We start from the raw sequence: 141,056 nt of genomic DNA on the forward strand, positions 1-141,056 counted from the left end.
CTCATATTATCAGGTTAAGAGAAAGTCCGAATCAGAAAGTAAGGAAGGGGTGCTGTTAAAGTGTTTTGGCAATAAACTCTGCCCCTCCAACCTCCAGCCCACTGCACAATCCACAACCTTTCCCTTTCACAGGCTAGAATTCAACATCCTGCTAAGTGTTACTTCCTACATCTAACATCATGCTTATTTACAAGATTTATGGACTTTCCTATGCCATACTGTATTTTGTATTAGCAGAAAACTTAAGAGCCAAGTATAAATTCATAGTGAAACCAGTTCTGTACATTCAGAAAAGTCAGGCAACACTGGGATTGTGCTGTTTTTTATTGTGTTTTCAATGGAGAAATACATCATCTGTTTACAAAATAGCTCTTGAAAAATACAAGGAGTACAGATACTATAAAACAAAGCAAACTCCAGTCATGAGACACTACGTACATCATGCGAAAGCAACAGTCTGATCTCCAGGTTATGAAAACTAGAATTAAAAAGTCACTATACAGAAAGGTTCCAAGTTTCCAGCTTGGCAAAACTTGGGTGCAGTTACATGAAACGTTTAATAAAATGAAAAAGACTTTCTGATGTGTAAACAAAATGACAAGACTAAATTTGTGCCTGGCAATTTCGATCTAAACTCCATAGCTACACAAAATACACAGACACCTTGTACACTTCAACTGTTAATATAACCTTCTTTTTGGGGTGGACGACAGCAGGCTGCACAGGGCAAGGAAAAGAGAAGTATTGTATACTAGACATCTTAGACAAATGGCAAAAAAAACCCTTCAGTTACTGCACAGCCTAAGTAAAAGATAAGCTACACTCTGACTTTGGAGAATTAATTTAGAAGGATAAGGGGAAGAGTGTAAGTAATTTAATTTTAACATGAAAGATGCACGTGTAAATAGGATGAGCACAATGAGAGAAGGGAGTTCATAAAACATGCTAATCAAAGTATGGGAAATATGATTTGACATCCCACATATTTCAGACTAAGAAATAGTAACATGAAGTTTGTTATCTACATCTGGTATTACTGCTGATATCCCTCATGTTCCTCAAATACTGTTGTTCTTTGCCATGAGAGATTCAGTTCGTTCAAAAGAAAAAGTAGTTACTTATCTTTTTGATACGACTACAGAACAAAAATTAGGAGTAAGAGAGCTTACTAGATGTCAAGTGCTTACTAGAAATATGATTTTTAAAAATTCAATGTTGTTCAATATGTAAAACCATTTTTGATGAGCCATCTAAAAATAAAAAGGTTAAAATCCTCTGGGAAAAAACTTTTTGCTTTTATTTAAAATTTGAACCTTTTTCACGCATACAGAACTTTTATGGAGTGTACAAAAATCATCTTATATTTAGTGATTCGAAGGCCATCAAGACAGGTGTTATATTTCACAGGCACACATTTACTTAAATGCTTTAGTGATGGGACAAACTTCTGAATTTGTGCCTACAGGCCACAAGGTATTGTGATTATGTACGGGGGAAAAACGCAATATTAGGGTCTGGCTTGTACTTATTTTGTATAACTATTGTCCTATATGGTGCATACAAGCTGCAATAAAAACCCCAACACTAAATGCAAAAGCTTTTCCCAAGAAATACAATAAAGGGTTCAAAAAGGAAATAAGGAGTTTGATTAGCTCAAAGGAAAGTTTATTTGCTGTTTGATTGATGATCTGTATGCACCTTAAAACAATCCTATAAATAAAAGTAGACCACATCTTAATCATATCCCACCAATACTGAAAACTTCCCAATTACTTTCTCGACGTATGTCTTATTACCTCAAGATTGGACATTCCTCTCTTTAAAGGCTTACTGCTGCTTGATGGCAGTTGAACTAGTTATACTATACACTTTGTTGTCAATGTACAGTATATCATAGAACATCACCCAATTTGCAGATTACTACTACTGAAGAGATTCTTCAATAAAATGAAAGCGTATCAGCTGAAGATCTAAAATTAGTCATACTCCAATAAAAAAGTACATAAAAGTGCATTCAAGGGATTCTTATGCCAGTTTTATCTCAATTTTGAAACAATGCATCAAACAAATTCAATCAGAATGTCAAATATGGCTACAAATAGTGTTCATGTTTTTAAAGGCAGTAATCCTTTGAAATATTTAATGCAACTGTTGCTAACACATTAATAGTACTCCTGGCTTCACATACTAACCTGGACTTCCAATCAAGTGGTGATTTTAGCCCAGAAAGGGAAGTGCACAAAATATACCTAAATCCATTTCCGATCATGTTCTAGTCTTGCACCCTCTGTTCTCCTTTTTTTCTAGCATTAGAAGACAACAGGTTGAGTTGGCAGATATTGTTTATGGACCCCTGAGGTTGTTTTTACCGGTTCAATCTCAATTTTATTGAATTCTTGATAACAGGAATAGGATTTGCAGGGAGAGCAGGGATATCTGAAAGGTCTGTACTGGGTGTTTTCTGAAATGAAAAGAAAAAAAGTTTGGTTGTATTTTAACTTTGTAAATATACAAAGGAAAATGTTGTAGAAATTGGCACTAACTTTCAAAACAAAATAAATCTTTAAAACAGTAATTCAGAATGCACCAAAACAAGAATAATTATAAACTATAAATACAGAAGCAGGATATTTCCTTTACCAACACAGCCATTTTTTTTTAAAAAAATGCAATTTTCTTTCATAGTGTACATTTCCTTTTTCCACAACTGCAAGAAATTGGGAAGTGCTGTGGATAAAGTTGAGCCTACTAAAAACCTCAATTATAATAAAAACAACATCCACATAATAAGAGTACTTAACCGATGACATGTACATCAGATAGTATATGTTCAATATTTAAAGACTGCTTTGAGTAATTTAGTGTTAAGCCCCACCGCTTTACAGATGAATGATGAAAAGCTGTTCCCTACACAAAACGCATCTTTTTAAAAATGTGCCTGTTTAAAAACTCTTAATGGCAGACTTCTAACTTTTCACGATGATTTAGAGTAACAAAGAAAAGGTATGATGAACTCTAAAACTACTTTATGACAGGGATAAGAATTTCACACTGAAAAAAATAATCTGAACACTTTTGTCTCACTTAAAAGAATTAAATCCTGTTTGACAAATAAAGGAAAACACAGAAAAGGAATACAATATTCAATTCATTAATTTCTCATAGGATTAGGAAGCCTCTATTTTCATTTTTTTTTGTTTTGTTTTGTTTTTAGGTATTTATCCTCCACTCCTGCATGTTGACATCACAATCTGGTTATTATGCATTACTTCCCATGATTTATCAGAAAGTGTTTTATGTCATAGATGTTCAAAATTAGTATTAAGTAAATTTTACACATGGGAAAAATTGCATTAAAATGACCACTCTTAATTGTTTAATTAAGGAATTAGCTGAATACGCACTGACTGATATGACAGCAAAGCACAATGCAACAAAGATTCAGAGCAAAATAGCTTTGATATCCCTCCTTCCCCTCCTACCCCCCTGTACCCTGGAGCCCACTGTCTGGTTCATGCTGACCTACATTGTCAGCATCTCCTGCACCATGAGCAGTGCTCTAAAAGCCAATGAAAATAGTGGAAAAGTGACAGAAAAGGTCCACTATACTTCTGTGGTTTCCAGATTACCTTTGCTACAGTAATAACTACTCAATTCATAAAAGCTTTTTAACTTTATATAATAATTATCCCTCAATACGCAAAAGAATCCATGATCTTTTAAAGAAATTAATCTTCCTGAAATACTTTAAAGTGCCCACATCACATCCACAGTTTCCGTTAAACAATTTTGGTAGCTTTATCTAGTACTGCTCATGTCGTTCAAAAAGCCTAACAACAAATACAATTAGTACTATTGCAATACATCTCCATTTTCAATCAATACCTTTACTACACATTGTTTAATGAGTGAAGCATGCATATAATGCTTTGTGACAATGAACTTTTAATGGGCAGGACAATAACAGAAGTTTAAAAATGCCAGTAAATATATGTTCTCTAGAAGTGATTACAATATTAGGGACGTAAGTTTAAGAGAATGTCACAGAATGCTCCTTACACTCCTAACACGTACAGTGAATCAACACAGCTGGGTCATCAGGTTAGAACCTCTCTCTCACCCTTCATACCAAATATCAGGATCTGAAGTTAACATCTCAGACAATTCTCAGCCTCTACCAGGATATCTGAGCAGCAGCTATTTAAAGCATTTGTTTCCTTGCTAGAAAGATTATTCTGTGATGTGCAAAGCACAAAGGAATAAACTGAGCCCCTTACTTTGAAGGCACAATTCAGAAGAGCGAATCCAGCTTCGGTCAGTTTGTATGGCAAGCCATACATGTTTAGCTACAATGCACATTCAATAAGATCAATGACCATCTAAAACACAAAAATTGTGACAGTAACAACAAGCAACTTTCCATACAATTGGTTTATATTAAAAAATTATACATTCTTTGTTTTTAACATCTGGACTCATTTTAACTTCTATATTTTCAGCACAGATGAGCAATAGGAACAGATGCATAGGTTTTAAAACCAGTACCTGAGGAGCTTGTAAAGTCTGAAGAGTTTCTGTTTGGGAATTAACATTCACTTCTGTCTCGAGTTGCTCCTAAAAAAAAAAAAGCATCACAGTTACACCACTTGTACTTCTAAAGCTACATACGCTGAACTTAATTAACTAGAATGCCTAAAGTTGTATATATACACAACATAAGGAAAAAAGGCAAGTATCAGTGCTTGCTACATTGATATCCACACTTTTATTGTAATACAGAAATCACCACACTAAATGTTTTGCCCACTAGGAACTCAGTATCAACACAAGATACATCACTTCTCATTTGTTGCTTGTTTAACCACCTATCACTTTTATGCAGAATCTTACAGGAAGACCATTACATGTCATTCAACTCATTAAAGTTGTAGTATCAAAGACAACCATGTGAAACATTACTGAATTTCTTGCAAATTCAACCACTTTTCCATTCCTTTGAATTAAGTAAACTCCTTCAGTGGTTTGGAACTAAGCTTAAGTCACTGAACTATGTTCATAAACAGCTGAAGATCAGGACAAACCATCTCTTGTTTCAAAAACTGAACGTCAACTTCATCATTCAGTAATTTTGGAGCAGCAACTCCTCACACATACTGAGCTGTACAGACCAAATAGGTGCTTAATTACCCGAAGTCCCTACACAGAACATCATCTTCCTGTCCTTGCTTCTACTGTTCAACTAGAAGGATTATGGACAATTTTTTTTTTTTGGGGGGTGAAGAAGACTTGCAAATAAATACTGTGGTTTTTTACATGGCTTGCATTTGTTACTGTGCAAATTGACAAGGAGTATAAGGCTAAATTCACTGTTCTGCCAGAATAGTTTTCCTGCTACTTTAGTGGGTTGGATCAGCTTTCTGGATAACCAGATGATTGTCAGAGACAGTTTTTAAGGTAAAACAGTAGGTCTTAATGGCTAGAACAGGACAGTGGGGCCTTCTCCTTTTAACAAAAACAACCTGTTAAAATTGTACCACAGAATCAACCACACATACAGTTTTTCCTCTATTAAATGTATGTTTGTGTTCATTAAGAAGTTCATTTGTCCACATCCTATCATACATGTTCAAGGACATAAGATTTAGAAGAGACTACAATTAAAGCTAACAGGATTACCTATATCTTTTATAGTGATCTGTACCCAGAGAACATTAGGATTAAATTCTTAAGTGCATTTCTGCCTTAACCTGTCTTGAGTTCAAAGAGATTTCAAGGTGACTACGTAAGATTTCTCACTGAAGAGCAGGGAAACTGAACCAAAGCAGTTAAGCATTACTAAATATTTTAGTTTTGTGGCATATTTTCCGCAGTATTCCAAAAGTAACACAACATGCCCAGTAAAAACAGTATAAGCTTCTATAGAATCATTCAGGTTGGAAAAAACCTCTAAGATTATCTGGTCCAACCTTGAACCGAGCACTGAAGTCCACCACAGAACTATGCTACTAAGTTCTACTTCTACACATTTCTTGAAGATCTCCATGGATGGTGAGACTCAGTCACTTCCATGGGCAGCCTCTTCCAATGCCTCACAACTCTTTCAGTAAAGAGATTTCTCCTAAACCTCCCCTGGCACAATTTGAGGCCATTTTCCTTTGTCTTCCCCTTGTTGGTGCTTAGAAGAGCACAATCAAGAGGTCTCCCCTGAGCCTCCCTTTACCCAGGCTAAAAAAACGAGTTCCCTCAGCCATTCCTCATAAGACTTGTTCTCTAGACCCTTTACCAGCTCTGTTGCCCTTCTTTGGGCACACTCCAGCACCTCGATGTCCTTCTTGTAGTGAGAAGCCCAAAACTGAACACAATAGTTGAGGTACAGCCTCACCAGAGTTGAGTCCTGAGGGTCAGTCGCTTCCTCAGTCCTGCTGGCCACACTATACCTGATAGAAGCAGGATGCTGTTGGCCTTCTTGGCCACCTGAACACACTGGCTCATATTCAGTCAGCTATTGACCAACACACCAGGCCTTTTCTGATGGGCAGCTTTCCAGCCACTCTTCCCCCAGCCTGTAGCATTGCATGGGGTTGTTGTGGGTCCCAATTGCAGGACCCAGCACTAGTCCTTGATAAACCTCATAGAGTTGGCCTCAGCCCATCAGTCCAACCTGTCCAGGTCGCTCTGTAGAGCCTCCTACCCTTGAGCAGATCAACACTCCTGCCCAACTTGGTGTCTAAACTTACATGGTGTGCACTCGATCCCCTCATCCAGATCACTGATAAAGCTATTGAAGACAACTGGCCATTACTGAACCCTGGGGGACACCACTAGTGACCAGCCTCCAACTGAATTTAACTCCATTCAAGACACCTGATCACCCAGCCAGTTTTTAACTCAACGAAGCATTGACCCATCCAGGCCTTGAGCAGCCAGTTTCTATGGGAGAATACTGTGGGAAAGGGTATCAAAAGCCTTGCTGAAGTCTAGGTACACAACATCAACAACCTTCCCCTCATCCACTGAGTATCACCTTGTCATAGAAGTAGACCAGGTTTGTAAAGCAGGACCTGCCTTGGATAAACATGACTGGGCCTGATCACCTGGTCGTCCTGTAAATGCTGAATAAGGCTAAGAACATACCATTACCCTTTTCACTTACCAGCAAGCAAAAATATTGCCTACTAAATTACGATATACTGGAGGCGCATGGTTGGTTCTCTGGAAGTCCCCAAAGGCTTTGATATAACTGCATTAAATAATTTCTATATTGTAGAAGACTTTATATACTACCTTATTTTTTCCCCAAAAACTAAGAAGTGAACAAGTTAGCACCTGGCTTCGGGACTCTCAGCCTGAAGTGCAAAAATCCCAAATGCACAGGACATGTTTTTTAACTGAGTAACATACATGGAATTTGGACTGCAGCCAAAGCAAGACAGATAGACATATTTCTGACCTAAAAAAATTAAATGAAAACTTTTTTTTTTTTGCTGTGGTATGGTGTGAATGACCGAAGAAATCATTATCTTTTGTAACCATGGACTTGGGCTCAGATTAGCCTGATGGCAAGTAATGTACTGCAATTCATTAACACACACTTTGAAAAGGAACATATAATTTTGATGTCTTTAGTGGAGAGTCTATACTATATCTACAAACACAATCATTCCTGATAAATAGGGGAAAAACATAGTAATTTTCACAAGGAGTACAAATTAATATAGACAAAATTATATGGTCTGGCCATACATACCTTAGTTTCCATTTTTTCATGCTCATTCACATCTATACAGCTAGAATCTTCACTTATTTCATCCTGCTGAAATGCAAGCAAACAGAGAAACTATTAAAAAACAAAAACATAAGTAAAAAAGAAAAGCAAGAAAATAAGAGGTCGAAGGGTTTTCAGACTGAATTAATTATAAGAATTAACATGTTATACTCAAAAAATTGCTTTTAGGATAAGAATTTAGCATATATTTGTGCTAATGCAACAAATGTGTCACATTAAGAGTATCAGCATAATAAAAACAACACTAACATCTAAGCAAGCTGAATACATAAAGAAGCTATGCAATCTGATAGGAAATGCACACACTAAACAAAATATTTCAAACCTGAAATATGAGAATCAGCACTCTGCAGCGGAAATTAATATTCAAAATTTTGGACACTGCTATGTTACAATCTTAAAGTCTCAAATACCTCTTCAATTTTTATTTTCTTGGGAGACTCTTCTTTATGAGGAGAAGATGTCCTTTTCACTGCTGTGACAGGGCTAGGTGTTTTTGTTGCAAGATTTCCTGAAGTTCTGGGTGATGGATTTATTGAATGTGCTGAGGAAACAACTCTAGAGATGGTAGGCTTTGGTGGTGGAGAAATGGCTGGTTGTGTGGCAGTTTGAGGAATGCTTTCACTTGAAGTACCTATGGGTAAATAATTTTAAGAGCTTCAGCAAGATTATGTTTGATAAACATTTCAGTTCAATCACTGATGTTTCAGGTTACTATTCAAAACCACTTATCAAGTAGGCTTCAAGGAAGTGATACAATTAGTAGTAAAAGCATCCCATTTAGAACAGCACAGTTTAATTTCAATTTCATTCTGAAAGAGAATTCATGCACCAGACACAGGATAGCCATGTCAGTGACATCCCGCTAGGTTTAATCAGCCCTGCTAAACAGCAGAGTATATGGTAGCCCCGATGGAGCTTTGTGCTAATATAGCTATATTATTCTTGGTACCCAAAAAAAAGTTTTATTATTTCTGTAATTAATTCACAGCGAGTGCCTTAAATCAAATCCAAGAGGAATCTGTTTTTTTTTTGTTTTTAATTTTATTTATCTTTTTTTTTTTTTTTTTTTTTTTTTTTTTTTTTTTTACACAAACCTTATCATTGCTCAGATTGCTCAGGCTCAGGGCATGCAATTATGGATATCAAGTCATCAGGGAGTACAAGAAACATCTGACATTCTCTAGACCCTTTTGAAAAATGTTCCATATGACAAAGCTATACCCCATCAATTGAGGTCTACCTAAGACCAGTAAGTGCACAGGATGTTTTTCTCAACCCCAGGATGAGAAAAAAAATGTTACACTGCAATTTTTTTCACCCCACTAACCACCATCATGTGATTGCTTTTAATTAATCAAAATGCAAGAACAGCTTCTGCTTCCATATCCAAAAACATTCATGCCACTTGAACTACATTTAGTGCTCATGAAAACATTTACTCATATTGATGCACCTGGGACAGGATAAAAAAAATGAAAAGAACAAGACATCCTACATGTCTGAGACTGAGGTAGGAGAGACTTCATCTTGAAATGCTAACTGGTCTGTCCCCTTCTGCATCTATTTCTGACTTATGCCATGTATACAGCTAAAATTCCAGCAAGTCAGCTACTTTGTTAGTAGAAGTTTTCACCAGATACCTTTGTTATGTCACTAAAAGGTCTATTCTTTTCACAAGTGTAAGTTTTATTTTCCTTGTAGAAAATATGGAGAATAACGCAGCATGCACAGTCAGACATATTTAAGAAGATATCACTAAAGAGTACATGCTCTGCTTGTATCTGAAGCCTTTTCACTCCTTGAATCCATTTCATGAAGCAGGAGGAGAAATACAGGAGAATTATTTACAGGAAATAAAGAAACACCTCTTGGATTTAACCATAAAATGGATTAAAAATAAATGCAAAAATTGCTCTTGTAGACTTAGGTATGGGATATTTTTTCCTCATTAGACTAACTGACCTGTATACATCCTCTGCATTAGGTCAATGGAAAACTTTATTGTTAGTGTGAATGGCAAACAGATCTGTAAGAATAAACAAGTATTGCTACATAAAATCTTCCACCATGATTTTCTGAGTCTTAAAAACATTAGTTAATCTGTATATCAAGGAAAACGCATTACAGCATATTACAAAAAAATAATCAACAGAAACAACATACTATGCCATTTGCCTTACCCCCTGAGCTTTCACTGGAATTTGTTTGTGGCACAGTGACTTCAGAAGCCTGTATGTTGGTCACAGATGCTGCCGTTACAGCTGGCGCAGGACTGCTTCTGCTAAAAGAGAAAAAGACAGAACACTGAACATAAGTAAAGCATTCCTATGGTGACATCTGCTTTTCATGATCTGTGTGGCCAGTAACAGCTGACAAAATTTTATGCACATACAGAGCACAACACAAAACTATGTCACAGTATGAAGACAGAAACTAGTGTTGTCAACTTAAGCAGTAAGTTGTCAACTTAGTATCAAACTTAAGCCACAGAAACTATTTCAGATATTTAATTGGAATCACTTCAGAGACAGCTTTTTAACTGAGTAAGAAGTTGCATTAAAAACAAAAAAGGCTAAATTAAGACAATGTCTGACCAGATGAGGTACAGGGGGAAATATTACAATTATTTTCCCCAAAGAATGGAACAAGAACAATGTAGAAGGACTAGAATAGAAAGCCTGTTTTCAATCTACCCATTCAGTTATGACTATAATATGGACATCCTGAGCAAAGCCCCAGGATTACACATGATAAAGTAATTTTTACTTCTTTTTCATGAAATAGGGTAGCAATGTGTGTTTAAAAAACAATATGGGGCAAGTTTTACTTTGAATATGATATCTTATATCATGCTTGGAAATTATACAGACTTGCTCTAATAGCATAGTCAACGGCATCAAGTAATGAAAATCATTTACCAAGAAAGTCCAACTAAAAGAGCACTTGCAAAAAGGATCAAGTCCACTGAAGTATTTTACCCTTCAAAATATCCAATAATATACACTTAATACTGCACAACTGTAGGAAATCAATGTTATTAACTTCTGAGCATCAAGGAGACAAACTTGAGAATTTTCAAAGTCAGATTTGCACAACTGAATGGGATCCTAAGTTTAAAGACTTAAAACATAAAATTTTGGTTTAAAAACATTAGCACACACATTTTGGAAAATACAGGGGTAAATTTTATTCCTAAGCTTGATTTGCATTAATACCATCAGTAATAGAAGTAAGCACTACTCATTTCCCAGACAGAAAGCCTGTGCTTCACTACTGTTTGACATTCTGATCAACAACTCAAGTAGGTCTTCCTCATTTTCACACCTCAATTTCATGCTCACTACTTCTCACCACCTTGTTACTAAACTGCCCCCAAGTTTTTATTTCACCTTTTCTACACTCATTTACCCAACCCTGAAACTACTCCCCAACCGAAGTCTAATGCTATGCTCCCCATGCCACAAATTTAGTCCTACTCTAGCATTCAAACTGGAAAAACAGATGCCTGAAGGTTCCAATTTGGAACATTTACACCTTGAAATAACAGCAGTATCTCATGCATGTACTATTTGCTACGCTTTTAATACAATTCAGGAAAAAAAAAGTTAAGTCAAGACTGAAAGCTTTCATTACCCCTGAGAACTTCCAGAACTGTTCAATGGACTCGTCTTCATAGCACTAGTAGGTGAAGGCACAGACGTGCTGTTATCACTATCCATAGACAAGTCTAGGCTGCTGTCATTCAGAGCTGTCAATCTGACCCCTTCTGTTGAATGCTGCCGTCCACAAGATGAAAGAAAATCACGTTAGTCTAAACACTTAAAAAATCAACTGAGATTCAAATGACACAATATTTCAGTTACGCAAACTTACTATCCATTACTTCGGTGAAGAAAAAAATAAATGAGAGGTGATTTAACAGGGTGAACTTCCACCATGAACTAAGCATCTACATGAGCACTGAATGTAGTTATGCAAGTACATTTTTAGAAGAAACCTGAAAATAGGAGCATTAAAAAATGCAAGACTCAAAGGGACAATTCTCAAATCCTTTTGTATGCAAATAACCCTCCATCACATCGCTATAAGCATTTATATTTTCCATGTTCACAATTCAGGTAAAGATTCTACTTAACCAATGATGTTCAAAAATAGAAGAAACTGTTACTATATTTAGTGACTGTAATTTTGGCTTTATTTCAAGTTTCTTTTTCTTCTGGGCTTACAGATACTGCTTTCACTAACTAAAATTGATAACAACGTACCCCACAAATTAGATTTTTGAAAGGACAAAATGAATACAAAGAAGTTAGAGACTGATTTGAACTTAAGACAGTTGGAAGATCAGTGCTGAACATCAGTGAAAGACAAAAACCCTCTCATGATGCATTACTTTAAGAGACGCTTTACTTAGTATTTTGTCACCTGAAATGTACTAAAACAAAATACAAATCCATTTGTAACCTATTTCCTATTCTTTAAAACGAAGTGTTTTATATTAAACAGCTATAATAATAAAGCATGTTATCCAGATATACCTAAAACAGATTGTTTTGTGAAGAGCAAAACTGTTACATAAACAAACCTGTATTGTTCTAGATTAAGCTGATATAAAGAAGCAGAGACTTCAAAATAAATTGTTAAAGTCCATTTTATCTACCCTCTTCCTCCACTGAAAGGGAAAAGCGTACCCAACGCATAATTCAAAAATTAAATCTTTCTCTTGTATAGCCACAGATAATGTACAGATTGGGGTAGAAAACCCTTGCTAGGCAATAGGCAATTTTCTGATGTCAGAACTTTTCCATTTTTACTCTTGATTTTAAAAAACATAAAATATCAAAAATTGCCAAACTGCAGGTTGAAGAATACCTTCCTTCAAATTATCCTCAAAGTATTCAACAGCAGTTACACCAACAGACTTATATAAAAAAAAACAGCATCAAGTTCAACAGTCTACTCTGCTTCTATTTGATGACTTCCAATTTTTCATTTAGGAGACTTCCAGAAACATCTGAGTAATAACAATGTAGAGGAAAAAGCTAGAGAGAGCAGGAATTGTTTGACTGATAATTATATTGGTATTGTTACAGATGCCTCCTGTAGCTGACGTGCATGTGAAAATGGCAAGAGAGCTTTAAAGCCTTATAATTACCTACTTTAAATCTGTTTAGTTTAGGAATGCCAACAAAAGATGGTAATATTTCAGCCAGCAATCTTAAGTGAATAAACAGAGCCAAAGATACTATCCATAGTGTTGACATTCTGGGAAATCTAGTGTAATGTTTAGTGCATCCAGTAACACTGCTAAGAGTCAACAAGATCATATTGCTCATACAAGTAAAACTAAGCTTTCAAAACATGACTTAAGTTCTTTGGTTAGTAAATCTGAAAAGCTGGGAATCATTTCCCAATGGCTTTTCTTCTTCACTGTTCTCAAATATTAATCAAGTTTACCTTTTTCTTTTTCTGAAGCACGTGATTAGGTAGCAGTTGATGAAGTTGCTTACGTTTCACATGCCTTGCAGCAATCTTCATATCCATCTCAAACATCTTACTGTTTATTGCTTGCCTATAAACTGCAGAATTAGAATAACATCAATATGTATTGAAGCATTTTGCAAAGTCCACTTATCTGCCCAGGAAGAAACAGTTTGTGTTACAGAATATTTGTCACCCTCAGGAACAGGCATACTGTTTCCTTGTTCTGGAGCAGAAAAGTAAACCATCTATTATGTCAGCACTGACAGCACAAATAACACATGACTTGCTTTAAAAAAAAAAAAAAAGACAAATGTGATTCTCTACACTGTATTTTTAAATAGTTTTAACAGTGACAGATCACGAGACAAATCCTCACTTCATCTCAACTGGACTGCAGATAGAAAATAAGACATCCTCATAGAAACCTACTTTTCTTCTGTATATGGATCTTAAAGATATCTTGGTTATGTTAGATCAGATGCAACACAAACATCTGATTTATGTCTGCTCTTGAAAACATTTTCCATCCTTCCCAACTAAGGGAAGAAATTTAAAATACAAAGTTGTCACAATCCAAATTACTGAATTTATACCCAGTAGAAGTTATGTCAGTGGACAGGATATAAAAATCTCACATTAAACAGCTTGTAAAGAGGACTACAGAATATTCTTCACTTTCCATCAACTGCTGGAAAACTTAAAAGAAAATGATTGGGTTGACATTAGGAAAATGCTTTAAAAGGTTCTTTCCAGGACTATGTCAAGATAACATAAGTTGGGAGTAAAGCACATGCTCAACTACACACTTCCTCATTTCCAGTCTCACCAAGTCTCAGAAATCCAGATGATAGCTTGCATTTATGTAGTACTTGAACCTACTCTTTTAACTCTGTAAACACGTAATATTTGGATCTTAATTGCAGTTTGTTTAAAGAGATAAATCTGTCTAAGGCAGTATTCCTTAGTTATTCTCTGTAGAGTCACACTCTTCAGTTGTTACCAATTCACTCCTTACAAAGGCCTTACAGATTTCTTACATACATTTTAAGTGATTTTTCATGAATCAAAAATTTAACGTAAAAAATTGTCAAAATATTTCTTACACTGAGTGTTAGACTCAAAACTAAAACCTATGGAACCAACTAGCTAGTATGAAATATCATGGAATAAAAGCCATTTTACTCTAGAGTCTACTAGATAACCAGTTTTAACCCACTGTTAAATTCAGTTTCACCAAATATAAAAACACTTAAACTATACATATCGTCAAAATTAGGTTAGGTTCAGTTGATTCCATATGATATCAAATTGTCTGCTTAACAAAGATCACAATATAATTTACCATTTTACTGAGATCTGAAAGATTTGTGTTCGCTTTAATCAATTTTAATTAAAACAAATAGAAAAATTAGTAGTCTGAAGTGTCTAGAAGTATTAAAAATTATCAAATATGTGTTTCATTAAGTTAACACCTTAACTCCTTACCTGAATCTTTTTCTATGTCTAGATACAGTTCTACTACTGAAAGACTAGATTATGAAACAAAAGCAACAGCATTAAACAAGCTTAATAACCAAACATCTAGAATACAAAACTCACCTGTGTCTGTAAAAGACTGAATGTCGTAAGTTAGATCAACGCTTAAGTTTTCAGAATTTTCGGTTTTCTTAAACACCAACCCGATCACCCACATTGTACGGTATTCTTCCCTGCAAAAAATTATACTAAACAGTCATAGTTCTGACAGAATAATTGAATAAACTAGCAGTTATTTGCTTCAATAGCTAGTTTTATATTTTTGCTCCATTAGCACTGGGAAACCAGGCATAAAAAGGCAAGAAACAGAAGTTAACTTGATGACCTTGCCTTTTCATTTGCAATGCAGAAAAGTCACAAAAAAGACATATCTATTTCCCAAACTTAATGAACTAAAATTATCAGTAAATGATTTCATTTAATTGTGCTTCTGCAGATTGATACTCTCATTTACAGGAGTTCCAACTAGCCATTGTAACTGTACAGGAAATAGCAGCTTTTCAGTACCTTATCCTGAAGTCAAAATAGTTATGTATTTCCCAACTAAACAACTTCAATATTGCCACCTAAACTTCTCTTCAAGTTTCTCAGCCGTAACTGACTGCAAAGTGCAGTTTTCAGGTAAGAAGCACTTCGTTTTGACAGCTCACCTTCACATAGTATACATGGAAAATGAACAGCTGAAGACATTTTATGTTTTAGTTACACATATTTTCCCCGTAAGTCTATTTCAGAACTATCCCACTTCCCAATCAATTAATGAACAAATTTAGAAAGGCAGGTGAAAAAATGTAATTACTGATATTGGGAAAATAACCTTTCCTAAAAGGCTTGCACACATCAAGCCCTCCGAAATAAGAGCTACTAAGTCTGATTATGCATGCAGCATTTATTTACCCATTAAAATGGTGCTGAAGATTTACTACCTGCTTTTGCTGATTTTCACTTGGAACAAATTTAACTTATGTTTTTATTTATTTATTTATAAGGTAGCAGCATACTGTCATATCAAGCATTTTATCTCTGGGGAAAAAATGTAGATGGTAAAGAAGGCTTTTCAGATATTACCTACTTCCCCACTCTTACACTTCATGTAAAAGAATGTGAATCCCTGTAAGATAATTACAACACTAGATGGAAAATAGTCTTAAAAAGGAGTGTTCTGCTGCTCCTCCCACTCATAACAGTTATCACAAGTTTTGGGGCTAAAGGGGGAAATGAGTGGAAAAACAAATACAATTCTAAACAATTTGAAGTGCTCAGTATCCTCTACACTGTTCCCAAATCTGTAAGAATTGTAGCATCAGCAATTACCAAGTTTAAATGCATCTGAACTGCTAAATTTAATAACATCATACCTACTTATTCAAGATTCACTTCTACTATGCCTGATGTTCTACTCGATTTTCAGCACTGCCTTGTAATTAGAACTGTCATACCAACCAATATGAGATGCTCAAACAGCAGCAGTTAAGTAGCAGTAGCTAACAAGGCGTTATTATTATTAGCAATTATGCAATTAATACAGTTATCAGAAAAATAACATTATTTCCTTAAAATTATTTTCTGGGTTAGAAACATTCTTACACAGAAGAACATCTGATTTTACAAAGAGTCCTTCCGAACATCTTACACTCTATGACATTAGATGCTCTCCCTAAACACTAAACCACTGAAGACTAAAAAAAGTTCGTTTATTGATTAATGTATTGTCATTTTAGCAAAGCAAGCTCCTCACTGTTACATGAGAAAACAGTTTTGCTTACTTGTCAGGATTCTCCTTGGGTGCTGGGAATGACTGTGGATTCACATGAGCCAGTGTAATGAATTCATTCTTCTCCAGGTTTCCAACTAAAATACGGATTTTTGATTCCACCAATCCCACCCTGCATAAATGTTACTTATTAGCAAGTTCTCATTAATATGAAATAGAAGCATCTAACTTTATATCAAGCAAAAATCCTCAACATTGTTTACTGAAGTATTTGAAACTACAAATGAATTAACACACTTATAGATGACAGATTAATTCAAATCAATAAGCCAAGTAAGCATGTTATAAAAATAATGCAAAGCAGCCTTAAGAAAGCCCTGGAGCTCTATGGCCTGCTTTTACAAATGGAGTTAAATAGCAACAGATAACACATCAGTAACAAGCAGGCAGCAAGAAACTCCCATGTATTTCTCCAATATTCTTTTGGCTTTAGATGTTGAATTTAAGAGATGAGGAAGTTTCCAATACCTGACAACGTTAAATCTTCTTTAATAAAAAAGAAGAACAGAAAGGGGGGAGATATATTCGATTTGAGGAAACTTCATTTCTAGAGACTGAAAACAGACCTAGTCACACTGTTAATTAAAATGCATAAGGCTTAAGAAAATAGGATTTGTAAAGTGAACCTGGCAGCATTGTAAAGAAGCAAAATTCAGCCAATTTACTCCCTAGTTCATCTTATTGTTTTTTAGAAACATTAACAACTTCATTTAGTTTTATAACAGTGAAGTTTCACATTTTCATTAAAAGATAGGCTAAATTTCCCTTTGAATCCAAGTATGACAGTTTGTTTGTTGTTTTTTTGTTGTTGCTTTAAAATAGCAAGCATTATACTCACCATTCTAGTCGCTGTTTTTCTGTCGGTGCGCTTGCTAGAAGTACAATATAATGCCTTTGGAGATAAAGACAATACGCTATTCTATTTATGCTTCTAAAACTAGACATTCAAGTTTTATTATTAAATTTCTCAATAAATTCTATATTGTAAACTATGGATTGTTAGCTTAAGTACATACCCTATAATAAAAAGTAGAGAAAGGGGCTATGCTCCCAAGCACATGAATAACATTTCTCAAAACATTTCAGCTTTTAGGGACACTTGAAACTACACTTTAATATCAGTAACCTTAATAAAGGCTAGCAACGTAGAAAGAACCAGTTGAAAAACAGTACAGAAGCTTCAATACCTAATGAGAACAAGGATTTAATCTACTACTGTTGAGTCTTTTCAAGTAAAAACAATTGTTCACAATTATTGGTACATATATTTGTTGTGTTACAATATTCTGAATAGTTAGATGAGTGGTTAGCATATATTCATTTGTCAAAGTCAGAAGTAAAATTATGACTGTGGTTTACAAGTTTAATATCCTCATTTCAGAGCTGTCTAAAGATACTTATCTGCCACTTCACAAACTTTCCTCTAATGATAATTTCTAAGCTCCCAATTACATTTTAGGGTAACCGTGGATACCCTCCATAAGTTTCATAAAAACAGTATATAAAACAAGAATGCTATTTTTAAAACAGTGAAACCCAGGGATGGTAGAAGGTGTGATGACTACTGTGAACTTCAATACAAATCTTTCAAATCAAGCTCGCAATTGTGGGGCTGGTAGAAAACTTTCATGTCTACAATCAGTTTTTTCCAAAGTTTAGGATGTTAAAGTTGACTTCCCAGCTAAATCAACAACTTGCCTTTACTCACTGTACTGATATGGTCTATTTAGGTTATTTTCTGAGCAGGATTTAAAGATCAGAAGTAACATAAATGATTACACCCTAGTACTTTTACCTCATATAAAGCAAGGTCAGTGCTGGTGAAAAAATATGGTGCAGTCCTCTGATGCTATAGGCCTTCAAACCGTAACAGTAAATTGAAATCAAAAGACCAAACTGGTACCTACATATTTCCATATTTATACATATATGCAGAATATGGTGGAAAGACCTTTATAAAAGCTAGTCATTTAAATTCAGTCAGCAAATGTCAGTCAACTACGAGGATTCAAAAGGAAAGATCTGAAGAGACTTATCCTCTTTTAAATAGCATGGTTCATCTATTTATTTTTGCATTTTGGCAGTATTTACCTCTTAAAATAAAAATGTTAAGTTCTTCTATTTATTTTACTGCAAACATCCTCCTTTCAATTACTCGTTAAGATAGCACACCTCAATTATTCATATTCCTAAAAACTTTGAATTATTGCTTTAAAAAGGTAAGAAAAACGCAACAGATTTTTCCCAGAATGTTAAATCTGAGAAAACAAATTCTGCCAACTTAACTGGAATTCAGCAATGTTGCAGAAACACTTTAAAAAGAAATGAGAATAGTGGCCTTTTCTCAATTTTTGTGCAAGTTACTCATGTCTATGAGTTTCTTTTTAGGGAGCACTATAGATAGGCAACTATCATCCATGTAAGATTCCTGCATCATACCTACCACATAGAAATACATACACTTGCAGAATGCTTTTAGTGGAAAAGACAACTGCAGGTTTTTCTTGTTTTTCACCATGTACAAACTGAAACGGACAAATCTGCAAGTATTAGAACGACCTAATTTTTCCATATAATTACCAAAAACTGCTCTTAAAAACAAACTACTAAAAAACTTCAGAAAACATTGCATGGATTTGGTGTTCAAGTCTCAACTAGGTGGTAAGCTCCTTAAAAAAAAAATAAACTAAGCCTTAATTATGTGAGTAATTATTTTATATTTTTTCTCAGGTAATGCTGGCTGTAATATTTAATTGAAAAATAATATTTAAGTCCCACCTCCAGCACAGCAAACACGGATTTGTTTAACTGTGCTGAGGGGGAATTAATCACTGGAAATGTGTTACTTCCACTTCCAGTAAGGCAACTTCAAAGAAGCTTGTACTTTTAATACATACTTCAAGGTCCATAAAGGTGCATAAAGGCTTGCATTAAACAAGGGCTCAAGGTCTCATTGGTAAATTTTACAAAGGCAAGATTAGTTATCAGTTCTTCATTTCCAATTTTATCACAAAAAATATGTCTAACAGAAGTATCCATTACTTCATGATAAAGAAAAAACTATTTTGAAGCTGAGTTTCCATTTGAATGGTGTTTAAATTACATCAACATACGTAGTGTTATTTTGAAGTATTCATTTTTAAAAGAAACTGCTGCTTCTTCCCTCCCACCATCTCCCTGTTAGCATTGTTTTATGAAAAAACAAATGTAGATATTATGTAATTCTTATAAAACACATGGACCTACAAAAATGCATACTCTGTTCTGAAAAGCCTGAGGGCACATGATCTTGTTTATTCAAGTTTATCTGCATTAAGGTTCCCAGGATTTACACCTTCACTAAAGCACTGGATAATTTAAGTCCTATCAAGGCAAGTATTCTAAGTACCTTTTTAAAGGTATGTTTATATTCATCTATTTAGAAGGACAAGTCTTTTTAACAGAGAAACAATAGGCTAGAGCTCATTAAACGAATGTTATTTCTCTCATCATCACACTGTCCTCTTGGTTTTAATTTCTAATCATTTCATTTTCCTGTAACTTTTCTTTAGCAGTATTTTGTCTGAAATCATTCCTGTCATTTCCCTGTAAAAATGCAAGTATATGTTGCCATTGTTTTACCACCATCTGCAGATTTTAAACCCGATAAAGGGGAGATAGAACATTCCAACTTCCTAACTCCAAGTAATTGTTGACATTAAAAAAAGTGAAAAAGGTTTTCCTAATCTACAATAGATTCTTTCAATGCAGATATGCAGTAGCCTCCAGATTTCCTTAGCCACACACATCCTTCAAGTTTGCTTATTTTAAACAGGGCCAATAAAACAAAATTATTTACAGTCAACATAGATGTTTAGCAACTAACTGACACTGAGACTACTAAATGTAAGCTTTAAGGAAATAAACACTTTAAGAAGTTATGTCAATGCAAGGTTGAGGTCTTCTCTTATCCAGCAGAACACTACACACTGCTTTGAATTTCAGCAGGAACAAGTCAATGATATATACAATTTAAATAGGAAGAGAGGTGAAGGGGGATAGAAAAAAAACACAAAACATCTAGCTTTCTGATGGAGGTTTGACCAATAAAGCCATATTTAATGTACATTGTCAACTGCATATAACTATTTTTTTTAGTCAGTCTACTCTTTAAATTAACTTACTAGATGTAACAGGAAATCTTGAGTAATTTAAATTAAAGCAGGCTCCTTAATACCATTCACAGTTTTAAAAAAGAAAAATGGGGAAAAAAGCAAAGATACTTTGAGCAAAACGTACAAAACCTGGATAATCAATGTGGGCAAAAAAAACTTATTGCTCTGATAAAATGGCTGCAACACAAACTATTTGTACACAAACTATTAAAATGAAGATTATGTCAAATAACACTGTTTCCTATTTTTTCCTAGTTTTGAAATTAAAAAAATGTAGTAGGGAACTTACTAGCAGTGTCTTTAGCACAAACTGACTTGTCTGCAGCCCATTTCTAACTTCTAAAAATAACTTTACAGTGCGCTTTTAAGCATTTTCAATCTTAACCTTCAAGGTACAACATAAAATCCATCCAAATGTTTTAAAGCTTTTATCATGCAAAAAGTATAGAAACAAAACACAGACACATCATGAAGGTCATCAGTCTCTTTTAATGGGGGAACTGTATATTTCAATCTTTTTTTAGATTAGTACATAACCAACCACCCAACACAGAAACAACTGTAAAATATATTTGATCTTGAGTCAAGAAAAATGGGTCTCCAATTTCAACTGAGGGCAAAGAAGATGTAGTCCATATTTTAATAATTCAAATTTATTATAAAAAATACAGCTTTCAGCAAGTCAATATACATTTAACAAGCTTCTGCCCCACAAGCATATTACTAGAAACCCTAAAAATGTGGTGTGAACTTCAGTATTCCCCTTATTGTAGAAACATTACAAAATTAGAGAAGCTAGATGTGAAAGTGTATTAATATGAGCCAAAAGCCTTAAGCTTTAACGAAAAAAGTCTAGTAATAACTAGTACATCTGTCAGTTAGTCAACACAATTACAAAAATCTTTATTATTAGAGTGAACTGTTGTCTGTATTGACAGAAAAAAACACACAGTTTCAAGTATGTATTCACCTTACACATTGACCTCCAGAATTAGTTCTTTTAAGATCTTGTTTCCTGGGAGCCAAGACCCTTTTTTAGAATACTTACTGAAAGCATTAAAGTAACTCTTCTGCTGGTCAAACCAGCTAATATATCTTCATTTTTACCGGTAGCATACCAATCCTATAGTTAACTAGTGAAATTCTACATATCTCATCATGGACTAATAGGATTCTGAATTACACACTGAAGACAGAAAAGTTATTTGATTAAATTAGTCATTTTGTAATAAAAGAATAGTGCATTCACTCCTCTATATAGTCTAACAAAACACTTTTTGGAAGTCATTTGTATGTATATTTAAGATCCTGTGCTACAGAGCATCATTACATATTGCAACTGATAAAACTTAATATTCTGCCATGCCATAAAATACATACTTGTACTTTTGAAAGAAGTTTGGAGCTTCAAAAAGTTTGGACCACTCTGCCTTACTCAGCAAAATTTCATCTGTGATAGCAAGACCTAAATTATAAAAACACATTTAAGTTTCTTTAAAAAAAAAAAAAGCAGTTTTATACCCATATAAAAACAGTTTATTAACTTAACAAATACTATTATAGATCATTTTCCCCCTTCAATTCAAACTAATTTATCAGTAACTTTTTTTTTTTTAACTCCGTAAAATACATTCAGAAATGTAATATTAACTGATCAGACTGAAGAATACAGACATTTTTCCTTTGTAGGGTACACAGCTCAATTTAATCTTACGTGTCTCAATCCAAAAAAAGTTGCAATTTTTTCCTTGCAGTACTTCAATAAACTCTCGCAGAAATGTTGTACAATGGGGCAAAGAAACAATGAGAAGACAAACCACTGCACAGTCTGCAAGAGCTACTGGGAGTCACCCTCTGCATCAAGTCTACTCCTTGCTTTGACTACATCGTCTTTTATCTACCATAATTATCAAAGTAGATTACTAAAATAAAATAGGGGATTCTGAGCAAGTATATTGTCTTATATTAAGATTAGTAAATGTCATTAAGTGGGATTATTACATTTATCTTCTATGTGGCAGGACACAACCTAAAGCCACTAAAATAAATCTAAAAAACAAAAGACAATGGACTGTAATTATGAGTTTCAGAGCACAAGGCACTAATTAATTACCCTCAGTTTCTAAAAGTGAAAGATCTGTAGAACTCCCTCCACAGAATTTAGAACTTTAAGCCACATAGGCATAACAGACTAAATTCTACCTCTCTCAAAAAAAATTCTCATGTTAAGAGGTTATTTAACATCCTTCCTCCCCCACCCCCAAGCATACCCACAATGGAACTATTCTATATCTTTTTGAATACATTTATATAGAGAGCATAAGATAATACTTACCTTGTTTAAATTCCTCAACCATGACCATCCGTGTGGAAACGGACACATTGTAGGTAGAGTTCTGCTGTGGGTATGCTGGTGTAATTATAGGCATAAGATGGTACCTATCACTGGGGTTTACCTACATATAACAACAGCCAATCAGTTTTCTTCAAGCATACACATGAGTTAACAAATTTGGATTTCTCCCTTTGCTAAAATTGAGTCTTAAGTTCTAAGACACCTTAGTTTGTAGACCAAGCAAATTTACGAATAGTTCAGAGAAAGTTTAGATTACAAGGACAATGCTTTCACACAGGTGTTGTGGGAGGACCATAACCTGTAAGCACATCAAGTCAAGAAATACCAACTGAACAGAACCACTTCTCTCTCTTTAATAGAAACCACCTCGTGATCATGTCAAAACAAGAAAACCTCATAACCACACGAATACCTTCAGAGGAATGACTCTTTTCAGACTTTGTGAAATGTATTCTATACTTTATTTCTTTAAGACTATGGAAAATAAAGAGCCAGCCTAAGAAGAGAGGCTCTAGGCATCCTGAGAGAAGCAAGACTTGCATTAATGTATTTTATTAAACAGTACATGGGAAACAAAAAAAAGGGGACAACACACACAAAATACATTTAAAATAGTGTTAGGGTAGTAATCTTGTAGATGGCAAATTAAAGATAAAGCCCCACTGATGACTTGTCCCACTTTAACTACACACAGTTCTGTAACATCACACACTGACCTCAAACCCAGCAGTGACAGTTCGAATTAAGAACAGTTTTTCATCTTTGTCTCACATTATTTAAATGTGGACTTTTGTCAACCAGAATAGCAGATGGAAAGGACTAAAGGTCATATGCAACTCAACCTCTGGTGCTTACACCATTTCCCCCAAAAAGGTAAGTTGAACACCAATTATTGCATAATTGGTAAAACAGCACTAAATACCTCCACACTATTGCCCAACTGAAATGTCAAAATATTAACTGTATGTCTGTAGCAAGATATTCCTTTGACTACCTGAAGATATTAATATACAGTGTCCTTAATATAAGTGCTATAATGACAGAGATGAATATTATAAATAGCATTAAAAACAACTGAAGACTTCAAGTTACCATCTTCTTGGGTCCAAAACGAAAAAGGCATTATAATTATTACGTAGAAGTGAACCTATCCAACTGTGACTGTTGTACTTAAGTTAATTCAGTATACTTGCAAAAGTAATAGGTTTTAACTATGACAGCAAACAGCTTTAAGGTAAGCGACTTTTCGAAAACGCATTGCTGTTAAGGCATGTATCTAGTTATGCTGAATACTTAAGATCACCTACTGAAGAAGTTGAATTAAAAAGTACACTGTTTAGCAAGTGTGCTTCAAATGGTCAGTTTACAAAATTAAGCTTCGTTCCACACTCAGAAGAATTAGAGGCTACTATAATGACATAAAACCAAAATATAAATAAACTAAAATGAAGCTCACCTAGTACTCTTTAAGCAACTGAATTTACTGTACATGTGACTTATAGGGGAAAAAATAATACACTAACCCTTGGGTCCCATACAGGCAAATTAAGATTGCATTCTTCTGGCTGTTTCAATAGCACTGGATTTGGCCATTCCCTGTTCAAAAAGATTGTAGCACTGAATAAGACTACTGGATACAACCACGTATGTTCAAACAACAATATTTTTTGAATGTGACCCTTCTTAACTCTGTTCTCATGGTAAAGAATCATTTCCTCAAGACTAAGCTGGTCTAACTATAGTTCTTTAAATAACCTGTAGTGCTGAAGGACAAAACAGCTGTAAGTAGCTTCTCTAGGACATGAGAGTAATGAACTTTCTTTCGTCCTGAGCTTTGCAACCAGTGGCTTAGGTAACTAACATTGACTCCTATAAATTCCTATAGGAATACCTAAAGAAATTCCTCAAAGATTGACATTGGGCCAATTTTCATGCAAGCCATTTCATGGACAAACTACAAAAACAGCTAGCATGATCATAGTGTTTTAGGAACATTACAAAGAGTTCAGAATAAAATAAGAAAGCAATTTCCAAACCAAATTGTAAAATAAATAAACCATGCTGAATGAAACACTACAACCAACAAATAAGGTAGTACTTTTGTTCTCTACTGCCATGAATTAAACCACCTTTCTTATGAAGAGCAGAAGTTAATCCACCTGTTGGTATTTGTACATTGATGCTTCCAATGCAACCAGTTTCTCTTTATCAGCTTAGCATGGCAAGATACTACTCAATGCTAGGACTCTCAAAAAGGCTATAAAACCTATGAATAGTGAAACGGTGGAAATTATCTTCACAGTAAGAAGCAAAAAAACACTGTACTTGAAATAAAACCACAATTTGGTACAGTGATTCTAAAAATCTATGTCTCGTGAAGTCTCATGAGGAATACATGCCTAAACCTGCTGCTGATACACCTCCCTTCCCCAGCATTCCAATATCTGAATGTTAAAAGACTTCGTATTTTTGGGTGCCTGTTCTTATTTAGAACTATATAAGAATATTATCTGGAGAGCAACACTGTGTCACAATAAATAATTTAAAAGAGCAATTTAAAACTAAGATTTTTTGTTTTGGATACTTTAAGAACAAGACATGTTGGATGACTTTTATTGAAAAACCCAAGCTAGCAACTTTCTGGCAGCAAGAACAATGCTTGTAACTATCAACTTAATCTGGTAACAGCTGAAAAAGGTACCATAAAAACAGGACTAAAATTTAGTGTCTACAAAACAATTTTATTTTAGCGGAATCTAAATTTAAAAAAACATACCATTTAGAAAATACCAAGAAAAATTTATGTACAAGAGTTGATGCTATTGCATTTGGATAAAGCTGGCAAGTTCTTGCTACTAGCATAGCCCAGGAAACACCGCCAAGGAAACCTAGTATATTGGAATAGATGTTGTGGCCTGTGAATCAAGAAGGAAAGAGACAAAAGGAGAGAGTTATCAACAACCATAAGAGTAAATGAAAACTTCGCGAATTTTGGAATAAAACTGCTTACGTTTTGCCCACAGTTTGATAGCTCTCAGTGTTAACCTGAAGTTGTCAATGTTTGGTACTAGATGCAGAATTTCATCGGTTACCCGGCAACCTGCCAAAAGAAAGAATCTGTTACATTGGCTGTCTCAAGGGTGTTTTTTTTTTTTTGCTGGTTTATCCTCTCCCACCTTCAAAGCTATCAAACTTTAAATCACCATACTAGAAGCTTTCTTATTTGGTATTTTGATCACTGTTGTTTTGAATCTGAAAACATATTGTCATTTCATCATCTTTTTCCCCCCCTCATTTTACTTCAGCACAGAAATCTTGGAAGTTTTAAGTCAAAGCTTTGCTTGAGTGTATGAAAACGGGCCAAAGGGAACAGTTTTTAGACCTAAATTGTATTGACTTCAACAGAACATTTTCAAGCTTAAGAATAACATCGTAGGTGACTATATTACTTGCTTTAGTTATTTTTTAAAACCAAGAATAAATAGTTGTTAACAGCTAATAAATAGTCACAGAGAGCTGACTGCAAGAAAATACTCTTATATAGGAATAGGAGTTCCCTGCAAAGTGAAAAGGCAAACGTGAATTATAGAGACTGCACAAAGATGAATTTCACAAAACAACAGGAGTTGCTGTTATCTTACCACCCAGTTGCCAAGTATGTACAGTTTTCATTTACTTGAGATTATCAAGTTTTCAACTTTGTACTGAAACCACTGATATATAACATGGGTTCCTCTCTCCTCCCCAGCAAGCTGCACATAGGCTGGAGCCTCTATCCTTGTCCACAAAAATAGCAATTTTTAAGCTTTGTATCATAGAAAAAAGTTACTCAAGTTTGTAAACTACTAGCGATCTGACCTCAAGTTGACAGTATTTTTAATCCCCAGTTAATTCTGTATCATCAAAGCAATTCTGTACACACCTATGCATACTAAAATACATACAAATTTTATAACATTTATAACAAAATTTGTATCAATTTTCTTTCTTTATAGAAATATGTAGTGCTGCACACTAAAATCTCGCAGTCCCGTTAGTTTCTAGGGAACACCATTTATTACCCAATTAAAAAGTAAGGCTTTATAAAAATCTGTCCATAAAAACAACTCTCTTGTCCAAAACGACATAAACTACAACACAGAGTCACGGTATTTTCAGTCAAGTACACATCTCAACTGCTACATCAAATAATCTAGGATACTTAAAAGTTTTGACAAAATTTATACACAAATACATACCATTAAGACTTCGTATGCATCTAATGTCTAAATTTTTAAGTAGGCTATCATCTCGGAGGTCTAAGTCCTCAGGAATAGTTTGCAGTGCTAATCTTGCGAACAAAATATCAATCTTAAGAAAAAAAGAAATAAAACATGAGATAAATCCATTTTTTTTCTGTGAAGTTAGTTTCGTAGTTCATTTTCATCAAGTTTACTAATAGTAAGAACAATACATTTTCTAGTACAACTGATCTCTTTAAACAATACACAAGAATACCACTCACAGATGTTAAAGAATCACTTTTAGACACTTCATTTATCTTACGGCTCCTATTCCAAGATGATAAAATACTTATCAAGATCAATACAGAACCAGCACATAAGAACTATGCCCCTTGATAATGTAAATAAAAATCTTTTAGGAAAAAGCATCACTTCTAGCTCAGGAATGCAAAAAAAAAAAAAATCAAAAGCTTCAATGCATATATTACTACTAGCATCAGCAGAAAAATCTGTAATTTATCTGACAGGATCAGCACATGACTAAAACCTTTTTTTCCTGAGATCTTAGGATTTCTTTACAAAATGGAATAACTCTTGGTATCTTTTGCCTGGATTACGAAAGAAAAACAATCTTCCAACATAAACATCAGAAACTGTGGCCTAACAACACTTGCATACAAAAAGAATCCTTATCATAAATTTGTATAAAGACAAAAGAATTATTTAATGCACTGTCAGCAATATGGATTAAGTCTTGAGTCATTAACCTAAGCCATCACAGCACATCGTTTATGAATTACTACAATGGAGCAAAATACTACTAAGTCTTATAGGAGATAATCCTTTCATTCCCCTATTTTAGCTTGTATTTTGAATTTCAGGGAAAGGGAAAACAAGAGAACGCTGGCTTGAATGTAAATGATTAAAAAACATGCAAATAACAGACATACCAAAGAACGCCTATGACAACTTTCAGTATTTATTATGAATAACTAAGATAGGTAAACAGAAAACAAATTCTCCAGAAAAAAAAAAATTCCTAATATACAACACAAACCTAATACACAGTAATAAAGTAGCTGACAAGTTAAAAGTCACAGGCTAGCTTACTGCATGCTATCACGTATCTCTGTGCATCTCTCTAATTTGAGAGTAAGTACATCTCTCTGGCTAAGTGTCATCTTACACAAACGTTAGTGAAAATACAAATAAGCAGGAATGATCAGGGTGAAGGAGGTGGTTCATCATCTTCCTGAGACCCAGAAATTACCAATACCCTAAGGATCATTATAATTGCAAGGCTGAGATCCAACTGAGACTGGGAGAGAAGGAGCTCTCCAGTCTTGTGTACAATGCTACACCTGTATATAACTACTTTTCAAATTGTCTGTATCAGATAGCTAGCACAGGACTTCTTTCCCACTGGGAAGTTTCCTTCGTATACCCAACAGCTAGTGGTTAATATAATACAGGTATGAGTCTGAGAAACCATGTATATGAGAGCAGTTCATTTTTTTTTGGTCTTGTCACCAAGATGACATGTTGACTGTAAGATGGTCTGAAAAAGATTTATGGAGTATTTTTTGAAAGAAATGTTCCTGTTTTCTTAGCAACTTGTCCTAAAGTAGTGAAAATGTTAAGCATGATTATCACTCCAAGCAAACAAATCCATCAGGCTACAGACAAATTGGACAGAAACAATAATTTTGGTCATGTGTTAACAAAAGCATGAAGAAATAGGGTGAAGTGGCTACCTAACTTCCCTTCAGCGGTACATTTATGAGATCCAACTACAGTACAACGTATTAAAGCAAATCTGAATTTAAGGTTTGGGCAGTTAACCGTTAATAGCCAAAAAATTACTGAAGCCACATTTATACGTAATTTCTGTTAAATATTAAGCCTTCAATAGTGCTAATGCTGTACTCTACAGGTCAGTAAACTCATCAATACAAGAGGGTAAAAGAAAGAACAGGTAGATGTTCATGCAGCTTTAAGCAGATCAAGAAAGACTTACTTTAGTCTCAAAGTCTCACACAGCCAAGGACTGCTGTCAATCACTTGACTGTGAATTTAGGATTGTCACTTTAATAACATTTGTATTCATGAATATTAATTATGGAAATCCTGAAATCGTTGTTTTAACCACATTCTATCAAAATAAAATAAAACATAAGATCTTTACCTCTATTCCATCAAAACAAAGTTTAATAACTGGGACAAAAGCTTCTTCAACAGCCTGGGGGAAAAAAGTTGTATTTTATTTTCAGTATAGAGAAGAACATTTACAAGCAATAGATAGGAGATCTGAGCAATCATTACGAAACACTATTTACATAGATGTTTTTCCTCTGCTTTCAGTTTGATTTGTCAGCTGTCTTTTTCTACCAATGAGGGTTTACGCAGTAAACACTGATCTACTATGTACCACAGCTTCCTAGATAAAAATTATAAACAAAACTCATACCAGCCAGTTGTGATGGTGTTACCTCAAGACCAAATTTTTTTCCTCACTACACTGGTAGGACTCTTTTTCCACCCCACAGCATCTCTACATATTCTAAAGCTAACCTATGGGAATTCTTATTCTAACAGGCATCTTATTTGTATTGTTTCTACTGTCAGTATTTTACAAGAAATGACAAGAAGACAACCATATTCACCTGATAAACAATCATCTTTTCTTGCAGTCATTAACAAAGTTTAGTTGAACCAACAGTATCCATGATGAAACTATGGAACTTGGTAACTGTTCTGTAATCAGCTAGGAATACCACCTTCCCAAACTGAGCACCTGAACTAGATGCAAATCTGCAGAGCACTGCTTTTGTAAAATCAAAGTACATTGCTTACTTCCAATAACAAACATTAGGAACTTCCAGAGGCTAACACAGTTCTAAGAGAACGTTCCAGTTCTTAAACGGAGAAGACAACTCCACTCTACAATCTTAGTCTACTAGTTGGCAGAATAGATCCTAACAATCTAAAGTTTGTAAGTCTCTTAGACTCACTCACTAGAGCAACCAGTAATAAACTCAAGGTTCCACAAAGAAAACTTTTTAAGACCTAGCTGGACTAATTTAAAGTGTTAAGACTGACCTAAAAGTTATTGACATAATGCAGAGCCACACTGAATAGCAAACATGTTCTGATCTCCCTTGCTGCTAAGTCAGCTACATTAGATTGAATCATTATTAAGAGTTTATAGCAAAGTTAATAGGAAATCTGAAAGGCAGAATCCTCTTGACTATAGCATGTGGATTTAAAGATTACTAAAAAAGCGTTCAGATAATAAAATATTCCTAACAGTAGTTTCAGCACATATAGTATTGCCACCAGATGTTTACACTAGAAAGAGTTACTATGGGATGCATTGAGACAATGCTGCAGAGGCACCTCAATTTCAGGACACAGCAGGACTAAACCAAAAAATGTTTAGTATTTACCAGCAATTATCTTCATCTAAGAAGAACAAATTCCAAATGAGAAATTTTATTCTAAATTAACACTACTCAGATTTAAACTGATCTACGGAGGCTTGCCATTCGTGAACACAAGATAAAAAATCTTCATTTTTCCACATGATGAAAATCTTGCACAAGCATCTAAAAAATGTAACCTCCATGTTCAGGTGGACAGCTGACAACCAATATAGATCTGGTTAGTATCAATCACAGTGGTGATTTATATAAGGAAGAAATTATAAAGTGTATTGTTGTGCTACTGTTTTTAAAAACTTCAACAAAACTTAGCCTGAAAAGGATCGGGACCAAACATATTTGCACCTGCCTCCTGCTACATAGTACAATCAGAAATTTTGCGACACTAATACAGTGCTAGCAGATTATTCTGCGATCCAGATTTTCAAACAACTGTATCAAGTAATAGGACACAGAAAATTTGGAAGAATCTCTACTTATTTCAACTATGTTGATAGGTTTTCTTACAAGTTAACTATTATCCACTGCAAGTCTTAACAGCAAAGTTACTTATTTCAGGAATCATCTTGCACTTTTAACTTTTCAGCATCCTCACTTCAGCTGGTTGTATCAGGCCATTCACATACCCTCAAATCTTTTACTTCTTCTTGTTGTTTCAGTTTTTCATAAAACGATGTGAAAAAATCACTTCTTTCAACATGTCTTGGTGCAACACATAGGGCATCAATATCAGCACCTGGAAGCGTTTATTAACACAAGCTGGTTACTTACACTTCACACACTCAAAATGCCAGCAATAGCCAGAATTTTTATGTATTTATTTATTAAACAAAACAGAACATTTCATTTCTCTTCCTGTAGCAGTTCCCAAGAAAAGACACTAAATGAAAACAAATTAAAGAAAAATGTTCATGCCATTAAACACACTGAATGCATGCACAGATCCCTCAATTTTTCATTTGTAGTAACTTTCAAAGAACAAACCACAAGAAGCCAAGTATGCAACTTTAAAAAAAAAAAAAAACTTCCAACTTTCTTGTCTGCTTCCCACCCCCAACAAGAACCGATTTATTTTATTTAGAATGAAGGCTAGCAATAGCTGACAAAACTCTAATACCAACCCAAAAATACAGTAAGTTTTGTTACTTAAGCATGACATTTAGATGTATTAGCTCTGGCACAACAATTTTTATAATAAAAGTAAATTTTACCTTTTGTATGAACCCCTAATCTATAGGATCCAAATGTAAAAATTTTTCCTCCAACATTTTCTATTACAGACTGTGGAAGATTCTAGATGGAGCAAATAAAATTCGTTATTTTTATCTTAGCAGATTATAGTGACACATACAACTTTATAAACAAAAAGATATTCCTTTCTTTTCCTTTCTTTCAATTTATGTTGTTAAAGATTAACACTGTTTTGAGTAGCAATTCACTCCTTACATATATTGTTTCTGATTCATAGCCTTTAAGGTGCAGTGACTACTGAAATAATCTTAGTAAAGACAGAAGTACTTTTGCCATTTGGGAACTACTTTCACTTCAATCTCAGTAACTTTGAGTAGTTCTACACTTTAGGAGCACAAGATTTAAGATATGGATGTTGAACAGATTCTTCTTAACACTCGCACACTTTATGCTGACTTTGAAATTGATGATAGATTCTAATTTGGAGCAGCAGAAACATGCTATTTTCTGTATCAACGTTTATTAAATTACTCTCAGAGCCATCTGTAAGATCCTACGTTCTTCTTTAAAAGTTGTTTTGAGAAGAGGTGTTTATTTTGTGATAAAAATATTTAGTTATATTTACTACTAGCATAAAGATATTTAAGTTCCTGGATTTGCACCTTTAAAGAACTCTTGTCATCATAGCACTGTGGCCAAAGACAATTAGCACTCCAGAACTGGAAGTCTATATTGGTTACAAAAATGGGAAGGGAAGGAAAAGACTAATCCGGCTTGCTTTCAGTGAAACTTAAAATTTACTATAATCATTATTTCAGTAGAAGAAAATAGCATTACAGGACAAGAACTTCTAAAATTAATGTTAAAGAAAAAGGGCCAAGTATCATAAATTTGCAAGAAATTCATTTTAAGATCTAGGATTACTTCACAAAAGCAAGCCACGTAAGCATGTAATTGACATAGAAGTAAACAAATTTTGACAAAGTTGACTTGCACTTCTACCTAAGTGGAAGAGAGAACAACTGAAACTGTTACAACTGTTACAACTACCATGAACTTTCATGCTATTTTCTCACTCCTCAAGGTTTCTCTTTGACTAAGATTTACTTTGAAGTTACAATGTTGCCTGGAACCAAAGGTTGTACTTGTTTTCCTAATTTGATCTCCAAACCTATGATTCATCACATTTACACCAGGAACATGAACTGAAATTAACTTCCTACAGTAATCTTAATCTGAGCAATGTCATGTAAAATACATCCATACCTTGCTTTCACTGATTTCCCGTATCCACTCCTTTACCAGGTTATTTAGTTTTCCCAAAATTAGAATCCTATTGATAAAACAGCAGAATCATAAACCATGAACTTAAGAGCAAACTAACATTATTTTTAAGACACTGATCATCATCACACAACAGATCAACTAGAACAACATTGCAGATCTAATTAGAGATCTTGTCTCTATATATACACTGAAACGAAGTCACTCACAACATTCAGACTATTTTTTCCTCTTCAAAGGCATTGAAGAAATTTAAGCTGAGGAGAAATGAAAGCATGCAAGGCCTACATACATTTCAGGTAAATGGCTTCTATTCACTTTCAAAACAAAACCTTAATTGATTCAATACATGAAACTAAAAGAACAGTAAGCAGCAGTACTGACAGCAAAAAGCTCTAGAAAGCTTAAAAATAACAAAAATCAAGAGCAAGGGCCACTAAAACAAACAATTTAAAACAGCAAGCCAAACTCCTAAAATTAAGGGCTATGTTAATGACTATGTACTGAGGTACTCCTCTTAAGGGAAGAAGCTTAGTATTTCACCAAGCTTTTAAAAAGCACCTGAAAGAACACAAACATGCTCAGGGTTCAGTAGTTAGCTGCATGAATGCAGAGGTATGAGAAAACCACTTACAGAGCATTTACTCACCTGCGTTGCAGTTCTTCTTCCTCTTCAAATACACCATAGGGTTTTAGGGTTTCGATTAATTTCTGGGTAAGCATGCAGTCAAACTCCTTGGGGGCAGCTAAACTGATAGGTGAGGTAATGCCATAATGCTTCTGTAGTTGCTGTGTTTGTGATCCCTGGGTTGTAACGGGACTAATAAAGGCAATTAGATAAAAGTTACTGACAGGAACAAATAAATTTATTCTCATCCAAGTAGCAAACAAGACACACATAATAAAGGGGGCGGGTGGGGGGGAAGTTAAACCTACTGTTAGCAGCCACATCCCAGACCAATCTGTGTTAAATAGATGTTATTAAGGACAGTGTTACTTTTCTCCAACTCTGAATACTGATTGCAGGGTCACAAGTTGCTATGAAACATGATCTGTATCAACTGACTTCACACAGCAAATATTCACCTAAGGAGGCTCTAACATATTTTGAGCAAGAGCATCATACTAGAAATACTAGAATAAGCTAGTTTTAAAGCTGACTTCTCATCTGGCTATCACTACATTACAGGATGATTTAGAGGAATTTATGACGTCTCAATTTTGTTACAACACAAGATACATCCTCAATTCATTGAATCATTGTGTGTTTTAGGCTGGAAGGGACCTTTGAAGACCATCTTTTCAAGCTATGCAAAGAGTTATGAGCCAAACCTCAAGCAGAAAGGCAGCACTCTCAATTCAACTCCTCATATTTCAAGGTTGTGAAAGGGCACAAGAGCACAAGTAGAAGAGCTTCAACATAAACATAGAAGTGAGGGTATCATCTTACTATAAAATCCAGGAACAGCTTTCCTAGATCAGCATCCTGGGCACCCAAACAGCCACACAGTTTTTCATAATGGCTATAGATTTGTTTGTGACAATCACAGTTAAATACAGCCTAATTTTCAGAGCAGTTGGAGCTTTAGCGCTAGTAATTCTGAATATTTCAAAACGGAACTTGCTTCTCTGAAACATCAGTGTTTAGATTCTGATTATTACCTGCTACACTCACATAGTTAGAACTTTCTGAATCAATAGTTGTAGAATCATACAGGTTTGGTTTGAAAAGACCTCCATGATCATCTGGTCCAACTCCCCCCCCCAGCATCACCCACTAAACCATATCCCTAAGCACCATGTTAAAAGACTTGCAAAAACAGCTGTTTAAGAACTGTTCTTAATATTGCAGAAATAATCTTATTGTCTCTAATAGCCAAATTTTATCTGTAAGAACACTCAGTAGTCTTCCTGCTTATATACTTCAGATGTAGAATATACTACCTATATCTGTATTAAAATGGCTCCAAAGGTTACTTGCAGCATTAAATACTATTTTTATATTGATATATTGACAACTTTCCTCCAAATTATATATATTATTCCCCCACCTGTTATTCTTGAAAGTAACAAATCACTGTTTAAGTGTACTGAAAAGAACTTTCTCATTAAAAGAATATGAAACAGACTTGTTTCTTAATCAGTTCTTAGGAGACCAACATTATAACCCCTTCAAAGTACATCACAAGAAACATAGCCATTATATCAACAGCTATTAACAAGCCTTTCCAACAACTAAAGCACTACCTTCAAGTTAAAGTAATGCTTGTGTTTCATCTCCAGTACTTGTTATACTCTTGCTACACAAGCTCACTCTCAACAGTGTAACGCTTGCATTTAATACCAAATGTACAAGTTAACACTGTAATAATTTTAATTCAGATTAGACATTTGATACATTTTTCCCCAAATTCAATTATTCATTCTACTTAGGTAAAAGCTGTATTATCTATCAATTTGGTCTCCTTCAATCTTCATGAAGCCTAAAAAGATTGCTTTGTGTTCAGCAATGCAGGCTGACCACTTCCTGTCAAAGTTTTATCCTCAGCAAATATCCCATTCCCAGTACATTACGGTATTATCAGTCCTTTATTCTTACACAGAAGGACTGTTTCTATGACACTACAATTTTTTTTAGCGCACAACTTCATTTTCACTTCCATAATGATCTGCGGTCATCATCTGCTTAGGACCTTATTCCTTGTTCCTCAATATTCATAAGAGCATCTTAACTAACAAAATTAACCAAATCAACAAAATGTAAGGTGTTTTTCCACAAGTTAAGCTCACTTAAAAATTGTTTTAAGTTTTAGTATTTGATCTTATATTATCGTTTACAACAAGTTTCTCACCAAGCGGTTCCTAATATGATTTGCCCAGTACAACTGTTAGTAAAAGAATAAAAAGGTAAAGCAGGAAAAAAATACTAGAAACTGTACATAAGTCAAATCCCAAGTAATAATGTCTGAGAACATTATTTGACATGGCTTCTTTCAGCTAAGAAGCTTTAATCACCTAGTGAAGAACTTAGTAGCAGCTGAACAAATCATATAGACTTTAGGACCTTGTGTGAACCACTTTTGAAAAAAAAAAAAAAAAACAACGTTAAGATGAGTTATATAAAAGAGTAAACCATAGTAAGGACAAAGGAAACCACTACAGATTTCTCTCTTTTTTTGAAATAATCTTTTCAGGGATGTCAACAAGAACAGTACCTTCAGTCACTAGGTTGCTACAAGAAAAGCAGTCATGAAAAAAAAAAAAAAAAAAAGTTTTTTAATACCTGAACATCCCTTGCACATTATGAATCTTTTAGCTATATTACAAAGCAGTCAGGTATATTTGAACTACAATTTCTCCCCTCTTTTGCCAATTGTTAATTTGAAAACAAATAATCAACTACAACATTTGAAAACTAAGTTAATTTAATGTTTGTAAACCAGTAAGCTAAAGCAATAAAGCAATAGCATTTTAGTTTTATTTGCATAACTATTCCCTGATAGACTCACCACATTTCACCCATCCATAATTGTATACTAGACTTCATTGAAAAGGCTGACAAAACCTAGCCTAACAAAAACTATTCCTAGATTTAAAAAAATCACTCTTGATATTGAACCAATAAGGTAGATACCTGAAATCACTAACGCTGACCGAGCCCTCCGTTTACACCTACCGAAGTTAAGGCTATTCTACCTTTTCCCAAACATACCAAATGCCTTTTTTTTATTTAGGAAGTTTGTATCCTGAAGTGATTTTAATACAGTAAGGTAACCTGTCCTATGCAATCCATATTTATCCGTTTAAACAGCAGCAAATCTTCAGAATTACAAGACATGATTTAAAGGCATAGCCACTCGTGAAACCAAGAAATTTCAAATAAAGCATTTTACTAGCAGCTTTATAAATGGAAAAACTAATTATAATAGAAAAACAGACATCAGAATCAACTGCTTTTTTCTAACTTTAATGTTGCATTTACATGCTACATAGCCCATAACCGATAACGGTCTTAGACTTACTTAAAAAAAAATGAAGATTATTCCAATATCTTCCCCCTTGAAAAGACAGAAGTACATTCCAGTTTTCACCTGTGCCATATCATGAAGTATCACTTTCAGAATCTCCTGGTTTAAACTACTGAATTAACTCAGAAGAAAAGGACAGGTAAGCATGCATCACTGCTATCCTCCTAGCTGAGAGGATTAGGGAAGTTAAGTCCCTCGGATGGGGGTGGGAAGGCTAGTCAAATCTGCTAGTCATTGAAGTTAAGCATTAACAAAAAGCAAAGAATACTGAAATACAACAGAAAGTCCCATCCCAACTACTCAGTCCTAACAAAAGCGGGGTAAATCAAGGAGATCAAACCATGCTTAGAACTGTACTCACTTATTTTAAGACAAAACTTTTAAGATCATCGAGAAGAATAATATACAGTTAGCTTGAGGCTTTGTATCTAGTTAAACCCCATCAACACGCACAGACCTTGCTTTTACATTACTATGAACGTAAACTACCTGTCAAGAGCTCAATACAAAACAAAGTTGTAGAAAAGGTCTTTGAGTTAAATTTAGCACACTATTGTTCTTGCTTTGTTTTGACCTGAATGTCTGAAGAGTGCCCGCTCTTCAGACAGATTAAACATCAGTAAACTTGACACCAGCTACAATGGTTTTCAAGTGCTGTGATGCAACACCTCATGGTAAACATGAATTAGTCTCAAACTCTCCGGGAAATGTACCTGTGACGTGTTTTTTCCCCGCACTAAGTGCCCTCACGCACACACAGTTATATTATAGTCTCTACTAAGTTTACAGCAGCATACCTAAAAGACTTTTTTTTTCCTCCTTCAGAACCCAAAGCTTTGGTGGGTTGAATCTTTGTATGTAGTTACTGATAGCTACTTAATTAAAAAGAACAGATCCTGGTAATATGGCCACTGCTTAAGCCATTGTACAACAGAATGAAGGAGTGGAAGAAAAAATAAGGGTGTAAGAGACTTTGTATCTTTTGAAAGATCAGGCGACACCATGAAAACACATCCATGTTACCTGAAAATAGAGCAGACAGGTGTGTGCATCTATACATACATAAAACACCGTACCACACATTAACTAAGAGGTCATCATTTTTCATTACTATGCTATTACATCATCTTTAGCAACACTAGAACCTTACTCCATATACCACAGAACAAATAAGAATCACTAAATTTTTTCAAGCATGCTTCCCTAACAAAATGAAAGAAAAAGATTTAAATGAGGGTGTTCTTTGCATTTTATCTCAACTGCTGGAATAATCTCAACACCGCTTTCCTCAAGTTTGAGCAAACTTATTTTTTTTTTTTTTAGCACTTTTTCCTCTTCACTACCAGTATTCTACCACATTTCTACTGGTAATGCATTATCTGAATTGAGACTGCACGCTTCTCACTGCAAAGAGAACATAGCTGCGATCAGCATCACGTTACCCAAACATCACTCTTGCAATTTGGAATCCTCAACGGAAATAAAAGGCAACAAGAACAACTGGAATCTTAAAAAACAATGCCCAATTTTTAACAAATTGTAACAGAACTGTAATCTATCCTTAAACAGATTTTAATCACCCAAGACTTAACTCACGTAAATGTGTGCTAAGTAAATCATTCACACAAAAATCCCTTCCACTGCACATATAACTAAATCTAAACTATGGATGAAGTTTGTCTAGACTGACACGTGCAGTAAGCCAGCACTGATGAAGACATTTAACAGCCTATGGTTTCTCTTTCTTAAAATAGTTTCAAGAGCCCACAGAATGCTAACTTTAAACATCTAACTTCAGTCAGGACCTCTGCCTCACTCAGCCTTTCCTCCTGATATAAACACACAACTTACAGAATCTCAGAACTGTCCTCTCTATTTGCCTCTACTGACCGCACCAGTAAAATGCCATGGTGACACCTACACCAGATTTCTGGAGCAATACTGGCCATCCCACCATCTGGTCAAGCAACTGGAGTGAAATTCACAAAGCTCAATCTCTGCTGTGTTAGATTTCAGAGTGTTTTGAGGGTTTTGTCTATTTTGAAGTCTTCTCCATCAAGGGCTAAATGGCAATTTCAGATGAAAGTTTCTGGCTTAATGCTAACGTAATAATCACTACACACAATTCCAGAAGGAAAACTCTGAACGAAGTCTGTACAAATTGGTTACGTGTGAAGTTGCATTTTAAGTTAAGACAGCTGCTCTTCCTGGGCAGGATTTTAATATCTACCAAAAAAAAAGTGTCAAAATTGCTGGCGTGGTATGTTCAAGACACCTGAAACAGACCTGACCATGTGTTTTGGAGAAACGACAAGCAACAGAACTATGGAAGAGATAGCAACTATGGCAAAAGGAAGAGCATTCACATTCTGCTAACCTTTGACTCATTCCCAAGTCCCCTCTGGCTCTTTTTTGGGACAGTCTTTGAACAGAAGAATAGTAGAAACAGCATGTCCAGACACACACCCATCCACTGCATTCTTACTAACAACAATTTCAGAAGTTTCCCAAGTTTAAACAGAAGAAACTTTTACTGAACTCTGCAGGCAGCACTTGAACCAAAACCAAGACTGATTGCTGTTCTGGGAACAAAATACTCCAGAGGTAGTCATTGAAGAAATTCAGTAAGGTTGAATCAGAAGGTAACAGGAAGTACCAAGCAAAGAACTACAAGTTGGATGAAATGTTTCAATATTAAGAGGTGAAAATTGCCACCCAAGTGAAACTTGCCTCCAAGGTGAAATTTGCTCAGCCCAAAGCAGCTGAGTTTCCAGCAGGTCCCCAAGTGAGAACTCAGACTTTTTTGGAGTGACAGAAGACTGAAAGCTATCACAATACCATGTATATTGTATGTTCCCCTCTCTACTACATCAAACTCATCTTCAGTGGAGGTTTTTACATTAATTTATTCTTGATTAATAAAGCTATCACTGTCAATTATGGCAACTGTTCCTCTGAAGTAAGTCCAGTGCTCTGTAGTTAGTAATAACTTAACTCCTTCCAAAATACAGCCTATAAAACTTAGCTTTGTTGAGAAACACACCGTTTATCCAACCCCAATCACTGAAAATCATTTTCAATGGTCTCATACTTCTTCTGGCATAAAACTGACAGTCACATAAGTCAGCAAAACAATGATTTTGCATGTATCTAACCCAAAGGTCAGCAAAAGAAAACATTTTCACTTCTGAAGATTTCTTGTAAGTTTGGCTGCCTACAATACACTGAAGGGAAAAAAAAAGGGGGGGGACCACTAACGACATTTCAAACCTGTTATATGGCAGTTACCAATACCACCAAAACTTTAAAACTTTCATAGCACTTACGGAACTTCAACATTCAGGTATCTGACTCTGAACTTTTTCACTTCTGGTTAAAAAAGTCTTTAGCATAGATTTCAGCAGATGGAGGAGTTCAGCAGAGAAGCAAGTGCACTACCATCAGCAGTTTAACAAGAAACAGATTCATACTGCTATTCCTCTGCTTGGAGGGTCAGAGAGGCCCAGGTTACATAAAGAGGCTGCACCATTCGTTCACAAAAGCATAGCTACCGCTTCACGGAGTCAGTAGCCTTTCTGCAGATCTAGCCCTACCTGAAACACATCAACACCTTAGTGAGCTTTGCTCCTCCCTAGCAGTTTGGTTTAATAATGCTCAGGAACAAGTACTCTGTATCTAACAGTTCACTAAAATATCTCTCTACAACAGAAGAAATACTCGTTTTGTTTCCAAAAAGTTTGGTTTTTTTGTTTGTTTGTTTTTTAATATAAAGTTATGTAAAGTTAAATAGTTTTTTCTTGATGCAGCTATCTCACCATGCAGATTAATGAGAACCATGATAAACACTCATGTAAGTTACCGGTATATGCTTAGTATTTTTATTATTCACGAAAGGACTTTTCCAAAACACTAGTTATCGGCATCACCAGAGCCTGAGTTTGCTTTCTTACTACTCAAGTGCCTTGTATATAAATAATTTGCTTGTTTTTACTGTTTTGTACCATACTGCTAAGAGAATATTTATACACAGACAGCTCAGCACGACCTCTGTTGTACACCTCTTGAGAACTCTGAAAGCTTTTGAAGTACAGACTGATGACAGTTGCTGGTTGTGTGGGAGGTCAGCTCTGACTTGGCCTGTCAATACCACACACCACCCCTAAAAGAAAAAGAAAACGTCTTTCAAGACATCCCTTAAGTTGCTTGCCACCCTGAAAGCATGGCAGTGATAATGGGACCAGGGCTGGTTGTTCTACACTTATTCGGAAGGTTATCATACAGAAGTATACAAGCATCAAGCAGAAAAAGATCCTGGAAAGAATTACGCAAACAAGTAACTTCCTATGACCCCCCCCCCCTTTTTTTTTTTTTTTTTTAAGTACTCTAAACATCCAATACTCTTAAATTAAGTCAGAGGTATCTCTTCAGAAACTCTAGAATTAACATTACCAGCATTGCAGCTTACTAGCATTACAGCATTTGTTCTGAAGTCTTGACTGAATAATATGAAGCCGGTTGTTCCACAAACATATAGATGACAAAACAAATGAAAAACCCAAGAAAGCTTCTGTTTTTCTAGCTAAAATAAACTTTTTTGTATTAGTACAGTTGCTAAGTAATGTTTATGGTGAAAATAGTAATGCATCACTGCAGCTACAACTACACAATGTTACTTAAGAGTTTCTAGTTAAGTTATCATAAACACCTACCTACTTTAAGAATAATAAACAAATCATCCCAAACTTTTCAAAGTTGAAGACCATTATGACAAGGAACACAATTTATTCATCAGAAGCGGCACAAAGTTTGAATGCTGTTATGAAGCATTTGAAACTTATGTAGACACAACAAAATAAACTACAAATGAAAGCAGACAGAATAAGTACCCTCCCATTTTCCTGAAGCCAAAAAAAAAAAAGCTAACTTCAAAGTCCATTTCTGGTAAATTTTCACTGCCATAGTTTCTGGTAATTTTTCATTGCCATAATGAACATGTGCAAAGTTTATTTATAAATACATTCAATTCTTGTTACAAAAGCCTTGGAAACTACTTGGCATAACCATTTTCCTCACGCCATTCACCTACTGTGTTGTTTTTGCCACAAACTCTTAAGCTTGTCCCACATTATCTGCACTGCGACTAATACAGCAGTATTTTAGATTCAATAAAACAAGCACACCAGGCAAACTGGGCTATTCTTCACATGATGTCTGCATATGTAAACCAACAGCGCATGTAGTAATTCCAAGTTCTTTGTATTCCTCTTTCAATGTCCCCATGCTGCCTTCTCCCTCCTCCCCCCAAAAAGCTCAGAGTGTAAACATACCTGATTCCTAAAGCCTACTTAACCCATTACCTCGACTGAGGTATAAACGAAATATTACCATCGTGGACTACGGAACTAAGGAGTTTTGTATAATCCACCCGGAGCCGTCAGAACGTCCGCGAGAAAAAATAAAAACAGGAAGAGGTGGGGGAAAGGAAACCGGCGCAGAAGCCAGGCCGGGGCCGCGTCTCCCCGCGTTCCCGCAGGCGGGCGGCAGGCCCCTGCCTTGGGGGGGGGCAGCCCCGGCGGCGGAGCGGCCGCTCGCAGGGGGCACGGAGCCGGGCTGGGCGCTGCCGGCCAGGGGGCGCTGCCGGCCGGCGGCCTGGCGGCGAGGTGCCCGGGCGTTTCGGAGTCACCCGGCACCGGGGGGGGGGGCGGGGGGGCTGGCAAGGGCAGCGGGCTCGGCCGGGATCGCCTCACAGCCGGCGCCTGAGGAAACGCGCTCACATGGGGGAGGCTGCGCCGGCAGGTTTGGGAGGGAAAAAAATGTGTGTGCAATAAAACGAGGTCCGCGCTTGGCGGCCGGGGCGAGCCGCGCGCCTTGCGCTCTCTGAGGGGCGCTCCGCAGCCGGCCCCGCCGTGAGGGGGCCACCACAAGGCGGGGGCCGCCTCGGCACCCCCCCGGGTCCGGCACCTGCAGGGGGGTGAGGGGGGCCCCGGGGCCGTGCGGCCTCGCACTGCGGCACCCGAGGGGGGCGGGAAGGGGTAACGGGGCCGCGGGGCGGGCTGAGGCGAGGCGCCCGGCCGGCGCCCGACTTACAACGGCATCGTCTCTCCGGCTCCTCCTCCTCCTCCTCCGCCGCCGCCGCCACCACCACCGCCGCGTCTTCCCCTTCTGCCTCCTCCTCTTGCTCCTCGTCCTCCCCCACCGCCGAGGCCGCCGCCGCCGCCGCCGCCTGGAGGCCGCTCACTCGTCCCGCCGGGCAGCGGGAGCCGCGAGCATGGCAGGGCCGGGCCGCGGGCCGGCCGGGAGCGCAGAGCCGCTGCTGGGCCCGGCCGCCGCCGCTTCACTTTCCTCTTCCCCTCCGGCCTTCTAACATGGCGCCCGGGCGCTACCACAGCGACGTTCTAGAACGGGGGGGGGCCCCACGCAGCGCCGCGGCCACCCCCGCACGCCGCGCACGCTGACTCGCCCGCGCCTGCGCAACAAGCCGCGGCGCCGCGGGGCGTGCCGGGAGTCGTAGTTCCGCCGCGTGGCGCCGCGCGGGGGTTTGAAAACAAAGCGCTAACGGCTCTGAGGGGGCGCGTGCGCGCGGCGGGAAGGGGCGGGGCCGGCGGTTCGCGCTGCTGGCGGCGGGCACTGGCCCCGAGGGGAGGGGGCAGAGCGCGGCCTGCGGTCGCCATGGGAACGGGGGCGGCGGGAGCGGAGCCGGGGCTGTGGGGGCCGCTTGGGGTCCCAGGGGCAGCCCCGCGGCCTGGGGGAATAGTCAGCCGCAGCAGGCTTTTTTTTTCTTTTTTTCTTTTTTTTTTCTTTTTGGTCCCACGCAGAGCAGGGAGTTTGTTTTCTAATAGGTGTTTTAAAAGCTCTGCCACAAGGAGACCACGCAGATTTCAAAAACTTAAAAATTCTCACACTTCACATATCTACTCTGAAAAGTTTCTTCTTAGAAAAATATATATATTAACAGCAACTACACTAAAGGCCTATTTTACCTCATTTTTTAGTGTCCGATTTTCACTGAAAAAGTAGCACTCAACCTACAAATTTGTCTAAAATTACCAGGTATTTCATCTTCAGTTGCCTCACGTGATAAGTGGTAACATGGACTGGCAGCATACAGGAACTTCACATACCCAAGAAATGTTCCTTTAGGGTAGGAGATAGTAGTCCTGAACTCTCTTTGGGCTATCATCACTGCCTTGACTGTGTGACTGGTCGAAAACAGCCAAAAGGGGACTGTTTCTTTGTAAAAATAGTAATATATCTGAATAAGCACCTCGGAAATTAATACATCTAAAATTTAAATACTAAAACTAACTGGTAAAGGAGGTGCAATTTATTTTGTTATCACTACTTTTTTCAGTTCTTTCTCCTTTTTTCCCTCTTTCTCCCAAGCAGTCCTTGTCTTTTTGTTTTGACAAAATCTTGCATTTGTTTTACACCAAATTTGATACAAGTTTCAGCTCACTCAGCACAGACATTGACAGGTTCTCTGAAAGGCACAGAAAATCAGTAGAGAGAAAAGAATTACATCAACAGCCTGGAAACTCCTCATTCTTCAAAACATTTATCAAGTATCAATGATGAGATTTACACCTACGTACACCGATTTGTATTGTACCAAAGAAAGAAAACAGGAAAAAAAAAAAAAAAAGGCTTTATGACATACATATACTGGGAAATTGTTTAACTGGTCAGTCACTAGAGCACAACAAGAGGGCTGTGTTGCAAGTGTTTTGGCCTCTTGATAGGTAATGGAGAAAATACGAGTGCTCATTGCTTCTATTATTTCTGTTTTGAGTGAAGATGCCATTTCTTCTCTCCCTCTTTTTTTTTTTCTTTTTTTTAAATAAAAGATTTTCCTCAGGCTATCCTTTCCAGATCACAACAATATATTGCTTAAATATGATGCACAACTGAAAAAATTCAAGAGGAAAGTTTTGGAGAAAGAACAGATTCTTGTGGTTCAGACATTGAAGTAGATACATGAAATACAGATACACAAATGTATTAATTAATGTGTAGCGTATGATACTTTTACACAAGGAATATTAAAAACCCAATGCAACATACTAGTAGAGTATGAGAAATAAAAATTTAGATTAGATAATGAACCTAAACAAAACCATGATTATTTTTGTTCAAAAATTAAGTATTTTTATTGTAAAATACATTAGCGATGTTCTTCCTTTCCATGTAACAGTTTCTACAGCTGTTAGGATTTAATGTTACCTCATTGTGTATCAGGATTGTTCCTGAAGAGATATTCTGCCTATAAAAATAAGATTTCCGAAGTTATTTTCAAGTCTCCAACTTTAAAATTTACACCAAATAACAACAATGTAGTGGATAACACGGCTTTAAGCAAAATCACACAAAGTGTTAAGTGGCTCTAAAATTTAATCTCTGCCCAGTATGTCAGAGAAACCTCTTCTTCATATATACCACACACCTTGTTCTGCCTCTTTGTAGCATTGACCCCATCAGTATCATGGGCAAGAGAAGGAGTCATATATTATGAAAGTATTTGTTATTCCATGAAAAATCCTAGGGAGTACCCTAGGGCCTGATTTCTGGACCCAAAAGAGCAAATAATTCAGATCATACAATGTTACATGATTAGTAGGAAAGATCTCATGTTCCTACAGCTACACCTAACATTCATTCTAAGCTTTTACTTGTTTGTTTTGTGTTTTTTTTTGTTTTGTTTTGTTCTTCATTAAAACAGTGATTGCTTGTACTGCTTTTCTTACTCCATTTGCTAGGAAAGTTACTTATACAGTGATAAGTGAAAGTTGTATATATACAACTATAGCTTTATGGCATCTGAATTCCTGTCTGAATTCAATGTTGACTCAACTTTCAGCAGAAAGTTGAACTAAATATCTTCTTGAGGTGTTTTGGAACTGGACAGACACTCCATGAATGTCTGTCTGGATTCACTCGTGAATTTATCTGTATCGTGAAGGGGTTATTGAAGACATTACAATAACATGCATCATTGTGCCTAGAGTGATATGTTAGAGTGATGCCTCTCTTTCTGCAGGTCTCTATGTCACAGCAGAATGGGCAGGGTACATAAGTGCAGAGTGAGAGAACACTCACCGAAGCGTAACTGATTCTGGTACTAATTCTTTTCCTGTTACTCTAAAGCAAAACTGGATTGATGTGTCAAATGATCCCATATAGTTATTGGGTACTTCAGCTTTCACTATACTTCCTGCTTACCTGAATTGCAGGTAATTAATTGTTATCATGAAGTACAGAAAAAGAATTCAAGTCCTTATGTTAAATGAGATTCTATAGAGTCATGTGAATATTTTCATTAAACATATTTCATTAAAAAGAGATGTAATGACCTTACCAGAAAATCAACAGGATCATCTGGCCTGATCTTACAGCATTCATTTAACCCTTGAATAAGTGTTGGCATGACATGCTTCATTAAATAGTTTCGTAGTGGAATAGATTGGGCCTCCAGTAACTCTTGTTCTTGTCTTTTGACTTCCTCCAGTTGTTTATTCTACAAATAATTAACCAAACAACAAAGAAGAACACCTATAAGTACTTTACCAGTACTTTACTAACTAATGGTTGTGACCTATGGGAAAAAAGGAGAATAGTGCTAGAAATCATGTACACGACTTTAAAACTCACACTTAACAGAACAACAATGAACTGCTTATTAATCTTAAAGGACATGGCACACCAAGGATGGCAAACTAAGCATGAAGGAAATGGAAATAACCCCCCCAGCAAAATTATTTTACTTCTCTCTCCCTAACACCTAAAAGGAGATTTATTCTGAAGTTTTCCAGTGTTTCTATTTCCAAAAGTATTTGGCAAAATGGTTGTTAAACACTTCACCACTTCAAAACTTAATATTACTGCAAATGTAGATAGTTTCTTGGGAGTTCCTTGACCTGGGGAAAAGGAGAATATTTTTACACAGGAGAGATGCCTAACTCATTAAATAACTTCAAAATATGTCTTTTTAAATCTCTTTTTTTTTTTTTTCTTTCATTTATGTCAGTTCAGCTAAGTTTATTCTTGATTTCAGGTTAAATCAATTTGTTTAGTTATAATCCTTGTACAAGAGGGAAAGAGGGAAATAAATCCACTTGGAGTTTTCCTTTTTCACGTTCAATAGCACTTAATAGGATGCACACTTGCATCCTGTTTTAGCCAGAAGATTACTCAAAAACATGTTTATTGTCCTCTCTTCTCGCACTTTATTCATAAGTAACCTTAGTCCTACATGTATATAAAACTATAAAATGAAGATACCCTGAATATTGCTTTCCTATACTCAGGGCATAACACAAAAGCAATGTTCAGATAAAACTAAGAGACCAGCAACTGAAAACTATGTTTACCCGATTCACTGAATCCAGAAGTGTTACTCAATAAATCCTGCAAGTGGTCTTAGGTCTTTTTACACAGAGTGCAGCTAATCTACAATCTCAAGGGCAACCGAATAGATGCATAGATTTTAAAAGGGTAAACTTACACATTTTATTTAAACACCTAGTTTAGCTCCATATAATGCAGTTCACTTCCTTGAAAATAAGCATAGAGATAACAAAGACGATTCTTATTTACAAGCTAGCATCAGAGCAATATAAATGCTTCTTTAAAAGCATATATATGGCCTTTCAAAGGTAAAAAAAAAAAAAAAAAGATTCATCTGTGCAATGATCAATTTGTTTTTGAATAAATGGAAGCAGTAGAAAAACTACCTACTGGTGAGGGGAAAAAAAAAAAGAAAAGAAAAAAAAATACTTTAGGTGTGAACAAGCAATTTCCTATAATATGTATTTCAGGTTATTTACCTAAAATTTCTTAGGTGTGGCAAAATAAATAAGGGAGAAGTACCATGTGCAAAACTGTGAGGTCAGGCACCCTAAATACTAGGTACTTATTAAAGTATTACCAAATAAAAAGCATCCTTCAGACTGCCTCAGGGAGGCTGCGCTGAAGTGAGGACTGATGTCTCAACGATGTCTCTCTTGCAAGCTCAGAAACCTTCCAGCAATGCAGCCTGGGATATTGATCAATTCTTTGTTCTTTAGTTTGAGCCTCAAAATGCACTGTGAAGATATTCTGAGAAAGATCTAAAGTATGATATAAGGAACTAGAGAATTTATCCCACACTTTCCAAGTATATTTACATGACAGATTGCTGGAAACGCTATTGCTTCAGCTTTCTAAGACACATAAATAATAATGGCTTCCACAAAAATGCAAATTAACATACCCACTCTTCCCAGTTTGCCATCCTTTCAGCCCTTTCCTCAGCTTCTCTACGCTCTCGTTCAGCTTCTTCTTTAGCTTCTCTGGCAAGGCGTTCTTCAGCTGCTTTCCGTTCCAAACTCTCCTTTTCTTCATCTGTCAAACCATAATTTCGAGGTTCCCCAATTTCTGTGACAATCTCTTTTACAATAAATCTGTTCTCAGGATCTTCAAATTTGGCTACATCTTTAAAACAATACAAGAGAGAACTTTGCAAGGCTTTTCTCAATTATCAATAGTCATTAGTGAATAACTGCAAGACCTAAATATATACAGTGTTCATGTTGCTTGAATTTTCAAGTATGTTTTTTTTTTTGGAGTGTCTTATAAATGCCACTAATGTCTTTTTTTTTTTTTTTCCTATACAAAGCAGATTTTTTTAATCTCTAATTTTCTTTGTTAGTTTCAGCTAAAATAGTTTGTCTTTTTAATGTGATGCTAGGGAGAAAATAGTTAATTTTTATAACTAGTTTACAACTAATTTTTACAACTTTTTTCAGCAGTTGCGGCATTCCTAAGTTTTGAAACTTTCATACAAGGTTATTCCAGTATCAGAAATACTTCTCTTTGACACTCGTATGGCAGCTTATCTACAGGTATCAAACCATCAGCTTCTGACCCTGTATCTTCATGCAGGTTCCACAACAGGTTGTTAGAATTTGGCAAGAAACTCCAAAATTTTCACTCACGCAGTGTTTTACAATTACACAGACCTATCTCTGGTTGAACTCTTATTACATTATGCCTACAAAACTAATCTGTGTCTTCATGTAGAAGCACAGAGACCACGGAAATCTTTCCTTTCACTCCTCCTTTTTAACTGCTGAAGACTACTTGGGGACTGAACCTGCAGAAAAAGAAAAAAAAAAAAAGTGAAAAAAATAAAAGAATGGAAAAGGGGGGAAAAGACAGGAGAAGGAAAAGACTCCTGGCACTGAATGCATATGGAGCCCAGAAAGTGCTGGAGACATCTGAAAGAAAGGGTATAGTAACATACATGGAAAAGAGGGAAAGTGAGGATTTGGGGCATACAGAACAACTGAAATACAGAATTTAGTCTAAAGCTCAGTAGTCCCTACTCCACTTTCCTCTGCTTTATGAAGTTATGTTGAAAGCTATTGGCAAAGCATGCTTCTCATTTCTTCACTAATTCAAACAGAAGCATTACTCATACCATTATTTCAAGAATTTGTGTCTTTGTGATTTAGACCTGAAGTCCAAACTCTGCTAATGAAACAAGGTAGAAAGCTAACATAATTCTACATGACGCATGATGACATTCTTTCAGAGCCTCTTCTTTCCAAAAATCAGGAATTACATTCCTGAAGTATTCCAAACTACAATGATTTATTTTTTATGCCAAGGAGTTCATTAATTATACAGCTTTTGCTGTACCTGGATATACAAATTACAGTGCAAGACAATTTTCTAGTCATTTAAATTATTGCTAAGAACATTCTTGGCATTGAATTTGAGGTCTCAAAGACTATAGTCTTTTCTCAGATGATGAAGCAAGATTACAACACAAACATTAGAGCAATCATAATTAAATGCTAAAATGTCCTAAAAATATTGGTTTTAAATGAAAAAAAAAAATTATCACTGTCCCTAACAGGGAGTAAAGATCACCAAAAAATGAAAAATTCTGTTTTAACATTCCTTTTTGTAGATGATCTAATGTGCCTGTGTCATCATCTCCAATTTGCAGATGAAGAAAACAAGACACAGACTTGCAGACTTCATGAAGTGAGTCACTGTAGCAGAGCAGCGTTTCCAGAATCTTGAAGCCCACTCCTTTGTACTAATCATATTTCAGACTCAGTTAAAAAAAAAAAAAGTAATCATAAAAGCAATTTGTAAGGCCATATGTTAAGATTTTCTAAAATTAAGGTGGAAGAAAATATTGATTAATTTGAGTCAGTATTTAATGAATCAAGCACAATTCTTCAACAGTTCTCCACTAAGGCCAGTAAACCTAGGTAACTTTTCTTTCTTCTGACCAATATAACAGTCACTTCCCTGTTTAAATTTGTTGATATTAATTCAGTGGTTCTGATAAACCAACAGGAATATCAGCTAGAATGCAGAGCTGAAGATTCCCCAGTGAAATTATCTTTGCAATCTGACCTTTTAATTTTAGGGAATATAGGGAAAGGAGCAGTTCCTGACATAAACAGGCTCTAAAGATGCTTCTGCATTTAAGATGGAAATCATCACTATAAACTGAATGTGAAATTCATCTGGAAGTCACTAAGCCCCACAGCTGTGATACCTCAATCGTTAACCAGTGAGTATTGTGATACCTCAATAGTTAATCAGCTAGTAGACCAGTGGCTTTCCTAATTTAGAATTAACTAGATTTTTAGAGTAATCTTTGGACAAAATTCTTAGCATAAAACACTGAAATATGCTGTCATAGACCATACACTTTAAAGTCCTCACCAAGATAAAACAATGTCTTGCACAGTGCTATTACTTGTATATCCCAAAGTTTATAAGATTAAAATATGACCGATTAATGACATCACACCTTATTAATATTTATTATTTCTTACATTTACTTTCTGCATCAGAGTTACTTCAGACTTAATTAAATGAAAGTGCTAGCTAACCTGCATTTCAAGCCTCCCAGGACTAAGACAATCATCTTTACCATTTGGATCTAAGAAAGACAGCGGCATCAACTGAAGACAACAGAGCCAAATATATTTATCTTATCACCTCCTTTCTTTTATGAATTGGAAAATGGTAAAATAGATTTTAGTGGAAAACTGTGTGAGAAAATAATCAGTACATAATACAAAAATCACTCAGCACCTGGATACTTAAAAGGGTAAAGATGTGAGCGTAGCTTAGAAATAATTCTAAATCTAAAATGATTATTCATGTTATTTTTTTCCACTGCAACATTTCCTAACAACTCAAATATGGTATTATTTTCAAGATAATCTCCACGACTGACATTAATCAATTGACTTTCTATTTTTTATTTTTTTAAGTTTGCTCAACAAATCACTTCCTGTAACTCACTTAGATGGACAATCCACATATCAGCAGTTTTACTGTAGTTGCAAGTTTTCCCTGCGTTCTTTCTCTTCTACTCTTTTCTTTCCATCTCCCTTCCACAATCTAAAACCAGTTTTATTAAGAATGCTGTCATCCTGTATTTATTGTTTTTGCATTATCAGATTTCTCAAGATTTCCCAGTGATCACAATGTTCTGGGAGTGCATAGGGAAGAAATTTTTTCTCACCCATAGGTATGAAACAAGAAGGACGCCTTCCACTTTTAATCTCTAATCATATTCTTTCATACTTACAGAATACCCATATATTTTCACCACATCTGAGGTTAAATCTAAAGAAAAAATATATGAGCAGCTATAATAGTTAAAGTCCATGAAAATATATTATTATTAGTCTAGAAGGATGCCAAGTGAAGAGATCTGTAAACTATATCAGATAACTATCTTGGTTATTTAGGCTACAAAACCAAATGATTAATAAAAACCCTAATTTTAAAGACATGTTAACTGTACAATCTAATCAGCACAATTCAGAATCTTTATGAGCACATAAATATTTCCACAGGTATATAGTTAGATGCCTGCTGTATATTTATTCTGATATGTTAGGTAAAATATTTATATATTTACTGTACAATCTTCACAAGTGTTACATTTGTTACAGGAATTTTTATTGATATTTTAGCTAAGAATTTTATTATTTCATACCAATAAACTGAGGATGTATTTCAAGTTCATCAAAATAGTTGAGAACAGTCTCATCTTCTGTGTTTATCTCTCTGAAGAGACTTAAAGATTGCAGAAACCGGTCCTGAGTATAATGAGTTCCAGCAACAACACTTTCTGGTAGATTTATTATTCTGTTTTTAAGAAATTCATCAGATGCAGTCAAAGATACAACAAATTCTGTGAAGAAGAACACATTATCAGTGTCCATATATGATTTTTCCTCCCCCATATCTACCTTCTGTTAATAATACATTTTAAATGACAAATGAACATAAATTCACACGTATGTATATAAATATTTCCTTATAGATACTTTAATTAAGAAATGCTGATATGCAACTTCTCCAGTTAGAGCAATCCAACAAAATGAAGAGGAGGCATTCAAAGAAGCAACATGTTCTAATTCTACCAAGTTCTTTCTTAGCATTATCAACAAGACTATTCTTGAAAGAAGAAACAAACATAGTCCAATTTTTCTGAGAAAGCTAACAGAGAAGAACCAACACATGTAATTGGTATAGGAAGAGAAATAAACAAATGTGAATAGTGCAGCCGAATTAGGAAGTAACACTGGAAAATTTAACAATTCATTTGTTTGTCAAGTCTTCAAGAGTCATCACAGTGTATTGCAATTTCTCATCTCACAAATAAATCTGTATTTTCCTAAATAAAGTAAATTAGGAAAAAAAAACAAAACAAAAAACAAACAAACAAAACAAAAAAAAACAGTGGATTAAACATACTATGCTACCAGATGCCATAAAATTTGGTGTCAATGTTATTTGTAGTACTTTCATAGACAAGAACACCAGAAGGCGTCAAAGGATCCATAAAAAAAAAATCATCTCCTTTCTTTAGTTCAGAATTCCCATTCTTGTAAGTTTCATTAAGCAGTTGCAGTATTTTATCAACAACCAGTCTGCCTTTTAATTATTCATATAAGTTATCACAATATTTTCTGATATTTCTATCTAATATCACTTCTCCATACTACCAAGGCCTATTAATATAACAAAGTTGGGAAGTATTTTTTCTGATTTGAGAGAGAAATTTGCAGAACCAAATAGGGACAATTCCCCTCCAACCTCCTTGTGCATGCCAAAAAGAGCAACCCACCCTAAAAACAGAAACAAGACAAAACCCACAAAAATCTCCATAAATCAACAAAACACCCTTTTGGATCATTCAGTTCTCTAAAACAAATTTTCTCCAAGGCTGATAAGGTGTTTCTAAAACAGATCCTTTGCCTGAAGTCCTTGTTTTGGGAGAGAAAGTGGGACTTCTCCAGCCCATCATAATTCACACATTTAAATTACATTGGAGTTACCTTTAAACACATTTGATGAGCTGGTACTTCTCCAGCCCATTGTAATTCACATTTCCTCTTTCTGCTATTGTAATTGAAAGTGTTTTTGTTTATAAAGAACACACTTTCCTTTTTTACTTCAGAAATCAGCAGTTCCTAAATGAAACCAGGTAAAAGTCTCCTTTTAAATCAACTCTTTCTCCCCTTCATTTAAGTGCAAAAAGGAATTATTTTTTTCAGGATGTTCTGAATCTTCTCCACTTCCATTGAAACTAGCGAGTTATCAGGCTGCAAAAAAAACTCTAAACGCTTTAGGCATTCAGCTTTTATACTACCTGACCATATGCATCTTGTAACATAAAATATGCCAATCCAAAGAAATCAAGAATAGCAAAAACATCACAATAAAGCATTTTCTACATAGGTGGAAATCAAACTATTTCAATTCCCAGCTTTGCTGATGCAATAAAATGAGTTTGGTAGTATCATTCAAGATACAATGCTAAGTACTGATAAGAACACTACAAAGGGCTAAACTTATATATATATATATATATATATATTAATATTCCATGTTCAGGAGCACACATTTATTCCATTGGTAGATGGAATACCAATAGATGGTATTAATAGATGGATCATAACAAAGGCAGCCACTGCTCTTGGTAAAAACAGTTGATGGCATTTTCACAAAAGAAAACAAAAAAAAGAAAAAAGAAAAAAGAAAAAAAAAAAAGAAAATACACCCACAAGACAAACCCAAACCCTCCTATCGATTAACTGTTCACTTGCAAACAACAGGGTAGCAGCATTACGTGGATATTTCTTTTAAATGGAATATGAACAGATGGAGTGATATTTTAAACTTCTAGTTGGTGGCAGCAATACTTGAAAACTCCTCTGTTTATTTAACAAGTCAAACTTACCAGGTGTGATTAATTTATCACATTTAGGTATTTTGCCTTTGATTTCTTCTTCTTCATCTTCATCTTCCACTAAAACAAAAGCAATAAATGATTGACATTATGATTTGAAGCAACAATATTTTTATATTTACTAATAACATGCCCCATACACTTTTTTTTTTTTTTTTGTAATATTCATATTGTAGCCTAACTGTTGGAAATTAATCTAACCTGGACACCAGTTTAGAGTAGTCAGTAAGTAATCTATGCTGTTGCCTGCCACAGATTCTACCATGGGACACTAACAGTATTTTAGCTATACAGCAGAGCATGCACTTGCATACACAGTTACAAAATATGTCCATGCTACTTTACCCTGGCTTCTCCTGCTGCTCCGTATTTTCTTCTGCCAGTGACAGAGCTTAGTAAGTAGAAATGGTTTGCTATGGTATGGTTAAAATGGTTTCTGCTGTTAATTGTCTGCTATTCTTGATATGAATAGTCTGCTCAACTACTTGAGCAATAGCTAAGCTAGATGATTTACAGCCCAGCATAGTAAAATGAATAAGACTGAATTTTGTTTTCCTTAAAATTATATCCTTTAATTTATGGAGATGGTTCTTGGTCTTAATGCATAGATAGTGCTAGCTCACAATGTGAGATGTATGTTGCAGAGCTCCACCGAAGTCATATCCAGTGAAGCTCATCCATTATACCCACTCTAATTTGGTTTACACAATATGTATTGGTGAACTGCCTGGATCCCCCTGTTAAGCAGCCCTTTAATATTACGAAGAAAGTCTGCCTTACCGCTTTCTCGCACACAGTATATCAACACAGAAAGTATCCTCTGTATTTGGTCATTTATTTAGGACATTGCCAGCCAAGATCATCTGAAAACCGTCTTGTTTAAGGTGCATAACAATTCATTACAATCCTTAAATTTTAAGCAGCATGTGAAAACAACTGTTTTGTGCCTTGCTCTGCTGTCAAAACAGTGTTGATGCATTTCAAGTAATACGGCACTGAGAAAAATAATGATAATATTAGCAGCAATAAAAACAAAAGCAGCAGTACTTACAGTTAAAAAGCTCTTTTGCCTGGTCATAGGTCTCTGGGAACCCATCTAAAACATATCCCTGATTCCTACAAGGCATAGATTTGAGCTTATCTTTAATGAGTTTAACAGCATACTGATCATCTAAACAACCTGAAACACAAAGAAGGTTAATAGGAACCTAGTTTATGGAAAAAAAATACCTGAAATTATTTACTAACATATTCACACATATTAGCAAAGAGCGTCAGAGACACTTTCTGAACTCCAAAAAAAATATGTCATTGTGTGTACTACATGCTGTTAAGAGATTTATAGAATATAAGCGTCGCTATGAAATAAAATGACACCTGTGTTTACAATGTTATAAATATTAGAACTTTAAGGCTACTAAACATGAAATTAGGCGTTTTAGAATAACGCAGTCAGATCTTGATATGAAAAGAAATAGAATAGAAAAAGCATGTTACAAAGCAAACATTTTCTATTTACAATTAACCATGAGGCAAATTCTTGCAAAAACAAATGCGAAATAGGTTTTGCAAGTTTCATTTTCAGATTAATAGACTGAGATATAAAGTGACTTATTAACTTAGCATACATTGTGGAGCAAAAGTATGGCAGTAAAGTTTGTTTTGACCTGATTTTTTTGTCTTGCAATGATTGACTCCAGCTTCTTATTTTATATTTAAGACTTCTAAAAGCTGAGGCAAGATTAGAAACTATTGATATCATTAAAACATTACATCTTAAAAGACATTATTATTTTAAACAAAATAAAGATTGCAAAAAACTGCCATTATTTTTCTTGCTGAAATAGTTTTCGTTGCAAATTTGATAATTACATAGTTCACTTTTTACTTTATATTATTTAAATGATGCTCTCTGTTCTGAGAAGAAAACTTTATAGAAAAAAATCTGGCTAAGAATCTAAAGATTCTGAACATTCAGTCACATACATATAAATTTATGGGGTTAAAAAGAATTATATAAAATGTATAAAGAAGTAGAAAGATGGTCCCCTTTTATTACTTCATATTTCCTACCTGCATTCTGCTCCATGCTTTCTTTAATTCCAGCCAACAATTCATGTGCTTCTTCTACATTTGTACCCTCTTCTTCGTCTTCTTCATCTTCTCCCTCCTCACCCACACTGTCATAGTCCAATTCTTTAGGAGCCACAATTTTCTCCTGAAGACAAGATCAGAAATGTGAATAGGCTCAGAAATTCTACGGACAACTTTTCTTCTATACACAGATGTAATAAATGGGGGAAAAAAAACAACAAAAAAAACAATGAATTTCATATATGCTCCTGTACTATGAGAGACTGAGCAACCTTAAATTTTTAAAAAGAGTTCAGTGCATCCCCAGAGATTATCAGTATGTTGAAAGCTATTTCCATTTTAAAATCTAAAATTGTTTTGGTAATGTATTTTTCACATCAGAAAAGAAAGCCAGAAAGTAAATAATACCAACAGTTATAGGTGGACTTAAAAAGCAATCAATATATTATTATTTTTCAAAACATTTTGTTGGAACATGATTATTTCCTTTGGTAACTCTTAAGGTACTAAATTATGAAGTTTAATTCATTTTATGAATTAATGGCAAACATTTTAAAGTCACAGAAACTAAAATAATAGCAATACTAAAAAACAGCTAGTAACACACCAGATTTGCTATTGTTTCAGAAATCACATCTTTTATCTTAATGTGATGCAGCTTGTAGTGTTTGCAGAGGTTTTCAGCGATGGTAGATTTGCCAATCCCAGGCGGACCGTGGATGTAAACTTTGAGAGGCTGGGGAAAAAAGAAAGATGTAACATCAATCAAACATTACCGAAATTTTTATTTAAAAGGTACAATATTTTCAGTATAACTAATAGGAAATAACTGTTATAATTAAAACTGAAAATGTATTTTAGATTTATTTACACTGAGCATGGTCTATATCATCCACTGCTTTTGAGTAATGCAGTTAACTCAATGGTACAACTTCAGCTTTGGAGAAAAAGGTATATTTCTACTTAGCAGCCTAACAGACCAACTTACAGTGGCACTATTAGAGGTTAAATGGTTAAAAGAGACATAACACAATCTTATAGGCAGTGGATTTTGGAGATAGGTGGCAGATATTCTACTATATAAATGCAATCACTTTATTTTCCAGCTGAGGTAGAGTTGCTGTCATCACCATAGTTATTCTGACCTCAAAAATTTCAGATTCATCACCATCTTAAGTTAATAATTTTTCATTTCAGCCTATCTTGCCCATGGTTGAATCACTAAGTTACAAAATACATTTAATAAATATCATGCAATAAACTCAAAACCATACATCATTAAGTTCATATCCCAATTCAGTAAACCTGACAGTATTTTTAATATAAACCTAATGAATTCATTAATTTCTAACATAATCTCTAACATAATTTCTAACAAAACCTGGCAAATGAATTTTTTCAGAGTTGTGACTGGCACAGAGGTCTAGCTAAGCTCTTCTACTTACCACATGGTATGCCTTTATTTTACATCAAACTTTTTGAATTGCAGGCATACCTACACAGATGCAGTAGTTTAACACAAGCACAGATTTGATAATCCTTTTGGATGTATGCAGGAACTTTCAAAGAAAAAACTTTGAACGAATGATACTAGTTATATTTTGTTTTACACTTCCTGAACCTATCATAGTTTGAACATGATACAGACGTGCTGAATAGCTTTATCATATTAAAGACAAGCAATACTTGAATGAATGCAAGCATTTTTATGCACCTTTAAATAACTACTTCCTTATATATTTGAATATGGAAATGCTAAATATTTAGTTAACATAGGAAACAGCAAAGTTGCTCATTACATTATACAACAGAGTGGAGTAAAATGAAAGCCACATTGTAGTTAAGTATTTTGACTTACTAAGTATAATGAAGGACACAAAATGTTCACCTAGCTACTGACTCTGACATAAAAATCTTAAATAAAATAGACAGTTACTGCTTTCTTGAAGTCTAATATACCAGGAATGCCATATATTGCCTACAGAAACAAGTTTCAAAGCAGCAGCTTCTCCATCACAAAGCTTGTTTTCACTTACCTGATTGCAATTTTAGGCATAACAGAAAACTTTAGGTGATTATCTTAATTAATATTCTATCTCGTCTAAGTAATTTCTTCAATTGAATTTTCAGATTTTATGTTCACTTATTTTTCATCTGTCAGTCTTCTGTTCATTTTTACTTAAAAAGATAATGCTTGTGTTTATATAGCTATTTATATTTGAAAAAATAGAGCACTTTAAAACAGCATACACCAAGCCATTACCAGAAGTCCTCGACTTTGCTTGTATTCCTTAACAATCCTTCCAATGTTCTCCACCAATCCTGTCTGAGCAACCCACTTAATGTTGAAAGTCTCTTTCAGAAATACAGCTTCCATTCGTAGGTTCATAAGCAAAATATCCAAATGTGTTTGCTGAGGGAGGAAAACTACTTTAAAGATGCAAGCTATGGATGTTAGGATGTTAAAATAACACTGTTGGCTTAAACTAAAGACTAGAATGGTGTAGAAAGAATTTAAGCACAGGGAAAGCATGTTTGCATGAAGTGCAAAATATACATTTTAAGCTTTTTTTAAACATACATTTTTAATATATATTTAAGTATTCTTGAGAATTATCAAATTATTAACCATTAAGCCATTATTTGGTACTATACAGAGGTCTCATTATTGCAGGAGAAAAAAACTTCATAAATTCATTTTACACCTTAAAACTAGGAGGTTTTTAATTTATTTATTTCTCCTATGAACAGTTCATTCCACATAAATAGATGAAGATGATCATTTACATATGTTGTGTTTGTCAGCCTTAGTAATACCTCAATATTAATTGAGGTAAAAAAAATAAAATACATTTTAATAATAAAATACAAAAAATAAATTACATTTCATAATATAATACTTCACGTTATTTTCTTTAGGTTTAGATCCTTTCCTTAAGTAATAAAAGGAAAAGTAATAAAATAAAACTACTAACAGTTAACTCTTTACTCAAGAATGCATTTTCTCTTGGAATCTTCTCAATTTTTCTTGGTCCAACATTTTTACTGATACACTATGAAGAAGAAAAAAAAAATAAGGTAATGCACATATCAAATCAGATTCTTAGAAAAAACAAACAAACAAACAAACAAAAAAACAACAGGATTTCTGGAGATAAAAATCTGTGCTCTAAACGTTATGTTACACTATACCTGAAAAAATCAGTATACTGATTGGAATTATAGATCAAAGAACATTAACTTTAATGTTAGTATTAAACATCTCTGTTTTGTTTTATCACTTCCTTTTTAGTAGCTGCAATAAAACAAAACAAAACCAACCAACCAACAACAAAAAATAGCCAAGTGTTTCAAAGCTCTTAAGTCTATAACTTCATAGTGCTTAAGATCAAATTGAAGACCTATCTTATTTCTTAGCATTCTCACTTCAGATTTTATAAGTATTTAATTCTGTTAACAGTCAGGAAATATTTTCAGATCAATGAAATGCCATCATTAACTCTTTAGTTTCATTTCATCATTAGCCAGAAGTTAATCACTCCTGCAGTCCCTTAAAAAAGGTTAAAAAAACAACAACAACAACAAAAAACGCTAGATTCCATAAAATTATGACAGAAAAAGCTATAGAGCACTAGGCCAAATATTTCCAGTATTCTGTCTCAAACAGCTTCAGCTAGTGGACACCTAAATGAAAGTAAGAGTAGGAAAAGCATGCATGATACTTCTTCCAAATGCTCTCCTAATCTTTGACTATTTTCAGCTCAGAGTCTTCCTAAATTAGAAACAGCTGTGGTATGCTTAAAGTAATTCTCAAGGTATTTCTCATAATTCTTACCTATACTCACTAAATGCAAAATATCTCTGCTACAGCTTAGGCTTTTGTAAGTGACCCTTTTATACTATTGATTTGCCTTACAGATTTCCTGGCAAGCTTTTTGTTCTTCAAAGGCTTGAAAAAAAAATAGAAGGATATTAATTTTAGGTCTTTTCTGATAATTGACCTTTAATATTGTTTTAAGTCTATTTTGTTTTGTTTCTCTTATCCAGCCAGATTTTTACGATTTTTCTTCTTCAGGATATAACTAACTTTTTGAAGTCTGCCATCCTGCTTCCCTCAGCCATGCCAATTATAATTTTATCTTTCCCAATCTTTTCTTAATAAGTAGCATGCAATGGCCTTATACATCTAATAATGTGAGTTTCAATAGCTTCTACATTTCTTCTCTATTTAATATTTTTAATGTCTTTTATGCTCATTTTTATATAATGCTCTTTCCTATAGTTGGCCACAGCTACAAAGATTCTTTTGACCTTTGCTTTTTCCACATGAATGTTGAATTATGGTCACTTATACAAGGTGGACTTTTCAACTATTAACTTTTCAGTGAGACCCTGTAGGCCTGAACCAAAACAAGGGATACATCTTGTTGTGACCTTCCTACAAGGCAGTTCCATGAAATATTCTTTGACACTGAAAAAGAATGCACTGTTCTTATGTAACATTTGTTCAATCTACATGGGAAAATCTCTTGTTACACTGTATTAGCTGCTTCTCTCAACTCTTGAGTCTCACTGTAAATTACAGTTCAATAGTGTCATCCAGACTATTTCTAGAGTTCATTTAAAAATGCTTGGAAAAACAAAATATCTTCATGCAAATGAAAGGAAATATATTTTAAAGACTTTTGTATATCTGACTATAGTACTGTGAATCCCATAACACCTCAGCACAGTTTTCAGTAAAATTTCTATTTAAGTTAATGATAATACTTTCAAAGTTAATTCTGCAGAAAGAGGTCAAAGTAATACATTTTGTTTAAAGGACAAAAGTCTTGGTAGATTTTAAAATTATTTTGTTTATTATTTATTACACAAGATAATTCAGGAAGACTTAGGGACATCTACTTCAGTGAAAATGTACAGTTTGAAAAATCTTATAAACATCTGGAAAAAAAAAAAAAGAAAATAAAAGAAAAAGAAAAGGAATAAAATCTCTTACCTTTATTAATTCTTGAAGAGTGTGCATAGACTCATCTACCGCAAGTATATAGTTAAACCTTGGCTTGTGGTCTGCTACATTCTGTAACACTCTGAAACATAGGAAGGTCAAGTATAGGAGCATACTGGGACTTTTCGCGTTAGATGCAATTCAGAAGCTGTCCAAATACAATGACTACGTTTAATTTTGGAAAACTCAGAGCACAATATTTTCATGCATATTACCTTCAATAAAGAAGATATTACCTTCAATAAAGATAGATATTTTATTTGTAAAGAAGTTCAAAGGATAAAAAGCAACACCTGTACAACATATTAATTTAAGCTGTAGAATCCGTGATGCATTTCTAGTTCTGTGCAAGTTAAGTGATACTACTCATTATATCCAGCCTTGCCAGTAATTCCTTAAAAGCATAGAACCTGTACAATAGACCCAGGTTTCCCGTAGGAATATCTAGTACTAAAGATACTGAAGTCTCTGCCTGCCTCAATAAGATGGGCCAAATAGTATTCTTAAACCCTCTCTGCCTCAGTTTAAAAGCCTCAATATTCTGCTATTGGGTTTGTTACTTATCAATCACTGTCCAAGTGAAACTTACGCTGCTAAATCAAGAACATGAATGGTTGGAATAAAATTGTTTCCATGTCCAAAAACAGGTATTGCAGTAGCCTCACTGAGCCAACCTATCTGAAATTACAAATTGACAACAAAGTTAGAAGTAAATGGTTACATTTAATATGGTATATTTGTGTAGTGGCAACTCTATATATTTAGGATTATAAAATTCCATTTACTGAATGACTGATGAAACTGTAGTAAACAATTTTGAGAAATACTGGCAGCCAAAAAAAAAAAAATTATTATTTTTTAAAAGGATACTCTTTGATATTGACAAATGTTTTTAGTACTTCGTATCCCAAATAAAAAAAAAAATGCTTGGGAAAAAGAAAAGGAATGCAATGTTGAAAAGAAAGACATTTTTCTTGGTTCCATTGATCTGATAGTCATTCTCATTATAAAGTGCACTTGTAGATACTGTTCTAAAATTACGAAAATAAAACAAAGCAAACAAACAAAAGCAGATTCAAAAAAATAAAATGGAAATTACTTCAATTGTAGCTAAAATACTTTTCTAAGGGATCAAATAATGAATTCTGTTCACAAGAACATTAAACTTATGATACCAAAGCTATTAGAAATGCATTTAATTCCATTGCAATTTGCCATTAGATATTAAATAACTCCCCCAAAATGCTTAGATATCTACCTTAAAAAAGTAGTGTAAGACATCTTCCCCAGCTCCATACTGAAGTCCTGAAGCAACAACATAAGTTGAAAATACATGTTTATTCTGTGAAGTAAAACCAACAAGAAAGTATTTATAAAATTATTGTACTCCTAATGGTTTACACTGAAACTTTATATATTTAGTATGCAATTTCTCAAGTTATATCACTTAAATTTGGAATTAGACCAATTGTTGCATAGCTTGTAGTTTTGTAAGACATATTGTTAATATTTCCTTAAAACAACAACAACAAAAAAACATTACTCAGAATTGACCTGTCTTCATTTGAACTGAAATTCTCAAAAATCGTTTAAAAGTTAAGAAATCGGAAGTTACTTATAATAATGAAGTGATCTGCATAATTTATGCCTCAACTTTCTTTTTACAAGAAATGTAACAATGAAATTCATTGAAGCTTTTTTTTTTTTCCTATTTGCATTATACTTGCATTTGATTGTCTAAAGAAGTGGGAAATGCAGGTTCAATACTTTTATAATCACTCTGCTTTCATTTTGATATAAAATTTCAAACAAAATCAGTGGACTATAAAGTGTTTTTCTAATGATACATCACAATTGACCCTCATATTTTTTGCTGACCGTTATGCAAACCTGGTCATATGTTTGCCAGTTCTGGATGACTGTTTACATAAAATGAAACTGATTGGATCAGTGTTGAGGATGGTTTCACACAGTAAATAACCCATACTTAAACCATCTTAAGGAGGGAAATTTCAAGTAAATCTTTTAAATTAGGACCAGTCGCTTAGATATTTTTAACTCTAAACAAAATTATTAAATAATTCTGATATTGTAAAGATCTTAGACGTTATACATCTACATAACAGAACCTGCATTTACCAGCAGAGGCTATAAATGCTAGGACTTGGGATCAACTTTTTTGTGTGTGGAAAAAAAACATAGTTTGCTACATTTTTTATACTATTTCAGAAATATAAAACCAACAACACTGTTAGTCAATCTTTGATTGGATAAGCAAAGCATCATATACAGGGATGCCAGGAAATAATAATACATCACTGTATGTTATCCATGCAATGTGTTTCTGTCTTTGTAACAAAAACTATCTCAACTCAATTGAATACAACAGCTTGTTAGTAATCACATGGAATATTAAAATCAGACATTGCAGAGAGCACAAAAGCTCCCATACTAAGTTTGCTTGTGTAGTACCTTAGTACTACACAAGAGAAAGAATCTGTTTTTAACCTAAGAGCAGCAGTTCCCAAGTTTGCTTTGGACAGACTGCACGCATGCCCCAGAAGGCACTGTCTCCCACCAGGAAAAGCCTGCCTCTCATGAAAGCAAAGGAGGAGCCATTTCTCATCTACACTAAGGAGCAGGTAACTAATAGGATCTTCTATCATTTACCTCGGAGTAGTTTCTGTATGGGAAAGCAACAATACTTTAGCACCCAGTGAAATACAAACCTCCAAAAGAAGTCAAAATTCTCTAAAAATACCTATTTAGTGTCACAAATCACACATATGAGAAGGTACTACTTGAGATGACTTGGATATACTTAATAGAAACAAACAAACATCAACAACAAAAAACACACCACGAATGATCAGGCAAGCTCCATTTATACAGTCACTGGTAAAGACCTTCAAGTTCCTGTGTAATATTCATTAAAACCACTAGATGTCACATTTTAGCTAGTATAATCAGCTCTGGGCTTGTTTGGTATGTTTGTTTTATTTGAATAAAACGTTTTAAGTGGGGGATAGGTCTAAAATCATCCTTGAGATTTTCCCTCACAGTCCCCAGCTTTACTCCTCTCTCATACAGCCAATGAAACAATGTATTACTACAAATGAGAAAAGCATGATTCATTCACTAGCTAAAAAAAAAAAAAAGAGAGAAAATTAGGAATCTGTATTGTGTATGTTATTATGTGTATGTATATGTATTATTTCAAAAACGTAGCCTTCTTGATATTTTATTAATAAGGGGTGCTATTCACATTTATCAAAAAAAAAAATAAAAATATTCAAATTGTTGGTAACTTCTAACATCAAGATAATGCTCTGAGATGACCAAACTTTTTCTCTTCCCTCCCCACAAAGACCTTTACATACAGTTTTCCCAAGCTTTAGAATAAGTTTTTCAGCATTTATGTGATCCATAAAGTTAGGATGAGATTTTCTTCTGCGATAATCTTCCTCAGTAAAAGGAATCTCAGAATCATCCTAGGAAGGAAAAAAAAAAAAAAAAAAAAAAAAGGAACTGTTATGCATGCTTTAAACCAAAACAAATGTTAAAGGCCTAGATGGATAAAAACAAGTTTTTAAAAACGTCACAAAACATCTATTTTGTTTTCATTTGAAATTCATGAAACTTCTAAGTTTCACTTGATAGTTAGCATGTCTACACAGTCCTAATATCTTCCTGTATATCTCCCTATCATTGTAGCTCAACGCCTAAATCTCTCTATCCAGTGGAATAGATTTAACAATTCTGGCAGAAAGCAAGATTTCATGTGAAAGGACTGTGAGAAAAAAATATACTTGCTGACACTAACCTTACCTGCTAGTACTGAAATACATACTGAAATACTTTAATAAAATTCAATGAATATTTTCCATTAAATGGATGTATTCACTTAAAAAAAGAATATTTTCTTATTACTTACTGGGTCAGGGGGTTTGCTTTTTGCCCAGGTCATTACTGTTGAAATGAGGATGAATACCTTTGGTGTCGCAAAATGCTCTATTTCTGTATGTAGGGCTGGTAAACAAAAGCAAAGGATGTAATTTATTGTAAACTGTTCTACTGAAGCCATATATTTGTTTCTCTGTAGAGGTCCTGTACAGACATTTATGCTATAGTGTTCTGTGTTATGTAGTTTGAAGCAAATGCTCTTTATTTTGCTTGGTATAAAATAAAAATAAACCAATAACGAATAATAAAACAAATAGAAAAATAACGGGAAGAAAGGATCACATTACCACTAATGAACATAATCTCCATAGAGACAAATCTTGTGGAAAAAGAAAAAAAAGAAACAATCTATACTAGAAAATTATTTATCTTTACTGACTACAAAGATACTGAAATAAAAGTGTTTTATAATTGAAACAACAAATCTACAAAAATAAGTTTTTTTTATTTGAATTTTATGTAGAACAAAATAATTACATGTGGATGATACTTTGTTAAGTCCTTGAAAACTTACAATGTTACTTAAGTATTTAGACAATACACGGAAATGTATAGTTTAGTTTAACTATCATATAAAGAGCAATTTCGCATTGTCGGCATAAGAAGATTCCATATACCCATTAGAATTCGGTTGCATCAATCAGGAAAAAACTGCAGAAAGACCAAATGGTATTTTTCATTGCAGTTTTAAGCAAATATATATATATATATATATATAAAATATTAAACATCATTTGAATACCAAAGGAGCAAGTTTTCTGCCTACCTTCAAACACAAATAAATAAGATGGCTGTGGATAGTTATTTATGGAAATAGCTGCCTACACAGATATGTCATTTAAAGTGTTGGACCATTCTATGACAGCTTCTCTAGCTTATGAATGCTAAAATGCAATCAATGGTCCCTTGCTAATTAATTGAACAATTCATGCAGCATTTCCCTATCAAGGATGCTAGTTTTATATTACAGTAAACTATAAATCCAAGGTCATTTCATTACACATTTCTCGTAAACTTTGGTGGCTATATAGCAAACAATTTTCTGTTCAGTCGATGGCTATACTAACCAGAAGCAGCCCATTTTGCTTCTTCAATTTGATTTGCATCCTCAGTGATGTTATATAAAATAATCTCACATTCAAGCAAATAACTTAAGAGCTCTTTCTGAGAAGAGACCTGTGGGAAAAATAGTTAAAACTTGTTGTTAGAAAACACAGGAAAGAAGGGGGGAAAATCTATTCAAAATTATTTTTCAACAGTAACTTTCTGATAGATAGAATGCAGTTTTCTTGCACATAGATTTCTGAAAAGGATGCTAGAATAATTCATATGACTGATATCAAACTATATCTGTCAGATAAGATGATGAAATGAAAATTAAATGCTGAAGCTTCTGATTTGAAGTAGACATTAATATAGTTCAGAAGTATGTACAATTTTAAGTGCTATTTTAGGATTTGTATTTTCAGTATAATTATTAGTATCACAAAAATATCTATGACTTTTACAGGTATTTTAAGCAAGGATCAGCTGGCAGAATGGACAAGACATAGGAAAATGTCAGTTTCCTTGCAAAACAACATCCCGTCTTTGTTAAATGTGGATTGTCTGCAACACTTGAACAAACCCAACAAAAATTCTGCGTGACAGCAGTGGGCGAGATTAAATATAGCTAACCATAATTTTCAGATTAAACAGCTCATCTTGATAGAAGTTCAGAACAAAACTTTCAAAATTTTGAAGAGATTCTGGATAATAAGCATCTTGAGACAGAGTCAATTTTAGTTTCAGAAAACATTAAGCAATTACATTCTTTAAAACAAGCCTTCTTCAGTTAACCAAACTCTGGACATATATACAAAGATGCAGGTATTCAGAACAATTAGCTGCTAGTGAAAGCAGTGATTTCAGTGAAAAATTAAGACGGGAGGACACTGACTTTGATTTCAGTACTACTACCTAAGCTGATAAAAGATACAGGAGACACAAGAGAGTGTGCTTTGAAAGAAAAAGAAAACAGACCTGTGGATTATCAGGATTGATAACATCCTGTCCATTAAATATATATATATAAAGATATATATATATATTTATATATATATTATATATATATATAATATTTATATTATATTTATATATCTTTATATATATATATATATTAAGACTGGATTCTTTCAACTTTTGCTGTATGAGAACTAGCAGGGAGGAGACAAGTGTGCAGGAAGCATAGGGAGTAAAATATGCATACAATTTCCAGCAGCAAGAGAACACTTTATTAATGTTGGTTGGTCATTTTACGTGACTTGCAGTATTCCTAACGTTACCTAACAATGACCTGAAAAAAGATTATTACTTACTTCATATGTTTCCTCTGCAAAACATGGTTTAGTACCTCCTGGCTTAGAAAGGGTACCAACTATTTGGTAGACTCCCTCCTTTGGCCTAGTAGAAACTTCAGCAGCTGAGTTCTTTTCATCCTCCTCCTCCTCTTCATCTATGCTTTCTAGTGATGCTCCAACAACACATTTGGATAAATACTGCAATATACAAGACACACATTTGTATGCAAATATGTATCGCATTGGGACTGCACTATGCAGCTTCCCATAGTCTTGGAAAGACACCAATGCTGCTGACTAGCTTAGATGCTGTTGCAGGCAGTGTAGCTCAGAAAACGACTTGGGTAAGCAGGGAAATGTTATGGACTGCACGAACTCGGCAGCGACATTTTATCTTGCTGCTTGCCCTAAGCCTCAGAGGTGAAGGTGTTGCTGTGTCCTAAGCCTCAGAGGTGAAGGTGTTGCTGTGTCCCCAGACGCCTCTTCTCCTCAACCTGACTCCTCTCCAGAAGGCGTTACCTCAGGGAGATGTTATCTCCAAGCATTATCTTTCACCACAGCCCGAAGCTGCCGCCCCAGTCTCGACCTGCTCTACACACACCTCCACCTCCTCCTCTTATTCCCTCCTGTCTTCACCCCCTTGCCCCCAGTCCCCCTTCGCAGCAGCCATTTTAGGTGACCACGGCCGGACACCGCCCGGCGGCCAGGAGAGCAGCCGGGGGTCGCCACGCCATCACCTCGCCGATATTGCGGCCGCAGTAAGAGTCGAGGTGGTTGAGGAAGATCCGCCGGCTCCGAGCGGCTCCGAGCCCCGCTTCCATGGCCGCAGCTCCAGCCGGCGACGCGGCTCGTTGCTAAGGGCGGGCGGCGGCTGCGCCGAGCCAGGCGGGGCCGGGCGCTGCCGCATCGCCCTCACAGCCGGCGCGGGGCGCTGCGGGCACGGGCCGAGGGACCGCACACCGGCATCCTGCCCTCCGGCCGGCTCCTGCTGGCCTGGGAGTTTCAGCAGGTGGCTGCCTATGGGGAGTTTTGGTGTAGCCTAAGCCTTGGTGTAGCCTTGCCTCGGGTATTTTACGTGTGAACCTGCCTGATCATGGAGTGGAAGTGTGCCTTTCTCATCTCTGCCTCCATCATCTTCCTCAGGTGAATCAAGATCAATCGAGAATGAGTCAGGAAGGCAAGGCAGTAACGTGCAGGGAGCAATGTGTAATGAGCAGCTCTGTAAGGTCACTTCCTCACAGAGTTCAACATGGCCTTACCCACAGCAGTCCTCACTCAAACATTTCATCTGGGGAGTTGCTTTTCAGAGCTCTGCTGAAGAACTCAAGGACTATCACAAATATAATCAGGCACTTAGTATGTACATATACTTTTTTCATACCTAATTCAATCTATCCTACAACAAACATGAATACCTGCAGTCAATAAAGGAGGGAGTTTATTCCCAACTTCTTGGCACTGAAGAAGACAAAATCTAGTATTTCTGTGAGAAAAAAAAAAAAAAGAAAAAAAGTTTTAAAGCTATGTTAAAGTTATGGTATTAGACATCCTTTGGACAGTAAGCAGCCTTTGAGGCTTTTTAGGTAATTAATCACTAGCAATTTGTTAGTAACCAACACTACCTTTCAATGATCGTTCTTCCAGTGATAACGCATAATCTTAAATGTTCTGGAAAGGTGCACTAGGCCGAGCAGCATTTATTCAGTTTCAAAAAATGACAATGAACTGGTCTAAGACCTATTAAAATTGTTCACTGTGAGTGCTTCAAATAAGCTCCCTTCAAGCAACAATTCTAAGTATAAGGACCAGAGAGCGCGTTATTCATAAACCCAGAATAAGAAATTGTGGATTAACATAGCTCTCCCCTTTTGAAGTTAATAGTTCAGTACAAGAAATAATATAAATTTATTCTGGTAACACCTACAAACCATATGTTTTAGAAGTATTTCTCAGCTTAGGTTTATAATAAGCACTTGAAATGACAAAGCATTTTAAATATGTCTATGAAAAGGTTCTTGGCAATGTAACATTATCTTTGTCATTTTTTTCCACTTGTATTTGTCATGCTTCCTTTCCAAGTCCCTCTACAGTCACCTACCATATCTTTTCATGACAGGTTCAGTGGATACAAGCTTGCAGCCAGACGTATTTTGGAAATAGTTCTTAAATATTAGATTGTTAAGTGTTTAAGGAAAGAATAACTTTGGTTGTTCACATCCCCTCTCCCCCCCCCCCCAAGAAAGCTACAACACATTGGTGTGTGCATTTGTTTAATGCTTTAGTCGTTTAAACAGAACAAGTAAATTAATTGCAAGGGAAAATATTCAAATATAAATTCGGTAAAGTACATTCTCCTCACAGAGGACTAACCACGTGCCACAGACCTGTGTGCAAAAGAGAGCCTATGAACAATTTTTAGAGCATAGATTCATACCCTGGAGCACAGGATTAACATCCCAAGTGCCAACCTAACAAGATAAAGAAATCAAGCTCTAGAAAACAGAAGCACTGACTGCAGTTGTCTCATCAGTCATAGTTATAACATCACTACCCCAAAGCTATTATAAAAGCTCTATGCGGCCTCTCTAATTAGATTATTCTTCAGCAGGTGTAAGCCAATATAGGTCTACTGAAATCACTGGAACTGATGTCTTCGTTAAGTGTGACTCCAAGAAAGCTACTGCATATACTTAGCACCTAAACATGGCAGAATAAATTAAGATGCACAAATACTGAGTAATACAAGAATACAAAAAGTATGACGGTCACAAAATGCTAGATTAGAAGTTCTAGTATTTCTAGCCAACAGTATCTTTTTAAAAAAAGTCTACCATTCAATACGTACTTGAAAAGTTACAGCAATACAATAGATTTATAAAGAGATTTATATCATTTTTAAAGTAGAAAATACAAGTTACACCTTCCAGCTTGTATTAGCCTTAGCAAATTTCATACAACCTTTGGTTTCAAACCAATACAATGCAAGTAACATTACAGTGCTTACTCATTATTCATTAGGAGAGGATGCTGTACAATTGAGGGAGAAAAGTTGAAAAACAGGAGTACCAAAGTACTGTATTATAGAAAGTAAAGGCTGAAGCAAAAATACTCTTGGGTATATCCTGTACATCATGTAAACAGACATTCAGAACAGTAAACAGGCTAAAATGTCTTTCAAACCTCCCAATTGGTTACAATATAGCATACATACATATATATCATATATAACATCATCTTTAGGGAATGTAGCCTGTTACATCTGAATTTACTTCTGTGCTTAGCTCATTTGCAATTCAGACAATACATTCATATAGTAGCAGTACATCTAATTCACTCTTTGGAGCGTGTTGGTTGCCACAGACACGGACAAGATCAAACAATACTGAGCTTTCCTTTTAACTCAGGTGCTGTTATTATATAATCAACACTCAAGTGTTCAAAAGTCATCTTTCTTGCTACTGAAGCTTAGAATTTTCAGATTTATGCACAGCAAATCAAGCTGAAATTCTATTCTATGCAAAAAAGATCTGTTTTAAACTAATTGCCTGTTCTACCCAATCAATTTCAATTACTAGATGTTAATTAGACAGTTAACTTCTATTTTAAAAAGCATATATGACAATGATCAGTAAGCATACGCCAAAAAAAAAAGATTACTACTTGCCTCTGTAATATTCAGTCTCTACGTATTTTCAAGAGTTTTGGATAGTAACATTTTGAAGAGAACAATTTTTTTTTAAATGTTGTGAGAAGCAAGTTATTTGCTCACCTTCAGCAAGAAGAAAAAATAAGTTTAGTAGTTTTACAGTTTAGCAATAGCACTGTGATATGCACAAATCCTCTGAAGCAAAATGCTATAGATCAGTACTAGTATGTAGCAGATGTTAATGCAAGAAATTGAGCTTAAGATGTTTGTGGCTGTGTTTGTAAGAAAGATTGCAGTGCCTCATACTAAGAATTCCTTCTAATATTAGATATTCTTCACTTCAGGGTAAATCACGACTGATCTTTCTTCAAAGCTTCTAGTCTTTGTAGTAATGCATTTCCAAACACCTCTCGATATGCAGGGCTGAGAGAGTCCAATAAGGAGTAGACAGTTTCATGGTACGGTGTCTGCAAACTGTCATCAGTCTGATCAAAATCGTAAGCTACTATCTGTAACAAAGAAATCATTGGTTAATTTTTTTTGTGATTAGGATCACCTTGCAATGGGAAATAGATACCACAAAGTTTAAGTTTTCCAGTCAGGCCGCACAGTAATATGCAAAGAAGATACTTGATTTAAATTGCAGTCTGTGCTTTCTACTGCGGGGCTTACCGGTAATACAGTATTTAGACTGTTTCAAATACTTTCTTCCAAAACTCAGAATATTAGTAAAAACTGTCATTGTCACCTTTGAAAAGAAGTCTTACATCTATGTAAGATTCTCATAAACACTATAAATGGTAGAAAATGGAGTTGTATACATATTGTGTTAATGATTTATCTGGGTACCTGAGAAACCCAGAGTGTTAACGCCTATAATAAATATGTCCATTGGCTACTTCAGTCTTCATCATTTTGCAGATGTCTATACAAAAATGCCTGTTTTTCCATCAAGTTCTCTTCTCGTTTTGTTTGAAGTAACTAAAGTTCCCCTTTCTAGGGAAACATGTAGAACAGGCTTTCATAAAAGTACAAGATAAATGTGTGTGTTATTTTGATACCACTGAAGTATCTTTCTAGGCACATTTTGAACAAGATCATTACTCAAAACAAAGAGGCATAAGAAATTATAAACAAATTAGTTTACCCTGAGTCCTGCTTCAGTGAGCTCCAGGCAGTACCTGTTCCTTTCCCTGGTTTCCACATTGATATACGCCACATCCTCTGCACATGGAAGGGTTTTTGAGACAAACATATTGCTGACAGCAAAAAGAACATCATTCACAACAGCTTCGGCTTCTAGTCTCATATCTTTCACATCTGTTCCTTCAAAGTCTGTATAATCAGAATCCTCTTCAAATCCTGTATTACTGGGAGACTCCATAGGTTTGCAGTCAGTCTCCATTCTGCATATGGAAACATGCATTTTAGATTATACCGCTACACTCAACATATGTCATTAATAACACAAAACTAAAGGAGCATCTTAAGCAGGCATATTTACCACTGCCCGAAAAAGTAAAAGAGGAGACTCAGTGAATTCGGCAACTAGGGACAGCCCAGCGAACTCCAAACCTTGCTGTTTTGTTCCTGCCAGCACCCAGGAGCTACCACAGGAGCTGCTGCTTCACAGACAGGCAATTGGCAGCGAGTTGTGTAAGGCTCTGTTATGATTCAGCAGCAACTAGCTCTGCACTTTGCTGATCCAGAATGCACTAAGGAAACCAAGTGATGCCAGCAAAAACTGCAATTAACAGCTGCTGAAAATTGGTGAACGTAGTCTATTAGTGAATAATTCACCATCGTTATTGATGAATTTAATACAGATTTCCAAGCGTCTGTGAACCAAATGGGTTATCAGAGGTTATGAGGACAGATTAAAAACAAGGTTTTTGTTTAGCTGCACTAAACAGCCATCCCCTTGCTTGGTTTTTACGCAGTAAAAGCCAGTACGACACACACAGCCGGCCTGCGACCACAAAGCGCCGGCCCCGGCGCTACCCCACACCCCGGGGAACCTGCCCGAGCCCTGCAGCGCAGCCCCGGCAGGAGCAAGCCCCTCGCAGCACCCCGCCACCTCCGTCGCTGCCTCACAAACCCACCCGGCGCCCGCACGCGGCCCCAGCCCAGGCTTAGGCAGCCCCCGAAGCCCGGCGGCTCCGAGGGAAGGCCGCTCAGGGCAAACTCGCGTCGCACGGAGAGGAGCGGGGAGCCGACCCCAGCAGTCCGTCCACTCACCCACCCACCTACCGGCGCGGGCGCCCGGCACCGAAGAGCGCTCGCCCCGCTCGCCCCGGGGCCGCTCCCCGCAGAGCCAGAGCCGGCCCCGGCCCCGGCTCCACCGCCTCCCGCGGCCGCTTCCGCCCCCGCCTCCTCCGCCGGGGACGCCATTTCCTCGCGGACGTCAGGGGGCCGGGCACAGCGCTCGGCGGAGCGGGGGGGGGGGGCGAAGCGGGAAGGAAGGCGACAAACAAACAGCCCGCACCGGCCTGGCTCGGCCCGGCACGGCCCGGCTCGGCACGCAGCGGAGAGCTGACAGGGGGCGCCCCCCCAGCCCTTTCCCTCGCCGCACCCCGCGGCGCCGCCGTCCCCCCCTGCGCCGCTCGCGGGGCGCCGAGAAGATGGCGGCGGCGGCGTGAGGATGGAGCTACCTGCCTGAGGGCAGGCGGTGCCGCCCCTCCGGCCGTGCCTGGCCGCGGGGAGCCCCGGCGGGAACCAGCGCTGAGGGGCGAGGCCGGGCCCGGCGGCTGCCGCTCGCCCCCTTCTCTGTATCCGGCCGCCCCGTCCCGCTGCCCGGCCCCCAGCGCGCCGCCGCCATGCCGTGGCCTTTCTCGGAGTCCATCAAGAAGAGGGCCTGCAGGTACCTGCTGCAGAGGTACCTGGGCCACTTCTTGCAGGAGAAGCTCAGCCTGGAGCAGCTCAGCCTGGATCTCTACCAGGGCACCGGCTCCCTGACGCAGGTCCCCCTGGATAAGTGGGTAAGAGACGCCGGCGCTTCGCCCCCTCGGCTCCTGCTGCGGCTGAGGGACCAGCTGATCGCCTGCCCCCGGCTGCCACCCACTTCGTTTTCAGTACCCGGCCTCCTTATGTAAAAAGTTAGAGCCATAATTAGCGTCTCATCCAGGGAACTCTCCTCTGATGTGCGAACACTTGGAAAAAAAAATAATCTGGGCATTTATTACGGATATATTTTTCCGGCCATGGCTTGGTTTTGTTGTTTGGTTTTGATTATGGATGAGAAAAGAGGTGTTCTGAGTTTAAGTGAAAGAAGGCAGGAGCTGCTGACTTCTCAGGGAGAAGGAGCCAGTGCTGCCCAGGCCACTGGAAATTGTTGCTGTAGTTCCTGAGAATCCTGTTTACTGACTACTGCTAGAGACGATAAAAACACATAGTGATCCCTCTTCTATCTCTGCTTTGTCTTCAGCAGGGAGGCCCTTAGTTCTTTCTGGCAGTGTTGTGCTGGACTTCAGGGACTGTTTTTAGGGATCCCCACAGCCTAGGCTTGGAAATGATGACAGTATGTGTTGACAAGAAATGGGAAGCTGTTTTTAGCTGAGTTAGCAGGTGGGCTGTGTTGCTTTGAACCAACAGAAGTTTTTTCCAGCCCTGTTCTGTATGTATTTATATATACGTATGTATGTGTCTGTACACATACAAACACTTGTACCCTACTGTAGTTACTCAGAAGTCTGTGTCCATGTAGTGTCTTGTAAAGTTTCTTGGGTTAATTACCAATGGCACTGCATTCCACCTGCCAGTCAAATGAGTGTCATGAGGAGCTTTAAGTGCTTCTGTGTGTCAGTCACTGACTTTAAAGGTAGCATGGATGATTAACTATGCAGGCTTAATGCTTCACAAGCTACTGACAAAACACGTTTTTACAATACTGTGCTCTGGGTTCATTTTAAAATGCTTGTGAATGATATTTTCAGATAATGATTTTCCTGTTGTTTATGTACAAGTATGTTGGAAAGTGGCAGGGGACAGACATTTGTAGAAATGCTCAAAATTACCAGGGTTTTAGTGTTGGGAGTTGTTTTCTTCCTTTTCAGTGTTGTCCACATCTTGTTTTCTGTGGCTGGCAGTAAGGCTGTTAGGCTTTGAGTTGTTATGCCCTCTAGTGGGTGTCACGGCAGTCCTCACTAGTCAAACTGACATTATTTGAAATACAAATATTTTGAAATAGAGGCAGTTATAGACAATAGTAAATGAATACTTAATTATGGATACAGAATGATTAAGTGTCTGTACACTAAGGCTTAGGTTATCTTTCCCATTTGTAGATCAACATTTTTCTTTCTGACTTGTAAACAATGAATGACAAGTTTGAGGTTCTCTGCACGTGACTCTTGTGTATGACAGATTGCAAAACAGATGTCACGGAAGTACTACAGCCCCTTTTTTTTCTCTAGTTGTTGTAAGCTTGTTCTCTGCGAATCACCAGGATGACTGTAGTTTTGCATATTATCTCATCCATTTTTGTGGATACATTTATTCATCTTAATATGCAGTAAGATGTACATGCGTTTACAATTTCTACAGATAGAAATACATGGGGCTATTGCTGTAACACCCTTGCTGCCTGGACTGTTGAGAAAAATCAGAATGTGTCCCATGTTATTTGTGGTTGAATGTTAGTGCACATTAAATGAATAGTATTTTAGCAGGTAGTATTGCTGTGATTCCAGCTGCATACTTCCAGTCAAACATGAGAAAAAGTCCTGATGTGAAGGCTGTGCTTCAGTTTTAAAATTTTGCTTAGAATGCTCTAATTAGTGCTTTCTAGGCACAACAGGTATAAAAATGCCTGATTTTTCTTGTCTTTTAGATGGTAAATTTCTATTTCAAAGTAATAAGGAATGTATTTAATAATTTTTGTTGTAGTGTATCTTGCTAGCAAAAAGTTTTGAGGTCAGATTTATTCAAAATTGATTTTAATAACTAGCTTACTTCCTTTTATAGCAAATTAATTTGTAAAGGTTCAAGTAATTTAACCTGATTTGAAAATCACACTGATTCTTTTTTCATACCAAATAATTACTTCTTGCTTTATCTTATGCTACTGCCACATCTATAAATGTTACATTTAATTCAAAATAACATTTTAATGTCTTTGAATCTTCATTGTTTGATTATTAACAACTTTCCTGACAGAACTGTTTCAAGTTCTGTTTTTAAGTTGGTGTCTTTTTCTACTGCTTGAGTGGACTTTGGAACAGGAACTAGGAAAGCATATAAGTAGACAAAATTCTAAAAGCAAATTTACCAAGAGTATAGAACAAGTTAACACAAAGTGACAATTACAACTGGAGACTTATGAATGAAAAAAATCTCATTTTCCGAAGTTTTTGTTCATTTTAGTTTTAAATCATCCTATAGAGATGATAGAACAGCATTTTAAAAATAAATAAAAACTGAAAGCATCCTTTAATTCCTTATCTTTTTAACATATTGAATTTATACTTTTTTGAGGTAAAATCAAAGTTTGTGTTCAAGATAGGAAGGTTGAAACCACACGTTTGTCTGTAGAATGCTGTTTCCTAATACTACAGCCGCAATCTTCAGTAGGGTCTTGGGTACAGCAGAAAGTTACACTTACCAAGTTTGATGTGAGAGTTAGATTGTGTTTATTTTATTATAGCAGCCTAGATAGTTCTTATTTAGTGAAAATTGGAATTATTGAACATTTGAATTAGTGCAAATGGGGCTGCTCTCTTTATATAGATGGAAAAAATGTGTTTGGTTTGAAAAAGGGCTCTTTTGGACTCTGTAGTTGTAATGAAATCACTATGGTGCAAAAAGACCTTTCTGAGGATTACAGAAAACTTCTAAATCCTTAATTACTGCTTCAGAGCTGACTTCCATTTCTGTCATCGATTTCACTCTTTGTGATACCTACAGGAACTTGATTGACTGGAGTTTTGTTTATAAAGTCATTGTAAAGGACTCCATTAATGAAACAGTTTCTGTTGAATATTGGATTGTCAACTGAGTTTCAATTTTTGTAATTTTAAATTAGTGTTGAACATGACTTTGAACACAATAAAATCTAATTTAGAAATGGCAAGTATGGTATGAAGCAAGAGATGATTACTTGGTTGTGTTGTTCCATTGTTGCAGGGAAGGGTCAAATGAGTGTTACATTAAAATTTGTCTTGTGAAATAGGCTTGCCACAGAAACTAGGTACTTACCGTGTTTTTAGTCTTAATATTGATAGAAATTGGTCTTCCAGTATTGGTAGAAAAAGAACGGATGAACCTGTATCAGTATTGTGGTATTTATAACAGTAGGATAGCAGAATTTGTTGATGTGGTATAAAAATACAGGTTATGTAGCTAGCCACAGATAAAACCGTATTATGTTGAAAGCTCAGTAGTGAATGGAAACAAATTATGATGGAATCAAAATACTTGGAAACAGCTGGTTTATTGTTTCTCTAATTCCTTTTCTAATAGATCAATGTTTTCTTACATACAGTGTATGTGTGCATATATACACATATACACATGCATATATATGCATTATTGTTGTTATTATGCTGATTTTTTTTTTCTTGATTCTCTTCTAGTGTCTTAATGAGATCCTGGAGTCTGCAGATGCACCTCTGGAAGTCACAGATGGTTTTATCCAGTCAATTTCTTTATCTGTTCCATGGGGATCGTTGCTACAGGATAACTGTGCGTTGGAAGTAAAAGGATTAGAGATGGTCTTCAGGCCAAGACCAAGGCTTGGTAGGCTTGTTTTTTCATTTTTGAAAAGGAGACTTCACAGTTTTTCAGAGGAAAAAGGCTGCACCTGCTTTAGTCAGTTCTTAGCATTATTTAAAGTGTCATTTTAATTTACATACATTAACAATAGGGAATGTTGTAAAGAAACTGTCAAGTGTTTCCTAATTGGTTGTTCTATTAAATAACTTACAATGTTTATAATACTGATGTATCTTTTCTTCCAAACAGCTTCAGGCATATTGAAATGAAACAGTGCAGCATGGTAGGGAGTTTCTGTTAGCTATTTTTTTTGGTTATTGTGTGCCAAGTGCTGTTAGTCAACATCAGTAGATGTGGACCTTGGCTGTTACGTGGCAGGAGAAGAACACAACAGTGTGAGACTCTGAGCAGGGGGTTCAGTGAGGTACTGGCTTTCTTCAGCAACTTCATAGCAGAATCTGCATTTAGTGTGTATATTTGGATAACGGATACATTTTAATTGCTATCACAGTCTGAAATAATTACTGTAAATACTTATTAGCTTTGGTTATAATTCTGAGAGTATTGTTTGAGCTCTTCTGGTTTGTCTGTATCCATACAAATCTAGATGATCTAGTTTTGATTATTCTGGTGATAAATTTTTAGTGACTCTGAAACTCCCAGAAAATCTGTTAACACTTATTATTATAGCATGTGTGGGACATCCCTGTGCATTTTTAATTTGTGGAAATTAAAGCATGAATGTTTGAAGTATTTTAATTTGTTTTCCTTTTTATAGTGTAAAGAAGATGGAAGAAAATATTTTCTTCCAATATTTTTTCCTTGATTATTCTATATTTCTTTTCATAAATGGAAAAATGCATAAATCTATTCTTCATCTTTCACAGATTACTTTAAGTAACACATTTTCTCCATTTCATTCTTGTTTGTTTGACTGGAACTAAATTTTGAGCAGTCTTACTTTCCCAGTTAAGATTATTTCTTTGAAAGAATGGTAGTATAAGGAGAAAGGTGTATTTGTTCACTTTCATTCATTTATTTCTATTTGATCAACAGTGCTGGTTTTATTTGTTTGCTAAACTGGAATGTTTTGTCCATTTAACATGTTTGCATTTGTGCTTGTTGTACTGTTTGTTTCCTGTACTAGAGTGTTATGTTTGAAGTTTATTACCTTTTCTAACCTAGATTTATAGTGTTTGCTCACAAAAGGCTTGGTGTGAGCTGATAGAGTTTCAATTAAGTTAATCTATCTGCTAAAAAAACCTTGTTCAGTTTAACACATGCTGTGCTCTTGGAATGCTGTTTTATGATTTTATAGTTACTAGGTCAGGTCTGCATTAGACATTTAAACATGTTTAAATTAACATGCTAAGATAACATTTTAAACCTTGTTAAGTCTTCCATCATCTAGAATGTGTTTCAAATGGAATAGGAAACCCAAAAATAATTCTTAAAAACAAAGTTATTTCTCTTATTTCATTTTGCTGATTATGCCTGCAAAATCATACCAGTGTAATAAACTTTAGAGTGAAATTATTTACTTAAAGCAATGCTGAAGATTGGTTAATTTGAATAGTGCTTTCATCCTTTCAAATACCAGAATCTCACCAGTGCAGTTTAAACAGATTAAAGTAATTTAAAAGTAGCGTATCTCATAAAGACAGATCATGACTAAATTTGTTTTTAGGTATGACTTGTTACCAAGTTGTTGAAACTATTTTATTGTTGTCCAAAACGTATTACTTATTTCAATTTGTCTTCATTGTTTCAAAATGTTCACAGACAAATTTATTAAGACTTCTCTTACTTTACAGCATCGGGGTCTGAACCTATGTATTGGTCAAGTTTTATGACCAGTAGTATGCAGCTTGCAAAAGAGTGTCTTAGCCAAAAATTGACAGATGAACAAGGAGAAGGATCCCAACCTTTTGAAGGACTTGAGAAATTTGCAGAAACTATTGAAACAGGTATGAATTCATTATTGAGGTCTGAGTGAACATCACAGTTTTTGTTGTATGTCAGTTCTGCAAAATAGAATCTTGTTTGCCCTAACTTTCCTCACAAATCTTTACTTTATACTTGTAAACAGACAGACAGGACAATAGCTCCTGTATTCAAGGTGTGTGTGGGGGGAATATGCTTAAAAATGTGTGTATGCATACTTCAGTGGACAGAATGAGCCCTTCTTCAGGGCCAAATTGGCCATTGTTTACACCAGAACAATTGAGGTAAATCTGTGCGTGAATGATTGGTGAGGTGCCTTACTTGCGGAGGTACCAGTTTTAGTACATCATGCAAACTTACTGTTCTAAGTGTTGATGCTTTTGAAGAAAATCAAAATGTTTTTTCAACTCATTTTACACAAAGCTGACTTGTTAGGATGTGTATGTCAACGATCACACCATGTTGCTAGATATACTTTAGAAACTATGGTTGCTGTTGTTGAAGTGGAAGAAAATAAGTGTTTATGACCATGTGATGGAATGGAGAGCCTTGTGCTGGAATGTCTGAGCTAAGGGAAACATTTAAAATCAGATCTAGAAATAGAAGTATACAGATAAAGACCCATGGTGCTTATAGCAATGTTTAGGAGTGGAGTCATGGTGTGCAATGCAGCAGATGTTTTAAGGGTCATCCACGTTGAGCCATAGAACAACTTGGTTTGAGTCGCTGTTTGCTCAAGTCCATTATAGTCCATTTCATGGTGTGATTGTACGTATTAGACATTTAGTAGTACTTCATATTGTCACTTGAGATCTTGTTACTTTATTAAACTTAATGGCAATTTGTTTTCACTGAAATAAATATTGAGAACTTTGCCAATTTAAAATGGCCTTTCATTTGGTTTATAAAAGTTGTTACTGAGTAAAGTGACTTAAGTGCTTGCTGTCTTTTAATTTTCTCATTTAAGTTCTACGAAGAGTGAAAGTTACCTTTTTAGATACTGTTTTGCGAGTTGAACATGTGCCAGAAAACTCTAAAAGTGGAACTGCACTTGAAATTCGAATTGAAAGGTAAAGACTTTTAGAAAAATCTATCTGTAGTTATATTTTTTTCAAGACATTTTTTTACTGCATCTTGTACAAAGTATTTTACCATGTGAACATAAACACATCTTTATATACAGTTAGACACTAGATCTTGAGTAGCCCCGTTATAGAGCCAGGGAGCAGTTTCTCCACTGAACTATAACTGCACAATATTTAATCATCAAATTAGAAGAGATCTAGACTTTTCGAAAGACAAGGTAATGACCACTACCACAATTAATGAAAACCGTCTCTCAGACGCTCCAAAGTCATTTGATATTACTGGCAAATCAGGCCACCTCTTACTCAAAAGGGATAAATAGCATGCTGTTTTGATATTTGATACAATTTATTTATGGAAAGTCAGATGTATTTTTCCACTGCAGATTCTCTTATGTGGAGACTTGCACCAAAAATTTATGGGACTGGAATACATATTCTCTATATTCAAATTCAATATTGACACTGAATATTACTTTCAAATAGTGCTTGTAGACAACATAAAAATATTAGATGGTAGATTTTCCAAAAAACAGGATTCTGAAGCAAGAGTTACATATGTCCTAGTGGAAACAGTGTTGGGCAGACTCCTTCGTTTTACAGTCAGATTAGACATAAGTACTAGGGTAATACACCAGGATATATTTACACTAGAAGCATGTTGCAATTGTCCTGTAGAAAATTGAAGGTTTCCACCCATTCCCAGAGAGTGGTGGTTTCTCCTTTCAGGACAGTCTACGGCATTGTAAATAGTCTGAAGAGGGAGAGAGCATGTACAAACTTAGAGGCTAAATGGCACAATAAAGGTAAAAATTTGCATGCTCCTACCATCTTTATTTCCTTGCTTTTGTCTCCCAGAACTATGTACTGTGATGAAACTGCTGATGAGTGCTCTGGAATTAATGTACATCAGCCCACAGCTTTTGCTCACAAGTTACTTCAGCTCTCAGGTGTCTCTTTCTTCTGGGATGAGTTTCCCGCATCAACAAAGTCCTCCCCAGTGTGTTCAGCTACACAGCTGGTAAAATAAAATGCATTATGTAAGAATGTAAAGTGATGAAGCATAGAATATATTGTTACACTGATGTATTAGATTCATTCTAAAGGATATAGAAATTGAACTTTTACTTGCATCTGTATTTGCTAACGTTCATAAACACTTCTGTTGATTTTTGACAAGGGGGAAGGAAATAGAGACTTTATTACTGAGTAAAATTCAGGATGTATTGTACTGGAATCGGTTTGCAAGTTTAATGTGTGGAAGTCCTCTATAACTTGCTATTCTGTGGAAATTTGCTCCATTTTTTTGTGATGGCCTGATGTTTCAGATTTTCATGTGCCTTGTTTCTTCATGGTTATTAATAAGTGTTTTTTTTAATACCACTATCAAATTTATATTTGTGTGAAATTATCATTTGTGTGATAAACTTATCTGAAGTGCATGTTTACATCTCATGATAAGAAATGCCATATATTCTAATTCCTATCTCTGTAACATTTTAAGGCAACTGAGCCAAAGCTTTCACCTAGCTGGAACCCAAAAATCACTTATGAGCCACATCCGCAATTAACAAGAAACTTGCCAGAAATTACTCCTTCTGACCCTGTACAGATCAGTAAGCTGATTGGTAGAATGGAGCTGAGCCTAACATTAAAGCAAAATGAAGTACTTCCTGGAGCTAAGGTTAGTCAAGCTTTCCTGGTCTTTAAAATTATTGGTTATGTAGGACTTTTTTTAACTGTACATAAAAATGGTGAGATTTTCACCATTCAAAAGGGTCGGCTTAGGTTTTGTTTTAGATTCGCTACATTCAATACCAATGTGTATGTCTAATAAAACATCTTTACAATGGATATCTGATATCTTCCCAGGACATATCATAAAATACAGGAAAAAAAAAAAAGGAAAATATAAATATAAAAAAATAGAAAAAAAATATAGATATGTTATCTGTTTAAAAAAAAATCCCCTAACAATTATACAGTTTTTAAACTTATAAATAAGAGTAAGTCAAGTGTGGGTTTGTGGGTCTCTTGTTTTTTCTTAAGTAAACACGTTAACTACTTAGATATTCTCCTGCTATTTCTGTGCAACGCAAACAGTAGAAGGAACTGCAGGAGGACAGTTAATTAAAATTACATTTGGAAGTACAAGAAATGCATTGAAATTTCTTAAAGGAGGGTTCTTGCATCTTGGAGATGGAATGAATTTATGTATTGCAGTAGGTCCTGAGGAAATCGTTTTGTTTTCATGAAACTCCTGCTGCTATTCATTTATCCTTTTTTCTTGTAGCACTATGACTAACTTTGCCTATGTATGCATGGAATGTTTAAATGGCTGATTAAAAACACTGTAAATGGATATAATTACTTCTAGAATTACAAGTAGTCCTTAAATTCTTACTTAGGTTGCAGCACTATTAAACATGTGAATGTTTCTACTTTTGAGTTTTTATGTTAAAATTTATAGCAATAACATAATAATGCTATATTTAAATGCTAGTAGTTAAAATAATATTTTGACTTTGACGTAAAAATACAGGAAACAAAGCAGTTGAAAATAAAGCTTTTTTTTTTTTTTTTTCTTTTCTTTAAAGGTGTGAATAGATGAGTAAATTTGTATAAATAGATGCCCCTTGTCTCCAATTTTTAAAAAATCTATTAACCATTGCAGGGAAATTCTGTTCTACTAGAGTTTTCTTCCATGGGCTGCAAGGGCATCTTGGCTCCAGTGTCTGGAGCACCTTCTCCCCGTCCTTCTTCTCTAACCTTGGGTGTTGCAGGATTGTTTCTCATAGCTGTTTTTTTTCCTTGCAGCCTACATAGCATTTTGCTGTTTCTTAAATATGTTGTTGCAGGGGTCAAAACCTGCTTCGCTGATGAGCTCAGCTGTGTCCTGAGGAGAGTCTGGTGCCGGGCCGGCTATAACCAGCCCTGCTCAGCATGGGACAGCCCGTGACCTCTTCTCACAGAGGCCATTCCTGCAGCACACCCTGCTACCAACACTTTGCCACCTACACCCAATATAATGAATATAGGATTCTGGAACTGAAAAATAAATCTATAGCAGTTCTTAATATAAATTTAGCTTGAGCTGTTATCACAAGATACGTGGCTTACTCTGTGGTATACCATGTTAAAACAAGTAGACTTTTAAAATCATTCTGCTCTTTTGGAATAAAGTATTTAAATCTGTTAATCTGTACACTGAAGAGAAATTCTAGAGAGAACCTTTGCAGTTTTCAAGGTCTACTTCAGAAGGAGCTGATTTCAGTATTTTGTAATTAGTACATAAAAACTAAATGTATACTTCTGGTTGCTTCTAAAATTATTAAAGAAGCAAAACTACTAGCATGTAAATGGTATTCTTGAATTTTCCTGCTAGGTGATTCCGTATTTAATTTAATCAACTAAACAGTCAGTGAGACAGGTCTGTTCATCTTGCCAAGCTACAGATCAGAAGCAATACACTGTTAAAAGTTCTAGCTGTTGGATGACAAAAGTATTGCTGGGATGGCTGTATTCTTCACAGCATCAAAATGTATCATCAAAATATTTGAGTCAAGACTTCTCAAGAAAAATTGTGTTCATTAATTTTTGTCCTTTTTTTTTTTTTTTGCAGTTGGATGTAGATGGACAGATAGACTCTGTACATCTGTTTATGTCACCAAGGCAGGTGCATCTTCTGTTGGACATGGTAGCAGCTATTGCAGGACCAGGCAAGTGAGCATTCCGTAAATGTTAAATGTGTATTTAGGTTGACGGGAATGAAAATTTGTAAGATAAACAAGTTTCTTCAGTGGAAAAAATGTTGTGGTGGTAGATTAATAATTTTCATCTGTTTTTAGCAAAATGCTCTGCGTATTACTATAATGCGATTTTTATTCAGTTGCAGATTGTTGGTAATGAAAATGCAGGTAATTATTTTTTTATTTTTATATATATATTTTTAAAGACTAGAGATTGGGAAATGGAAGTTGGGGAAAGTCAGCAGGCCAGAACATTTCTGGTTCTTACAGCTTCTGTTTGACCAGAGGGTTTAGGTTGAAGCGTTCCAGTTCGTTCTGTGTCCTATGCTTTAGAGACATTTAGAGATTGTGTCCATTAGTCTCTAAAGCTGACCCAGAAATATACAGTGATACCATATGTGAACATATCTGCATATATGATCTTAAGACAGTCACTTCAGACTTGAAAGTAATGCTAAAGAGAGAATAATCCATCTTGGAAGCATAAAATCCCCAAAACAATGCGTACATATACATCTGATACACAACAGATGTGTGTGCATCTACAGATAGACATGCATATAAATCTACACAGCAATGACAATTGGTTAATTTTCAGATTCAGAATTTAATTTTCTTTGGGATACTGGTGAGGAAGTAACAGTGAGTTTTGTGTCTTCTTAATTTAGAGAGCCTAAGCAGGATAGAATTGTCAAATAAAGATAGGAAGAACCGACCGATGAAGCAGGAAGATGAGTATCGAATCCAGATGGAGTTGAAACGTTATTTAAGAAAAGAGTCTTTATCTGCAGGAGCCTCATCTGAACAAAGCTTCTATGAGACAGAGACTGCCAGAACTCCTTCTAGTCGTGGCAAGTATAAAAGATGATGCAGTGTAGCAAATAACCTGTTGTGAAAATTACATACATTGAGTGTTGATCTTTTAGTCTTAGTAATTTTAGTATCAAAAGAACTTTGACATACTACTATTCAGTGTTACTAATTGTACTGCTGAAAATGAACTTACAGTATTAGGCTGGATTTCATTCAGTGTTTCATTAAAAGTGTTCAGTAATCTATGTTATTTTGCAACATTGTAAATACATGTGAACTGTAGTATCTTTTCAAAATATGGTTGAGAAAAGTAATAGTTGCATTGCACTAATATTTTTATTTGTTTAAATATTCTTACTGTTTTTTAATATGAAAATGAAAACTTTGATTTGTAAAAAGGTGTGAAATTATAGAAACTATGCCAATTTGAATGTAAAAACAGAGTGGTTGACATTTTATTTTTCTTTCAATTTTTTATAATTTCTGTCTGTATGTACTACTTGTTTTAGTGTCAGGAGAACCTGGAGCTTCTGTGAACAATATATTTAGCTGGTTATTCTGTCTTGCCATTGGATTTCTGAACTTAAAAATACATTCCCATTAAAAATAAAGTTAGTTTTTTACTTCAGAAAGTAACTCTTTATTATCCTTGTTTCTTACTAGAAGAAGAAGTTTTTTTCTCGATGGCTGACATGGACATGTCTCACAGCCTTTCCTCTCTTCCACCTCTTGGAGACCCTCCTACTATGGATCTAGACTTGTCTTTGACTAGTACATACACAACTACACCAGCAGGATCTCCGCTGAGCACTACGGTGGTATGTATAGTATTAACTGCATTTAAAATCTCTTTGAAATCAACATTTTTTCTGTGAAACGGTTAGATAAATATTCTTTGCAATATCAAGAACTGTTACTAGTCAACACTTCCTGTTACCGCAATTTTGCATCCTTCTGTCTGTGTATAGACCTGAAATTGTTTAAGAGCTGTCTTGAGGCATGAAGTTATTTAGTGCTGATAGTATTCCTTGTCAGCTATGGAAGCTGTATTGGAAAGTGTTTTTTGTTTGGCTACCAGGACAGGAAATGGAAAGTACTTGTTTTGAAATTCCTCAGAAATTAACAATGGTCATCTGTGAAAGACCCTTTGATTTTTCACAACTGTCTATTTGATATCTGAGTCTTGTTTTAACATGGACTATGCTGGCAATGACAATGAAAATACAAAATCATTATATTCATTTCCTAGAGAACAAAAAATTACTCTGTTAACAGATCTGGGAAAGATGGAGATATTAGGTGCCTAGCGTTTTACTTGATTAAAGCTATGGAGAATGTATGCTTTTTACAGAGAAACAAGATAATAGATGTTCATTGAGAGAGCAGCTTTATCCAGGTTTATAAATACGTGGATAAAGACTACTATAGAATTAAAAAACATAGCCTAAAGCATATCTACATCATACAGTTGAGTGTTAAAATGCCATGAAATAGCGTGCTGTTGATTGTTTATGCATGTCTCCACGTTCCTTTGCCTTACTGTTTATATGTTATCTAATAAATAAGTATATGAACATCTATTTAGCAAACTTACGATGTAGCATATTTTTGTTTTAGCTTCAACCAACTTGGGGTGACTTTCTTGACCGTAACAGACAAGAGCTACAACCTCCAAGGGGTTCTTCACTTACAGCCAATGTGGTTCACCAGACTTCCTTAAGAAGGACATGTAAGTAAAAATGCTGTCTTACATTCTACTCTCCAGATCGTTCTGGAAAGAAATTGTTAATGGAGCAGCTTGGTAAAAAGAAATGAAAATCAAAAGAAAGATCATGTTATGAATGTTTTATTGCTGAAAAATTATATCGACAAACTTTTGTATTTCAGCTATTCCATCCAGATCTGTTTCTGTGGATGAATCCAGACCTGAGCTTCTTTTTAGACTGGCAGTGGGAACTTTCTCAGTGTCTGTACTTCATATTGACCCTTTACCCCCACCTGAAAGTTCACTGAACCATAACCCATTGACACCAATGGCTCGGGATTTCTTTGCCCGAATAGAAAAGATTGAGCCAGCTAAGTTTGCAACAGAAGATTTTCTGTCTTTCCGAGAAGTGTTTGCAGAAGCTTGTTCTCATGATCACCTTAGGTATAACTTTGCTTATTAATAAATCTAATTTAAGTACATATATTTATCTCTTAAGTAAACTTGAATAAAATAAAGAAGTTTATTTCCATTGGAAATGCCACTTAATTGAATTGCATTGGACTTGTTTGTTAACTTCGAAATAGCCTTGTATTTTGACACCTGTTGTCCAAGATGTATTTTTAATACAAAAAAAAAGAAGCAAAAACATAAACACTAAAGTAAGTCTAGCACCTTTTTATGATTGATCAGTTAATCTAGGTAAAGTTTACTGCAGAAAGCTACAGAATCAGGATCATTAAGTAAAATATTTCTTTAGAAACAGATGTATTTTTAGTACCGTCTTTACTGCAATAGAGGGATTTCTGTTTGGAAATTTCTGTTTGGATTTCTGTTTCTTAGGTTTTTACTTAGTGCAAAATAGTATAGTATTAGTAGGGATAAGAAATGTGGGGAAAAAAAAAAAGTTAACAACAGCCCTACAGTTAGTCAGGTAGCAATTTTTTTCCTGGAAATTTTTACTGTCCCAGTACAGTGTATGATACAGAATGTTTAAGGGTGTAAACGTGTTTTCTTACCTTGTGCATATAAGCTAGACTTCCTTAGGCACCTGACTTTTTCCTTGTTTATATAAGGATTTCCATCTTTATGTGAATTATACCTTAAGTTAGATGTCTGAAGTGGTCTTCATGAATTTCTCCACACTGACCATTGTTGAACATATGACAAGTGAAATCCTTTATCTTTATTGCTAAAGCTACAATGAGAAATGTCTTTTTAGCTTTTAAAGAAAAAATTGTCAGTTTTAACGATTTTTTTAAAAAGCTTGTAGTGATCCTTTTTTTTTTTTAACATCTATATGTTTAAAGATTGACTTTTCATAATTTTATTATTTCATGCTACTTTCTGTAATTCATAATTTTCATAATTCAGATTTATAGGTACTGGCATCAAAGTGTCATATGAACAGAGACAAAGGTCTGCTTCTCGAAGTTTCAGTACTGATTTATCCATTGGGGATATGGAGTTACTGGAATGCCTTTTCTCTACTGACTCTCATTCCATTCAGCCTCACTATACAGAGGTATGTTTTTTTTTTTTTTAAATTAAAAAAAAAAAAGGCAGTGAGTACCCCCAGAAGAAATTTGGATTGTATAATTTAAAATGTTAGATTTTAACTTAGTTACAGTTATTAAGTTATAAGTTTTATAAATGCTATGGTTTTAAGATGCATCTCATATTTTAATTGTAAGCTCAAATGGTAAACCAGACTGCTGTCATTCCTGACAAAAATAGTATTCGGTAGCCACATTTTGGTAGTTTACCTCTCTTTAAAATAGTCTTAATGTAATTTGGGAATTAGAGTAAGATTTTTTTTCAAAAACTAACCCGTGGAGTTACGCAATAGGAAGGCTTCTTTAGGTGATGCTTGTTGTTCCAACTCTTTAATGATGAGAGGCATCATTAGAAGTAACTGAACAAATGAATTAAGTAAGTGGATGGACCAGGGCTCTGTTCACTGACTTGAATCCAGGATTGCATGCTATCTGTTCTAGGTAAAAATGTCATAAATATATTTTCCTATGGCCTCCTTATCCACTAATTATTTTTGACTCTTTTATTCTAAAGCTGCTGACGTTTCATTCTGAAGAAGAAAAAGATTCTCATGCTCTGCCATGCCTTCAGCTTCATTATAAGCATTCAGATAACAGAGGACCTCAGGTAAGGAGGGAGATTACAAACACCAAGTTTCTGCATAATAGCATTTGTCTAATTCTGTTCATTTTAACAGAAAGGTACCTTGTACAACTGAGGGTCCTTAACTCTCAGCTATTATAATTTGTTTCAGTATGTCGTTTTTAAGGATTTTAGTACTTTTTCTCTTTCTTTTCAGGGTAGTCAAGGAAGACTCAGTTCTATTCCACAGAAAGCAGAGTTACAAATAAAGTTAAGTCCGGTGTTTTGTGAGCTGGATATTAGCATTGTAGATAGATTAAATTCTTTACTTCAACCACAAAAACTAACTACAGTGGAGATGATGGCATCTCACATGTACACTTCTTACAACAAGCACATAAACCTGGTAAGTTGATTTTTTTTTTTTTTTTTTTTTTCAGCAGGAATACAGGATAGTCTATTTTTTGTTTGTTTTTGTTTTTAACTTCTGATAAAGAACAGTGGCTATCTCATTTTAGTGATTGTATGCTTGATAACAAACCTGAAGTCAGTGGTAAATTCTTTTACTTTTTCTGTTTACTTTGTTTTAGCATAAAGCATTTACTGAAGTTTTTCTGGATGATTCACATACTCCTGCGAACTGTAGAGTTTCGGTTCAAGTCACTGCCCCCGCATTAAATCTGTCTGTTCGCTTCCCAATACCTGACCTGCGGTCAGATCAGGAAAGAGGACCATGGTTTAAGAAATCACTTCAGAAGGAGATTCTTCATCTTGAATTTGCAGATATGGAATTTAAAACTGAGTTTATAGGAGGATCAACTCCAGAACAAGTTAAATTAGAACTTACATTTAAAGAGCTAACTGGTAAGAATATTACGTTTAAGTATTCTTTTTTTATATATTTTCCCAGAAATTATGCAGTTGAGACAAAGGTAGTCTTTTATGGATTAATCATGACTATTTTTCCTCTTGAAGGAATGCTTTTCCATCTGCATTTTGAAGCAGATATCTCTGCAGCAGTCTTGTGTTCTGTACTAAATATCAGCATAAGTCAAAGTAATACTGTTGGGAGATGGGAGTAATGTATGTGTGTGTAGTGTTTGCTTTCTTGTTTTTGAGACCTGAGCTACTATTTCTGTTATTTTCAGTCATATTGTCATACCAATTTGTTTCATTTAAGACATCTTTGGGATCTCTGTCCCAAAACGAGTGAGGAATCTCAATTCTGGTCTGGAAACAAAGTGATTGATTATGTCCTAAATAATTGCCATTGAGAAAACTGTAATACTTTTATGCCTCTAATATCTTTGAAAGTAGTAAATCCTTGAGACTGTTTTATATTTACAGCCTTCTCTGCTGATTTGTCATTCCTTGCACCTTCTGAGGGGCTGTCATAATCTAGTGATGCTATATAAATACAGGTCTATACATTAGAAGCATCTGTTTTTCAAACTTTTGATAGCTAGAAGATAATGTGAAAGCATTTTGGTTTCAAAGGTGCCTTGTTCGACCTCAATCTGAGGAGTGAGCAACCTAAAGTTAGCAGTTGTTATTCCTGTGTTAATTTCTTTTTTTTTTTTTTGTATTTTTTTTTCTTCAGGTTCATTTGAAGAAGATAAGGCAGAAGCACCAATAAAATTTTTTCAAGTGTCTGGTGGTGTAGATGGAGATATGACATCATCAGATAACTTCGACTGGCCTCGGTAAAATAATGTTTTATCTTTCTCTGTGGGTTGTTTGGATTTTTGAAGAACTGTTGTTTTTTGAATTTTAATGCAGACCATCTATGTGGCAAATGCTTTAAAATTAATTGCAAAGTAAGAACATATAACTCTTGAAAAGAACCGAAGAGCTTCTAAAACTTCTGCATTTATAATAATGCAAGTTGGTTTTAAAGTATAAAAGTTTCTGGGTAGATTTGAGTACATTTCAGTGAAATGTGGATGATTGGAGACTTGAAACTTTATCCATTGTTATTTGTCGGTTTACAAATGTCTCCTACTTTTACAGTGAAGACTGAATACAGACAACCAACAAAAAGATCTCAGTTGCATTTTGTCTTAAAATACTAATAAGCTGGTACAAAGTTGTAATAACAATAAAGAGACTTGCATTATGACTGTATTACTGCAGCCTATATCACATGTAAGGCAATTCAATACCTTACAGTTACTGAACAGAATCACCTAACAGCTGTGACAAGTAATAAGCTGTTGAAAGAGGTTGTTTTAGAATTTGCCACATACATTTTTGTCACAAAAATCAGTGTCTTTTTGGACATTATTTTTGTATGGAATTATTTTCACTATGGTTTTCTTGCATACAAGTAATTTTTTTATAACAGTGTACATACAGTGTGCAAAGAGCATGCAGAGCTTTTTTTTTTTTAACAGCTGCTGGTGGTCTAATACTATAAGCATTATTTTAGGAGAGCGTTAATTTTTTTCTTTGGTCATCTAATGGTCACTTGGTAGAGTTGAGAATAACAGACCTGAACCTTTTGATGCAATGATTCTTTTTTTATATTACCTTGTGCCTCTAAGTTTGGTGATCTTTCTCAATAGTATCACTCCCCCTAACAGATGTTCCTGTCTAATAAAAGATCTTTGATCTTTGACCTGCTTAGTTCATGTGTATTTACTGGCTAGCTAGTAGAGTAGGACACATGACTGTGGTACCAATATAAAAATTCTGAGCATCTCTAATGGCTTGTTTTGCATAACTTCTCCAATATCAGGATTGTATTGAAAATAAACCCTCTGGCTGTGCATTCCATTCTGGAAAGGATAGCAGCTGAGGAGGAAGAAGGAGATGGTAATTTTCAAGAGGAAGAAGAAGGAGGGCCTCATTCTTTGAAGGATGTCTGTGATATTAGAAGACCAGAGCCTTCTCCTTTTTCTTCTCGTAGGGTCATGTTTGAAAATGAAGAGGTACTATAAAATACTGTTACTGTGTTGTTCTTACAGTAGATAAAAAAAAAAAAAATCAAAATCAATCTCCTACTTCGTATGCCTTTTCTGACTCTTTTTTTTTTTTTTTTTTTCTTTCAGATGGTGATGCCAGGAGATATAGTTGAAATGACAGAGTTTCAAGATAAAACAATTAACAATTCTCATTATGTACTGGAACTCATGTTACCAAACATTCACTTAACGTTACCAAACAAAAGCTTTTACGAAAAACTTTACAACAGGCAAGTGTGATAATTGTTTTTGCTTAGTTATTGTTACCTGTACTTTTAGTTCTGTGTTTATTGTTTGTGAAAGCAATTGAACGAATGGCTATAGTGGGTATTTATTTGTGTGGTTTTCTAGGAATATAAAATGCTCAGTAAATACTCTTCCAAGTTAATATAAGGGACACTATCATATATCTGATCAGTGCCATAGCAGTCAGCTGCTGAAAAAGTATTTGGCAGATTTTGTGAACATAATTAAGTCCCGTGATTTTGGTGAAAAATGTTTTTAGATCTTTGTTCACAGTTTCTAGTTTTGCTCTAATCTTTCTGAAATAGTGAATCCCAGTATGTGTTTCTGTTAGTTGTTCCTAATCTGCAGAAAAACAAAACAACTAGATTTAATCAATTAAAAATAATAAGCATTTAAGCGTTATGCTACATATTAGCTACATGAAGAGACATACTGATCTGTTTTAGTTTAGAATAGCTGTTATTTCACTTCCAAAGTGGAAAAGCTGAAACTTTTGTTGAATGTTCAGGTTATTGAGTGTACAGGTTCTGTTACTGTACTTCTGTACTGAATGTCACAGATCTTTAGATACAGAGTTGCTTAAAATTAACTAATGTTTCTTGCAACTTTGCTTAAAAATTGATGTGGTCAAAATGGTATTTGCCCCTCCTTACCCCCCAACCTATTTATCCAATATGCATTTTATTAATAGAGGCTTCGGTGTCACTGTCAAATGCTAGATTTTGATAAGTGCATGCTATAATTATGGAGGGAAAACATTTTCTTATTTATTGTTTTTATTCTTGAATATGTTACTCCTTTTTGTTCTCTTTAACTTTTTCCTCTTCCTTGCTTATGAAGTTTGTTACATGAAATCTGTGAAGGAGATACTGCTTGTTTTACCTTATACTGAATGCAAATACAGTAATGTGTTTTATATAATAATAATAACGTATTTCTTTGTAGGATCAGCAATGATTTACTGCTGTGGGAGCCAACAGCTCCATCTCCTGTAGAAACATTTGAAAACCTTTCTTATGGTGTTGGATTATCTGTGGCCAGCCAGCTCATCAACACTTTCAGTAAAGACAGCTTTAGTCAGTTTAAATCTGCAGTTCATTATGGTAATACATTTCATAAATCCTTTAGAACTATAGTGATACAAAAGCATAATTGGCTGAAGTGATTAAGATGATACTGGAAAGAATGTGCAAATTTGTAAGAAAGTCTTTACTTAAATCAAGAAAGGAAAAAAGTAAATTACTTTTTAATTAAGTAAAGTGTGAAGTTGAATTACATTACTGTTGGGAAAATGAGTTATTGGTAGAATGTGTAGTAGCTAGAAAGTTATTTGTTTTTCATTTTATCTGTTAGATGATGAGAGTGGATCAGAGGAGGAAACACTACAATACTATTCTGCTGTTGATCCAAACTATCGCTCACGCAGAAGGAAAAAGCTTGACTCTCAGAATAAGAACTCGCAAAGCTTTCTGTCTGTTCTGCTAAATGTGACACATGGATTAGTGTCAATATTTACAGATGTAAAGGTAAGGCACTGTATCTGGAAAACAACATGTAAAATCAAATATGGTATGTAAAAAGTTCTTCTGTTGTTTTGGCTATGGGACAACTTATACTATATATTTCATTTTGTGGAAGGAACAAATGTGTATAACAATTCTGTAAGCTTCATACTACTGTACTTAATGTGACATAATATTTTTAGCTATTTATTTTTATTTATTTATTTATTTTGCTTAGTTCAACGTGAGTATAACAGACTAACTAAATGCAAGCAGAAAAATATTTGTTAGTAGCAAGTGTAAAGATAGTTTGGACTATCCAACTGCAGCAAGCTCAGCAGTCAATAATTAATGTTTCTGCTCTTCCTTCAGCAGGAAGATGGAAATATACTGGAAGGAAAATATGGCGAATTCTGGTTTGAATTCAACAGCGGTTCACTTTTTAGTGTGACTAAATACGAAGGCTTTGAAGACAGACACTACGTTTGCCTCCATTCTAGCAGCCTCAATTTATATCACCAAGGTAGGGGTGGGATTAAGGTGGCTGTGGGGGCGAAATTTGAAACAAGATATGCTTGTAATTCTGTAGGAGAAATGCTGTTGCCCTACACCATCCTGCCCCCCCCCTCAGCCCCCCCGTTTTCTTTCCTCAGGTAGTATGTGATTTGGCTATAATTTGTTGTTAATGCTCCTAGAGTGCTACAGTAATACAACTGCATTATAACTGTATTTGTCTAGTTATTGGTTTAGTTCAAGCTTTGTGTGGCAACTTCTGATCTTTAAAGATTTTGTGGTCCTCTTGTAAGTATTAGCTAACCAGTCTGTTCTTTATTCTGAAAGTGAACACCTCCTACATAGTAGTAGTTACTTGATTTTTAAAAAAGTACAGGTTACCAGTGCAATTCAGGTTGCTTTGTCTTCTTGGGTAGCTAATTGTAGTCAACAAATGAATAATTTTAAGCTATGTAGTTTGTGTCTGATAACCCGCATGTAAATAAACTTCTCAGGTTTTTCCCAGAGACATACACCTGACTCCATGTAACCCACAGGAGAACCATGTTTTTAAATGTTAGCTAAAACCATGGTTTTAAATATTACATAATGTTCAACCACACTTCCACAATTTGCAGTTTTAAGTGTGCATGACTAACTTTATTTGGTGGTAGTGAAAAGGATTTTAAAGGTATTAAAAATAAGAAGAACGTTCCGTAACTATCAGTAACAGCTTTGAACCATGAGATAACTTGTGACAAAATCTCTCTGCAGGTATGGTGGATGGGGTCGTCCCTTCATCTGAAGTACGACTGCCCAGCACAATACGTCCCCATTGGTTAGAACCTACTATTTGTTTTTCGGAAGAAGATGGTCTTAGCAGGACTTCTTCAGATGGTGTGGGAGTAGACTGTCCAAATATGTTGACGGTTGCAGTCAAAATCCAATCAGATAAAATAGAGAGCAATACAAAGGTTTGTTTTTTCAAATTTCTGCTTTTAGAAATTACTTGAGTTGTGTCGGTGTATATGGGAGCCTTTAGGTTTCAGATTACAAGGGTTATAAATTAAGAAAGCATGAATCCTGAGCCACTTTAATTCTCTGTTAAAATTAGAGTCCTTTGGGTAGATTATAAAGTTTACACATCAGCACAATTTAATAATTCTTCCAATGCTTCACTTTTCACGTTGCACTATATTTACAGAATATATTTATTATCCAGTCGATCTTTTTCTTGTTGAGTTTTAATCCAGTGAAAAACATGGCAAAAACGAATATTTAAAAGCTTTTCTGTTCAGCCTACTAGCAGTGTCATCTAATAGGCAGCCTTTTGCTTACCTGTTTGGAACAACACTTTGGTAAATGAGTGGTACATTTGGCTTCAACACTAGCATTCATTAGCATGGCTAAAAGATGACCTGTTAACTGGCATAATGATGACAAGCTGGTAGAGTTATCTAGAGAAGAAGGAATCTGCAGACCAGCACAATGTCACTGTGGCTCAGTTGACTCAGGTTTAAACAGCATAATAAGGGACTGCATTGGGTTTGTGCTCCTGGTAGTTCCTGGGGGATCCCAGAATAAATGAACTGATAACCTTCCAACCACTGCCACCACAAAACTGATAGTAGTTTCCAAACTGTCCTGTTGCAACAAGTATTAGACTGTATTAAACAGGGTTTCTGTTTTGGGAATTGAATTTTTAATCCTAGCCAATCTGGACAATTCTGTCTGGACAACTTGTGTTCAATTCTAGGAGTAGAAGGATGGCTGTTTCACAATCTAGATCTCAAGTAGTTGCATGTATTTCATGTAAATTGACTTGTGCAGCTTTCTTGTACAGGAATTTCTAGTTGCTGTTGGACTAAGAGGAGCCACCCTTCAGCACAGAGTGTTGCCTTCAGGCTTAAGCTGGCATGAACAGGTCAGATTGCTACAGTTTTCTCAACTGCATATTCAATTTCAGTTTCATTACTTCAACATAATACCTTACTTTTTAACAGAATTGCTTTAAATATCAAACTAAACCTCAATGGATTTTTTTTGTGTGAGATTTTGTCTTATTATTTTACCAACTTACGCAATTTAAGTAATCAAAACAAACAAAAACCCCACGACCCAACAAAAATCCCACTACTAGCACTGAAAGCATTTTTGCATTTTTTTTTCCCTCTTGCTCATTCCTTTTACATCATTCCTTCTGTTTCCTGTTTTGCATTGTTTGAATAACAGTGATGGAAAATAATTTGGGGAAGCAGTAAGCAGCTGACTACGTAAATGCTAGTAATTCAAATTTCTGAATCAGAGGGCCTGTATTGATCAGTTACAGATGTATAGCATAGCAGTTAAGACTAGAGAGCCCAGAATGCGAAGCTGTGTGTAAACAGGCATAAACAAAGATGTGCCATCACTAGAGTGGCAGTCTAGTTGCATCTATTTGCATGGATGCCATACCGAATTACAGATGGTAAACCTTGTCGTTTAAGCTTACAGTGCTTATTCTTCAATATTGTGGGCGTGTTTTTATGTTCATTTTTATTTATATAACTGCATGGAGCTGCATTCGTTGCTTTGCACACAGATCTGTTACTATTATCTCCACATAGTGCTCTTACATGTTTTCGTAGCCTGCTTTACATGATGTCGCTTAGTTATCGAGTTAATATTGCTTATTTATTGAGCTCAGTTATTGCTGTGAGGGCAGTGAAATTGGCCAATGGAGTAGGTAGGGAAAATGATTAAAAGACAAGCTGTGCTGGTATGCATGATGCTTGAAATTATTTTAAGAAGGAATTTATCGAGTGTAACAGAGAGAAGTATGACAGGTCTCAAGGAGGAGGATAGGATCTATTTTAAGCATTTTAGGCAACCTTACTACAGATACTGCAGTATATGAAAGCAAATACTAACATTTATAGCAAAGATGAAGAAAGATGAGTGGGGTTGTATTTGGGAAATGCTTTAGAAATGAATTGGGAGGTGTTGGACAAGTAGCCAGTTAGGTGTCTGTGGATTGGTCTTTTCATACATTTGTCTGCAAGTTTAGATATTGTATTTTTTGCCGTATATACATTCGGTGCTTTTCTATATTCACATACTGGGTAAGCACCTTTAAATATCTGAGCTTCTTTCACTCCCTGTTCCTTGCACTAATCAAGCATTTTATTATCATACCAGTTACAGATTTTCTCTTTTCTAATGTATTATTGTTTGTTAAATTAGCAGATGTTGAAATATTATAATAATATGTTTGTGATTTTTAGATTTTATATTTTTTGAATATTTCTGATGAGCCTGTTTTGGGATATAATCCTCCAGCTACAGTTACAACTTTTCATGTACATCTGTGGAGTTGTGCGCTTGATTACAGGTAAATAAAATGCCAGTGTATGTCACTTGGTGGCACTGCAGCTACATATTTATTCTTTAGTGATGTTCTGGTTTGCATGTTGTTAAGAACATTTATTTAGGCTTGTTTGGAAAAAATGCTTAATAGTGCAAGCAGTCTAAAGTAGAATAAATATTTGTCTGAAAATTGGAAGACTTAGTTACTTTTAAGCGTGTATGGAGTATTAATATATATTTATTTTTCTGTTTGTTGTTAGGCCTTTGTTTTTGCCGGTCAGATCACTACTTACTGTTGAAACTTTCAGCATTTCCAGCAGTGTTGCAGTAGATAAATCCTCTTCTACCCTCAGGTATAAGTTGAAGCACTTAGTGAAACGTGGAAGCTTCTGTGAAATTTGTAATACCTGTTTACTATTTGATCTATGAAGCATTCATATTGTGTAAATGGTTGCACTGGTGAAATATACCATTGAAATATACTCTGATTAGATGTAATTATTCTGTTTATTAGGTTAAATAAATTATATAGTTGGATTACTTCTATTTTACTAGCAATTCTGCAAATTTTAATAGAGCCAGTTGAAAGTTGAAATTGTACTTTCTTAATGAGGAACACTTTAGCAAATCCTTAAGAAATCTTATATGTAGACAAGTAATTACTTAACAAATTATACAGGGATTATTCTATTTATTCAAAGTTGAATATATATTCTGTGCACATCCACATCAGAATGTGCGTTTAAGTACCTGTAAGCGTGTGCTCTCTGATGGGTTCTCTGATGTGAGCTATCTGTCGTTTGTTTTTATTGATACAACCTTATAAATAACCTTTCAAAAAATGTGTCTTTTTACTTCCTAAAAAAAAAACAACACAACACAAAACACAAAAACAATACAACAAAAAAACTAGAAGTATTTGTTTAATAATTTAGCATGCCAAAACACATTTTTTATTCTAGAAAGGCCCAAGTTTATAAATTGAAAAGCCAGTAAAATCTTAGTGATGGTGAATGAACGTTACAGTTGTTAGATCCATGTTACACAGTTACCTGATGGATTTGGAAATGATGAAATGTTGAAGTGAAGAATTTTTGGATTTACGGTATCTGAGATATATTTGTATTTGAAAACATTTTTGTATACTAACTTAGTACTGTTTCTGGTGAATTGCACAACATTTCTTTATTGTGTTTAATTCATCTCTGTTTTTTTGTTGTTGTTTTTTTCTCTTAGAATAATTTTAGATGAAGCTGCTTTGCATCTGTCTGACAAATGCAACACTGTTATGGTGAACCTCCATAGAGGTAAGGACCTTTTTAACAACTGTAATCAATTGCTCAATTTCTGATAGGACATAAAGAAATAAAATTACAGGAATATTCAGTATATATTAGTTACTGAAGAAGATCTGAGAAGATAAGGAGCAGCAAGTTGAATATGAATGAGTAATGTGGTGTTGATGAAAATGAGTGTTCTTGTTTGGATTTGTAGTTGCAGAAGCATGTCAGAGAACAGAAACTTGAAAGTCCTCTTGTTCTTGTTACAGCTGCATATTAGATATTTGAAAAAAGCACATTGTGAAAATCTGAAGTTAGCACAGAAAGAAACAGGAAAAAGAAGCTCTTAAAATGAGTTATCCATTCTTAATAGCTGTACTTGAAAGGTGCTTTATGGTGTGGAATTCTAGGTAGTCTTTTCAGAAAGATATCGATTATTTTACTCTCATTCATACAGTAACAACCATTAGGACTGAGTAGCTTAGAGCAATATTTAAAAATAAATTGCAGAAATAATGAAGTCCTGTGTGCACAAATGGGTGTATTTAGTTTAGGTAAGAGGTCCCTAATGAAGGATGGAATAAAGGTGTGCTTACTGTGCTTGAACATGAAAGAGGGGAAATAAGTTATTTGTGGTACTGAAGGATTACTGCAGTATTAAAATGTGCTCTCTCTCCTACTTTGGCAAAAAAACTCCTGAGATGCTCAGTCACCCAACTTCTGTGTGCCTCTTTCTCTAACTCTCATGGGTGAGATGAGGATAAATATCTTAAAGATTAAATTGCGCACAGATGGTGGCTGTGGGGGTGATGCATTGGACTGAAAATTTTTGAATTCTCATTTTGCATAGCTGATACTTGAACTCTGACTTTTCATATTTGAAGGAAATACAGAAATATAAAAGATTTTGACAAAAAAAAACACTTTTTTTATGCTTATACTATTCCTAATTGTTTAATAACCAAAAATGCATAGTAAGGAAATGTTTAAGTATAGCACTTTCTTTTTTAAACACATTGTCTTTCAGATTATGTTCGTGTTATGGATATGGGATTGCTGGAACTAACTATTACAACAGTAAAATCTGATTCTGAGGGGGAAAGAGTAAGTAATTAATCACAACTAAAAAAAAAATAAAATCTGCAGGACAGATATGTGATTTGAAAATTATTACACTTAGAATCTGTTTTTTTCAGCTTACATGTACTATTTTTAAGTCCATTTTGACTAGTTTAACTAATTTAAAAAATCTGTGTATAGAAGCTATTTTTATGCAACCTTAGAATGGTTTTAAGAATATTCTTACGTGTTTCTTATCTAGACTAAACCACGTTTTGAGCTGCATTGTTCCAGTGATGTAATCCATATTCGCACCTGCTCTGATTCATGTGCTGCACTAATGAATCTTATACAATACATTGCAAGTTATGGTGATTTACATCCTCCAACTAAGACAGAGATTAAATGCGGAGTTAGCAAGCCAAAAATGAAGGTATAAAGTAACACTGACTTAACTCTACACTTCCTGGTAATGTGTTTTAGTTTTGATATCCATGTCCTGTTTCCAAAGAATATGAGAAATTCTCAAGTTAACAAGAAATTAATTTATTTTATCTAAATAATAATAAAAAAAAAAAAAGTTTGAGAGTAAAATACTAGCTCCCTTCCCCATCCCCTCCCCCCTCCATTTTGATCACTACCTGATAGCTTAAATATTATGTGCTGTTTACCTATTGTACTTTATTCATATCCCTCCTAAACAAATTCCAGGATACATATGAGCTGTCCAAATTCTCTGATGACCCAAAAGTTGCAATAGCATTTTTCAACCTAAATGATTCCATGATTCTGTGAAATATCCTGAATCATAATCTTCTAATCTATTTTATGAATTGTCTAGCTGATAGTTTCAGGTCACCTGATGAAACTGTGGGTTAGGTTATCTAACTGTTAGGTTACCCTAACCCTAACAGTTAGGTTGGTTATCTTAGTTTAACAACCGTATTTCAAGACATATAGCAAAATCTTGTTTACTGTGATGTTGCAGTTACTTTTTAAGGTATGACTGTATAGTTCATCTCCTATAGGTAGAGACTTTTAGCCAACCCTCTTCACATGGACCAGCCCTCGCTGAATCAGAACAACAGATTTTACGGGATTTGATGAGTGATGCTATGGAGGAAATTGAGAGTCATCAGACCGCGTCTGCCATCAGGCCGGAGTCTAATGGTAAGAATCCTCTGGAGGCATAAGTACACATAAAGAACAACCTTTGTGAGTGGAAAGTGGGATTGAAAGTTTCATGTATATTGAGATGCTGCAGCAATAATGGGAATGTGCCTTTAATGTCTGAAGTCATCTAACTATTGAGTACCAGATTGTCACTGTTAGTAACAGTAATGCAAAAGTAATTTAATATTCTGGACAGTTACACATTAGCGAGATAGTGAAGACAGCAAGGAAGGAATCTGGCTTTGTGGGACACTATAAAAGACCTTGAATATTCTAAAAGTATGTTAGCACAGGTGTAAGTTCGTATGGCATACTGTGATATGGAGGAATCACAGACTTCCATTTTGTATACAAAGGTAGTTCAGGAGGATAGTACAGTTCCGAGACACAGAAAGAACTTGAAGGTATGAGGCAATTTTTTAATTAGCAGACAGAACAAGATCGTTGATATAATTGCAAGATTATAACTTCTACGTTCTGGTTAGCTCTAAATCCAGGTTTAAATTGACTAAGGATTTTGTATTGCAAATAGTGGTAATATTTATTTCCACAATGTCTGTTCTCGTTTTGGTGGTGAAATGTGAGGAATCAGTGTGATACTGAAAGTTACTGATATTAAGACCTGTGTCTTTTTTTTATTTTGTTAGTACATCTCTACTAGTAACTAGATATGATTAAATTGTAATTGTTTCAATTGTACAGTAGGTTAATTTTTGAAAATTATAATAGGAATTGATTCAAGATACAAGCAATTTCTCTTGATGATGGAACGAGTTTTAAGTGTTAAGTTACTTTGTTCATATTTTCATATTTTATAAAGTTTTTTCTATTGAAACATGTTTTTTCTACTCTTCTTCACCTCCCAGGTGTTTTGGATGACAGGTCACAAACTCAGGAGCCATCTTGCTCAGATCTCTTCCTGTTTCCAGATGAAAGTGGAAATGCTTCACAAGATTCAAGCCCCACTTATGCTTCATTCACTCATCACTTGATAAATGAAGCTGTGGGAGATGTCCCTGCAGAAAGTGATGACTTCTGCATTCTTTTCGCCCCCAAAGTCGCTGTTGCTGTAAGAAGTTTTAAGAATTACTTAAGGGATTTTTTTTTTTTTTTTTTAAAGTAAACTGGGTCAGAGGAAAGCTTATATAAGACATAGAGAAATTAGACTTCATAGTGTTTTTTGGGGGGGCTTCTTGGTTGATTTTTGTTGGTGGCTTTCTCATTGAGAAGTGAATATTTTATATATTAGTGGACACAGTATCACAGAAATTTTTGTGTGCAAAGACTTCATGTACTGTTAGGAATAAACGCAGCTATTTTCAAATACATAAATAATTTTTCAATATCAGCAATATGTAATCATTCTGTGGTCTGAGTATTATGTCAAAGTATATTGGTAGTTTTTCTACATTTTATTTATGATTTATTATTGCTATTTTGGCTTTACAATAATAGCATAGTTTAAAAAAAAAGTTGTAAAGAATTACTTATCAAAATAATACTTACTAAGTTTTTAACATTTTATTCATTTTTGTTGTAGTCTAAGCTTTCAGAGCTTTAAGGGGCATAAAGTTCTACAAACCTCAAAGAAAAGCTTGTCTGTCACTTCACACTACTACCTGCCCACTGCATTAAAAGTTTTAGGAAACTGTATTCAAACTCTTTGAAAGCAGCTTGTGTTCATGTTCTTCGTATCACCTCTGGTTGTATTCTGCTTAATAGAAGTAGTTTTGGATTCCTGAATAGAAGATGTATTTGACATATTGTCTTTGAACTAGCACAGTAGTCTGAACTCTTCCATGTGCATATGGTGTGTGTGTGTGTATATATTCATATATATTTATATATATGTATGTGTGTGTATATAAATATATATATTTGTAAATAAATACATATATGTATATAAATATATATTTGTAAATATATATATATATTTATATATATAAATATATTTATATATATTTTTCATGACACACGTGTGTGTGTGTATATATATTCTTTGCTTGTTTGTTTCACCTCAAAATGTTTTATTTTGATTTCAGTTTGGATGAGGAATTATTATTTTAAACTTCTCAGCTTCTATGTTATTCTTATGTGTATCTATGTTACTCTGTAAGAATCATTCCTAAACCAAGCCCGTGTTGTGTAAGCTTCAGAAAACAGTACAGAATTGTCTTTTTTTCTCTTCAAAGGAAAGAATTAGACATGTCAATAAAGAACGTGAATTTCACCTTCTCAATATTATGTCCTTTTTTTAGGACAAAGAAGAAGAACCAGTAATAAAAAAAATGGTTGATGATGCAATTATTATAAGGGAAAATCATTTCAGCCAACCTATGAAAAAAACAGATACAAGCAAAGCTCCCCTTCATTTTCCCGTTCCTCTGGTACGCTATGTTGTGAAGGAAATCTCTCTTATTTGGCATCTTTATGGTGGAAGGGATTTTGGGACTGCACCACCAACATCTCCAGCTAAAAGTTTCATGTAAGTGTTTGACGTGGTTTTGTACATTAGAACATTTTAAAATACTTTTATTTCCCTTTGAGATTTTATAGTGAGATTAACCTCAAGTTTACCTCCCTTGTTCCTTTGCTTCCTTCACATTAAGGAATGTTGTTATTCAGTTTAGCTTGGTGTATTTTTTCCATGTCTTAACCCAAGCAAGCTGTTTTTTTTTTTTTTTTGTGTCATTTTTTTTTGTTTGTTTTTATTTTTTGAGGGTGGAGGGATGGGTTTGCTTTTAAGGGTTACTTGAAAACTTAAATTTTCCTAAGCAGTTTGGTGTTTAAGCAGTGAGTGTAAGAGACTGTGATGGCTGGAGTCTGATTTTACAGATGTCACATATGCTAAAGAGGAATTAATATTTTCATGGCAAAAATTAAGGAAATGTTTTATTAAAGTGAATTTGATAGGAAACATACACCTAGCACTTTAAGTATGCATTACTTGAGCAATTAAGAAGAAAGTATTTTGTTTTGGTAAACAGTAAAACAACTTTCAGTTTCTTTTTGTCTTGTAACCCACAAAATACTAGTGAAACATGCACATCCTTAGAGTGGACTTACAGTGAGATGGCTTTAAACTCAGACTAGGAAAGTGTACTTTCTTTTTCTTTTATTTCCACAGAAGTCCCCATAGTTCTCCTTCTCATACACCAACAAGGCATGGAAGGAGTACAGCATCTGGGGGAAGAGGAAGAAACCCAGATTTCCTAATGGAAATACAATTGAGCAAGGTGAACGACTGTCTGTGTGTGAATATGTTCACATATTATGTTGGTTTAATATCAGCTTTCCACTAGCTGCCAGTGGAAGAAAGCATACTCAATTCCGTTTACATCTAAGCAAGCACATTGAAACTGGTAGATGTGTTTAACAATAAATATATTTGTTCTAGCAGAGTATTGCTTGGTTGCTAACTGAACCTGTTTCTAAACATGGAGGAAACCTGTTATAATACTCTGAAAGTTTGTTTTCACCATGTTGTACAGCTGCTGTTCTATTTTTCTGTCTTCAGTTCTACTCTGAATTAATATACCTATTATGAAATTCAACCTTTAGCAAAATAATTGGGATGTAGATCTGTTGAGACGTTCGGTGTACCATTGGACAACTGGTTATTAAACAACATCCACTTATGGGAAACACAGCAACGATATCATGATATAACATTATTTACCACCCTTCAGGAATAATTATGTTGCTATTGTTTTGAAGCCTGATTAGAAACTAGTAGAAACAAGGTGCATGATTCAGGTGCTATGAAGAATATTGGCAAGGAGTTAACCAAATCTTATGTTAAAGGGATCAATAACAGAACATTTTAAAATAAAGTTTTCTCAAACACTTTCATAAACATGAAAAGGTACTACATAAAACTGAATGCCTTTTATAATCTGTTTGTTCTTCTGGAGTTTAAAATTCATGTGATAACGTTAGCACTTTGATATGATTAGTATGAAATATTTTTGGCAAATCTTATTTTATTCTTTTTGGCAAAGCATGGCATTGCAATAAAAAAGAGGTAAACAGGAAGAGTTTAATATTCCATGTGGAAAATTTAATATGTGGAAGTATAATGTTTCTTAATTTGCAGGTATTTAATGAGTAGGTATTTAGTGTTAGTACTGAGGCTTAAAGTTTTTTCATACTTCTTAATGTTGTGCAAGGCTGTATAATAATAACTATATTTAAACAAGAACTCAAAGAGAAGAAAATGCTGTCAAAATTGGGAAGTTTATTAACCGTATTTACGATCAACTATTCTTGTCAACACTTACAATGGTATCACATTTATGTGGAGTACAGGGCACAGTGTAAAATCTTGGTATCTGGCCAGTAGAAGCCACTGTTCTGGCCTACCCCAGACAACTTGCAGACAAGCATGCTATGGGAGTTAAGACAAGGCATGATTTATAAGAAAGGAGATGCAGCTACAGGATTGAGAGGAAAAAGCAGAGTCCATATTAAAATGAAAAGCAAAGCTTGCACTTCATTTAACACCACTGACTCTTTGTTGTGGTTTGAATTGACATACTAAAATATGAATATGTGCACAAATAGGAATTGAAAGATTTCTAATGTTAGGTATTGAAAAATCTGAGTGGTTTTCAGAAGGCCTGTTATTACTGCAAATTTAAAACAGACTGAGCTTTAAAGTTTGTTTTTTTTTTTGTTTGTTTGCTGTTCAAGTACTATTCTGTTGTTAAAACTTTTCTATCACTGAAGCTGATTATGTTGTTTTTCTTAATGTATTAAAAGGTGAAATTCCAGCATGAGGTATACCCTCCAGGTGGTGCAGAAGGCGAATCCAATCTGTTGGAACAGCCAGTGTCACGTCAGGTTTTTATTGTTCAAGACCTGGAGATTAGAGACCGCTTAGCTACATCACAGATGAATAAATTTCTTTACCTCTACTGTAGTAAGGAGATGCCTAGAAAAGCGCATTCAAACATGGTATGTTTATGGAAAATTTTAATTCACTATAATTACAGTGGTTGGCCTGTCATTGTGGAAGATGCATAATATTCTTAATATTGCAGAAGAAGGGGCATGAAGCACAAGATTGTGGAACAATGAAGTAATATAATTTATTTTGCTAGTTATTTTCTTGCCTCCTTTGAATATTAAAACTAATGGAAAAGTCAACTTGAATATTAGTGTGTGAGATATTCATTTTCTTACGGTTCTGTCATTTTTAGAAGGTATATGTGCAGGACTACTTCAACAGCTTTCAGATTTTGGTTTTGAACAAACATTGCTTGTGTGTGTATTCTTAGATTTCACAGCACATGCAGAATTTTATAGTCTTACTGCTTCTGTAATTTATGAATTTAATTTTTTAGAGTTTCCTTATTATTGGTGTAATAGTGAAATTAAAATAAGCTACTTATTCTGTATTGGCTTTAGTGAAAGATTTCACTTTGGCAAGTGAGATTAGATCAGTACAGAGCTTTTGCAGTAAATATTTGTCCTAGCTAGTGTTCTGAAATTTAATAATTGTGAATGTTACTACTTATTTTATCTTGTTGCTGTTCCTCAGTTAACAGTTAAAGCATTGCATGTCCGTCCAGAGTCTGGCAGATCCCCACAGGAATGTTGTTTACGCGTTTCACTAATGCCACTTCGCCTCAACATTGACCAGGTTGGTTGTGATAATGAAATACACTTTATATATATATAATATACACACACACATACATATTTGATGGTGTTGTGCTTTCCCCCAAATACTTGCGACCATCACACTGGTTTCTATGGGATTAATTCTCAGTTTGGTACATTTTCATTTATGATCACAGATATCTTTAGATCTCTGCTTCTCTGTTTATGTCTGTGTTGGAACTTGCCTTGTCTTCTAGCTATTATAGAGGCTAGACTTTTTACGTTTAGAAACTAAAAATATCTATATAGCTTTTTTCATGAGACTATCAGTTTGTCTTCTGAGATTTCTGATGGTCTCTGTGTCTTGAAATGGCGACGACTTAAAAGCATATGTTATATGTGGACAATCTTGCTTTGTTTGCTAATGAGGTAGTTTAGTTGTTTTTAACTGAAAAAGAAAATTAATGATTAACCTGTTCACACTATTTTAGTCAAGGGCAGTCAACACTTGAGGACTCGCTTCTCTACTGTGAAGTGTTTGCTCTCCTTATCAACTGCAGTGGCATGGAGAACAGAAACAAGAGAAATTGTTTGACATTCTTTAGCGAGCCTTCAGTACATGTTAGAGACCAGATTTTCCTTTTACTCATAGAAGAATTCTACTCTGTATTGTTTGTAATAATTTCATAGAGAAAAATAGTACAGAAATACTGCCATCTAGTGAGGAAATACATACCTTCTTTGTAACTCTTCTGTTTTGTACCGTAACTGAATTCACCTTTACAACTTCTGTAAAATAAACCACAGCTTTCCCAGAAGCACAACGCTGTATGCAATTATGTCAGAAATTCTTGTTATTTCTTAGGCTGTCTGCTGATAAGTTAGAAACAAAAAAAGGAAAGAGAATAATGCCCATATGTCATTAATCATAGGATGAATAAGTCACTAATGTGATGCATCTGTTAAAAAAGTAAATCAGATGTTATAACATGAAGACATTAACAAAACATTTAGCAACCACAGAGTTATTAATGCCTTTTAAGGAAGTAATATTGACATCTGATCTGAAATTATTTGTCTGAAATTGACAGTATTGGTATAAATGAATATAACTAGGCTTGAATACTCTTTTACTGGAAATCAAAGGAATATTTATAGCCTTTAAAACACTTGAATTCTGGTACAGGCTTCAAAATGAGTGTAGAGATGATGAAAGCAACCCTGGAATTTTAAAACAGAATTATATATATAATGCAATCATATTATATGTAGCAGGGGGCAAGGACCAAGAGGGCCTCCACAGTTTATGACCTAGATTTCAAAGTGGCTTCTGCTTAAGGATTAAAATAAGGGAATGTTTTTTTTTCATATCTCTATAGAGGTAGAAGACTGGAATTGTAGGTAATATTTTTTTTAGAGAAATGGGTATTTTTCTTTTCTCTTAATTTTTTTTAACCTTATTGTATTTTATTTTGTATTGTATTTTTATTTTTGACACTAGGATGCCTTGTTTTTCTTGAAAGACTTTTTCACAAGCCTGTCTACAGAAGTAGAACTCTTAGTTACTCCCGATCCTGAAGGTACACTTTAAAATATCTCACATGAAAATGTTTCTTCTTTCTCTTTTAGTATGTATATGTATCTATAAATGTACATGTGAATTTCATGTATAGAAGTAGTTATGACATTGGCCAAAACCCAGTATTAGTAATTAATTTTTTTATTATTATTTTTTAAAAAAGATACTTGGGGTATTTTTGATTTGAACACCAACAAATTTTCTGAATGTTTGGGAGCTCTGCTGTATAACATACTTCACTGAAATTGGAGTATATTAAATAAGAACTTCTGAAAAATTGGAGAATGTATATATAATTAGGAGTTCTTGTTAGATAAAACAAATGCATTATTTCATACCTCTTGCATAAAAGAATATATTTGTCTAATAGCCTGAAGTTGTATAACCCATTGAGAAGAAACAGAGCTCAAGTTTATAAATAGGCAATGCAATGTAAGTGTGTAAAGTGATACTTCAGTTTTTTGAAGTGACACTTCAAAATCCATATATATTGAAATACACATTTCCTCTATTATTAAATACACATTTCGTCTGTATTTGTGAGTTTATTTTATCAGCTATCCTTTCCCTATTTCTGTTGAGAGATCATACTGAAATGCATAGATAATGAAGTGCTGTGCAATATTGCTATTAAAGTTGGATGAATTATTTTTGCTGATACATAAATCTCAACTAAAGATTCTTGTAATGATTTCTAATGATATCTAAGAGAATTCATATATTGTCTGGCTAGTAATTATTACAAATTAGTATTAGTGCTTAACTAAGGTTAAGGTATAAATAAGGCATAAGTACAGATTTTTTGTAATCACTATGGAAAAATTAGTCTGTTTAATTTGTGTAATCTCTTATTATCACAGTTAAAAAATCTCCTGGTGCTGAAGTTACATGTAGTTTGCCTAGGCATGTCAGCAGCCTTAAGGACCCGAGTCCTGTCATTTCGTTCTCATCACACAAGCAAACAGCTGAAAATGGTACCATTGATCCTATGGATGTGGCTAATGGAGATGATCATCATTTCTCACAAGAAGTGACGTCATACAGTGATCAGCCAGTATTTTTCAGGTAAATTTTTGTTACACAATTTCCAGAGACACACGACTGTTCTGCTGATTGATTTAAGAAAGGGTGATGATAAACTAATCACACCTTATAGACAAAGTATAGTTGTTTATTCACCAGTAATAGAGATCAAATATATTTGTTTCTATCATGGGAAGGTAATTAATGAATTTATTAGAGTTTTGTACAATACTTTGCACAAGAAAATGCAATTAATTAAAGCTGTGCCATGTACAGCACCAATAATACAAAGATTTTAAAGAGAGCAGGATCGTTAATTTTCCTGTAAATATTACCTGTGATTAGATTTTAATAAACCAAGAAAAGCTAAATTTGCAATTGTATTTTGTCTGATTATTCTCAAGTGCTTAAGCACTAACATGGTATCTAGAGGATTTTGAAAGAATAATCTTATTTCTGATTTGTTTCTTACTGTAAAAATTCCTTTGTGTATCTTCAGAGAATTTCGTTTTACATCAGAAGTTCCGATACGGCTTGATTACCACGGCAAACATGTATCAATGGATCAGGTTTGTATATAGCATTGATGCTGTAAAACAATGTTTATTTAGTTCTCTTTTCCTAAGAGTTGGACTCTATTTTATGCTTCCTACTCACTGTTAATGTGGTTTTGCGAATTGTAGAGCACTTTTGTCTTATACTTTCAATAAAACTTAATCTTGTTCCATCTGTAATCTGAAAATTGAGGGATAGATCTTCTGGGTATGATTAATACAGAATGAAACTTGAAAGTCATATTTATCAGTTTTGTGACAGGCTGGAAGTCTTTCTGCACAGCTGTGGTATCCCTCAAATGTTAATACCACTGTCTGATGCTAGAATTGAGCATTTCATTTCCTATCTCATTAATGCCAGAATAACGTTACCTTTTTTCCTTTTGATTTCCATCCCTTGTGGTCTAGTAACATATGGGCTTCACTGGCAATGTTGGAACCTCGTACAGATTTAAAAAAAATAAAATAAAAAAAAGCTCTTTTAAAAATAATTATTAGTTAATCATGTTGGTTTTATGTGTTATCATATTGGGTTTACTGAGCAAATTTCAAGACAAAACAAACAAAAAAAACCTGTTTGCAGAATCATATTTGTAGTCTGTCTTGGCAAATCAGTAAGAAAACATAGACAAGTAGAAGCAGCAATTTCTTGAACTGGCATTACCACCAAAGAAATTGTAACGTGAAATAGCAGCTCTAGAGCTCCTGGAAAACGCCAGAGTAACGCCAGAGCTATGCTTACATCATTTATTATTTACACATTTTCCTTGGAATCTGGCTTAATCAGCTACTCTGTCTTTTGCAAGTTATGTAAAAACTTGCAAATTAATTGAACATGGAATTCACAGCATTGTAACTAGTGATGGGGGGGGGAGAATCAGTTAAGACAGAAATATCTCCAGTAGGAGTCAAGATGATGAAATTGTCTCTCACACACAAATTGTGTTGCTGAGTAAATTGTTATGATAACAAAACATTTCACTTACAGGGGACGCTAGCTGGGATTCTTATTGGTCTTGCTCAATTAAACTGTTCAGAATTAAAGTTGAAGAGACTTTGTTACAGACATGGGTAAGTTAATCAAATTGTAGCTAGCATCTGTATTACAGATAGAAAGTGTTTACAGTGAATAACTGAATATAGCAATCAGAAAGCAAATTATCCGATAAGACACATTTCTAAAATCTGAGACACTTTCTAATAATATTTATAATGAGTATTTCATTTTGAGTAGGCCTAATATAATTTATGATAATTTTTTCTGAATTTTACAAAAGCTATTATCCATAAATACTTGTAAATGGGTGTAGTTCAAGAAGAATATCTGTTTTTAGGATGGTATCTAATACATGTGCTATTTTTGATGCTAAACTCTTTTTTTTTTTTTTTTTTTTTTTTACATTTGCTTCCTCTTGAATTGGATATGATTATACACATTAAACTCTTGGTTTAGCCAAGTGCAACAACACATGACACTTGAAATCAGTTTCCCTTTTGTTTAAATGACATTTGCATACTTCAATGAATAATACATTTCTTTTATCAGGAATTCTTTGTTTTTCAGAAATATTAATGATTTTACTTGCTTCAGCTTATTAGGTGTGGATAAATTGTTCTCCTATGCAATCAGTGAATGGCTTAATGATATAAAGAAAAACCAGCTGCCAGGAATTTTGGGAGGAGTAGGGCCTATGCATTCGCTAGTACAGTTAGGTAAGCTAATTCTTGTTTCTATTCAGGCACACAATGGCACTGTGTTTTTGATGTTATTTTGTTTTTCTGCTTCTTGTTGTGGTTTGTTTTCCTAAAGAAAAAAAAAATATAAAAAGAAACAAAAAAGACACTGTTAATTCTTGTTTTTACTTCCCCTTCAGGCAAACTGAGAACTTAGAGAACTTGCTAACTGCGATGTTCTGTCTTCATTTCAGTTCAAGGTCTGAAAGACTTGGTGTGGTTACCAATTGAACAGTACCGAAAGGATGGCCGTATTGTAAGAGGCTTTCAAAGAGGAGCAGCATCTTTTGGTACTTCAACTGCAATGGCAGCATTGGAGCTGACAAACAGAATGGTTCAGACTATACAGGTATAGTGTATTGCTTCTGGAGTTAGACAGAAAATCAGAAGTGTCACTAGCAAGTGCTTTATGTGAAGTCTTAATGCTATGGGAGTATGCATAAAAATAAGAGTAAATGAATGCTGTACAAATAAAGCAGAGAATGGGCAAAGGTTATGGCAGTCTGTGAGGTGAGAGTGGTAGCATCAGATGCAACATGTATTGTGTTAAAATATTGCCCAGCACTCAGGCTGCACGTGTTGCATTGTAATACATGAAAGATGTTATAAGAAGTGTTCAAAATTTTTTGAAAATGTCAGGTTTTCTGTGCTTAGTTATTGAAGGGGGGGGCGGTAGGAGGGGAGAATAGTAGTAACCCTAGTCTTGGTTCAAAGTGGTAACAATGTTATGTTCCTTAATGTCAAATACCTAATGACAATACACTTTTACCACCTAATTTTGTAAACATGGTATAAGTGCCAAAGTATGAACATGCATAACCAAAAAATATTATTTATGAGTGGAATTAAGTATCTCTTTGTGTGTGTGTGTAAGAAAACATTATTGTTCAAACGTTTCAAGTTTTTATCTCAAACATTTTCTACATATTGGAGGATGCTTTTGAAGTAACATGAATTGGAGGACTGGGTTGGGGGGAGTACCAAAATCTACAGTATTCAGTGTTTCATAATAGAACTTCTGTAATTGGTGCAGCTGTAACAATATATAGAAGTTCTTGTGCAAAACCTTAGCCTGATGTAATTGACTATTGTTTGTAACATTAAAAAACATTTTATTTCAATTATGTTACCTTATAAGTAGTTTAAATATGGGATGTTAAAATAAGACTTCATGCTTATCTTTCATTTGCTCCTGATCATCAGGCAGCTGCAGAAACTGCATATGACATGGTATCACCAGGGCCTACCTTTATTGAAACAAAAAAGATAAAACGATTCCCTCGCCATCGTTTGGCTCATCAGCCAGTAGACTTACGGGAAGGTGTTGCCAAAGCATACAGTGTAGTAAAAGAGGTGAGTGCAAATATAACCATCCTTAAGATAATTTAAGAAATATCTGAAGACAAAGCAAATAAAATGTCAGATGTTAGCTTAAACTAACCATCTGATGAATGGGTTTTAATTTTTAGCAAGACTGTCTTCAACAGTAGTTTTAAACCAACAGAAACCTTGCATGGAAAAATTAGAGAAACAAATTAAGATGTTATACAGTTAATCATGAACAAGACTTCAAAGTTCTTCAGTTGTGAGGATGCAACCAGAAGTTAAATGAAATAGTCATCTGTAAGCTCATAATAGTGTTATTCTAAGCCTCATCAGAAGAATTAAATCAGATTTGTCAAAATATAGCTGTATTACAATTATAATACAAAAGTGATAAATGCTGTGCAGTTTTAAGTTGCACTTAAAATTAGGAGAGGTTGCTTTGTCTTTTTCACTGTAACTAATTTGTATTAATTTCTAAAAAGGGAATTACGGACACAGCTCAAACCATCTATGAGACTGCTGCTCGTGAGCATGAAAACAGAGGAGTAACTGGAGCAGTAGGAGGAGTCCTCCGCCAAATTCCACCAACTGTGGTAAAACCCTTCATTGTTGCAACAGAGGCAACCTCAAATGTTTTAGGTGGAATGAGAAACCAGATCAGGCCAGATGTGCGTCAAGAGGAGTCTCAGAAATGGCGCCTTGGGGAAGACTGAGATTAAAAAAAATCTGGCTCAGCAGCCGGGTAGTAAGGCTAGAAATGCAGAGGATTTTCCCATTGGCAGCCTTGGATGAAGCTCAATCGTTTTTTATGCTCATCTCAGGAACAAACAAGGTTTTCACCTATTATTAGCAAAACATCCAACCAAAAATATTTATGAAGTGAAAAGCAAATTGGTACTTGCTTACGCTGTGTGTTACCAATACATTTGGTAGATAGTGCCAAACATAGCAAAGCATGCGCTGCCAACTCAGAGACATGCTTGCTCTATTCTGTTTACCATGTTTTTTTTGGTAGATACACCATCTGAAGCAGTGGCCTGTATGGCAAAACTAAGCATACTTCAGAGATGGTTTTTGAGCATAGTCAAGGAACTGTCTTCAATAAAGGGCTCTGTAGATGCTCTTCACTGACTGAAAGGTAAAAGCTTTCATTTTGGATGGGAGACATGAAGGCTATATAATCTGGAAGTATATAAGATGATACCATGTAGTGGTCATAAGCAGTGCTTTTAGTGTGGCACTTAAAAGAGCAAGCTTGATAACCATTCAGAATTTAGATTCAGTGTTGATACGCCTATGAACAGGATTTGTTCCTAAATATTAAATACCTACTTTTGTGGGTCTCTGAAGAAACTGAATGTTGCAGAAATGTTCTGTTGTGTTGCACTTTAAAGGATATGGCCTGTATATTGTGCTTTTTTTATAGTGTGAATAAAATGTAATGTGCATTATCCTTTATGTGGTTTAGAAGCTTACACAAATTATTGACAAGAGCATCATTTGATGATTCTACAGAAAGAAAAGTGTCTTAACTTTGTTTAAACTACTTGTTATATGTGAAAACACTTTTGTCTTCTGTTACACTAACAACAATGCTAAAAATAACTGTTCTTCAGAAAAACAGCAGTTGTGTTGTGAGTTGTAGCCAAAATGTCTTTCTAAGAATGAGGGATCCTAAGCAAAGTTAAAAAATAATAATAATAATAATAAAAAAAATCATAAATTCATAGTTAAAATTATGTACAAACTTGTAACAATCTGCTTTTATTTAAAAATCACATTATTGCAAAATTGCTGCTCTCACAAGATATTTTTAATTGTGCGTCATCAGTTATTTGTCAATGAGCATTTGGTGTCATTTCATTTGAACTGGGGATAGGTGAAAGGATTTAAAAAAAAGTCTTCAAAAAATCAAAGTGGATACTGATATTATTTACAGTTTAATAGGGGACCAGGGTCTCCATATAGCTTTATTAAGCAACTGACATTGCGCCATTTCTAGGAAAAGGCTAGACACTGGCTATGCCAGGATAAACCTTTATTCCTTATAGTAGCAAAAACTGGAGGATAAAAAGTAAAAAGACTTTTTTGAATAAAAAACTACTCGTTTTGAATTTTAAATTGGGTGACCAACTGGAACGTTAGTTTGTACTAGTCCTGTGCTTCTCCTACATAAATGCTATGGGCAAATGTCTGCTGAAAGAGGGACATCAGATACTTTTGGTCTGAGTTGAATCTCTACTGGTAATCAGGAGATAGCCTCCTTCTCTTTTTTTTAATACCTGCCACTAGCAAAAACTTGGTGGGTATTACAGGACACATAGGAGCATACAAAGGAAAATAGTTATTGCATATTCATCTTGATATTATACCAGCTGTTTCTGGACACCAAAGAATCTGTCTGGAGGGTAAATGATTTTAAAAATGTCCCCTCTGCTGGAAAGACTACTACAGTTTGCTTTATTATTTTTAATAAAACAAAAATCCATTTACAAACAAGTTCTTGCATTGGGTGGCAAGTGGTATTACAAAGTTGGCTTTCATTTACTGGAATCTTCTTTGAAGACCTGGGTATTTTGGTTAAATGACTTGTTGTAAGCAGGAGAATGTTTCTGAGGGGACAAATACCTGCACATTGAGCAACTTGAAATACTTTCTGATGTAAAAATACTTGCTGCAGATCATAATTTTCTTCAGTAATTATTTGCTGACTACTTCAGTAAGAGCTCAAAGCTGAGCATTTTGCACAGGAATGAGTTCCATATTTGCAGTTTGGCACCTGACTGCCTTCTCAAGAAGTGGTGATGAGTCAATGCAAGTAAGTAGCAACGAATCATCTTCATTTACAGTTACCATACTACATCACTTCTGCTGGTTTGGTTCATCCAGTTAATTGGAGTATACTGTAATAGTATAAATCTGCGTGCTTTTTTTTCTTTTTTGACATTGCTGAAAAGAAGCAGTGGCATTTCAGTGTTCATTTCATTTTCCATTCTGTCTGTCATCATCTGATTGTACAGCAATGCAGTTAGGATATATTTTTATATGAGCGCATGCTGTCAAGGTAAAACATTTTATAGTGTCTGTCACTGTTGGCAATACAGATTGTACAAATTATTAAACTTTTCACCATTTAAACTCTTGCATTTACTTCTTGCATTTTATTGAGCCTATTCAGAGAAATGTCTTTTTTTTTTTCCCTTTTTGTTTTTGCAAGCAGTTTCTTAATAGTTTCTTAATCTTTGGTGTATATTCAGCATTGTTTCTCATTTGTAACATTGTCCTGTAGTGTTGGAAATACTAAAAAAAAACAAAACCAAGAAACTCAGAACTCCCCAAACTAACCTTTACATTCCAAAATGTATTGTGTAGGGGAGAGGCTTGTGCTTTAAATCAAAAGATACATATTGTTCACGAAAAGGGATTCATCAAGAGTTCTGCTCAATACAGTAAGACTTCTGAGGCATTGAATACACAAAATACAGTTTGACTCTGGACATATTTTCTGGAAATGGAAGCCTATAGATTGCTGTGGTTTTGTTAGCATGGGATCTTCAAAAAGAATAAAAATTGTTATACTCGAAGTTTCTACTGAAATCAACTGCTACAGATACTACTCCTTTTCATAGTTTAGTGGGTATAAACAGGTACAGACCATGTTTAAGAAGTGAATTTGGTAACGTTGAACTGACTAACACTACTACTGCTACTACTATTGCTTAGCCTGATACTCTCCAGATAAACAGGCTCAGAACTGTCAACCTGGATTTTCTTACGCATCCTGGCACTTCAGATAACATGGTCATGAGTGCCCAAGAACTACATGAGAGACAGCTGTTTGAAACAGACAAAAAAAACCCTGCTTCATAAGTATCTTAACAATGACTGAAAGCAACGAGTCATCACTTTCATGCAAAGGCAGCTTCCATTTTCTTTCCAATATCAATTGGTGGTTTGTAAATACCACAGCTTTTTAGCAATCCAATATACCCTGTGCTAACTTGCATATTGATATGCATTGGGTCAGTCACCAGCGAGTTCATATGTGTTTAATGGATGCACGTTTTTATTCTCTCACTGAGTGGTTAATTGTGGTCATCTTTTGCTCGTTTTCATTTACAGGTTTTTGAGCTTGCAAGAAAGGTTTTAGTAAACCAAAAAGCTGTTAAGTGGCTATGAACAAGACATTTTTACTGAACATGATCTGTGTACCTGCAAATGTGATGCTGATTTTACGTTAAATATTGGAACATATGTTTTTGTAAAGCAGTGAAGTCCAAAAATTTGTTTAGAACAGTTACATACTTTGAAGTACCCTAAATCTCACAGCAATAGAAACACTTTCAGAAAAGATGTGGGTGTTGAAGTCAGTTTGGATCCATACTGCACGTAGTTCTTTCAGTGTCCAGCCCTTGTGATTTAAGCTTCTGACAACTGTTTTAAGTTGCTGTACCTGCTGAAATCTTGTTTACAATTAACAAAACAAAACAACAAAACATCCCCCTACAAATTAAGTACGTAAATACAAATCATGCATTTATACTGGATTTCTTAATAGTGAGTTAGCTCAGACAGAAACAGTGGTTTGTGTATGTTTGTGTACATTTTTTACATTTTTGTGTTTATAGTAGTTTTGTGGTATTGTTTGTATATAATTTGAAAGTGTAAAGGATATAACCTCATTAAATAGAAACCATTGTCGAAGGGATCTGACACGTTCAACTTGAGTTATTTTGCTTAAAGCCTTGTCCCCTCAATAGGTTTGAAAATAATTGAGAATTATTTTTAGATCATAATTTATATGGGACTCTGTGTATATTTTAGCTCATTAAAGTGCTGAAAGGCCTGAATGCAAATAAGTTGTCCTGTTAAATATGTTTAATTGAGGAAAAAAAAAAAACAAAACAAAACAAAATACAAAAACACACACAACTTTGTAACAATATATAAATAAATACCTTAATTTGTTCCTTGAGTTGGTTTTCTCTACTTTTGAATATAAATAATACAGAAATCATTTTCCTCAAATATCAGAAGTTAGCTTTCAAAGCTTTTTACCTATGATACACAGTTCTGTACTTAAACAAACAAAAACACAACACCAAACCAGAAAACGTGAATCTTCAAAATTGCATAGAGAAAGCAAGGACAAAGAGAAAAGCTGGGAAATAAATGGGCTTAGCTAATACAGCTTTAATCCACCCTTATTTCATATCAACAAACTGCTCTTTAACTCTGGCATCGCATGTTCTTTCCCAGGTTTCCTTAATCAGTTTGTATTCCTTATCCCTGTATTCAGAAGAGATTTTAGAGCTTTATTAGCTTCCAAACACTGTGGAAAAGGCAAAATCATTCATTCATTCAGGATCCCAGTACGATGCCTGCTTCATAGGTACTTAGTTAAAAGCATCTGAAAGATCTTAGGTTGAGTGGTGGATAGTATTAAATACTGGTGGCAGTGCTGTGTTCTTACTGTGTTTTTGTCATGTTTTTATAGCCTAAAAAAATAATGAAAACAGAAGCCCTCTATATAATGCCTGAAAAATTATTTGGTCAAATAGTAAGAAGAAAGTTGACTTCTACCCCATGCAGCTCCTTCCCCCCATTTTTGTTACTTCCAACTGAATTATCTTGGTATAAAAGCTGTTAATTTTGTTTTAATTTAAGGAAGTACTAGATAACCTGATGGTAAGGAGAGGGATTTTGGTGTTGTTTGCAAGTCGGGTGGACAAGAATCTTCTCTGCTTTTCTAAACTTTTCTCATACAAGTGATCAAAGCTATTTTATAAATGCTTTGCAGAGGAGAAGTATGGACCGTAGAGGAGAAATAGAAATAGAAATATCTTGGAATTAGTCATTGATCGTCCTGAGGGTATGAAAAATGAAAGGATTTTTTTTTTTCATTTGTACCCAATTTCTTTCATGGATCAAAAGCAATGAAGTTACAAAGTGATTTGCAATCAGTACTTCCCAAGATTTTTGGGGCTTATGTGTCACTTGTAAGGAAACAATTAAATGAAAACTACTAGTAAGTACTTGTGCTTCTCTGAATTTAAGCCTGCTGTAATTTAAGTTTGTGTCTGCAAAGCTTGTACCCCCCCTGGCAGAATCAAGGCTTCATTTTGCTTGTACATGCTGTAGGGAGACCATCCAGAATTGCACACCTGGAATTGCAACTCAAGGAAAATGACAAAGGTCTATTCTTCCTGATATCAAGGCGGTCTCCTGCCATCTCCAAGTTAGTCCTAAGAGCAGAGGAGACTGACTCCACAGCCTGTGACTCTTCAACCAGCTGAGAATTTAGGGGAAACCACCAGTATGACACATCAACCAGGACCACTGTTAGCTGTTGTCCTTGAACTGCATTGCTAATTGAGGATGAGCCAGGCTGAGGTGTGCTTTATTGTGTGCTTTAATTACTTTACTGAGTGATTTTCTTCATAACACATTTGAAAGTTTGTTTTTTAAAGTGCCTTTTTTTTTCCCTGACAATTCATATTTCTAACAAATAGTGTTTACAATTATACAGTATTATGATACGTTACCGAGGGCTGCATAGAGTGGCCTTTCTGTGGCAGATAAATTCAGGTTTCAGAGCTGTTTTGTTCTGAAACAGAGTGATAAGGTGAATGCAATCTGCTGAGGGGCAGCAAGGAAGTATTTACTGCCCTACAGGCAGGGAAATGGTTCAAGCTCCTTAGTTGTTACTGAGATAGGTAACAGAATTACACTGCATATAACTGACTCATTTTTATGTGATTATTTCCCCCAAAGTAGATTTCATTCTTTAGTAAGAGCTTGAGTTTCAAATTTGGCTTTTATGGGCCAAGATTAGGTACCTTCAGGTAGGAAAAAAGTTTTGGGGATATGGTCTGCCTCATGTCCCTCACAGTAGAAGTCAGCAGAACGAGGACCTGGTCTATTGTAGCTCATGGGCACAAAGGTAAATATGCGAACACGCTCAGCAGGTCTCAGATATCTCAATAGGAGGGCTTTGACTTCATTGTAGGCCTTAGTGCTTGGCAGTTCTTTGATACTGGAAATTTGCTGGTGAGTCCATCAGCTCCACTGATCTTAGAGCACTTCTTTCAATTCTTCCCATTCATCTCTTCTGTCAGCAGAGGCTGAAAATGCTTCCTGCGTTTTGTACAACGTGGCCTGAGGAAGGTTTATGGCTTTTTTTAAGTGAAAAGAGCTGTGAGCTTGAGGAAGTTTGACAGTGCCATGCTATTTATTCTAACTCTTGCAGTCATTGGGCAAATGGCAGGTCAAGAGAGTTGAAAGGTGCAGGCATGGTGTGCTGAAGAGGATGCTGAACAATCAAGGAGAAACACTGCAGAGTGCGCTGAGAGCATTTGCAAGGTGATGGCATGGGTATTGCTGAGTTTACATTTCGATGTGACCAATATTTTACAGATCTGGATCCATTGCAGCTGACAGAAAGCCAGAGAGCACATGGACCTGGCAATGATAGATATGGGTGAGTATGTGTATGTGTCAGATGTTTGTATGAACACTTGGTACTGGGGGCTGAAGGCTAAGAGAAAAGCAAAATAGCAATACAGGAAGATGGAAGAAGTAGTGCTCAATTGTATAAACAGGTCCTTTATAGGAATCCAAGTTATTAGGAAATAAAGTTCCTGGCATCATCTATCTTTTCAGTAATGTTTAACAGATCTGAAGTGTTTCCTGGAATTACTCAATAAAATAGAATGCTTCACAGTTATTATGGCATGTCTCTGTGTATTTGGTGCCAGAAGTATCTTCAAGAGCACTAAAGGTATTTATTTTAAGCATGAGACCTTCAGAGATGCTCTTGAGTTGCATTTTCTCTTGGCCTTTCAGAGCTATTTAGTACTTTCTTGTAATGACAAATACTCTTTTAGTTCTTTTCCATTTCATTTCTGCTTCCTGAGCACTTTGCTCGGAATATTGAGCAGGCCAAATTCAGCACAGGTAAGCAAGGGGGTAGCAATTATATCAAGTTAATTGGAGAAACCCCTCTTACTTCATTGTCTGAATGTCATTCAAACCAGCCAAAAGTTCTGTCTCAGGGCACTGCTTTGTATTTTTAGTGTTTTCCTTTCCTAAGAGCTGCAATTTAGTACCAGGTAACCCTTTTTTTTTTCTTTCATCAGACCAGAGGTAATGTGCCTCCAGGTGAATTTTTTATTAACACAATGTAGTTTGACAATTCATTCAAAAAAATGATGTTAAAGTTTGAGATGTGTTGACATAGAATTACAAACTGGGCCCTGTCTCTTTGAAATACCCCGTGGATGCTGGAGAAATAACAGGAGGCAATTACAAGGAGCGTGTCCCACTACATTAACCACTAATGCCTCTACACCATTGCCTTAAGCCTCTTGTATCATTTAATGCAAAGATCCACAATGACATTGAGAGAGAAGGTTTTCAAATATGATTTTCATCATAACCATCTTTCTTTGTTGTCCTCAGTCTGATTTTTTTTTCCTGTTGCTACTTCCTATTAAGTGTGAAGCCCTAGGAAGAGTTTTAAACAGATACTTGGGAAGATGCAGAAAAGGCCAGTAAGGCTGATGAATAAAGATGAGCAGTATTTTTATTTCTGCCACCCCTGAGCTTTGCTGATCAGTGCTCATGTCTGAATTATTTGGTCAATATAGGTATCCTAAGGGCAGTTGCTTGAATTCAGACCTACCATGCAAAAGAAAGAAAGGAAGAACAGATTATTTATATTAACATTGAAGACTTGGAAAAAATAGTTTGTTTTCTCACACAATTTAGGAGCAGATATTTAAACAGGTCCACAGGAGCCCTGTTAGTGACAGTTCTTTGTACCTGTTGCTTGCAAAGAACATTCATGCAGCAAAGTTAATATAGAGAAAGGGCAGTTAATCTGCACTTGCAAAGACACCTGAGCTGAAGAGGAAAGCTATGAGTGTAAGCGTTCTTCCCTCCTGGGGTCCCAGGCCAGGGCCACCAAGCACTGGGACAGATGAGTATGGGGATGGAAGCAGGAGGAATGCAGCTCTGGCACTGTGTGACTGGTTCCTGAGCCACAGCAGCCTGGCGATGCCCATGCTGAGGGTTGGCTTCAAGTGCAGGTATTGTGCCTTGAGAACCACAAGAGGCATGTCTGTAACGTGCACCAAGGGGGGTGGCAGACCAGCAAGGAGTCTACTGCAGAAATGGAAGAAAAAAAAAAAAAAAAAGCTATTTCCCATTTATAAAAAGGGTAAAGTGAGAGTTTGAGGAGAACTAAAAGAGAAGACTCCTTCAAATTCTTTACTGTTGGAAAATTGAAGAACCTGCTTAGAGTAAGGCAACGAACTGGGAGCACTTGACAGACTGTGGCTAGTCTCCAGGGGAACTTCCACATGACTGAATCTGCATTTGCTTTGCTGAAAGCTGTTTCCTTCTTCAGATCACTTTTCTGTTTGAGTCCGCTGTGTTAGAATTCAAGCAGCAAGACATGACTTTTTTAAGACATTTCAAAATCCCGAATTTCTTTGCAGTGTTTTCAGAAGTGTCAGCTACCACTGCAATGTGAGAATGATTGAAATGTGTTTTCAGAATAGCTCGTTTACATAGGAAACAGCAACTCTATTTTCATCTATACATAAAACTTAATCCCAGGTGTAACATAGGAACTGCCTGTATAGAGGACAGTGCAAAAGCTGTTCTGGCACAGGACAGAAGGTGCTGGACAATCATTGTCAAGATTGATAGGTGATGCTAAGTGCAATCTTAGGAGCTACTGTGTGCACCTTTTGTGGGGCAAATTTATATCCTTACGTGGACTGTACCTGTCATGATAATAGTCACAACAAGTTAAGGTCTGTGGGAAAGACTGATAGACATTGTGTTTTCTGCATTGATTAAGGAAAATGTTTCATGAAGGTTAGCAGTAATTTCCTCAAGTTTTCTCATGTTCAAGAGGGAAGTTTCTCTGTTCTTCATAATGAAATGCTCGAGTTAAGCCTTCAGAAGAAACTAATCATATGGGTAGGAAATACAGCAAACAAAATGTGCCTGCTATAGAAGAAAATAACGTGTCATGATATCATCTACAGTCATTCAGAGGCCACGGAATGTCACAGTAAATTAAGTAGTACTCTTTTCCAAGTCACCCACAGCTGAAGTGATGCATCTTCATATGGCAAAGACCACAGTAACCACCACCAATACATTAGCTCATCTTTCAATGCAGAAAAAATTAAAGGCTTATTTAGAAACGGCATATGCATCAACATGGCCTCTCAAAGCACAGTGATAATTGCTTTGTATTGCAATGCTAAAAATAGTTATACACATTCTTTATAATAAAGAGAGTCTGTAAACTGCATTAAGAATATTGGAAAATATTTAAAAAAATACACGACAGCCTTGAATGGTGACAATGCAGTGTCATGTTAACTTTAGGAGATGTTATTCTGTCCATTAATGGAACACATCAGCACGATGCACTTTAGTTGCACAGCTCCCAGATGCTGCGATGCTGCTAAAAAGCATGTGTGCCATTTGGGCAGTTGAGGGCATGGTTTCCCTTAATAATTTCGGTTCACTGAAGAGGACAGTCAGGGAAGATGATGGTAATTGGCTGAGGAAAGGTTCCTCTTGCTTACCAGCTTTCAGTCTAGCCAAAGAACAGTCTGTGCTTTACTGGCTGCCTAGGATAACCTGCTGTCAAAGGAGTCCTGCAGAGCAATGCCTACCCTAAATGGCAATGTTACATCAACTTTAAACTTTCTCTGGACTTTTTTTTTTCCAGTTTCTAATCTGGAAAATGTTGTGGTTCCCATTTACTCGGTAATTGAACAATTTTTTTTTAAAGTAGTTTGACAAATATGGTGGTTTTGTTGAGATGTTGTTCCACCAAAATCAAATATTCTTCCTCATCTCAATAACCTGCAAAAACCTGTTAATAGTCTTAATGAGATATGGAAATATAAGGAATTGAAGATACAATGGTTATTTCCAGAAAAAATATCTCCAATGAAAAGCGAGGATTTATGGATTTACCTGGAATAAAAAACTCCTTGTGTCTGTGTATTTCCTATGAAATTATACAGACTCCTTCCCCCACCATGCACTTACATTTTGGTCACAGTGTTTGAAGCTGTCCTTCACCCATCTGCCAAGCAGCTATTCTGTCCATGCTCTGCTATGCCTCCCAGGCTGTGCCAGGTTAGCTGGCTTTGTGCATGCCTAGTGAATTAGAACAGGAACTGGATAATTAATAGTTTGCTGGATTTTAGTCACTTTCCTGATTCAGTTCATCACACATGGCCATCCTGACTCAGCTAGAGGAGTAAGAACAAACGAGGGAAAGACAGGTCAGGCTGGGCAGGACAAACCAGCAGAGTCCCTGAAATGAATATTTGGGAAACTGGCCTCAGCAAGATCAGTCACGTTTGTCTCATCATGCAATCTTCGCAAGGAATTTGAGAATTCACCTTCCTGTAAGCAGACTGCTGAGGAGCGCTCATAAAAGTTATCTGTCTGTCATACTAAGGCAGGACTTGTTGCTCAGCAATGCTTTCTATTCCACCAGCATCTCCATTTGTGCTGGCATAACTAATACTGTACTGTGTTAGTGAGATGATACTGGTGCAGTTTTTATGCCACTTGTAATAATACTTTAAGTGGTCCAAATGGTAGATTTTAAAAATATTGAAAGGATAGTTTGGAGACAAGCAAAGACTCTTTAACATTAAAACACATACTGAGGTGGTTTTAATTTGCTTTGATTACACCAGACATAATTTTAAAAGTGCATTTTGTTTGTTATTTCTACAGGATTAAAAAAATCACACTTTTAAGTGTCTGCAAGGCTTGACTGTGAATAATCTTGCATGATGATTAGATTCAGCAGAACAATTAAACAAAAGTGAATTTAAGTTTCTAAAAAACATACTTTAGGTTTTTTTATAAGAACGGATAATGTGCTTAAGCACTTGCTTGAAAATGGATTTCAAATTCTATAAAAAGAGCAGAAATTTCACAGAAGTGTGTGGAGTACGACACATGGACTACTTAAAGAAACGGGTTGATTCATCTTCTCGTATATCTGATTTTATGCAAAGTAACTCTTAGATTTTAGCCAAAATTCAACTTAATTCATGAGTCGTTTGATGGCATTTGTAAATCCATTAAGATTTTCACTGTCAACATGGTAAAGTGATAGAAAGGCTGTTGTAGTGACTGCAGCAGGAGTGAACTACTAAACCTTTCTCCTAGAAGAGCAGTAATTCATTTCTACCAGGAGAGGCTGCTCAGCAGCTGTTTCTTGTCCTTACAGCCATGCCAGGAAAGAAAAATCTCACTGGGCTGCAGCTCACAGGCTTGTATGTGCCCCCATAATTTCAGTCAGTTTGTGTGAAGGGTTCCTTCCCCATTATGCACGTATGTGTGTGTGCATGCTCTCCCCAGGCCTCTTGTGAGGCTCTGAAACCCCAGCCTCAGGGAAGTCTTTCAATTAGTGGTATTGGGCCTGAAAAGCTTGAAGGATTTAGTTCTTTGCATCTCTGTGCCTCAGCTTCCATCTAGCTAAATAACAATAAAACTCACTAATAAAATATTTTTTTTCCATATTATTTTTTTCAAAAAGATAATAATACTCAGAATATAGCAATAATACAAATCTTTTCACACCATTATGGCTCTTGTTACTATAATAATGAATGGCTTGCAGTTTTGACATGGATGTGAGTATTCTAAGCATTGCACTTTTGGATAAAAAGTCCTCTTTTGTCATGTTTTGTGTCCATATGTTAGGGTGTATGCCAGATAATGATCTGTACTGAGGCTGGTTTGGAAAATGGTAGACTAGAAACAGATTTGAACCCATTGTCAGTCTATTCCAATTTCAAGCAAATCTGCTCTATCTGAAGTCAGAATATTTAAATACATTTCTACTGCAAAAATTCCTGTGCAGAGAGTGCTTGAGCAGGAGTTTTATAGATGATTTTAAATAATTAGACCAAGATCGTGCCAGAGGTTTGCAGCAGCGGAATACAGTTACTTGGCCTCTCTTGTTGCAGATAATCCCTTAAGGCATTTTTTTTTTCTTTCCTTTTCTGTACTACCTGTCCTAAACTGTAAACTCTTGAAACAGTCCTACCTTCTTTCCTCTAAATATGGACAAAGACGGGTGTAATAGGGGCCTGATTTCAACTGAGGTTTTACATATCTTACATGCTCTCTGCTGTGGTGAACAGAGCCAGAAACAATTCAGCACCCTTCAAGAGGAGCAATAGCTCTGTGCTTAGTCTCCTGCTGTGTCTCCTCTGGTACAATTCCTTGGCAGCACCCAACGCATTATGGGCAGAAGTATCTATGGAGAAAAGAGGAGCACTCAGTCTGGAGAGGATCACTGAGGATTTACCAACATATAGCTCACAAGGCCATCCAGCAAAGGAGTCTGCCCACCATGGGCAGGGCATGCTGTAGATCTTTTTCTCCCCCATCACAGAGAAATCCTTCAGAAAAATCCTGTATCAGTTTTCCCTACCCAGTTCTACACAAAGACCAGAGCTTGCTTTCCTCTTGAAACACAGTCCTGCCCCCCTGACTCCTCACAAGGTAAGCACATTCATTTCCTCAGCCACTGGGAAGCAGATTCCCTGATATAAGGGTGGAGTAGATAGAGCATCAGCTTTATCCAGATACTTCAGTGGTCTGCAGGGCAGAATAATTTTGCTCTTCTCGTACAGTTATCCTGGGTAATGTGTTCCAGGTACTCTTTGTTTTGTGGTCATGGGCAGCCAGGCACGGCTCCCTTTGAGGTGTCTGCTCAACTGGGGCAGGACACAGCTCCTGGCGTACTAATGGGAGCTGGGAAAGCTGGGTTTCAGGTCAGGCAGTGGTGGTCTCACCTCTGCTCAAGGCAAAGGGAGAAGAGAGGCCATGGCCTTTTGTGAGAGAGCTAGGGAGAAGGGCCAGGATATCAGCACTGCTTTTTGTCACAAGACAAAGCATGTGCCACTTGGTGATCCGTGTCTTGTGGCTCAGAGCTGGGCTGTAGCTCTCCGGATCTTCTCATCCTACCCTACAACAGTCCCTGCTCATTTACAGTCACCTCTGTGGTGCCCATGTGGTGACCCTGGTCTGTGTCTCTGTGCCGAGGCCTCCATCAGGTAGCAGCAGCCCCAGGGCAGTGTCTATGCCCAGGGTGGCTTGGCCCAGAGCGGATGGCAGCAGACATTTTGGGGCTGACTGTCTGGTCAAGGCCACCAACAAGACTTGTGACTGAGCATTGAGTTACATTCTGCGTGGCTGAGTCAGATGTGATAAAAAGAGCAGTAACAATCCCCAGCTCTGAGTGCATGTTAGTTTAGCGGCTGCTGTTCATCCACACACAGAATGAGGGAGTCTGCCCAAGCTATTAACCTTATAAAAACACTTTTGAAAGATGTTTTTGATTGACACTGAAAAAGCATATAAGGTAGAGGAGTCCTGGGTGTCTGCATGGCATGAGTTATAAATGAGAAATTCATTCAGACATTCATTTGATGGTTTTAATAAATGCAAACCAGAAGAACATGCTAGTGAAAACAATCCTGTTGTGCCACTGGGGATCTGGGCCAGGCTGGCTTCAAAACTCCTGAGCATACAAAGTGCATCATTCTCTGATGTAACAGAAAAATAATGTAGCTTTCATCCTTTTACATTCCCTTTTATAACTGTAGCCCCCGTTGTGATTTTTATTTTTTTTTTTCAATCGGATGGACCTTTTCAGGCTAGATTGCTCTTTAGATTGCTCTTTATCTGTAAGATTTCTTTTTCTTTTTTTTTTTCTTTTTTTTCTTTCTTTTTTTTTTTTAAATTCTCTTCATGATCACATCCACATGAATCAAGACAAATACATAGTACAGAAGTGTGAGCTTCAAATTTTTACTCTCAGACGTTCCTCACAGAAAATAAGTCCTTTTGCTTATGGGCTCACCCTTTGTGTGCTAAAGGTGAGACTGAAGAAATCTCTCACTTCCTTTCAGCTGCTGAGATGAGATGATGTCTACACAACAGCTTTCCTCTCCAAACAGCTTTCCTCTCCAATTCCAAATGGTGCCTTAACCTTTAAGTCACCTATAAATGCTTCCAACTCTCTTAAAATGTGGGTTTGGTACTCAGGTTCTGCTCACCCAAAAATACAGGTCAGAATTTGGGTCAGGGCTTGCAGTTTAACCAGAGTCAGGTACATGTGAAAATCAGGCAGGATGCATGTCCAGGAACATCTCCTGAACATACTTGGTTCACATGAAAGGCACTCAGTCAAATAGCTACAACCATTCTCCTTCTCACAAAGTGAAATACTTACTGAATGAAGTTTCATTCAAAGTAAATTGATGTTTCACATCCATATTGGAGCTGTGAATTTGGCACAGGTATTAGAATCATTTTCATATATGTGCATATCTGTTTCCATTTGGAGGGGTTGTCAGCAACTTACAGGGGAAAAGGAACAGAAAGTCATTTGTTAGTCTTGCATTGTCACTGAATCATAGCGTTTAATTCAAGAGCTCTGCTCCACAATTTATGTGTCTATTTGCGTAAACACTGGCAATTTTGAAAGCATAACTGTGACGTTTAATCATCAGGCACACTTTGAAATAATCCTGGGACAGTTTTAGGCAAGACAGAGCCAGCTCTGCTGTAAGTCTGTTGTTCTTACATACGAGATAGGGCAGCCAAAGGCTTGAGGAGTGATGAGCTGGTCAGTGAACTCTGCATGGTGTATGAAACAGCTGCCATCCAGCTCTGTGTGGCCAAACACTGCTTCCTTGATTGCTTCCTTCTGTGTAGAGACTGCAGGGGAAGACAATAAATGTATTTTAAAAACCTGCAATGGAAGGTTTGAGAGTAACCAAGCAACAAAGGTAATATGTATTAAAAATGTAGGATACAAAAGGAGAAGGCAGCAAGAATTCTTCAACTATAGCTTAAAGGCTGGGAAAGCTGGGACTGTTCAGCATGGAGCAGAGATGGCTCAGGGAGGTGTTACCAGTTAGTTTATACACATACCTGATAGGAGGGAAAGAAGATGAGAGAGTCAGGCTCTTCTCAGTAGTGCCCAGTGGCAGAACAAGAGGCAGTGGACACAAATTAAAATATTTGAAATTCCATCTGGATGTAAAAAAAAACACAAAACAACACTTTTTAAAAAAATTATTTTTATTTTTATTTTTATTCACTGGAGGTGTGGTGAAACAATGGAGGAGGTTACCCAGAAATGTTCTAGAGTTTTCATCCTGGGCAACCTACTCTAGCTGACTCTGCTTGAGCTGGGACATTGGACTAGGTGATCTCAGGAGGTTTCTTCCAAATTAGTGATTCTGTAAATGTGAGCTTTGCTCCTAAGTACACAGTGTTTGGAAGCAGTCTGCGTTTGGTTAAAAAATTTTCAAAAGGGAGGATGCTGAGACCTCAAAAGATTACTAACATTGCATTTTGCAGTGCATTTTCTTCTTTTATCTGTGAACAGGGAGAAAATACTTTTGAAATGTTCAGAATAAACAATTTGATGTATTTACCTCATATAAAATATGCAGTTAGCAATAGTCATGCAAAACAGTTTAGGTTACCACAAAATTCTGTGTAAGCATCCTTAGGAGCCTGTTCAACTGTTGACAGATCTTCTTCTTCTCTCTCTCATTTGGCAATAGCATTTCTGAGTGTGCATCTGCAGAAAGGACATTAATCCTTTCTTGTTACCATGTGAGGTAGAGTATATCTCAGTCCCTCTGGATCCCCTCTCTCATGTGCACTCATGCACGCGCTTTCTACTTCTCTCTGTCCCATCTCTTGAGGCCTCAGATGCACTTCTCATTTAAAGACAGGCTGTCCACTGTGGTTCATTTGTGGTATGCTGATGCCGTCCCTGAAGCATCTCAAATGTTGCTGATTAATAATATGTACTCCTCCTTTTCAGAGGAGTTGACAACACTGTCTCTTCACCCTTGGGAAGGCAATAATATCCTCAGCTACTTGGCATTTTCAACTCATTTTGCACCAGTTGTTTGGGTTTCAGAATAACGTGGAACAACACCATGTTGGCACAGGGCGGTGTCACATTGCCTGCTGCATCCATGGAAAGAAATAGGCGTGCTGAGGATCTCTAGATAACCACAAGTCTTAGGTAAGTGTTTTTTGGGGGGCAGTCTGTAATAGGTAGAAGCACTAGTATGCCGTCGTAAAGGACAGGGCTAGTAAATATGTACCTGTAAGATGGTGCACTTCACTTGCAATCTCAAGCTTATTTGAAATTTAATTTCTGTGTTTTAGCAGAGCTCTGCTGTCTATTCATGGGCCAGTAGTATCTCAGGAAGAAGACAGCAAATTAAAGAATGGGTCAATACAGATGTTTTTCCGAGGACAGAGATGGAGTGCAGGTGTTTACTGCATCGCCTTCTTGGTTGAGTCCTCCAGAACAATTAAAGCAACCAAAATAGGTTCGAACAGGAAAGTAATTGCAGTAGCCAGAGAAAAGATGGAGTGAGAGTTTTTGTCTACTCTTAAAGGAAAAATATGAATGCTGTACTTCCCTGATATACTTCTATGTATCTCCAACAAGTACCTTTTTACTTTAACCTTTCAAGAGAACTTTGTCTTGATCTTCAATCCTCCCTCTAACCAAATGAAAGATGGGAAAATGAGTGAAGTTTGTTGACCTCTCTGACAAGGGCTGCCTAACAAAGTAGGTCATGTTAGGAGCTGTCTGATGCTTCACTTTTTTTTCCTAATACAGGTCATTAAGGAGAGTGAAGCATTTCAATTGTTGGAATGAGTCAGGGAGTTTCAGCTTCATCCAGCCATTATGGAATCCTGCTTCTGGTCCCTTTATTCTGCTCTTTAAGTGCATTTTCCCTTTATATTTCTTCAGGTGCATTAACTCCAGTGGCATCTTCCATATACAATCTGTTGGTGGTTCCACAGCTGAGATAGGTAGTTCTTTCAGGTGATGGTTTTCATTAGTGCATACATAGCAGCTGGGGACCTGGTTTGCCTGTTAGTATGCATTTAGTAGTTAATAGTAGCATCTAATCTAAGATGCTGCCATGACAACCTGTATGTTGTGCTTTGTATGAAGGTGTGCAAGGAATTGGGATGGGACAAGGAGGCTATGCCAACAGTGCTGCACCCTTTAGTTCAGTGAATACATGTTGAACTGGTCAGTGCTAATGATTAGGAGGTCTGGGCAGCGGGAAGAAGCATGAAACAGCTCCCATAACATCCCCAGTAAGAACATGCCCACAGTGGCTGTGCACAAGGTATGCCTCTAGCTTGTCAGTTCGCATAGGTCAAAACTGGTTTGGAACAATGCTCTTTCCACAGAGTTCTGCAGCAATGGTCCAGGCTCCATCACAAAAGACTTCTTGTGATATATTTTGAAATTCTGTTATATATGTTATAAATTACAGCTGTATAATTATTATTATATGAATTACAACTGCAATTTAGAATGATATAGAGAAATTAACTATTCATGGAGCTCTATATTGCTTTACCAATCATTTTCACTAATAGATATTTCTTTTTCTGCTCAAAGAAGGCCATCCAATGGGGTGATACTAATTCTTTAGTATGATGCAGTATGTACCTTTTGCTAGATAATTTTAGACAATGAGCATTTAAAGAAAATAAAGCATGTTCCTGTGTAGATAGTGGGTGAATTAAAAAGTGACTGTATTCTTCAAATAAAATACTTGTCTAGAAACTGTTCAATCCAACTCTAACCAAACTGTTCAGTCTTGTTATAACTCAGTACCAGACAGTAATTGCATTCGGTGATGTTAGTAGTTACTGCAAGCAAATGTGCCAGAAGAGAAATTAGTGTATTTATTGTAATGTGTATGTGGATGGAGGAAGAGTTAATGCACTATTGCAAACAGTAATTTGATGTTTTCAAACCATAGTAATTAGAAAATATTTGTCTTAAATAGTACTGTAGCTTCTCCCTGATTTCTTTTAGAAGAAGAAATGGTTTATTGAACACCAAGAAGTATCTTAGTTTTAGTTCCATGTGTATACATATATACAGAAACTACTTATAGAAAAATAATGCAACTAACACTGGTAAGTCAGATGACAGAAAGCAAGCAAATACAACAGACTCCACTGTCTGCTTCACCTTCATTCTCCTTCCTTAATGGGTTTGTGATGTGAGGGGCATTTTTAATTACATACCTGTATATAGTTATGGCCACTCAGTCTGTTTCCTGCTGTCTATCAGTGCCTAGATTGATAAGAGATACTATCTCCTCTAGTTTTCTGATTCGCTGTTTCCTTCCCTAGCTTCTTTCACCCAGAAGACATAGTTGTTGATCTAATGTCAGATGGAGCAGCCCATACTGACAGGAGGATTTGCCCACTACCACCAGCCCCTGGTCTCGCAGCCAAGCTATGACTCAGTTGACTGGCACAACTGTCCCTTGCACAATACACGCATCGTGTGCCAAACATTGAACTTCTTTGCTGTCTTTCACCATTGTTGCAATTAACAAATACCTTTCTAAGTGCTTGACTTAAAAGATACTCAACTTTTGGATCACATGTGTGTTGGCAGCATATGATAAAGAATTTCATTAATATGTTCTGTATCTGTACTATTGTATTATTTTTTGGATGTACCTTTGGACATAACTTCCTTTCTGTGCCAGAGAATGTTTTCAAATGTCATAGTTCTACCACCTAAGGAAGTGTAGAAGTGAACTTAGCTAAGCTGCATACTAAAATGTATTTCTCAAAACCAACCTTTCTCATTAATAATACTTAAAAGTGTACAAATAAGAGAATTAGTCTAGGAAAAGCAAAGCAATTACTTGACTCTTTAAAGTGTAGTGTGCATTATTAAGGTATAACATGCAAATCAGATATAACTTACAATAAAACACAGCAAGAAATGATTCTGTGAAACTGTCTATATTTTTGCTAACAGCTTCTGATAATGCAAACTCATATCTCTCAGAATAGCTGATAATTTTTCTTTAGCATAGTGCAAAGAAATGAGTTTGTTGCTAATGCTCAGTGTTATTAACCTTACTGTAAGTGGGACTAACAGCATCAGCGCCTTTCAGTCTTTCTCCTCACACCTTTTAAAGCTCACAGAACTGAATGCAGCTTGCATTCTCTCGTTTGCTCCTGAAAGATGTACAGAAAGCATTTATTCATGTAGCCATAACCTGAGGCAAACAAAGAAATTTCCTAGCTGACTTTTGTGACAAAAACAAACAAACAAACAAACAAACAAAACACCAACCTAAGCAACAAACAACAACAAAATATTTTGGGTGCCTAGGAAGATTCTAATTTTTCCAAAAAGAAAGGTGGTTTGTCTAGTCTGTGACATTTGCCCTGCACAGTTGGCTCCTGTCCCCCAGCTCTTTGCCCCTGGACTGGTACCTGACTGCAGTGTTGCAGTGCCTCTCCTGCTCTGGGCCAGCTTGTGCTAAATGCTCCTGGCTGTTTGCAGGTCTTCCAGCAGTGGGGTAGGACTAAGGTGCCCTGCTGAACGGCGTCATCTGCCATCATCTACTGCTGCATGCTATCTGCCTTAGTGACCAGGGACTGCAAGTACCTCTCTTGCACTGTTCCTAGCTACTGTATCCAGGCTCAGCTGAACACAGTATTGTCCAACATACCAGAGAAGAATATATTGAACTGGCAAAGGAAGTGCTTCACTAAAATTGGGGCACATGGTCACTCTACTAAAAATATTTTGAATAATTAGAATTTGAAATAAGAACAGTCAAAGAATCTGATGTATGAAGGGAGTTGTATTTCACATCAGTAACCCTAAAGTCTAGGACACTATCCCAAAATAACTCGTCCAGACCTTTTGCAACTCATCAGAATAAACAGGATGGGCTCTGCAGAATACCTGGAAGTGAAGCGGAGCTGGGGGGAGTAGAGCTAGGCAGGAAGAATTGTGCAGATCCAAACTCACACATCTAATTTTATTTTACTGAAAATAAGCCCTTGGTTTACATGTGTGCTCTACAGATTGCCCATTCTAAAGTGATCAGTACTACTTTTGTGCACTTTCTCAGGGAAATCATGTGCTGTTTACAGCACTTGTTATTATTAAGATAATGTTCAGTATACTCAAAGGATATTTGATTTTTGCCATAGTGTGAAAGAAGAGATGATTTTGATTTTAAAATAACTAGGTTTTTGAGCTTCTTATACAAGTAAATGGTACATGGGGAGGACAAGAACTGCAATGCAGCCACCTCTGAGGAGGCAGCCACCAGCAAGACACATATTGTGGGGAACACGCTTGAAGTAAGTGCTATATACCCACAGGCAACAAGTGAGTTTTTGGCTTTCATGTCTATATGAAGTACTCAATAACCTCTGTTATTACAGCATCTGGATAGCATATGCTTATTGTATTTTTAGGTGTCACAGGACACCTGTGAAATTTTTAAACCTCATTTTATTAATGATGACCTAAAACTTGTTGGCAGCAGTGACCCTACTGTGTACAGTGCTGATTGCAGCAGCACCAAAACAATAGTACCTCTTTGGCTATAGTGTTTTGTCTAGGGTCACTCTGGGGTAACTGCTGATAACCTTAGGGGCAAACACAGGCTGCATGTAGAGATTACAGCAGCCTACAATGCTGCAGTTTTATCCCAGGTATCAGGCTACCACATCTGCACCCACAGTGAGGACCTGGCTCTCTTTTCTGCCTGATGCTATTTCTTGCAGGCTCCCCTGAGTCCTTCTGATGCCACTGGACCTCAGGGCAAAGGGGATATTAATGAGAGATAATGCAGCAGGTAAGGTGAATTATTTCCACCTGAGAGGTGCTGGTTCCTGAAAGGCCTCTGGAAACGAGAGCATTCAGATATCCAGTCTGGAAAGGTTATTTTAGAAATAATTATGGAAAGTAAGGATTTCTCCAATAATACATAAATAAATAAAAAGGTCTATAGCTGAGATGAAAACTGTTATTTTTTTATCATGAAGGCTTCCTCTCAGTAATAATGTTTTGGTCAAAGGTATTCAGATGACTAAGGCACAAGTGTGGATTTTTCTGAGACAGAGTGGTGCTGGTACAGCTGTTGCAGAAGGCCAAAGGGCTGAGGAGGGATAGCTGGGATCTGAGCTGGAGCTCTGTGGTTTTGGGAAGTTGAGAGCATGTTGTACAGTTGGTGGTTAGACCACTAGCCTCTTCCCGTGGGCTACTAAAGTGCGTGTATCGGGTAGGCCTGAGAAATGATACCAAGCCTTGGTGTGAACAAGGTCATGTGTACAAGGAGATTGTGTCATTAAGCACCTGAATGTTACCCTTGATCTGCAGTGACAATTTAGCAAGGAATTGCCTTGAGCTTTAGGATATGCAAAGCTTCAGTTCTAGTATGCACATCTAAAAGTCACTTTATAAAAGAGAAACTTTCTTTTCTGGAACTTGCTTCTGGTAGGTATTTTCCCATTAGCTTGAATTTACTTCTCTCTCCTTTATTATCAAGACATGAAGAGTACCCCTAGGACTGGTTGTAGGGATTTTGCTACCGTTGACAAATGGCACTCTACATATGTTCCCATATATCTGCTATTCATTTTGTCACATTAATCTTCTGCTATGGTTAATTCCCCCTTGCAAAGATAGCCTTTTTCATGAGAGGTTGCTGCCTGATTGTGATGGTTTATTGCTTAGCAGCTGTGAAATAGCTGTTAAAAAATAAACCAGGGTGTTCCTTTTCTCCCATAACCCTAACAAGAAGAAAGTTTGCCTGGTTATGTATTTGATGGCACTACACAAAGCAGTTTTTCTGTAGTTGCAGATCTCTCTCTCTTTTTTTTTTTTTCTTTTTTTTTTTTCCCAGCCCTTCTGATCCTAATGTTTGAAGCAAGACAGAATGCGACAAAACTGTGCTAACCATCATAACATCCTCTCACAAATAATTTGGGTTCTTCCAGTATATTCCTATTTTTCTACAATAATGCCCAAAATATAAGGATACTTCTAGGGCGTTAATTCCCATCAGACTCATTGTTACCCATTGTCTGACTACTACTTGCCACGTCAGAGAGATTTTATGTTGTTGCTGTGTGTGAATTACTGGCATCCATGCCAGGAAGCTGGCATGCAACCAGCAGATAAGTGTTACGAAAAATTGGCAAGAAGCCTCACTCAGAAGCTCAGTGCTTCTTGTGAAGACTAACTAAAGTTTTGTAAAATAGGCAGACTGATCTTTATATTTTTTCTTGCTTTTCCTTTTTTTTTTTTTTAATGTCTCAGCTGCCTTTCCATTTATTAGACTTAGTATCAAATCTTGATTTTCTTTTGTAAGTTATGTATCTTTTTCAAAATGGTGTTTAATGAGCATCTCACTTTATCATGATCTGTGATGCAAAAAATCAAATCCCCACCACTCCACATAACTTCTATAGTATATACCAACAGTTTTACCATGTGAGAAAGGTTTTTGTCAGAAGCTTTATGGCTAAAAAGCATAGCAGAAAAACTAAAATGCACAGGGACAAAGTGTCTCACCTATTATATATTTTTTCACTTTGGAAAAATTATTATAACTTTATAGTGGTGTACTGATATACAGACTCAAAGTTGCTATCTCTGGTCAGGACTGCTCCATTAATGTAAATTTACTGTGAAGTACCTCAAGTGAGGTTTTGGCCTCTAATGTCATAGAAAAAAATTGTTGCCCAGATAAGGAGTGCTTGAGTGTACAGATTAAATATTGCTTTTTATCCTTCTCTCAGTGCTAAATGATAAGCATTTCTCACTCCATAGCTACCTGACATGTACATTTGTCCAGACAGCAAAAAGGTACAGTGACAATTTGAAGAGTTTTTTCAAGGTTTGGACCTTGTAGTTCATCTGTTGAGTTAGCCTTGTGTGATAGATGTGAGACTTATCCCATCTCGTCCTGTGGGGAGTGATGGTAGCTGGTTTTATTCTTAATGTGTGGCTGGGGATTTGCTGTGCAGAAGTTGAAACAGATAAATAGCAAAGCTTGAAAACAAATGTGAACTTTTCCATGTGTGAATTACTTCCCAGAGGAAAATATCTCTCCCGGCTGTAGCTGTAGATTAGAGTGATGATGGAGAATAAGCCTCATCTCCTGTAAGAAAATACAGCTAGTAGATAGGGAAGATTTTGCTGGAATAAACCCAAAGTGTGCAACATTAAGATGGCAGAAGAAAGATTTCTTGAGCAGTTGCTTCTTAAGATGTTTTCCTGTACTACTAATTGCAACCAGTTACACTTCTGCTTTCAAGGTAGAGTTTTGAATTAATTAAGCCCTTTTGCTGCTTTTTGTTATATCATTTAACAACCTCCCATGTCTACTGCTTGGTGGCCCAAGGGGTTTCTTGTATTTGTGATAACAGCATAGCCAAAGTAGTTTGTGTGGATAGGATTCTATTGCTCTGTCTGAAATTGAGAAGCAAAACTCGAAAGCAGACTTGTCCCTTTTTACCACAGCTGCCCATGGGTAGGTGACCCTGAAAGGCAGTTGGACCTCTTTAAGTCATTAGTTACCAAGGTGAAACTCAAGAATCGGTCAAAGATTGGCTCTTTCTGAGCACCAGCAGAGTGAATTCATCCAGCAAGACTATGTGTCCCCCCCCCCCTTTTTTTTGCGACAGCAACAGAACAAGGAAAGAACGGAGGAGATACTCCCTCCTGCACTGGAGCAGAGCTTTGCTAACATTTTCTGTTGCTCAGTGTGATGGCTATTTGTAAGGCAGTGTGTTCTGGAGAGAATTAAAGTAGGGCATGACACCTGTGATTAAATGGATCCATTCTGCACCAAGGAGAATCATACTGGTTGTAAGAGCTGTCTGTGGAACGGTGCTAGGAGGGCAGGTCCCTCCTCTAGTAGGCTAAGATACTCAGGATTTGACCCTCAGGTATGTGTGAAAAAGGCTCAGCAACAAACAGTAACTACTGAAAACTCAAAGAACAAATCAGTTAACACAAAAGAATAACTGAGATAAGTTGACATTCTCCTCAGGTGAGCTGGTTTTGCCTTCAAGTTTCAAATTCACTTAGAGCGAAGTGAATTGCTGTTGCTTTGTCCAGCCTGGGGCTCTGTGTTTCCAGCTTTTCTCTATGTATACTGAGCTGACAGAGTAGGACTTTTTTGGAAACCCTGGTTCTTCTGCCCTCTTTCTGCCCTCGTGCTGGACCCAAAACCCTGTCTTACTCTTCTGTGATGAAGTTGTTTTGACTTCTCTTTGCCAGTGACTGAGGGTGGTTTCTACTGTTTGTCAGGCTTCCTACTGTGCTACAAAGGGGAATGTTATATTGTATATTTGCACTGATGACAATGTTCTTCCTAATTGCTGTTATTTTAGAACTTCATCTAACCATTCCAGTTCTGATTATTAGACTTCTTTGTCTCCATACAATCTCACGGCAGCAGATTCTTCAATTTAATTATATGTTGTTTCAAATATTTCTTTCAGTAAAATTCATGGCAAGATGTATGTTGCCAATACTATAGTTTGTGTTTAGTATACAAGACAAGACGGTTTAGTTTCTTGAGGGCACTGTTTGGTTTCTATAAGTGTGTTTCTCTCCCACATAAGGCAGAGTGACACAAAGCTAAATCAGAAGTGGCTAAGTTTCAGTGTTGGAAAGTCAAAGCTTAGTCATGAGACTGTATTATAACTCATACACAGAAGCAGGCCACACTGAGATTCTAGGGATGGTCTTCAGTTAAATATTTCCTGGCCCTTAAATTCATAATTTGATAAATTTAATTTTATTTTAATGCATTTACTTTTTTAGTTTCATCAGCAGGCTTTTGTGTGTGTGTGTTAAAGAGAACAAAATATCTGAAGGCCCATCCTGAGGCCCATCTGTCCCATCAGCCTATCCTTTCCTCTCTTGCCTAGCAGGTCCCAGCTCTTTCCCAGTTCCTTGTCAAAGCCATTTCCCCTTTGTACACATGCTGATTCCTTCTGTGTATCTGGATACAGCCAGTCCCTGTCTCCTGTCCTCCCTCAGTGCTTTCTTTTGGTCACTGTCACCTCCGTTCTCCTCCACACATCAGGAAGTGACTGAAGGAGATGCTGCTAGTTGCCTTCTCCCCACTTCAGTCTTTTTCTTCATTTCCTGACTCCCAGCCCCAGAGATATTTCCCTGTTCACCATTAAACACCATCCACAGCCCCGTTTTCCCAGCCTGGTTCTTGTCTTGGCTGTGGCCATCCATCCACCTGCCAAATCCTTATATTTCCAATTTAGGGATCAGGATGTCATTTGGGACCGTGTCAAAAGCTTTACAGAAGTCCAGGTAGATGACATCAATCAGTCTTCCCTTGTCAACTGATGCAGTCAGTCCACCACAGGAAGCCACCATTTTGCCTACTTCTGAGTTGTAGAGTAAATCCATTGATTTGCAAGACCCTGTTCAGTACTGTTTAAAGCAGTACTTAACTTACAGATGCTTTTTCTTCTGGTTGTGCATGTGTAAAATAGAAACAGCACTTTCACAAAGGTCCTTGTCACATTTGTATTGAAATATATGGATCACTTTTCATGAATTTTGGATTTCAGTCAAATTTTCAGTCTATAAGTTCATTCTATAAAAACAAGACAGTGATCTAGAAGTGTTTCTCCTTTATTTGTGTACAATGCTTAACATGGACAAGAGTTAGTGCATACAAGATACTTTTCCTGTTTAAGGTTTCCCATGCATGTTGGGGAAATGGCACTTCTGTTTATGCACTTTTTTTTTTCATTTTTTTCCCCATTATTTATTTATTTATTTATTTATTTCCTTCAGGCTATATCTCTGTTTCGGAGTTTATTTGAATTAAGGCTTCAGATGGGGTTGTATGAAACAAATCGTGTGAGCAATATTTTAAAATAGACTGGAATTAGGTTCTTTATCTCAAATGACTCACTGGACTTCACATACTGTTGTGATTGCTAATGTCTAACATTTGTATGAAAAAAAAAGAACAACAACTGAAAGAGTGAAGCTAATAAAGTTGTGAATGATTTTTTTCTCCCTGATCTCCTTAATCCACCCTTTACACTTAACCCATCATTGCAGGAAGTAGACTTTCAACTCACCAGAAACCATTAAAAATGAGTACTATTATTATTGTCATGTTGAATGGGTAGATTTCTATAATAAGAGATTAATTCCATATTCAGAATGGAAAGTCCATTACAGTGAGTACAAGACTGAATAGAGTTTATAATAAGTAAGTAAAACATTATACAACATTATGGTTGTACGCCCATTTCTGCACTCAGTATCCTTCTGGCTGGATGGACTTGCCTATAAATACATCTCCTTTCTTCCTCTTCCAGTGTCTGCACATATATTTGCTTTGCAGTTATGGGAACAGATATCTCAGCTGCATTGTCTATTCTACAACCGTGGCTGTGACAGAAAAAAAACCTTCTTCTTTATCTCCTGTCTGACATATTGTTATATCATTATAATAATAATAATTATTATTATTGGTACTATTAATAGAGTTAATATCATGGTA

The 141,056-nt window shown here is 35.9% G+C and overlaps 4 protein-coding genes across 13 annotated transcripts; 1 reads left to right on the top strand and 3 right to left on the bottom strand.

The window, feature by feature from the left end:
- Positions 1 to 306: 306 nt before the first annotated feature.
- On the bottom strand, positions 307 to 43,684 carry PAPOLA (poly(A) polymerase alpha). 5 transcript variants are annotated; one of them, XM_068682855.1, is made up of 23 exons: positions 43,347 to 43,683; positions 33,881 to 34,051; positions 33,214 to 33,280; positions 31,968 to 32,049; positions 31,383 to 31,492; positions 29,502 to 29,555; positions 27,332 to 27,443; positions 26,104 to 26,193; positions 25,870 to 26,008; positions 24,617 to 24,689; positions 23,073 to 23,193; positions 22,118 to 22,202; positions 17,422 to 17,475; positions 16,576 to 16,695; positions 14,873 to 14,982; positions 13,247 to 13,368; positions 11,423 to 11,565; positions 9,970 to 10,070; positions 8,200 to 8,420; positions 7,748 to 7,813; positions 4,546 to 4,614; positions 4,278 to 4,346; positions 307 to 2,461 (listed from the first exon to the last, which is right to left on the bottom strand). In XM_068682855.1, the coding sequence occupies exons 1-23, from the start codon at positions 43,352 to 43,354 to the stop codon at positions 2,366 to 2,368; spliced, it is 2,283 nt and encodes a 760-aa protein (XP_068538956.1). In that variant the 5' UTR covers positions 43,355 to 43,683; the 3' UTR covers positions 307 to 2,365. The 5 variants fall into 5 exon arrangements, with proteins under 5 accessions (XP_068538956.1, XP_068538955.1, XP_068538954.1 ...); XM_068682854.1 differs by lacking the exon at positions 4,278 to 4,346 and having other exon boundaries at positions 7,748 to 7,810; positions 9,970 to 10,067; positions 43,347 to 43,684; XM_068682853.1 differs by lacking the exon at positions 4,278 to 4,346 and having other exon boundaries at positions 9,970 to 10,067; positions 43,347 to 43,681.
- A 202-nt stretch (positions 43,685 to 43,886) lies between these two features.
- On the bottom strand, positions 43,887 to 69,378 carry AK7 (adenylate kinase 7). Of its 2 annotated transcripts, XM_068682856.1 has the most exons (18): positions 68,676 to 69,369; positions 67,957 to 68,136; positions 66,667 to 66,775; positions 65,571 to 65,665; positions 65,017 to 65,127; positions 62,895 to 62,978; positions 62,226 to 62,314; positions 61,628 to 61,718; positions 59,604 to 59,681; positions 58,892 to 59,041; positions 57,236 to 57,364; positions 56,608 to 56,752; positions 55,586 to 55,714; positions 54,526 to 54,594; positions 52,273 to 52,470; positions 48,505 to 48,725; positions 46,612 to 46,770; positions 43,892 to 45,519 (listed from the first exon to the last, which is right to left on the bottom strand). In XM_068682856.1, exons 1-18 carry the CDS (start codon positions 68,757 to 68,759, stop codon positions 45,481 to 45,483), a joined length of 2,160 nt encoding a protein of 719 aa, XP_068538957.1. In that variant the 5' UTR covers positions 68,760 to 69,369; the 3' UTR covers positions 43,892 to 45,480. The 2 variants fall into 2 exon arrangements, with proteins under 2 accessions (XP_068538958.1, XP_068538957.1); XM_068682857.1 differs by lacking the exon at positions 58,892 to 59,041 and having other exon boundaries at positions 43,887 to 45,519; positions 68,676 to 69,378.
- An 813-nt stretch (positions 69,379 to 70,191) lies between these two features.
- On the bottom strand, positions 70,192 to 74,576 carry GSKIP (GSK3B interacting protein). 3 transcript variants are annotated; one of them, XM_068682861.1, is made up of 3 exons: positions 74,449 to 74,576; positions 72,732 to 72,990; positions 70,192 to 72,093 (listed from the first exon to the last, which is right to left on the bottom strand). In XM_068682861.1, exons 2-3 carry the CDS (start codon positions 72,987 to 72,989, stop codon positions 71,935 to 71,937), a joined length of 417 nt encoding a protein of 138 aa, XP_068538962.1. In that variant the 5' UTR covers position 72,990; positions 74,449 to 74,576; the 3' UTR covers positions 70,192 to 71,934. The 3 variants fall into 3 exon arrangements, with proteins under 3 accessions (XP_068538962.1, XP_068538959.1, XP_068538960.1); XM_068682858.1 differs by lacking the exon at positions 74,449 to 74,576 and adding an exon at positions 73,835 to 73,985; XM_068682859.1 differs by lacking the exon at positions 74,449 to 74,576 and adding an exon at positions 73,831 to 73,963.
- Positions 73,996 to 118,561, top strand: ATG2B (autophagy related 2B). Of its 3 annotated transcripts, none has more exons than XM_068682839.1 (42): positions 73,996 to 74,562; positions 78,154 to 78,316; positions 80,107 to 80,259; positions 81,204 to 81,306; positions 82,180 to 82,342; positions 82,826 to 83,005; positions 84,944 to 85,044; positions 85,743 to 85,921; positions 86,547 to 86,701; positions 87,501 to 87,612; positions 87,771 to 88,032; positions 88,963 to 89,113; positions 89,659 to 89,751; positions 89,924 to 90,112; positions 90,297 to 90,570; positions 91,307 to 91,409; positions 92,444 to 92,636; positions 92,757 to 92,899; positions 93,861 to 94,018; positions 94,269 to 94,441; positions 94,790 to 94,940; positions 95,684 to 95,883; positions 96,753 to 96,833; positions 98,173 to 98,279; positions 98,515 to 98,607; positions 99,491 to 99,561; positions 100,562 to 100,638; positions 100,856 to 101,026; positions 101,622 to 101,763; positions 102,633 to 102,835; positions 104,025 to 104,251; positions 104,897 to 105,002; positions 106,528 to 106,722; positions 107,309 to 107,410; positions 108,872 to 108,950; positions 109,810 to 110,014; positions 110,472 to 110,541; positions 111,515 to 111,597; positions 112,118 to 112,239; positions 112,455 to 112,609; positions 113,464 to 113,613; positions 114,069 to 118,561. In XM_068682839.1, exons 1-42 carry the CDS (start codon positions 74,401 to 74,403, stop codon positions 114,297 to 114,299), a joined length of 6,231 nt encoding a protein of 2,076 aa, XP_068538940.1. In that variant the 5' UTR covers positions 73,996 to 74,400; the 3' UTR covers positions 114,300 to 118,561. The 3 variants fall into 3 exon arrangements, with proteins under 3 accessions (XP_068538940.1, XP_068538939.1, XP_068538938.1); XM_068682838.1 differs by having other exon boundaries at positions 94,793 to 94,940; positions 104,894 to 105,002; XM_068682837.1 differs by having other exon boundaries at positions 73,997 to 74,562; positions 104,894 to 105,002.
- Positions 118,562 to 141,056: the final 22,495 nt, after the last annotated feature.

Source organism: Anas acuta, chromosome 5, assembly GCF_963932015.1.
Source record: "Anas acuta chromosome 5, bAnaAcu1.1, whole genome shotgun sequence".
Classification (NCBI taxonomy): Eukaryota; Metazoa; Chordata; class Aves; order Anseriformes; family Anatidae; genus Anas; species Anas acuta.

What these genes read in the sequence shown, in the direction of transcription:
- PAPOLA (XM_068682855.1), bottom strand. An exon ending in GGGAAATCAGTGAAAGCAAG is followed by an intron (nt 32,050 to 33,213) that starts GTATGGATGTAT and finishes TGCTCCATCTAG; the next exon opens with AATCTTCCACAGTCTGTAAT. An exon ending in AGACTTTACAAGCTCCTCAG is followed by an intron (nt 4,347 to 4,545) that starts GTACTGGTTTTA and finishes TGTGCATTGTAG; the next exon opens with CTAAACATGTATGGCTTGCC.
- AK7 (XM_068682856.1), bottom strand. Translation starts at nt 68,759, where the DNA reads ATGGAAGCGGGGCTCGGAGCCGCTCGGAGCCGGCGGATCTTCCTCAAC. An exon ending in TGATAAATTAATCACACCTG is followed by an intron (nt 52,471 to 54,525) that starts GTAAGTTTGACT and finishes TCTTCTTCACAG; the next exon opens with AATTTGTTGTATCTTTGACT. An exon ending in TGGCAAACTGGGAAGAGTGG is followed by an intron (nt 46,771 to 48,504) that starts GTATGTTAATTT and finishes AATTATTTGTAG; the next exon opens with AATAAACAACTGGAGGAAGT.
- GSKIP (XM_068682861.1), bottom strand. Translation starts at nt 72,989, where the DNA reads ATGGAGACTGACTGCAAACCTATGGAGTCTCCCAGTAATACAGGATTT. An exon ending in TCACTGAAGCAGGACTCAGG is followed by an intron (nt 72,094 to 72,731) that starts GTAAACTAATTT and finishes TCTTTGTTACAG; the next exon opens with ATAGTAGCTTACGATTTTGA.
- ATG2B (XM_068682837.1), top strand. Translation starts at nt 74,401, where the DNA reads ATGCCGTGGCCTTTCTCGGAGTCCATCAAGAAGAGGGCCTGCAGGTAC. An exon ending in TGCAGAAACTATTGAAACAG is followed by an intron (nt 80,260 to 81,203) that starts GTATGAATTCAT and finishes TTCTCATTTAAG; the next exon opens with TTCTACGAAGAGTGAAAGTT. An exon ending in CATCAGGCCGGAGTCTAATG is followed by an intron (nt 101,764 to 102,632) that starts GTAAGAATCCTC and finishes TTCACCTCCCAG; the next exon opens with GTGTTTTGGATGACAGGTCA.